Source organism: Suncus etruscus, chromosome 19 (genome assembly GCF_024139225.1).
Source record: "Suncus etruscus isolate mSunEtr1 chromosome 19, mSunEtr1.pri.cur, whole genome shotgun sequence".
In the NCBI taxonomy this organism is placed as follows: domain Eukaryota; kingdom Metazoa; phylum Chordata; class Mammalia; order Eulipotyphla; family Soricidae; genus Suncus; species Suncus etruscus.
This window is the reverse complement of record NC_064866.1, coordinates 8,200,301-8,344,479: the sequence shown is the minus strand read 5'-3', so window position 1 is coordinate 8,344,479 and position 144,179 is coordinate 8,200,301. Positions and strand designations below refer to the sequence as shown.

The 144,179-nt window shown below is 40.1% G+C and overlaps 2 protein-coding genes and 1 non-coding gene across 3 annotated transcripts in view; 2 read left to right on the top strand and 1 right to left on the bottom strand.

Moving 5' to 3' along the window:
• The window catches only part of VANGL1 (VANGL planar cell polarity protein 1), a 44,214-nt gene extending 37,250 nt beyond the window's left edge, over positions 1–6,964 (top strand). Inside the window, exons 6-7 of the mRNA XM_049766022.1 lie at positions 14–248; positions 6,242–6,964. Coding sequence (XP_049621979.1) covers positions 14–248; positions 6,242–6,502 — 496 coding nt within the window. The 3' untranslated portion in view covers positions 6,503–6,964. The remainder of the gene's footprint in view (positions 1–13; positions 249–6,241) is intronic.
• Positions 6,965–25,218: 18,254 nt separating this feature from the next.
• Positions 25,219–119,455, bottom strand: CASQ2 (calsequestrin 2). Its single transcript, XM_049765978.1, has 11 exons — positions 119,222–119,455; positions 81,597–81,681; positions 78,091–78,191; positions 75,764–75,875; positions 66,369–66,442; positions 55,808–55,938; positions 54,360–54,405; positions 40,975–41,029; positions 30,029–30,129; positions 26,570–26,644; positions 25,219–25,431 (listed from the first exon to the last, which is right to left on the bottom strand). Exons 1-11 carry the CDS (start codon positions 119,453–119,455, stop codon positions 25,219–25,221), a joined length of 1,227 nt encoding a protein of 408 aa, XP_049621935.1.
• A 9,022-nt stretch (positions 119,456–128,477) lies between these two features.
• LOC125997731 (U6 spliceosomal RNA) lies at positions 128,478–128,579 on the top strand. The gene has a single exon (XR_007491758.1). It is a non-coding gene; the product is annotated as a U6 spliceosomal RNA (small nuclear RNA).
• The last annotated feature ends 15,600 nt before the right edge of the window (positions 128,580–144,179 follow it).

Below are 144,179 nucleotides of genomic sequence, written 5' to 3'. Positions count from 1 at the left end.
TCCTTGCTCCCAGGCTAGTGGTTGCAGTAGAAGAAGCTTTCATCCATATCCAGCGTCTCCAGTCTGAAGAGCAGCAGAAAGCCCCTGGAGAAGTGATGGACCCCAGGGAGGCAGCACAAGCCATCTTCCCCTCCATGGCACGGGCTCTGCAGAAGTACCTGCGCACCACACGACAGCAACACTACCATAGCATGGAGAGCATCTTGCAGCACCTGGCCTTTTGCATCACCAACAGCATGACCCCAAAGGTGCATTTGACCTCAGTAACTCTAAATCACTAAGTCTGCTAACTTTGTGGTTCCCCCTTCACTGTTTTGCTACACTGGTTTTCCAACTGTGCCCTCCTGTTGGAGGGCTTTCAGAGCAAGCAGAGGAAAGAAAGGCATCTCCTTGGAGGTAGCATAAGTTACAGGAAGAAAGGCCCAGTGGTTCCTGTGAGTACTGGAGACTGGCTTTTCCGTAGCGGATATGGATAGTTTAATTTATCTGTGCCTCAATTTCCTTCTCCATAAATTGGAAGTAATACTATTGCCCACCTCACCAGGCATCTACGGGGACTAGAAGAAATTCTTCCTAAGCAATGTCTGGAAGAGTCTTATGTGATAAAGACTGAATAGCCAGAGGTGGGTGGGTTCAGATCTTATCTTCTCCATTTCATTGGCTTATGACTTCACATAAGTTATTCTTTACTTGTTTCCTCTTCATTATTTTATTTATTTATTTATTTTGGGAAAACACCTAGTGATGCTCAGGGGTTACTCCTGGCTATGCACTCAGAAATTGCTCCTGGCGAAGGCAAAGTTCTGTTTTACTAAATTTTTAAATTACTAATCCTTTAGAAGCTTTATTAAAGTGTGATATACAATCATAAAATTTAACTGAGCATAATATTAAAGATGATACATGTTATACAACATATCAGAATTAGATTTCTTTTTATTATGGCAGAATGATTTCCCTTTGCATTTTGTTTATCCATTCACTCACTGATGGGCATTGGACTTGTTTTCATTTTGTATCTATTATGAATAATACTGCTAATGAATATTCTCACAAAATATTTATGTACATATATCTCTTAGTTTCCTTTGGTAGATTCTTAAGTGTTAAATTGGGTCATGTGGTAAATATATTTTTAAGTTCTTAAAACACTGTCTTTCATTTTATAGTGCTTCTTCAACAGCCTCATTTATTATGATAACTATCATTTTCTTTACTATGACTACAGTTTTATGAAGTGCTAGCTCATTGTGCTTTTAAATTTCCTAATATACCATATCATGCTAAAAAAAAAATTGCTCCTGGCTTAAGGGACCATAGGGTATGCCGGGGGATCGAACCACTGTCCGTCCTGGGTCAGCCACATGCAAAGCAAACACCCTACTCCTGCGCCATTGCTCCAGCCCCTTGTTTCCTCTTTAATAAAACAGGGTAGATAAAGACACCTACCTGATAGGGTTGCTATGTAGCACAGCATGATCTTGGCTTATTGCATCCTTGCAACATTTGGCAGCTATATTACTAATAGAAGGGTTTATTTTCATACCTAGCCCACTTCATACACAACTGCTTGTTGTGTTATCAGTAATAAGAAACATGTAATTTTGAGAGAGCAATTCAAAAACATTCTGTAAGAAATCATTCTAGAAAAGTCTTTAGTATCAGCAGAAATATATACAACTCTACCATAGCAGGGATTTTTGCCAGACAGCCTGAAATTATTCCAAACTAGAAATAATTTAGAATGGTAACTTTTAAAATGTGGCCCAACACATGTTAGGAAAAAAAATACATTTATTAGAATAAAACAGAATTCAGGGGCTGGAGAGATAGCACAGTGGTAGGGCATTTGCCTTGCACACAGTCGACCCAGGACAGATGGTGGTTCGAATTCCGGCATTTCATATGGGCCCCCGTGCCTGCCAGGAGCGATTTCTGAGCGCAGAGCCAGGAGTAACCCCTGAGTGCTGCTGTGTATGCCCACCCCTCAAAAAAGGAATAAAACAAAATACAGCGCCTAAATACCATGAATGCAAATGAAGACAGAGGGTTTTTCACATACAAACTGACTTATTTCCATGTAGTATAGGCTTTCCTATTTTTAGGATTTTTGAAAGTTTTTAGGTTCTTTTCTTCTATTTACAAAGTATATGTACACTAAATGCATTATTTGAGGGGGAGGGGGCTCACACCCGGTGACACTCAGAGGTTACTCCTGGCTATATGTGCTCAGAAATCGCTCCTGGCTTAGAGGAACTATATGGGAAACTGGGGGGATCGAACCACTGTTTGTCCTGGGTCGGCAAATGCCCTACCTCTGCACCATCGCTCCAGCCCCGCCCCCCAGTATATAGTAATATACTATATTAAGGTCTAGAAGGCATCTGAACCTAAGTCAACCAAATGTAAAACTTTATTACAATCCCCTGATGAAGTGGGAGTAGGGTAGGTATAGACTTCTCTGAAGTAAGAAAAATAAAAAAAAAATTTGGTCTCAAAATCCAGTCATTAAAGGGGAAAGCACCAGGTGAAATCTTCATTTCCCTCCCCACAAAAAAGGCAGTTATTTACGAGAGGAGATGAAGGATTTTTTTCAACATATGCATTTCCCTTCAGGGTTTGTTTATGTTTTAAACAGAAAAGGGTAGGAAAGAGATAGGGTGATGTACATCAATGGTTTGGGAACTTACTCACTTCGGGCTATCTCTTGGCTCTCTTTCCATCTCAGCATTTCTAAGATCTTCATCATAAATGATCAAAAATACTGTCTTTAAGCTGCCATTTACTCCATCTCTCCAAATACCATGATTGTTGAACTTTCCCTCTACTGATATGCATTTGGATTAAGATCTTTCATGATCTAAACCGAGGGGCTTGCTGGTTTTGTTAACCAAGGCTATTAAAACACAACTATGCCCTTTTATTTATTTCTTATCTATGACTGCCTTCCATCTGTACTGGCAGAGCTGAGCAGTTGTGACAGAATGTGGCTTGCAAAGCCCAAAATATTTACATTGAGGGAAAAGTTTGCCAACCCTTAGTCTAAATAATGTTGCAGTGAATGGCTCATACTTTTGTCTGTCTTTGTGTCTTTGTGCAAATATTTCTGAAGGATAAAGTTTTATAGAGGAGCGGCTAGAGTACAGATCTTGCCCAGTTGTCCTTCTAAGGCGTGTTAGTATTTGGGAGCTGGAAAGATAGTACAGCTGGGAAGTCACTTGCCTTACACATGGCTGACCCAGGTTCAATCTCCAGAACTCTTGAGCCTGTAAGGAGTGATTCCTGAGTGCAGACCCAGGAATAAACCCTGAGAAGGAATAAGCCCTGAGCATAACCAGTGTGGCTCAAAGCCAAATAATAATAGTAATGATTATCAGGGGGTGTTAATATTTTACACTCTTATTTCTAGGACATAAGACAGTTTCCTTTTCCCTGTTGGCAGGTGTTACGCTTTTTAGTCACCACCCATAAGAGAATGAAAATTTGTTTTTGTTTGTTTGTCTTTTTGGGTCACACCTGGCAGTACTCAAGGGTTCCTCCTGGCTCTACACTCAGAAATCGCTCCTGGCAGGCTCGGGGGACCACATGGGATGCCGGGATTCGAACCACTGACCTTTTGCATGCAAGGCAAATGCCCTACCTCTATGCTATCTCTCTGGCCCCAGAAAATCTGTTTTTGATTTTAATTCGTATTTCCTTTATTGTTAATGTATAGAACAACTTTTTATATGTTAATTTCCTACGAGTACATGTTCTATAAATTATATTATTTTTGCTTTTTTGTTTGGGGACCCTACCTGGAGATGCTATGGGATTATTCCTAGCTCTGCACTCAGGAATCATTCCTGTAGTGCTCAGGATCAAACCCAGGTTGGCAGCATGCAAGGCAAGCACCCTACCAACTGTATTATCACTCTAGCCCCAGATTTATTTTTATATTAGAAGTGTATCTTGCAAAAAAAAAAGTGTATCTTGCACTAGACCAGTGCTTTTCAATTATTTTCTGTCATGCCCCTCTAGGAAGAAGAAAACATTTTTGTGCCCCCACCATGCAACTGTAAATGGTATCTTTATTAACAAATTTTAACCTGCAAAACAAAAATATATAAAATAATTTAAGCTGATTTTTTAATCAGAGGTGATGTCTGGACTAATGGCTACAATGAGCACACTTTGCAATGCATAGCTTTTCGAAGTGGGGTTTGAAGCAGGACACAGCGACTCTCAGCTCCAGAGACATACAGAGACATAAACACGGGGCTTAGCTTGTTATGACAGTGTTTGCCGAGGTCAAATGTGCCCCCCTTTATGGAGCCTCGCGGGGGATGCACCCCACTATTTGAGAAGCACTGCACTCGAGTCTCAGCTGTACAGTTTGCTCATAGGTGAAAAGTAATAAGCAGTGAACTGGGGCCAGAGCGATAGCACAGTGGTAAGGTATTTGCCTTGCATGGGGCTGACTCAGGAAGGACTTGGGTTCGATCCCTAGCATCCCATATGGTTCTCTGAGGCAGGAGCAATTTCTAAGTGCATAGCCAGAAGTAATCCTGGAGTGTCACTGGATGTGGCCCAACGCCCCCCACCCCCAAATAATAGGTTGTGAACTCTGTTGAAGCAGTGAATTTGTACACTGTCCTGTCCCTGATCAGTGTCCCCCCCCCATAGATTCCTGCCATTGTCCATCTCGCTCTTCAATCTTCCTTCTTCTTGCAGCTACACTAGGATCTGTAATGACTTACCACACATGCTTTTGAACTCTTAGTATGTGCCAGGCACAGTGGACATTCCAATTTAAAGTGCTAATCCTGCCCTTCAAGATAGTAAAGTCCAGTATGAGAACAGACAAGTGAGTAATCAGAAATGGAAAAGTCCCACCAGAGCCCTGGGAGAAATGAGAGGAAGGGGAATTCCATTGCCGAGAGTTGTAGGGAGTCGTTTGGGAAGAATGCGTGAGTAGAGGAAGGGGAATCCGTAGCAGAAAAAAAGAGTCTTGCAAGGGCCAAAGTGATAGCACAGCAATAGGTCGTTTGCCTTGCACACAGCCGATCTAGAACTAATGGTGGTTCGAATTCCAGAATCCCATATGGTCCCTTGTGCCTGCCAGGAGCGATTTCTGAGCACAGAGCCATGAGCAACCCCTGAGCTCTGTTGGGTGTGACGCCAAAACCAAGAGGGGGGGAGAGAGAGAGAGAAAGAGAGAGAGAGAGAGAGAGAGAGAGAGAGAGAAAGGTGAGAGAGAGAGAAAGGTGAGAGAGAGAATCTTACAAAGGAGAGGTGGAGAGAGTCAGAGAACCTTAGGAAGATCAGCACTCCTAGAGGCAAGAACTCTGGGAAGAGATATGAGTATAGGCTCGTTTTAATGGCTCTCATTTGTGCTGATGGCCAGAATAAGCCATTCGGTCCAGCCAACCCTGGGCTCTCCATTTATAGGGACCTACATAGCCAACACAGGGCCTGCCAGCCAGAGATTGTTAGAACATTCCTTCTGTATATGCAACTAACTTAATAGTTCTGCCTGTGTTTCTATAGCACTGTTTTATACCCATGTCCTGGCCAGCTTTGAGCAGATATAGTTTCAGTAGAGTCACTTTTGTTTTGCTTTGGGGCCATACCCAGCAGAGTTCAGAAGTCACTCCTGGCTCTGCAATCAGGAATTACTCCTGGAGGTGTTTAGGGGATCATATGGCATGGGAGGGATTCAAACCAGGTCAGCCACACACAAGGCAAAAGTCCCACCTGTACTATCACTCCAGCCCTTGAAAAGTTGCCTTTGAATGATCCTGGCACCTTATTTATTTATTTATTTATTTATTTTTTTATTTTTTTATGTTTTTGGGCCACACCTGACAGTGGTCAGGGATTACTCCTGGTTCTATGCTCAGAAATCACTCCTGGAAGACTTGGGGGACCATACGGGATGCCTGGATTCGAACCACCGACCTTCTGCATGCTTACATCCATGCTATCTCTCTGGCCCCGGCACCTCATTTATGACTTGCAAGCCAACACAGTTACCAGCCCCATTTTTTCCTGGCCTTTATGTAAGCTCACCCTGTGGCTGGCAATGGCCAGATGACAGTGAAGCATGTACTGAATGTTGTGTAAAGTAACTTCTAGTGTCAACATCTCAGCTTCTCAGGAAAGAGTATTTTGTAGCTGGAGGGACAGCTGGGGTCCTGGCAGCGGTCCCCAAGAGCATGGCCCAGGTTCCTCCCTAACAGCCTTTCTCCTCCACTTTCAGGCCTTCCTGGAGCGGTACCTCCGTGCAGGCCCCACGCTGCAATATGACAAAGAGCGCTGGCTCTCCACGCAATGGCGACTTGTGAGTGAAGAGGCTGTGACGAACGGACTGCGAGATGGCAGCGTTTTTGTCCTAAAATGCTTAGACTTCAGCCTCGTGGTCAATGTGAAGAAAATCCCCTTCATTGTCCTCTCTGAGGAGTTTATAGACCCCAAGTCTCACAAATTCGTGCTCCGCTTACAGTCTGAGACGTCGGTTTAAGAGGTTTATATTTGTGGCTTTATAAAAAAAAAGAAAAGAAAAGAAATATATTAAGATATATATGTATACTGGAGGGACATCTTTTTTTTTTTATTAATTTTTTCATTGCTGACTACAACTGACCAGTACCTTTTGACCATCTGCACTTTATTTGGAAGTATGCAGGGGCTGTCCACCCTAGCCAAGAAGGGATTCATACTATTTTGCTTGCATGGACAGGACGTCTCCAGTTGATCCCTGGAATGTCTGTGACAGCTATAAACCAAAGCAGAGCTGCTTCTCGAAGCCTTGCCTTAGTCTCTGCCTTCGTCCATCCCATGTCCTCTGCTTCGGGCCCATCTACTTGAGATTCGCAGGGAACATGTCTTTCTTCTTGTTTCAGGAAACCAGACATGACATGTCCACCTACATCTCTATGGATGTTATTGTCCAGTGTCATGTCCCCTATGATCATTTTCCCCGACCCCCATGGAGACACACAGGAAACGCCTGCCTTCTTCTCTATTCTGCCTTATGTTCTTCAGAGGAAGTCACAGCCAATATGCACTGGCATTTACAGCTCTTAATGACTGTTTTCTTTGCTTCCCAAAGAGGAAACCCACCTACTTGATTCTGACCTGCTTCCTTATCGGTCTACTTCTGGTGGTCCCATCCTCACCCTATAATCACCACTGGTGTCCACAGTCTCCCAACTGCTGACAGCCTGGCTCAGAAACCTGGATTTTTTTTGAGCCACTTGACATATTAAGCAAGCCAGTCCTCACACACGGCCATCCATGAGGACCCCTCCAATGGGATCACAGGGAGAGCAGACCAGCATGGATGTTCCCCAACAGCTTGCAAGCAACACCTGAAAAAGCCTGACATTTGACATCAGGCTCAGCAGGCTCAGAAAGAAGCCATCTACTTTTTCAGGAGATGAAACCACACAGCACTCGTGTCCCTGCACTGTGGGAGGCCAAACTGTGCTGTCCACAATGCCAACTGCTGTTCAGATCCGGGTTTTCACTGTGCCACTCATTGCCTCTGCCACCTAGGAGCAGAGATGGGGATAATTTAGCACCTGGGGTTGAAATTCCTTGGAATTGTTAAAGTGAAGAGACAGGGAAAGGGTTCACTGCAACGTTTGGGGAAAAGAATTTGGAAAGGCAATTTTGGGGTACAGAAGGCTTCATGTTTATTAGAGGCGACTAGTGTAGGGGAGCTCACGCCACACCAGCAGGGTCAGAGCTGTACCAAGCCAGTTTGCAGGTGCAGGAGGTGACCTGCTGTCACCCTGCTCCCAGGGTGGTATTTTAGGAGCCACATCTGGGCACCTGCAGGGGGCCATTTGTGCCTTTAATTGCCTCTCTGTGTCCATAACAAACCTTTGAAGTTGTCACTCTTTACCTCCCTAGGGATTTGAGTCCCTTGCTTTGGTAAGGGAGGATAGTTTCTAAACATTGTGTATGAATGCATGTAGGTACTCTTGTGTATACATGCACCCCCAAGTCTTAAGCACACCACAGGTGGAACAAGATTCCTCCTCTTTGAAATCATAGCTGGCTGTGGGTATTCGTCATATATTTGTATATGAAGCAGCTCATGCCATTCTTTAGTCAATAGCCTTCAGCTCAAAAAGATATTGTCAGAAGAGGAGGAGGAGGAGGAGAAACTTGTACCTATGGAATGGAGTTGAGATGATATGTTTCTCCAAGATTTACAAGAAGCACATACTACATAACTCTGGTGCATCTAGTTTTAGTTTTGGCCTTTGGGTCTCTTTAAACTGGACATTCCTTAGTGTGATTTTGTTTTTTTTTTTCTCAGGAAACTTATTTTGGGAGATAGGGCAAGGGATGGAGAGTATATATGAAGTTTTGGCTGTGTGAAGGTTATAATGTCCCAGAGGAGATTGTCAGAGGCTAGTACTGTGCAGCAGCAGAAATTATTAATGATGAACAATTAACTATATTTGCAAAAACTTCTTACTCCATCTTAAATTCAGTCCAGAAGGGATTACGTAGGATTCATGACTTGAGCCACACTTTCCCAGCAGGGTTCTCAAAAGGTTTCCATTAAAGAATTTGTCCTCTCGCTCCCAGTCTTTGCCCAAGAGAAAGTCAGACTTTGTGAAATTATTGTCTGTTTTAAATTGAATACCAATAGCCCCACCCCTGATGCCTTTGTATTGAGTGCTTTTTCGAAAGAATAACAAAATATGATGCAGGGTCTTTGGGGGAAGTCTTTGCAGTCTCAGAATCTTCACAAGCTTGAGTTACTGCTGCAGTGGGAACAATGTAAATGGCATTAAATGCATTAAGATTTCAGAAAGTTCCACCACACAATTGAATACAGGGCATTTTTTATTTCAGTGCTGGGAGCCAATAGGCTGCTCTTTTGAAAGAGAGGTAAACTGCCCAGGGCTCGTAGACTATCAATAAGTTCACATTAGACAGGATTTCATTCGCCTTAAATGTTTCGATAGATTTTTCTATAACTTTCAGCCCATGTTCTTAAAATATGGACATTTAATAAAAAGGTGAGGGACTTTAGTATGGAGCACATATCCTTCCTGCTTTCACCAGTGAATCTTTTTTTTTCTTCAATGTGTGCTCTTCAGGATAAGAACAAATTTTTAATCTTCTAGGAACTGAATTTTAAATTTTGCACTCACTGAGACATAGCTCACTCACCTTCCAGGTCTGAGGTGTGGATTGCCACCCCCCCCCCAGTGCTGTAAAATCTACAATCATGAAGTTGGAATGGATTTTATAGCTTTCCTTGATCAGCTGAGTCAAAACACTTGACACTTTTTGCTGAAGTTCTCCCCAAAAAGGCCTAGGGAAAATAGTTTTGTCAGCATCTCCCCTTTTTCTCCCCCACTCACCCTTTTTCTTCCTTCCTCTCTGTCCTTCTCAAAGTCTGTGGGCAGAACAGATTCTATATCACAAAGGACTAGAGAGAGGTGGCATGGATATTTGTTTATATATATATATGTCAGGATCTGACTTGTTTGTCACTGGTGCTTGTAACTTTTTTGGATGGGGAGACTCTGAGCCATGCTGGGAACATCTTTATTTTGGAGTTGATGAGGCTGCTTTGCCTTTAACTGTTGGCAGCTGTAGCCCTGTAGCAAGCTCCTGGGGCTAATAAAAATTGATTGTCCTTCTTCCCTCAGGGAGATTGATGCTTTTGACCACATCTAGGAATCAACAAAGCAGGATCCTTGCTTTCATCTCTTCCCTCTGGACCCTGCTATTGCAGGCACCCTAAACTGGGCCACACAATATTACTGCTACTACATGTCTTCACATTTCTTTGGCTGATTGTTACTGGGTGGGGGGCATAATAGCTTTGGTTTCTTGACCATTTCTTTTCCCTATAGCAGAGGTGTCTGCTTCTCTGCAAATAACTTATATGTGTTTAGGTGGATGAGTGTGTGTTGGTATGTATGTGCGTTCCCAAGTATTTGAGTGATTTGAGTGATTTCTTAATCACATCCATCTCTTGTGAGGTTTCTTTGATTACCTTACTTGCCCCTTCTTTATTTCTGTCTTTCCCTCCAGTGCACAGACTTCTGGGTAATTGAGTTAAGCCTAGAAACATCCTGCAGAGAAGGCCATTAGATGCTTCTCTTGTCTCAGGACCTTCTAACCCATAAACAGCAAGAATAGAAGGAAAGGTCAAGCCCTATGATAACCACTGATCCAGGTCCACTACCTTGGAAGCCTTATTCTGTATTTCTAGATACAACCTAAACATTGAGCTTCATTTAAAAAAAAATACCTGATTTATAAATGTTAATATTTAAATAATGCCACCGCAGAGACCCTGAAGTTGTAAAGTCATGTAAGTATCGCTGGTTAGATTTTGTACTTTATGGATTTTTGTACCAAAAAATATAAACAAATCAATAAATCACTACTGTTAATTTCCTACGATGTCACCTTGTGGTCATAATACATTATAAATCTGAGTTGTTCTTAAGCCCTCTAGGACCATTCTTGAGTGGTACTCAGTGTAATAATGAGCCAAGTGAGTTTAAACACTACTTTGCAATTGCCTGATGAAGCATTTATAACCAGTACAGCTCAAAAATTCCATCTGGCATTCTTTCTTGGGGGAGCACCCCCACTGGTGTTTGGGGAGTCTCCTGACTCTCCAGTCAGAATTTATTCCTGTTGTGTTCAGGGGGCCATATAGGATCCTGGGGGATTAAACTCAGATTGACCATGTGTAAGTTCATTACCCTATCCATGTACTATTGTGTTGGCACTGAGGTTCCTTTTTTTTTTTTTAAGGGGGGGGTCTATGTCATACCTGATCATACTCCAAGGAGCTATGTAGTGTTGGAGATCAAGCTATTTGAAGCACATTTCTAACATGTTTTGGCCAAAGAAGTTGGCCAGAATTCCTTGGAAATAGAGGCAGTTTGACAAAAGAGGACAAAAAAGTAAATAAGGAGGTGCTTACCCAGGAATTATCTGGCCAGAGAATGAAACTTCAGTTCCAATGTTTGATTCCAATCTATCAGGCATTGTACTTTGAAGCCTGGCCTGCAGGAAATGGGGTATGATCCTGAAGACACTCCATGCTTGAACCCAGTGAGAACTAGAGAAATAGTTCAGTGGTCCTTGCCTTGCACATAGCCAACTCGGGTTCAACCCCTTGCACCCCATATATTCCCCTAAGCACCAGCAGGAGTGATCCCTGAGCCCAGTTGGTATAAGCCCTGAGCACTGCCAGTGTTGGTCCAAAACAAACACAACATAGGGAACGAGAAACTTTTCACTGTACTCACCAATTTCTTTGGACTTTTCGAGAAGGGAACGTTGAAACCCCTGGTGTCTCTAGAAAGTCAGTTTTGCAATACTACACCTGCTTCAAGAAGTAAATGCTCATGATTGCCTAAACCATCCTTTGCTCCTCGAACTCTTGCTCTCCCACTAATTGCTTGAGTAGGTGAGCTGAGACCCAGGGAGAACGTTGTGTTTAGGACTCACCTAGATTTTCTGAGCTAAGAACATGTCCCCTGGTCCTATTGCAGTGCCACAGCCAGTCATAGGCCCTGATAAAGGTAGGAGAGGGTGGGCCTGACCCCAGACCAGACCCTAACTTTGACCTTGTATATTTTATGCACTTTGTCTCTTTTCTGTTTCCCTACATTGGCCTTCCAGAGTTTCAATAGAAGAGATAAGACCCTGAAAATGTTTTCTGTATTCCAGTGTCTTAGGGGCTTGGGTTGAGTTGTATGCAAAGGACCTTAATCTCTTCTGTCTGTTGGCAGTGGAGATCAGGAAAGGATGCTTACATACCTATCATAAGTTCTCCTGATTCTCATTAGGAATTAATATCTATGTAGCTATGTAGCTATGAAATAGGAAACTCAAGAAGTAAATTTGGGGGCCGGGTAGGTGGCGCTGGAGGTAAGGTGTCTGCCTTGCAAGCGCTAGCCAAGGAAGGACCGCGGTTCGATCCCCCGGTGTCCCATATGGTCCCCCCAAGCCAGGGGCGATTTCTGAGCACATAGCCAGGAATAACCCCTGAGCGTCAAACGGGTGTGGCCCAAAAAACCAAAAAAAAAAAAAAAAAAAAAAGAAGTAAATTTGATGTCCGAACTCTGAGTTTCTTTCACCAGATTCATCTTTTTTCTTACTTCACCCAATTTGTTTGCCTATAAAAAGTCTCTTTAATGAGTTAAGAGTTTGTGCAAGGTACTAGATTTATAACCCCTGAAGCAGCACAGTGAATATTTAACGTCTCATATGGTGCTAAGCATCTCCAATTAACGTATCTTGGCTTAAGAACATCAATGCTTTGTCTTTGTCATAGCGGAACGAAAAATATTCAACTTTGAGGATCCATGTGGCAGCCTGTTGGGATTTTATCTTGACTATCTGTAGCACTTCTGTTGGCACTGACATAATACTGGGATAAAATTATTTGAATGTACCATTGTCTGGTTTTGTATTGCTTGCATTGATCTGAAATTTTCCTGTGGTCATGAGCTTTTGTGTTAGCATTTTTCAGTGCTTAGAGCTTTTAAACCCTCCCAAAGTCCTCAGCTTCAGAAAACTACATCTCTGAGGTCCAGAAACTATTGCTCAGGGAATTAGAAATGGGAACCGGACATCTGACCTACAGTGCAGCTCATGTGGTTGGGAATTTCACCAATTGCCATTCTAGGCCCTGGTAGAGAAGAGGGAAGTAGTTTTGTATTGACCAATGCCCTTCAGTGATACAAATGACAAAACATCTACTTATGTTGATCATCATTATTTTTTCTTGTAAGGATCTCAAATCCAAACTTTGAATAATTTGATGCATTTTTATAATGGGTTCACATAAATTTTTAAATAGAAAATTCCTCTAGGACTCCTAAATTCTGACAAGGCCATCAAGTCTGATTGATTTCCAAGCCATTGCTACTGACTGACAACAATTATTGTGTGTAGTGCAAAATAGCACTGGAGGGAGGCTAGGGGACATGGTCTCCCAGGGATGGTGAATTCCCACCTCACAGATGATCCCTTCCACCAAAAAAGCGGTGGGAAGAGTTCCACACATGCCTGAGATAAGTTGTAGTCAAGGGAAATTTATTTTATAATATATGTTGTATGAAAAAAAAATGTTCAGTTCTAAAATTCAATCCAACACTAGCCCAGAAAATTTGGTGGCCAGATCTTCTGTCTCCATGTGAAGGAATCTTGTCTTCGGTGTAGATTTGAGGGGACTTTTGGTTGCTCTCTCCTTTGAGAGTACAGTCTCTACTTTGGACATTGTAATCAAGAAGGGCAGTTGTGTTAAGGGGTCCCTATTTACAAAAGGTGGATCTATCTGGTCAAGTTGCGTGTGTGTATGATTTCCTGCATAAACAGGGTGGGGGGGGCTCTTGAATTTTTCAGTCTCATAGAAGAACAGATCACATTACCAGCAACCATATGTTTAAGCACATGTATTGCACCATAAGGTGCATGCTAGGACCCTCTCACTGTTACAACAGAAATGCCAGTGTCTCTTAGGGACACAATGTTAGCCAAGTTACTTTGTTCTCTTTGGGGTTCCCCACCCCAATTAACTGTAAGACATTTGACACATTCGTTACCCTTTTTATACTGTAAAACTTGGAAAATAAACTGAAATTTCACATTGCCATTTGGTTTCTTGTGTGATTATTTTATTCTAACAAATGTTTACCATTTTGGTAGCTTATTCATTCCTGTATAGTTTGGATGCACTCTTACAGTCAACCAATCATGTTTCTTTGAAGCCCAATAAGACTAGATTAAATGGAAAAGTAGAATGGCCAATTGAAAATAGGTTGGCTAACATCATTTTATGGTCAAGAGATTGATTTTTAATAAGTAGGTTACTGAAAAGTAAATTTTACACTTAAATTTGGAGAATTGGGTCCTTTGAGTACATAACAAGTACTGTGTGTTTTTAAAAATATACCTTTCAAAAAACTAGAAATTGAGTTCATTCAACTTAACAATAGCACTCCTGGGAATATAGCCTAGGGGCCCAAAAACACAATGCAGAAAAATGATCTGCATTCCTATAGTCGTTGCAGCAATATTAATCACAATAGCCAGAATCTGGAAATGACCAATGTGCCCAAGGACAGATGAGTGGGTAAAGAAACTATGGTACATCTACACAAAGGAATACTACACAAGCGTTAGGAAAATGGAAGTTGTGAAATAGACATGTAAATAGACATGAAGAGTATCCAAATGAAATAAGGGAGAGAGATAGAATGATTATACTCATTTGCAGATTATAAATAATATGAAAATAATAACAAGAGATCATAGAAATGAGGGTGGGAGGACTGGTCAATGATAAGAAGCTTACCACAGAAAATGGGGGTGGAGGATGTGCAGTTAGGAGAAAGAAAGGACCATCAGAATGATAATTAGAAATGATCAGGCTATGGGGCCAGAGAGATAACATGGAGGTAAGGCGTTTGCCTTGCATTCAGAAGGTCAGTGGTTCGAATCCTGGCATCCCATATGGTCCCCCGAGCCTGCCAGGATCAATTTCTAAGCTTAGAGCCGGGAATAATCTCTGAGTGCTGCTGGGTGTGTCCCAAAAACTAAAAAAAGATAAAAATAAAAAAAATTATCAGGCTAGACAAGAACTGGGTGCTGAAAAAAGGTAAAGGGATATGAATGAGGACCATATTGCAAACCACAGTGCCTGCCTAAAATGAAAAAAAAATAGTGGGTGTAGGGGGGAAAGAGATAAGAAAAGTATCTGTCATAGAGTCAGGCTGGGGCAATGAACAATGGGAAAGAAACTGGGAACTGGTGGCAAAAAAAATGGACATAGGTGAAGGCATGGTATGACATTGTATGACTGAAACTCAACCCTCAATAATTTTATAACTATCTCACAGTGATTCAATTTTTTAATTACAAAAGTAAGAAATTATATATATACACCACACCACATAAAAAGGAAGAAAGATGGAAGGCTCTAGGTTCGCCTGAATATTAGAGTGAATGTTGTTTTTTGTGCATGAGTAAGTTGATCATTCAAATTAAATAAGTGCCTTATTTTAGATGGGAACGAATTTCTTGAGAAATGGTAGAGCTTGCCCTCTCTCTTGCACGCAGCTTTCTTTTCTGTACCAAATTCTGATAGCACACAAGCAAATGCTTACTGGTTGAGTGGATGAGAAACAGAAAACAATTAGAGATATTCATTGTATAGATGATGATCATCTGTATTTCTGGGCCATCAGCCAAGAAATGCACAATTTGCGTCTACACAAGAAATTCCTACTAGAGACAAAATCTCTAAAGACTTGAACAAAAGACTTCTCTTTCTTCCATTATCCGTGGCATATCTATAGAAATTGTAAAGCACTTTTTTTTTTTGAGAATATCAGAGAGTAAACTGTCAGATCATGAAACTAGATTGTGAGATATTAATTAAGGATGAGAAAGCCATTGACTTCTTCAGTGCCAAAGTCATGCCTCACAGAATCACCATCTTTCTGCTTCAAGAAAGATTGGCTCACTCTCTGTGTCAATGAGGCTTGCAAACATGGCCTAATTACACTAGAAGGCTATTTTTGTTATGTATTTGACTTTGGGGGTGGGTGTGTCCTTAATTTATAGATGAATGTGCTTATGCATGCCTGAGACTTTACAATGTCTCAAACTTATGATGGACTTGTAGAAGAGATACAAGGCATTTCAAAACTTTCTTCTTCTCTTCACTTTCTCTGCTCTTTTGCCCAGTGCTTGCCCAGTTTTACCTCTGTGCTTCTGCAAGTGATCACAAAAGGTCCACTGACAGACTATCTTAGTAAATGAGAATGTCAAAGCACACTTAACTCCTGATTGTAACCTAAACATCTATGACCACTTTAGGTTCTAAGCTTATCATTAGAAATTATAGATGCCACTATTTTTTTAAAAAAAAAATTCAGGTTGATGAAGTACCAGTGTAACTCAAAATAAGTCTTTAATTTACTTTGCAAGTATATGGATCTGCAGATGCACTTAAACTAGTGAATTGATGGAATCAGAGAGATAGTACAGTGGATTATATTCCTGGCACCCCATATATGTTGAGTCCCACCAGGAATGACCCCTGAGCTCAGAGCTAGGTTTAAGTCTCGAGCACTACTGGGTGAAACCCAACAACAATCCCCCCCCCCAGATAAAATAGGTGAATAGATATTGAGATGGCTGTGGTGACGTCTATATTCACATTGTGATGTCTGTATTTCTGGAGAATTGTTGTAATCTGAAGAATAATATCATTGTGCACCAGGCCAAGGAGATCCCGTGTTCCTAGAAACAATTGATTACCCTTAGCAAATCTGAATAAATGACAACCTGTTGTCAAGGTTTCCTGAGATAAGACTGGACACTAAACTGTTTTTTAATGGCACAAATAGCTTTTAAGTGAGATTTGCATTGAGCTTAGAGTATTTAATCCAAAAATATTTACTAAATATCTATCAGAATGTAGGCATAGAAGATTAATCAAATTTGCCAGTCTTTCTCCAAAGTTATTTTCTGACTAAAGGAAAAGACATACTCATAAAGCCACTATCAATAATAGGTTCTCTAGTTAGAGAACTGTGTCTGGGTGCAGGGAGAGCTTAGTAGAAAAAGCAGCCAGTTTATCTAGGACATAGGTAGACAAGGTCAAGAGACTACGTCATCTTTTTTTTAAGGTAACATAGTTGAAGATTTTTAGGGAAACATATGTGGGAAGGCATTGCAATGAGTGGAATAGACAAATCATGGACGGAATGTGTAAAGCCAGGTAGATTCTGCTAAATGCAAGGTTGAGGAATAAATTGACAGGTGGCTGGGATGCATCATGGGAGATGAAATTGGCCAGATATATATAGGAAGCAGCTCATTTAGGCTTCTAGGCCTTCATAGGAAGTTGGTCTTTATGCCATGGCAAAACTGCATGAAACACACCAGTCGCTGCCAGTGCAGGGGATCCAACCTATGCTAAAATAGTAATTGATTGTTAAAAACCCTACCAGGGCATTTGAACACCCTTATGCCAAACTGAGGCTCCATGTATGGAGCAGGAACCATTCCAGCAACCCTTAGCTTTTCTCCTTCCTTCCTTCCTTCCTTCCTTCCTTCCTTCCTTCCTTCCTTCCTTCCTTCCTTCCTTCCTTCCTTCCTTCCTTCCTTCCTTCCTTCCTGCCTGCCTACCTTCCTTCCTTCCTGCCTTCCTTCCTTCCTTCCTGCCTGCCTTCCTTCCTTCCTTCCTACCTTCCTTCCTTCCTTCCTGCCTGCCTTCCTTCCTTCCTTCCTACCTTCCTTCCTTCCTTCCTTCCTTCCTCCTTCTTTCCTTCCTCCTTCCTTTCTCCTTCCTTCCTCCTTCCTTCCTTCCTTCCTTCCTCCTTCCTTCCTTCTTCCATCCTTACTTCCTTCCTCCTTCCTTCCTCCTTCCTTCTTTTCTTCCTCCTTCCTTCCTTTCTTCCTCCTTTCCTTCCTCCTTCCTTCCTTTCATAATTCCTCCTTCCTTCCTTCCTTCCTTCCTTCCTTCCTTCCTTCCTTCCTTCCTTCCTTCCTTCCTTCCTTCCTTCCTTCCTTCCTTCCTTCCTTCCTTCCTTCCTATTTTTTCACAAGTGTCAAGTGTTTGTCCTATGTTCTTTGGGTGAAATTTGTGTGTGGAGAAAAGGAGTCCAGACTCTCTCTTCATTTCATCCCTGATCAATGAGAAGGCAGGTCTGAGTCCTCTCTGTATATCGGATTTTCTTGGACGGTATGTACTGGGAGAGAGGCAGATATGACACTTGTTTTTCTGCTCTCTAATCCTAAAATAATTGTTTTCCTTAATAATAATAGTAATTTATTTTATTTTTTTGTTCATACCTGGTGCCACTCAGGGGTCAATCCTGGGTCTGTGGTCAGAAATCGCTTCTGGCAGGCTTGGGAGACCATATGGGATGTTGGAAATCAAACCCAAGTTTGTCCTAGTTTGGCCACATGAAAGGCAAACACCCTACCACTGTGCTATCTCTCCAGCCCCAATAGTAGTAGTTTAGACTCCTGGGATTGAGGCTTGATTTCTCTGGTTGGGATTCTCAAGCAGAAGAGGCTACTTTTGCATGTGGTCAACCCAGGTTCAATACCTGGAATCCTATATAGTCCCCCAAGCTCTATCAGGAGTGATTTCTGAGTACAAAATGGGAATAACCTCTGAGCATGGCCAGGTGTGACCCCAAAACAAATAAGAACATAACAACAACAACAACAAAGGCACACTTGATATTTTGAGGCTGCAGTCTCTGAGGTATTTGTGGAACATCCAGATAAAAAACTATCTAGCAATCCAGGGAAGACATGGAAGTAAAGGGCCTGGATCAAGAGAAACCTGGGTAGAGGTAGGAAAAATTGGAAGCCACAAGCTGGATGGCATGACTTGAGCATTGTATGGATAGTGATTCCACCTTGACTTACATCAAAGATTCTAAGATGCAATCATAAGGCCACCCATTCTGGAGATGGTCTATAGGTGAGTTAGGCTGATGTGTTTCTTTGACAGTACTCCCAAGTGCTGCTTAGGTGAGCATTCCTAGCTAATCTTGATTCTGTTGATTAGTGGTTTGGCCCTGTGGTACTAGAACTACCAGACCTCCCTGGTGACACTCAGGGTTACTCCAGGCTATGTGCTCAGAAATCACTTCTGGCTTGGAGACCATATGGGACACAAGGGGATAGAACCGCAGTCCGTCCTAGGCTAGCACAGACAAAGCAGAGGCCTTACCGCTTGTGCCACCACTCCAGCCCCTATTTTATGTTTTTAATTTAATTTTTAAATTTTTTCTTATTTAAACCATCATGATTTACAAAGTTGTTTATTCATAGTTGAGTTTTAGAATACAGTGTTTCAGAAACAATCCCATCACCAGTGTCAAATTCTCTCCACCAATATTCCCAGAATCCATACCATACCAGTCACCCCTGTCCCAGCCTGCTATCATAACAAGTTCACTTTTAATTTTGGTTGTTAAAGTTTGGGTCTCATGATTTCATTGTTATTGACTATGGCTTGGCTGTTGTGTTTTGTCCTTTCGTAACTCTACCAATGCACTTAAGACCCCTGGGTCCCTGTTCTTCACCATTTCATGTTTCTTTCTCCTCTTACACTCAGTTTATTTCCTTCTTACTATACTCTGGGGCCTAGAGTGTTCTTAACAATTTCCATTTAAACCAGTGCATTTCTCCCTTCAGTTATTCTAAATACCACACAAAAGAGATATTATCCTGTTTTATTCTTCTTCTGGCTTACTTCATTTACCATAATATCATCCATTTCCATCTTATTTTTAAATATCAATGATTTCATTTAAAGACTATTATCACTGAATTGACATATTGATCATACTATACTTGCTTCCAGGTAAGTGGGAGAGAAATTCTTAAGAAAGAAAAAAGAAAAGAAATCAAATGAAGAACTATAAAAGAGTACAGTAACAAAAAATTGTGAAAATTATTGTTTCTCAATGAGGTCATTAAATCATTGTCAGATGGTTTAGTAAGCTCTTGTTAGTTGGTCGTCGTTCTGTTACTTCTATTGTTTCTGAATATTAGATGGCTTCAGATACATTGGCATCTAAATTGGTGTGTTCCTATGGGGATGATAGTATTAAAGAAACTGGAGTTGTGCATTTGCAAATAGTCATGTGGTCCAGGAATTCCAAGAACTATTGCTGATATTGTGGCTTTTGTGGGGCATGATTTTGGCTGTCAAGTCTTCTAGAAGTATGAGAAGGCTGGGGGCGGGGTTGCCCACACTCACTCCAAAAAACGTTCTGGAGACATCAGCCAAAGACTAGCAGAGCTGGAGATTTGGTCAGATTGGTGCCTGCAGAGTCATAGGTGAGTGGTGTAGCGGGGACATTGGAGAAGCAGTGACTGTGGACGATAGGGTTCAACTGGTATGGCTTTGACAGGGCACAGATTTGGTCCACCTCACCTCCCATGATTGCCAGCTTTCAGATGTGTGGCCCATGTACTCATAATATTGTGTGACTTATTTTGCTTATCTTTTGAGAATAGTTTGTCTATGGAACTGGCCAAATGCAGATAAGGCGACTGTGTTTGTGGGATTTTATCAGTTGAGAAGGTGGTGTGTGTGTGTGTTTGGGAGTACCTGCACTCATTCCAAAACTGGGCTTTATTTTTTTTTTTAATAAGATGTGATTCTGACACTCAGAGAGCAAGCCTGAGGAATTCTGGTGAGAGTGGAGGGCAAAACCATTAGCACTTCCAGGAATGTCTGTCTGGAAAGATCAAGAATTATTGAACAAAAAGGCCTGTTAGAATACATTTTCCAGATGATGCTCTCCCAGTATAATCTAACAGATGTGTGGTCTCCTGGCTACATAACCTTATTACATAAATACAAGATCATTTGGAGCCACAAGATGGGATTTTAAAGAAGTGCATTGAAAACGTTCACAAAGATAAAGATATTCTTGTTAACAGTGATTTCCTATACCCCAACCCATGGAGAGCAACCGTATCTTGCTATTCTAATCAGCTCAATTCTCAGCATTGTTTAACAGGATTATGACTTCCAGAATAAAAGGGAAAATCACCTCTTTGTTTAGGTAGGCAGTGGAAAAGATGATTGAAGATGAATTCAAGAGGAATCTTTTTTTTTTATTTTACTTTATTTTATTTTGTTTTTTATTGATTGGTTGGTTGGTTTTGGGCCCACAGCCAGCTGTATTGAGGGGTCACTCCTGGCTTCTGAACTCAGAAATAGCCCCTGGCAGGCTGGGGGACCATTTGGGATGCCAGGAATCGAATCGGGTCCCTTTCGAATCTGCCGCATGCAAGGCAAATACCCTGCTGCGGTGTCCTCTTTTGCCTATTTTAAATAATTTAATTATTTTAAGGAGTTTAAATTCTAGATATGTAAGTGCAAAAACAATATGTAGAGTCCTTTGAAGTGTGTGAATCTAGAGAAATGACAGAAGACATTTTATACCATTTATTTAAACATTGATTTACTTTGGTTTGGGGGCCACTTCAGGTGGTTTTGAAGGTTATTTCCATCTCTGTGCTCAGGTGTCTCTCTTGGTAGTGCTCCTGGGGCCTACCTGGGCTAGGTTTCCCACATGCAGTGCTAGTTCTCAGCCCATAGGACAGTCTCATTCACTTTCTCTACTTTCTCTGGCCCTGTAAGTCACTTACTTTCTTTAGCTGCAAAATGGGGATATTAATAAGACCATCTCCTAAGATCTTCGTTAAGATTAGATGAGACAGATAATGCGTGTAAGGGACTCAGTATCGTGCCTCAGCACATTACTTCTCACAAATATCAGCTTAAAACTATCAGTCAATAACTGAACAGTATATTTGCTTATTGTAACTAAACACCAACTTAACTTGCAACACCTCTAACATGGCAACACCACCACATGACTTAATCGTCATGCGTGTTAAACAGGCCTTTGAGAGCAAGGGGATTATTCTTGCCAGGGAAACAGACCACTTGGATGATGGATCACATTCCTTGCCTTTTGGAAGATTAGCTTTAGAGATCATTTTGAAAATGTACCTTGCAAAGAGCTTATTTGAATACCGACTGGATCTGGCCGGTTGGAACTCTAGCCTAACTTGGTAAGTGTTTATCTTGGTTTTTGAGGCAGAGAAATAAAAATAAGGAAGGATTTAGTGAGCATTTAGTGACAATAAAGACATACAGATATGTGTTTAGATTTCAATGAGATGGACCATGAATTAGGGTATTCACAGAATTTGGAAGAGAGGGGAAGAATAGATATTCAGGTCTACACTTAATCTTTGCCAAAAGGCCAAGAGGGGAGTGTTCTTCATTTATTTTTTATAACTGAAATCCAACTATAAACATGTTTGTTATCATGGTGCTTAAATAAAGATATTATTTAAAAAATAGAAATTTTCTTTTTTTCCCTTCCCCTTCATTATTTTCATGTGTTTTTTTTTTTTTTTAAATTTGGTTGACAGTTTTTTTTATTGTTTGTTTTGGGGCAACACTTGGCAGTGCTCAGGACTTACTCCTGGCTCTGTGTTCAAGGATAATTCCTGTAGGCTTGGGGATCAGATGGGGTGACAGGGATCGAACTTGGATCTGCCACATGCAAAGAAAATACCCTACCCACAGTATTATCACTCCAGCCCTAATTTAAAAAGCTTAGGCAACATTGTCAAACCAAGATGTGCAGAAACAGTGATACCAGTACTCCAATATTATAGAATATTAGTATTAGAGTATTAGGATTGTAGTATTTCTTTTTTTTTTTTTAATTTTTTTTTTTTTTGTGGTTTTTGGGTCACACCCGGCAGTGCTCAGGGGTTATTCCTGGCTCCAGGCTCAGAAATTGCTCCTGGCAGGCACGGGAGGACCATATATGGGACGCCGGGATTCGAACCGATGACCTCCTGCATGAGAGGCAAACGCCTTACCTCCATGCTATCTCTCCGGCCCCAGGATTGTAGTATTTCTATACTACAGAAAGTCAAGACTCAAACTTGGAAACCATTAGCATAATCATGTGAGTTGACAGGCATGCATGATACTACCATTAAGTGTAGTCAAAGGTAGGGGTTGCAGATAATAAAAAAAAAAAACCTGATTGGTTTCTTATTTACATATGCATATAGGATCTGATTAGTTAGTTCTATAAATCATAATTTGCATAGGGCATAATCCATCAGAGAACAGATATGCCTAAGGGGTAAAGAAACAGTGACAATATAAGCTCAGATTACTGTCTACAAGGGTTTGTTGTGCTTGGGGTGGGTTGCTATTGCCATTGGGGCCACTACTACAAAACTACACAACTGCCATTAGAACCAGCCCATAGTGATGCCTTTATGCCTTCTGTAATTGAAGGTGCACTGTAAATGCAATACTGAAGACATCCAGTGGTCAGTGAGTTATTCTCACTCACAGTTTACAAGAACCTGAACTAGTCAAGAACTAATGACACCATCTACAGGAAACTGCTACAACACTATCTTAGAAGAACATGGATCTTCTTTGATTTATGGTGGGGTTATATAACCCATTATAACCAGAATAAGTGTAAATATTCTTAAGTTTAAAATGCTTTTAAGGAGACAGAGAGATAGTACAGTGGGTAAGGCACTTACGTTATACATGGCTGACCTATGTTGTATTACTGGCATCCCATATGGTCTCCCAACACCGTCAAAGTGATTCCTGAGAGCAGAACCAGAAGGAATCCCTGAGCATCACCAGGCATGGCCCACAAAACTAAACCAAAAAATACATTTAAGATCCTGTAAGTTTGGACACAGGCTTTGCATATAAGAGTCCCAAATTTAATCTCTGGCACCATATGGTCTCTGAACATCTGCAAATTGTGACCTCTGGCCACTGCTCCTGGAATAGCTCCTGAGCACCAGATGTAACCACAAAAACAAACCCCCAAAATGCATCTAATATACTTAACTTATCAAGCATCATAATGTAGCCTCACCTATCTTAAATATACAGTAGTTTATAGTAACAAAATATCTAACATAAAGTCTACTTTATAAGAAAGTAGGCTTCATGCAATTTATGCAACTTACTTTATGCAATTTATTAAACACTTTACTAATTAAAAAAATGGTCTGGAGAGCATTGGTGTTCCCCCTTTGGGGTATATCTCTGACAGGGATATGGGGCTCAGTGCTTAATACTAACAATACAATATATTTTACTGCATGTCACTAACTATGTAAAGACTAAAATTAAAATTTAAAGGTTGTTTTTTTTACTGAATATTAAAAAAACATCGTGTTTTTAACTTGTGTAACATCATAAAATAAAAAAATTAACTGAGCTATTTAGTCAGGGATTGTCTATGTAGAGACTGTTTGTGAAACATTAATATTTAAGGGGCAAGTAGAGGAAAAACAGGGAGATGTAGAAAGAACAAGGTCAAGACAGAATGAATAGAATCAGAAAAATCAAGAGGGAGTTTTCAAGATTGTCTCAGTAATTCAAAACATGACTTTAATGAGAAATTGTTAGTATTCCATAGCTGAGTTACCCTACACTCAAAGAACTTGCAATATCTTACATGTGTTAAAAAGTTGAGAAAATAAATTACAACTCAATAATTCACACATAATGCTAAGACTTCCATGCACTAGAAACTTTTAGAAATTGGAAAGGCACATGGAATTTTTTTTTCAGCACCTCTAGTCATCATTTTGATTTCCATTGTTTTCCCAGTCAATTGAGAAATTTCTGATTAAGTGGAAATGTAATTGAGTTCTTATTCAACCAACCTTTACTCCAAATGGGAGAAGGGCTCAATAGCAGATACAAGGAAGAGATATCTTGGTTCCAGCTCAGGCTAAAAAGCCAACTGGTCCAAAGACACAAACAAACCCATTAGAAAACAGAAAAAAATCCCTTTATCTTTTCAACTTCCCCTACCCCTGCGTGTGTGTATATATATATATATATATATATATATATATATATATATATATATATGAGCCTTATCATCTAGAGAAAAGTTTAGAGAACAAATCAGCATACAGTCCAGTGTCCTAATATGCAAAATTAGTAATGCTATCAAAATGCATGTGCTTCAGGATCTTGCAATAATTATCCCAGGACTTAGAACTTTTTTTCTCAATATACTCACTTATACTTGAATTATGAAATCTTTTAAATTTCAAAAATATGAATTTATTAACTTATTTTTGAAACAAAAGGAGCAATCCTTTTGACTTCAGGGAGGTCATACTAAGTAATGTTTTGTGCATGAAACTCAATGGATTGTTATCATTTGCTTGAGTTCTCTGATTAAGGTACTTCCATGCCTGAAAATTGGCAGATTCTCAATTTCTGTTACTGTCATAGTCAAATATAAGAAACAAACTTGTGTAGACGTGTTACAGGGTTTTCCCTAGACTGCCAAGTTCTGGGGCTGCTATAACCTCCAATGATCTGGCAAAAGACCAAGAGCTTTTCTATGACAATAGAGACAGTCAACATAGAATAATTTCCCACTTGTTCTTTCTGGGTGAGATTTCTGAGTTTAGGAAGGCATATGCTGAATGATACAGCACCTGATGAGAAGGGAAAGAAAAAAGAAATGGAAAAGGCAAAGCACTGTATGACATGGGGTCACAACTGCCAATTGACCCTTTGCCCTCCATTCTGTAGGGTAATGGGTAATTGTGACTTTTTTTTTTCATAAAAATGATTCTGAGCTTGGACTATTCATCCTCATCCTCATCCTCATCACTGTTGTTATTATCTTCATCAGAAATATCATCATTATCATCCTCTTCATCCTCTTCGTCATCTTCATCATTGTCATCATCTTCCGTATTTATCTTTCCTGAAAGCACGTCCTCAATCCAGTCTTCTAGCTCTTCAGCAGTGGGCAGATCATCATCGTCTGAAATCTCCATCCAAACGCTGTCAGCCTGCAATGAGGGGCAGAACAAGTGAGTGGGTGAATGAGAGAGAAAAAGCATAAATGCAAAATACACAAAGTTACCCTAGCCACACTGGAAGTTTCCAAGTAACCATGCTGATAGGTGTTCCGTTCATTTCTACTTATCAGAAATGTGTTTACTTTGCTAAGTGTCAACCCAAAGTATTAGTATAATTTCAGGGAGTGAGTGATGGATTCAGGAAATTGAAAATAATTACAAATTTTACTTCTATACTATTGGTTGGCTATCAAAATACATTAATTTGAGCAAATTAAAAATTATGAATACTTCCGTGATATTAAAATTGTATTTCTCTATCTAAGTCACTTCCCCAGATGATTAAATATCTACAAAGCTAGTAATAAGATATTTCTATTTGATCCTTATACTATCTTCCATTAATTATTAATTCATTATTAACCTGCCATTAATTATGGTGGGTTCTCTTTGATTCTATGTCCATTAGTTGCCCATTATTTGTTGTATTTCCACCTTCCCACTGTGTGTATATTTTTGTGTGTGTGAGTGTGGGTGTGTGTGTGTGAGTTTGAAGGTGGATATTGCATCCTAGGCCTAAATCAAGGTCTAAAATCCCTTATGCTCTGCTAATTCATTTTAGTGTTCTTTCCCAAATCAGTTCTTCTGGGTCCAGGTTGATGAAAAACACTTCCTCATCCACATGTTTATCTTCCTGCCTTTTTGAAAACCTGATCTTTTGCCTGCAGCCATGATTCTCAGGAAATTCCCTGTACCGACTTTGAGCCACTGCTGCTCATCGCCTTCCATGAAATGAGAGCTCCAGCTGTGAATCTCCTTGTGTAATCAGACCTTGATGTTGGCTTCAGGGAAAACACAGAGGATTGTAATTGGGTAGAAAGTTCTAGATAAGCACTGAAACTGGATGAACTGGCCCAGGAACAAGTAAATGTTCTAGTGACAGGTAACCCTGAGTTTAGGGACTAGTTTGTACCAAAGGGGTAAATTTCCTGAGGTTAGGTAGGGCCAAGGATCCTGTGCATTTAATAGGAGACCAGACTCCTCCTACACAAGGTCTCAGGCTTTAGGTCTGAATTGCAGAAAGCAATAGATGGAAGGTGGCTGAGCAAATTTTTCTGGGGATACTCACGTCGGTCACATTCACCACTCCAATCTGTGGCTTGAAGAGGTCAATCTTAAAAGTCTGTTCCCAATAAGCAATAAGCTGTAGAAATAACAAAATCTCAGATTAAAGAGAGTAGGCAGAGGGCATTGTAAGAGTTCAGTCACTTCTTCTCTACTGAAATCACCTGCCATCACATCACAAAAACTAGATTCCCCCATTGGTCAGAAGCCTACAAAACAACCTTGAACACTTAGGAATTTGAAGACTTGATTTCAGCACTCAAACCATTTAATTCACTCACAGGCAGGAAACATCATAGTGCAGATCATAAAACCATATAAGAATGAAAGAGAGATAGCACAGTGGTCAGGTATTTGCCTTGCACGTGGCCAACCCAGGATGGATCCTGGTTCGATTCTCTGAATCCCTGCATCCCATATGGTCCCCTAAGCATGCCAGGAGCGATTTCTGAGCACAGAGTCAGGAGTAACACCTGAGTGCCACCGAGTGTGGCCTTAAAACCAAAACAAATAAAAAAAGAATAAAAGCTTCTGCAGCTCTAAGGAAGATTATTACAAAGGTAGTTCAAAATTGATCATCTTAATTGTTGGTGGTTTATTTTTATAGTTTGTGTGTGGCGGAAAACCATTGCCCTCCATATCTTCTTCAATGTTCCACTTGAACTTCACTTACCTTGAATCATATGTTACTCGAGATGCCGAAGAAGTGCAAAGGTGATGGCTAACCTTTTTGAGCCCGACTGCCCAAACTGCTGCACAAAACCAAAGAATTTCCTCAAAGTGCCAGCACTTTGAGTCAATTAAACCTTAATGACAAGATTTTAGTATGTAAGAACTCTTTATAAATGTTTATAGATGTATTAATCGAGCACCTTCCTGCGTACCAGCTGCAAGACCTTCGTGTGCCACTGCTGGCACGTGTGCCATAGGTTCGCCATAGTGGTACTAAGGTTTTGCATAGCCATCCCTTTGTTAAAATGACAGCACAGAAAGACATTTTTGTCATGAAAGCTCCTGCTTTGATTCACTCATATTCTGTATAGGACTGGATTTCAGTACCCCAAAGTCTCTCAATTTTGTTCACTTATTCATAATGTATTGAGTGTAACCTTTAAAACTAAGACGGTTTCTAGAAAATGATGTAGTTAGCATTTACAACCTATTGATAACTCATTTTTTCTTAACGTTGGCAGCTAGCTTTTACTTAAAGTTAAGATGAATAAGCTAGGTTCGAGTGTCTCGTAGACCTCAGCTAGTATATAATATCAGCTGCTCTCTACCTTTAAACTCACCAGGTGTCCTTTGTGTTCAGCTATGTGAAGATGGACATCTATTAGCCTCAACTTCATAAGATTGTTGAGAGGGGGAGATGAAATGCTACTGCTTTATCTATGACGGTAGTTCTAGGGGCATGAAAAATCATATGAGCTATAGTCACTTTTATTCCCATTGGGCTTATGCATTGGGAAACATGGTTTGTTGTTCTAAAAATTAAACAAAAAAATCAAAATTAAGCATAGGGGATACAGAATGATAGTACAGTGTTTAGGGCATCTGCACATGAACCTGGGTTTGATTGACCTGGTGTTCATAGTCATGGTTCCCTGAGTACTGAAGGAATAATTCCTGAACACAGGGCCCTGAGTAGCTTTAAGTGTGACACCTCCAAGAAAATTAACAAAAAGTCCCTAAGTACAGGGCTGGAGAGATAATCTAGTGGGTAAAACACTTGTCTTGCACATGACCTCTGTGTTTGTTCCTGGCACACATATGGACAAGTGTGTCATGGCATGTAGCATGGATGTCTCCATTATAAGGGAAGCGAGCCCACCAGACGTGTCTATTGGCTTTCCTGGTGCAGTGAGCTGAAATTTCCCCCAAGAAATATTTTGATCAGCAGGCCATTTGGTGGAATCAATCATAACCCCTGCTTGTATTACTGGCTATATGTCTGTCATATATATGACATGGCGGTGACATTATATCTCTTTTCTTCTTATTTGGCTTTGTCTCCCTTGCAAAACTACAAACCAAAATTCGGTCTCAGTCAATGTGCAGTCAGAGAAATTTCAGTACCAACAGCTGCTAAAGTTCCCCACTGGCTAAGTGTATTTGCAACCCAAAGGCCGGCCAGCTACCTGTTTTTCTGTTTTCAGCTTTTAGGTAGTAAACAAACAGCTCCTATCTCTCTTGTATTTTACTATTCCGGCAGGCTGCAAAATTGTAGCAAAATCAGTTTCTCTTTCTTTGTTGTAAGAACATCCTTTCTAAACTAGAACACCCCATTTTACCTTTTAGCTGGGGATTCTTTTCACCTGTATCGCCTAGTTTTTGATATGTATATTCTAGGGCCTTCTAGCATTGTCTTCCTTCTCCTAAGATTCCTTGTTTTCGCAGAAATACTTTGCATACCAGACTTGTGCTTTTAAGTCATCAGCTTGAAAAGTAAAACTGTCTCACGTCTGTTACAGATGCGGGTCCCCATTCAGTGTATTTTGTGTGGTCTATTTCATATTTGTTCATGTACCTGCTTTCTTTCCTCAAGGAAATTCATCCCCACTAGAGATGCTGAGAAACAAGACGCCTGTAGCATAACTGAGCTTCTCCAGGAGTAATCCCTGAGCATACAGTGAAGGGTAAACTCTAATCACAGATGTATGTGTCACCACAAAACCAAATGAACCAAAAGAAAAAAAAAGAGCCCCAAATTATGCACAATCAAGCCATCCTGGCTTTGGGTAATTTATAATGGCAAAGCTTTGCACCTTTGAGGTTCTTGGACTTTGGTTTGCTTTTGGGCCATACTCAGCAGTCCTTAGGGCTTACTTCTGGGTCCCCACTCAGAAATATTCCTGGTGCTATTTCATTCATATGTGGTGTCAGGTATTGAATACGGGTTGACCACGTGCAAGGCAAGTGCCTACCCTCTATACAATCTCTCTGGTCCTGAGTTCTTGTACTTTAAATGTGGGCCAAACACTTCAAAGTGCAAAGACCCCGAAGGACTTGTTGAATATCACACACTGGATCTCTGTCCTTGAAAAGGATGAGCCTTCTCCCAAGGAATTGCTGAATTCTGCAAAATGTCCATGTTCATCACTTAACAATGCTAAGTTGGTTGCCACAGAATGATATTCTCTGCACAGAAAAATGCAAGAGATTTGGGAAAACGGGAGCGATGGGACCATGGGAACTTAGAGCTGCTAGTAGAGAAGTATTTTGTACAGTTTCCTAGAAGGCAAAGATATTCCTATTCTTTAGCAAGTGAGAACAGTAAATCCCCCTATGTCAGCACTAACTCCAAGTTCAGTAGGACTCAGTCTCCATAATAGTAAGAAACAGGTCACTGTTGACTGTAAATTTTCTCCAATCTCCTTAATTTCCTACCTTCAAGCTTCAGAGGTTCATGATGAACCAAAGATAGACTATCTAGGTATCCACAGGCCCAATCAAGGCAACTCACCAGAGGGAAGTCGTCTGGATCTATCCACACGATGCTCAGGTCAGGGTTGTCAGTATTATCCCGGGCCACCTGCTTCAAGATCTCGAGGAATTCATAGCCATCTGCAGCAGGATTCAAGAAGGTTAAGTACCCCCCTGCACGGACTTGGCTTCCCTCCCCGAGAATAGGCAGTATGAAAATGTCTTAGGCCCCTGGAAGCATACCCTCAATTACAGGATTATTTTCTGGAATGAGTCAGAGAGAATTGTAGCCACAAAGCAGCTTACTCCAAGGCAACAATCAAAGTTTTGAATAAAGAAACCTTCAGTTCAGAGTAAAGCACCATCTGCTCATCTGTATGACACTGAGTGTAAGAAGAACAACCTCCTTGCTGAGGAGTCTCCCAAGTCCTCAGAGGTTGATGCAGACAATCACAATGGATCATTAATTCACTCTTGGATTTGATCATCACCTTTGCTCTATGCACCTAGTAACGCAGTTAGCCTGCACTCATGGCTATTGCTAACCTGGGCTTTTTAAGACCTTCAAACTAAGAGAGCTCCTGTGTTGTCTTTTGTATTTTGGGCAACATCTGGTAGTGCTCAGGGGCTGTTCTCAAGCTCAGTGCTAGTAGCTTCCTGTCATGTGTGGAGACATGTTTCTTCAGGATGGAGCACAGGCTTTGCAAGCAGGAGGCTCTGGCTCCAACCCATGAGTGAGCTTCCACTTGCCTTTGGTTTCTAAGCTTTGGAATAGTGGAACTTTCCTGGTCTTTGCCAAGCTTCATTGCCCCAAGCAGAGGTGACTCAGAGGAAAAGCATAGACATGCCTTCTCCTGAACTTCAAAAACACAGAATTAAAAAAAAAAATAGAAGTCTAAGTCAAGAGCCCGAGTTACAGTGGGCAGGGCATTTGACTTGCATGCAGTATTCCATTCCATCTCAAATGGCTCCCTGAGAACTCACCAGGAGTGATTCCTGAGTGCGGAGCCAAGAGTAACCCCTGAGCATGGACAAGTATGGCCCACCAACCAAACAAACAACACACCACCACCAACAACAACAACTAAGAAATTTATATCATTGATCAGAGTGATAGAACCAGATACCCCATAGCGGGCTGATCAAAGTTCAATCTCCAGCATCACAGGTAGTCCTCAGGGCATTGTCAGGAGTGTTTACAAAACTAGAAGTAAACCCTCAGCACAGCTGGGCGTAACTAATAAAAAAGCCAAAACAAGATGTCTAAATCTCAAAGGAGGAGGAGCAGAAAATAGATGGCATAAACAAAGATTTTGAACACCTGTTCGTAGAAGAAGCAGCATCGCAGAAAGCAGTGTGGGCTTGAGTGACTATGCGCATGTGCAGATATTCCTGCATGGGAGCCCGGGGTGGTGGTGGTGGTGGTAGTGTTCTGTCCTCACTCAGAAATGCCACCATCTCAAGGACCCTAGACAAGAAGGCACTTGGCCTTTGCTGCAAAATGAAACTTATGAAAATAGCAAGACCCCCTAATATCTTGGGGATAGTGCTGGTTTCAGGAACACTGGAGCAGAACGCTCTGTTGGGAAATTCTAGTGTACTCCTAAGTATTCATAGCACAGCCTCGGCAGCATGATGGCAGACATCATACATAACCCAGAGCCTGGGGCCAGAGCAATGGCGCAGTGGTAGGGCGTTTGCCTTGCACGCGGCAGATCCAGGATGGACCTTGGTTCGATCCCTAAAATCCCATATAGTCCCCCAAGACAGGAGTAACCCCTGAATGTCAATGAGTGTGGCCCAAAAAATCCCCCCCCCAAAAAGAACCCTGTGGTTATGAGAAGCAAGGAGGACATTGTGGGTGCAAATCTGTTATTGGTTATAGAAGGGGCAATGGGTATGGACCAGGAGCAAGGGCTGGAAGCTAGAAAGGAGGGTTTAGGGTGTGTAGGGGACAGTTGCAGTGATGCTGGCCATCCTTCAATGCCCAAAATATTCTTTAAATTGCTAGCTGGATATGGGGACATTTTATCATCAGAGCCAGTTCCACCCTTCTAATGATAGGACTTAGGTCCTTATCTAGACAATGAAATTCCATGCCTTGCCTACTTGAGTTTTTTCTTTGATATTTTATTAATCAAATCTATATTTAAGCACCTTGATTACAAGTATGTTCATAGTTGGGTTCCGATCATAAACAGAATACTTGATTTTGTGGTGTAAAAAATTTTTTTAAGTTTTTTCCATGTTCTACTTTTTCTTTATTTCTTTAAAGTAATACCTTTACACACCATAATGGCAAACTTATTTGTAGTTGGGTTTCAGCCATAAAAAGAACACCCCCTAATTCACTGTCTCTTTGTACCTTAAACATAACTGTGGGAGATTTGTACTTCATATTGGTCACAATCAAAATTATTTAAAAACAAAACACAACAAAAAGAACACCCTCCTTCACCAGTGAAATTTCTGCCTTTGCCACAGGTATCTCAACAGCTGCTATACTAACTCAAAATCAGTTTAGTGCAGCAACTGCTATTTTGTACCAAAGGTTCTCTTCTTCTCAAGGGGGTGTCCCAACCAAGTTGACTGTCTGTGGCCTTCCTTCTCTTGGGTTGGCCAATCTTTGTTTGGCTCCTTGTGGCCTCTTCGTATAGATTTTTTCTCTGCACTTCCTCCTCTCTAATACATTTCCCAGCAAAATGTACACTGTTCTTGGCAGCTCTGCTTCAAGTAGGTGGAGTGATTGTAAACACAGCTAAATTCCACTGATTCAGCAGCCTGCGTCCCTCAGGCACTTTACCTGAAAAGCAGAAGCATCTCAAGCATAGAAAGGGGTCTTGGGGGGGTCTTCAGCCCCTTTCCGTGGATATAGAAATTGTCTTGGAAATTCTGCGCTCTAAATTAGATCCTGTGATCGAGTTTTATTTAATAAAATCAAGTGTTATTTAATAAAATAGCAATTTTATTATTTATTATCATGTGTCAGGTTCATTATTTTTGGGTGGAGGTAGAGTTATTCCTGCAACTTGTAGGCATGATCCATAGGATCAAATCCCTCTAAGTGCCTCTATTTGGACAATATAGATATCCTTCACTGTCACTGTGTCATTGGAATGGAGAGAGGGTATCCCATGGCATCTAGATTTATATGGACCATACATAGGCTACAGGGGTAGCACCCACAGCCAAATACCACCAGCCACTACTTTCTGCAGCAGAGAGGGAAGGGCTGGTAACAGATGGGGTTGAGAAGGGGCTGGAACAATAGTACAGTGGATAGGGCATTTGCGTCCAACTCCATTTCAATCCCTGATACCCCATATGGTGTCCCTGAGTCCTCCTAGGTATGATCCCTATGTACAGAACCAGGAGTAAGCTCTGAGTACTACCAGGTGTGCCCCCCTCAAACAAACAAACAAACAAACAAACAAAAAACAGATGGAAGTCACCAGCAGTATTCTGGGAGAGACCTCAATAGATCAGAAATTCCCCCCAAAAAGGAAATGCCACTGCCACTACACAGTCTGTTTTATCTGTCTCTTCTCTTTTACTACTGTCTTCTTCTCCCACATACCCTCTTTTTTTCTCCCATCCTTTCTCCTTCTACTCTCCATAGTTTCCTGATCAATGCCCACTGGTTTGTCTTTGCATCTTATTTCATGGGTATCGCTTTTGTAGTCTTGTATTATGCACATGGATATATCCAATACTGCCCCCCCTTTCCTTTTTGCTTCCCCCTCTTGGCATAGGTTTCTTCTATTCCTTGTAGTTTGTTGGGATCGACAATATTTTATTCATTTTTGCATAGTACAATAATGATCCATTCGTTGCATGAGAAAACACATTTTTATCTTTTTTCTTGATAATTTCAGGCCTGACATTCTTTGCTGTTTATAACTCATGGTGAGTGAAGAAATCTTCTGCAACTAAATGAAATCTGCTACTTCATCAGCTTTCAACTGGTCAGTCTCAGACACAGGCCCTGAGTTCTTTTTTTTGGGTGGGGGATTTTTGGGGCCACATTCATTGACATTCAGGGGTTACTCCTGTCTCTGCATTCAGATCACTCCTGTCTTGGGGGACTATATGGGATTTGGGGGATCGAACCAAGGTCTATCCTGGATCTGCCGCGTGCAAGGCAAACGCCCTACCGCTGCGCCATTGCTCTGGCCCCAGGCTCTGGATTATGCATGGTGTCTGCCATCCTGCTGCCGAGGCTGTACTTATGAATACTCACTGAGCACTGGGTACAGAGACTGGCTACAGAGAATTTGAATCATTACCTCTAGTCTTGGAGCCAAGAGAAAATTTTATTATGCCTGTTTTACTTTTGTGTGTTATTTTATTTGGTTGGAGGGCCACACTCAGTGGTGTTCAGGGGATACTTTTGGCTCTGTGCTAAGGTTAAAGGGCATCTATCCTGGCAGTGTTCGAGAAACTATGCAGTGCTAGGAATAAAATTGGGGCCTACCCTGTGCAATGCCAGCATTCAGTGTATGCTATTTCCATTTTAAAGAAGATTGAATTAAGTATGGGAATGTCTCAATCTGGTGAACAGTGGTTGACAGGGCCCGAATAGCCTCTCTGTCTCTCCTCTCTTCCTCTCCCCCCCCCCCTCTCTCTCCTGGGTATGTCTCCCACAGACAGACTGGGTAGTGTGTAAACCGGAGGGCCCCTGTAGAAGCAACATGGATTATTTCCTCTGTACTCTCTCTCTCTCTCCCTTCTCTCTCTCTCTCTCTCTCTCTCTCTCTCTCTCTCTCTCTCTCTCTCTACCCTCTCTCTCTCTCTCTCTCTCTCTCTCTCTCTCATCAATCTTCCATTTAAGTTTCTGTCTGTTTCTTCCTTTTGGGTGCCAAGAGTTATGTTCTCACGAGATAAATAGATCCCAGTGCCAAGAGCCTGTGTGAGTGGACAGGCAGCTTTCGCCTCTTCCTCACTAAGGTTTCAACCTAGTAGCCAGACCTAGTGGACTCAAAACGTGGAGTTGCCCAGAAGCACATCAAACCTCTGAACTTTCATTTTCTCATCTGTAAAATATCTCCTGAAAGAGGGGAGACCCAGAAATACTTGATATGTGCTAGGTACTTAAACCAAAGTTTACTTTTGGTGTGGAGCAACTGTCCCATATGAATGAGCAGTTTAAAATGTAAAGCTCCATAAACAAGTCCTCCTGTTTGAGACATTTTTCTTTCCTCCTTCCCTCTTTCCCTCCCTCCCTCCTTCCCTCCTTCCCTCCCTCCTTTCTTTCTTTCTTTTCTCTTTCTTTCTTTTCTTTCTTTCTTTCTTTCTTTCTTTCTTCTTTCTTTCTTTCTTTTCTTTCTTTCTTCTTCTTTCTTTTCTTTCTTTCTTTTTCTTTCTTTCTTTCTTTCTTTCTTCTTTCTTCTTTCTTTCTTTCTTTCTTTCTTTCTTTCTTTCTTTCTTTTTCTTTTCTTTCTTTTCTTTCTCTTTCTTTCTTTCTTTCTTTCCTTTCTTTCTTTCTTCTTCTTTCTTTCTTCTTTCGTTTTACTTTCCTTTCTTTCTTCTTTCTTTCTTTCTTTCGTGCTCATCATACCCAGAGATACTCACAGGTCACTCCTGACTTTGTGGTCAGAAATCACTCCTGTCAAGCTTTGGGGACCATATGGGATGCTGGGTGATCAAACCCAGTGGTGGCCACATACAAGGCAAAAGACCTACCTACTGTTCTATCACTACAACATCTGAGGCCTTTCTTGGGGCGTGAGAGAAGGGGCAGCATGATAGTATAGTGGGAAGGGTATATGCCTTGCATATGGCAAAACCAGGTTTTGACATCCAGCATTTCATATGGTTCCCTGAGCACCAGAAATAATCTTTGGGACAGAGTCAGAGTAAAACCCCTAACATTTGTGGGTGTGTGCCCCCACACCTACAAAAACAAGAATAAGACTTTGGGATGATCCTTCTATAGAGCATTCCTTTACAGCCCCATAGAGGTCCATCCTATTTGAGCATTTCTGGTTTTTGGGCAATAACCCAAATAACCCTGGAGACCACCATGCAGCAGGTACTTGTGCAAACATGCTAGCTTGCATCCCTTTCATCAAATGTTCTAAAGAAGACGTAGGCCAATGCAGACACAGAGTGGCAGCAGGAGCCACTCTTCCACTTTCAGACCTGTCAGACAGATGCAACAGAGGTGTTTAGAGCACAAGAAAGCCCTGGAGGAGAAGCCAGGGAGGAGTAGGCCAGGAGGAGAAGCACCCAGGGTGAGGGCAGGGGCCTGTGCTCTGCAGAGGTGCGAAACTCTGCAAAGATGGGAACACTTCAGAGGTGTAGTCACTCTGACCATGTGAGCTCTGCAAAAATTCAAACATAGCAGAGGAATGAGCTCTGCAACAGAGGTGTGAGCACACAGATTTGTGACTGCAAAAGTATGAGTGTGAGTGCTGCAAAGGAGTGGCTGCTGCAGAAATGTGTACTCCGCCCAGCTGTCAATACTGCAAAGGGAAGAATACTGCAGAGATTTGAGTGTTTTCTAAAAATAAACTCTGGTCCAGGAAATCAGTCCTGGGGACCCCAAGTCTCTTTACAAGGTGACTGTCGTGTCAATTCAGAATCTCCATCCTAGGACATGCTGGGACCTCAGGACAGACATCGGTTGACACTCTCATCTTTTTTTTTTTTGGAGGAAGGCCACACCAGGTGATGCTCAAGAGTTACTCCTGATTCTGTGCTCAGAAATCACTTCTGGCTTGGGGGACCCTATGGGAAGCCGGGGAATCGAACCATGGTCCATCCTAAGTCATCCACGTGCAAGGCAAACACTCTACCACTACTCCACTGCTCAGGCTCCAATTGAAGCTCTCCATCTTAGGACAGCAGGACAGAATGTTTATGTTGGCAGCCAGGGGTTGGGGAGAAGACATGAACTTCTCCTGAAATAAATTTTTAGGTACCCTGTAATACTATAATACTGCTTTTCCATCTCCTTTCTGCAGCTCTGACTGCTCCCTGGCCCACCAACATGGCCCCAACAACACATTAGTTTGTTCACAGTTCAGCTCTCTAGCAGCTGGGTGGTCCAACCTGCAATAGTCAGAATAGCCACCAACCATTTTAATTTGTACCTTGGGTTTCGTTTTCTTTTTTGGTTTTTAAGGGTCACACCTGGTGATGCCCAGGGATTACTTCTTCCTCTGCACTCAGCAGTGGCTCTTGGCAGGCTTGGGGACTGAATGGGATGCTGGGATTCCAATCAGGGTCTGTTCTGTATTGACCATGAGTGCAAGGCAAACACCCTACCACTGCACTATAGCCTCGGTCCCTTCTCCTAAGATTGGAGGTGCAGATTTCCACTTGATTCCAGCAAGCAACTTGTCTTTCTCACTGAATAGTGGGATAAACTAGTCTCTGGGGCTGGAGAGATAACATGGAGGTAAGGCATTTGCCTTGCATGAAGAAGGTTGGTGGTTCGAATCCCGGCATCCCATATGGTCCCCTGAACCTGCCAGGAGCGATTTCTGTGCATAGAGCCAGGAGTAACCCCTGAACACTGCCAGTTGTGACCCAAAAACCAACCAAACAAACAAACAAAAAAACAAACTAATCTCTCCTTCCTGGAGCTGTAGGCTTACAAGGACACACAGGAAGTCTTCATCATTATCTTCTACATCATCATCATCATCATGACGTCATCCAGAAAGTCTACTAGGATTTGAATCTTGATTTTCATACAGTGAGTGATTTAAGCAAAATGTGTTGCTGTTTTGACCCCCCAAGAGGTGGGTTTTTGTTTTTTGTTTTTTTTAGGAGACTCAGAAGACTGGGATCATTTCCATTCAGCCTAAGGCACACACCGTTCCTCAAGGCTTTACCAGGTGTGGCTGTTGCTTTTGGTGGTGACTCTCTGGGGGGGGGGGGGCATTGCTTAGGGCATCGGGCCAGGATAGCAGGTAGTAAGAAAGAGCAAAGGAACCCTAACACTTCTGTCTAGACAGGAATGGAATTCCTAGCCTTGCAGCCAGGCCTCTCAGCCCTGTTACACATCACTGACCCTTGGGTAATGACTGACCAGCAAACACTTGCTCAGAAAAACCTTTTCCTTTCTCTTCCAGAAGCCAACCTGGTCCTCTCTCTCTTTTTTTTTTTTTTTTTTTGCTGGGTGCGGTGGGAGGGGCATGGGGAGGATTCCAGCTCCTCCCCCATTCCCCAAACCTCAGAGCATTTCTCCCAGCTTCCCAGTAACATGCCCCAGCTTGGGCTCTTGTGGGGAAAGGCAAAGCTTTGGGCCCAGGGATATTTGTGTAGGGAGGAGGTGGAAGTCCTTTCAGGAGCTTGATTCATTGCAGCAACAATCTCTGTCAAACAGGTTCCTGCAGCTTCTTGGAGGCCTCTTTGTTCCATTGTTCCTGAGAGCCAGACAGGCCTCATAATCTTGGAAGGGGCAGGTGGGTGGGTGGAGGGAATGAAGCCCCCTGGAGTCTGGCCAGCTTGCTGCTGCTGATGGCGACTTCATTTCTGTCCATACAACATCACGGATCTGATTCTGTTTGATTACACCTTGTAGATTTGGGGCAACTGGCTTGTTTCCTACTTGCTTCTCCCAGGGGTGCAGAGGAGAGGCCAGAATCTATGCAAAGAATCTGGAACCACATTGGTATTCCTTTTTTTTTTTTTTTTTTGTCTGTTCGTTTTCAGACACGGATTGACTATTGTCATTAACTTTTCAGGTCCCATTAACTTTGCAAGTCGATAAGAGGAAAATGGGGTTTCCCCCCAAATGTTCAAACACTGAACTACAGAAAATTGGAGGGCAGGAAGGCACAGATCATTTAGAGTTTAGGCTTGGTTTTAATACAATGAAATATTATTTGGCTCTTTTAAAGAAATGAAGCATAGATAGATGCTATAGGTCAGATGAATCTTGAAAACATTGTGTTTGGGTTAAAAAAAAACTCAGGTACAAAGTACATGATTCGATTTATATTTAGAATCTATATTTGGCAAATTCATAGACCCAGAAAGTATGTTTGTGGTGGTTAGTATAAAAAGAGAAGGCGCTTATGACTGCCGAATGATAGGGGATTCCTTTAGGCAGATATGCAGTTGTTTTGGAATTAAATAGTGGAGATGTTTGCAAGCCTGTCTGAATGTTCTCATGAAAATCCACTCTATAAAACGAATGCTAGAGTTTGTGGATTCTAGCTTTTTAAAAATTATATTTAAAAGGTGGGTTTTAGCCCATAAAAACCTAGAAAGGGGTCAAAGAGATATCACAAAGGTATGATTCTTGATTTGCATGCAGTTGAGGGGATTCAATCCCTGGCTATGACCATATATAGTTTCCCAAGCACTGCCAGAATTGATCCCTGAGTACCATCAGATGCCCCCGAAACAAGAAAGAAAAAAAGGAAGAAAGGACGGTAGGAAGAAAGAAAGGAAGTAAGGAAGGGAGGGAGGAAGGGAGAAGGGAGAGAGAGATAGAGAAGGGAGGGATAGTATAAAAGATAGGGAGAAAGGGAGAGAGAAGGGGTGAAAGGAGAAAGGAAGGTAGAGCAGGAAATGAGTGAGGGAGGAAAGAAGGTGAAAGAAAGAAAAAGAAAAAATAACTAGAGAAATAAAAAAGCAAAAAAGAGGAAGAGGAAGAAAAAAAGGAAGGGAGGAAGGAAGAATGGAGGGAAGGAGAGAGGAAAGGAGGGAGGCAAGGATGGAAGAAAGAAAGGAAAGAAGGAAGAAAGGGAGCAAAATAGGAAAGGTAATAATGCATAATAATATGCTAGTTGGTCTGACAATAAAGAGTTGTATCAGTCTCAGCAAGCCATCAGCCTATCTACTCCCACAATCGACATTTACTAAAAGGCCTACTATGTGATGGGACATCATGTAAGAGCCAGACATATTCTAGTCAACAAGAGTCTTGTGCTTCTTTTATGACCTGCCCTATTCATTGTGCCCTTTAGGACAGTGACACTTCTCAGAGTTCCTGGTTGTTTATATATTTTTTTTTATTTGTCTCCATGCATGGACAAGTGGTTGAGGCTCCCCAAAATACCAGTTACTTCTCCATTACCTGGAACAACATTTCCAAAACCAACTAGCACATCCGATTTTGCCTCAGAGCTTTGTAAGTTTAAGGTTCCTAAAGATCCTAATGTTTTGGTCAACCCAAAAGAGGGTACTGGTAGGTATAGCTTTATCTTCTATAAGATTTCAGTCTAAGATCTATGACTGCTTACTCAGCCTAAAGAAAATCCCCTGTCTTCTCTACTTTCCTTCTAGATTGTTTCCTTCTAGGATGTTTCTCAACACAACTCTGTACAATCTCTACTTGCACATTCCCTTTGATGACCTTCTATTTCAAAGAATTTTGTCAAAGGGAGCCAAAATGATACCATCTGGGAAATTAATGTTTTCTGTATTTCACTTCCCAAGAATGTTGATAATAGCAAAATCAGAAAAACAGTTCAGGTTCCAATATAAGACAAATGTATGTATCCATGTTTAGGGTCATTTTTCACTTTAGAAACAAGCTACTTGCTGTACCCAGTTCTGACTACTTGGGCGAATATATTTTTTATATATATATATATTTTATATATAATTTTCCTCAATACAGAAAATATTTTATAGGTCAAAGGGACAATGTTATTTTAAGGTAGGATTGAGATTTATATATACATAGGATCACAGCATTAGTAAACAAGCTAACATGAACAGAAGTTTACACACACACACACACACACACACACACACACACACACACACACACACACACCATTCTGTAAAGTTAAGATATTTTTGCACATTCCCAGGTATGTGCTCAGTGCTTCTTCCTAAATTGGCCAGTAGAATATTTGGGTTTGGCATCTTTTAGTTGCAGACTAAAATGATAATAGAGAATGGATCCCAACCAATCAGGTGACCACAAGGGGGCACTCAATATCTTGTGGTTGAGGACTGACCAGGGTAAGGAGTCCTATCTTGCTTAAAAGATTTAAAAGCAGTCTAGGAATATCTTACCTGGGTCACTCCTTTCGGCAAAGGCCACTATGTGAATTCCATTCAAATCATCTTCCTGTAAGAGGAAAGAATAAAAAGTTAAAGTCCTTTTTGCAAAGAAAGACAACTAGGTTGTCTAAATGAACTCAAGAGGAGGGAGGCCAAGGAGAGGGAAGGATGCAGCAGATCTCAAAGGAAAAAAGGAAATGACTGATGAGGAACTGCAAAGGATGCATAGATTTGATACAGGACAGAAAGACACCAAGAACACATCAGACACTAACATGGAATGAGTCCCTTTGCCTAGATCTAGTGGGTCCAGGGAATCCGCAGTGAAAGTCACAGCTCTGGGGATCCTGGTAGCTGCCCAATGAATGCTAGAATCTGTTTGTGTTATGAACTGCCACCTGCAAATATCATCAGTGATGCACCCCAATTTTTTTTTAAAGAAGCCCTCCAATGATGGTGAGGTTGGAGCATGAAATTGAAGCAAAATCCCTGCAATTTTTGTTGACATAAATGTCCGTACTTGGTGGGGTTGTGAGGCACTGCAGACCCCCAGGGCCACACCCAGTGGTGTAGGGAAGATTTTTATGCTGTCCCACACCAGATCTGTCATTAACATTCTAGATTATTCTGTGTCTCCCAGAAACATTCTGCGCTCTACCTCTGTGGGCTCTCTTCAATACCCAGGAATGCCCCCCCAAGAATGGAGACATCTGAATATATTCTGATAATTAATATAGACTGATAATATCATACTGATGGATCCTGAAATGATCTGTAACCTGGTAGCAGGTAGGAAGATCAGAGGCAAATTAGAAAGTGGGTATGTTGTACTCATGCATGAGGAAACTTAGTAAGAAAAGTTGGGGATAGATAAGCATCATGTCCAGGTGGTTCTTAGTGGACTGGGAGAGGTGTCTGCTCTGGAACCAAAAAAGTGTCTAAAGCATGTGACTGAGTGTGGGAAGAGATGATAAAGGAGACAGGGACTTGGGAAGACTATAGGTAGGGGGATCCCATGTTCCTATGTTCCGGGGCTAAATAGGTCAATGTTCATATTTCTTTTGCTTTGAATTTTTCTGTGGAAGAAGGGGCAAGAATTTGGAGCAGCTTCTGCTAGAAGAAACGTGATCCTCTGGGAAACTTGGAGAGACTAAGATGTGAGAGCAAAGCTCCCAGGACAAAGCTTTGTTGTTGCTAACCCAGAGAGAGGGAATCTAGGAGTCTCTCAACTGTTTCTGCCCACGCCCATGATCCCTGTTTCCATTTCAATTGAGTTTAACGCTGGTGCAATCCTATCTAAATGCTAATTTTTTCCTTTCTGAGTTCAGAAAGGACAAAACCCTCCCAAAAATTCTAGCAGATTAAGTGGAAAATATTATTATTAAAAAAAATAGCCAACAAGAGACTGGGCACTGTCTCAGCCCAATTCATTGAGGAATTGAATTTTGCAGCTGTGTGTATGTGTGTGTGTGTGTGTGTGTGTGTGTGTGTGTGTGTGTGTGTGCAGCTTCGCTACACTAACTCACCAGCTATCAGAAGGGTAGTCTGTGGTCTGACTGTTGTACATTTGCTTGCATTGTTAAGCAGACTATGGAGATCAGTTCTCATTAGTTCCCCCCAATGCTACTGTCTCCTGTCATCAGCAGGAAGTATGTGACATTAACTCTGTGAGGCGGATTCATTTCTGGATGCCCTTCTAGAATGCAATTGGAAATTGGTTTTAGAATTAAGAATCCATATTCATTTTCTGAGAGGCTCTTCTTCACTCTGGCTGTCATTCCAAGACATCTCTGAATGGAGCCCCCAGGCCAATAAGGAACCTTCTTTGGGGGGGGGGAGGCTCTCAAAGATTCAGCTTATGAGCCTCAGTTTATAGAGTTTTCAGGAAACTTGTTGGAAACTTAGAGCAAGAACCCATCTTATTTCAGCTCATAAACCAGGGACCCTCAGAAACTCACAGCTTGCAGACTGCACAAAAAGCCCCAAGAGGCCTTCTCTAAACCCCACTATATTTACTGCTCACCATCTAGTTGATTTTGGGGGTCCACACCCTGTGATGCTCGGGGGTTACTCCTGGTTATGCGCTCAGAAATTGCTCCTGGCTTGGGGAACCATATGGGATGCTGATGCTCGAACCCAGGTCCAACATGAGTTAGCTGCATGCAAGGCAAATACCGCTGTGCTGTTTTCCAGCCCACATCTATTTGATATTTTTTTTTTACATTTTATTACTATAGATATCATTGTTTTTGTGTGAGAATCTTCCTTTTCCAGTTAAATGGAGAGTTTGCTGAGGGAAGGGATTTTTGCCTTCTTAGAACAAGGACCTTTTTGTACCAGTAAATTTGTAAGTATGTTATTTCTAAATCTCAAATGACAGTGTTGTTGTTTTGTTTGTTTTGTTTTTTTGCTTTTTGCTTTTTTGGGGGACCACATTTGGCAATGCTGAGGGCTCACTCCTGGCTCTGCACTCAGAAAATACCCCCAGCAGGCTTGAGGCATCTTATGGGGTGCCAGAGATTGAACCCAGGTACTCTCTCGAGCCCTTATCAAATGACAGTGTTATTCCTATTTCCTGCTTAATAAAATGAAGGGACCTAGCTAAGGAAATAATTGACTGAATAATTGAAATACATTTCAGTCAATTTCAATTCATGTTTGTGTTTAGAGTCAACCATGGAGCAAAAGTGGGTGCTGAGAACTTTTACTGTCCTGCAGCTCCTTATCTACCTAAAAGTTTCCTTTCACTAAAGAATTAACTTATCATAAATCCCCTTCCCTAGAGGAAGCTAATCCTTCTTAGATAGATGTTGTCGCAAATAATTAGAGCTCCCATTAATGGCCTATTGATTTTTCCTAAAAGTCACTTGTTTTCCTCTGTATTTCACCCCAGTAACATGACAAATAATTCTTTATCCCAGTAATGTGATCTACTGACTTATCCTGGGGTTACAGTTTTTTGGGTGTGTGAATGTTCATGCATTAATGAATCATGGGAACTTTTTCTCCTTCTAATCTGACTGCTCTGAATTTTGGGTCTTCATTCCTACATATCAGAGGGCAGAGAAAACTTTCCTGTTTACATCACCAACAGTCAGAGGGCAGGATAGAGTCCATTTCCTTAGCTTTGGCTCCTTTTAGGGCCTCAGTTGGCTATTTCTCGCACCTTTTGGAGCTACCAGGCTATTGTAATAGAGTAATCATTCATCAGGATGGGGAGCAGACTGCAAAGTGGTGATGGGAACCCTGGGGTGTGGACAGCCCTGCCTTGTCTTGGCTGCTGTTGGATATTCTAAATTAAAAAAAAAAAAAGCATAGCTATCTGATTTACACAGAACAGTTCATTACTGTGTGCATCTGGGGAAGAGGGGTTGGGCCGCATGTCAAGATGCTCAAGGCTGACTTCTACGCCTGTCTGCCTGTGCTTCTGAATCCCTGAAGGTTTCCTCAGAGGCCTATGGAGCGCACCCCCCAAAAACTGCATTTTGAAGCTGCCCAGTAAGTACATTCTGGCTGCAAGGGTCGCTTGTCCAATAAGCAGAGGTCTCTGACCTGTGGAGGCTCTGCCCTGCTGTGCCTTTGTTCACTCTGAGGACTGTCAAATAGAGGCAGCAGAAGAGAACAGTCACTTCGCTTCGCGGCTGCGCACTCTTTCTAACCAATGAACCCCACCACAACACGCAGGAAAAACCACACTACAAGCGTGACAATGGGGAAACCTCACAGGCAAACACGATCCACAAAGAATGGAGACGAAAGCTCGGATGACCTAATAAATTCCAACCACCTAATTAACCTCTCAGATAAGGAGTTTAGAATAGAAATATGGAAGATGTTCTTAAAACTCAAAAAAAGCATAGATCGATCTGAAGAGAACACAAAGACAGAAATCAGAAAACTCCAAACTGAAATAACAGATCTGAAAAACACAGTTGCTCAATTGAAAATCTCAATGGATAGCCTCGCCAACAGGGTATCAGCAGCTGAGGAGAGAATCGGAGTACTGGAAGATGTGATGCAGAAAAACTCAACACAACAGAAGAAATTGGAAAAACCTTAAGACAAATGAACAGGCAATGGAAAAACTACTCAAGGAATGCGAACAGATGAAAATAGAAGTCTTTGATAAACTCAACAGAAACAACATAAGAATCATTGGAGTCCCAGAAACCCAAGAAGGAGATCTCCAGGAAGAATCAACTGTCAAAGACATCATCAAAGAGATAGTCCCAGAGTTAAAGACTACATGCAATCAAATCCTGCATGCCCGAAGAGTACCAGCTAAAAGGAGACCCAAAGAAAAACACCCCAAGACACATCTTCATTACAATGACAAATCTCATAGATATAGAATACTGAAAGCAGCAAGATCAAAAAGGGAAATTACATTCAAAGGAGGATCCCTAAGACTTACAGCAGACATGTCACAAGAAACTCTCAAGGCCAGAAGGGATATTGTGACAAGACTGGATGAAATAAATGCCTCACAGAGAATACTGCACCCAGCCCGACTCACGTTCAGGTTTGAAGGAAGAATACATAACTTCATGGATAAACAACAGCTCAGAAACTTCACAGATGATAAACCAACTTTAAAGAAAAATTGACAGGTCTACTCTAAGACAAGAGAGACCAACAAACACAGCAAACTTATCTACAAAGATGACATTAAATCCTATGACAATCATCTCCCTCAATGGCAATGGACTAAATTCACCAATTAAAAGACACAGAGTGGCAAAATGGGTCAAAAAGATGAATCCAACCTTCTGCTGCCTACAAGAAACACATCTGAATAGTCAGAACAAACATAGACTCAAAATCAAAGGCTGGAGGAAAATCATCCAAGCAAACAACACTCTCAAAAAAGCGGGGGTGGCCATATTAATATCTGATGACACCAATTTTATACTCAGAAAAGTGGTAAGGGACAAAGATGGACACTATGTACTAATCAAGAGATATGTGCAACAGGAAGAAATCAGACTATTAAACATATATGCACCCAATGAGAGAACAGCAAATTATCTAATACAATTACTGACAAATCTGAAAGAAGAAATCAATAATAACACAATAATTGTGGGAGACCTCAACACGGCCCTATCAACACTTGATAGGTCAACCAGATTTAAACCCAACAAAAAAATACTAGCCCTCAAAAAGTTATGGAAGAAAGAGGACGAGTAGATATATACAGGACACTCCATCCCAAAAAACCTGGATACACATTCTTCTCCAATGTACATGGGTCATTCTCCAGAATAGACTACATGCTGACACATAAAACATACCTCCATAAAATCAAGAGAATAGAAATCTTGCAGGCTACCTTTGCTGACCACAAGGTTCTGAAATTAAGATGTGAGGTACAAAGCCACACAGAAGAAAATCTTTAACAATTGGAAATTAAACACCCTGATACTGAATATAACCAGTGGGTCCGAGATGAAATAAAAAAGGAAATCAAAACTTTCCTGGAAACAAATGATAATGAAGAAACAAACTGCCAGAATCTATGGGACAAAGCAAAAGTGGTCTTGAGAGGAAAATTTATAGCTCTACAAGAACACATCAGGAAGGAAAAAGGGGCATACCTGAATAACTTATGACGCAGCTCAAAAATTAGAAAATGACCAACAAAAGGAACCAAAAATAGGAAGACAGAAGGAAATAACAAAGCTGAAAGCAGAACTCAATGAAGTGGAAAACCAAAAAACAATCCGAAAGATCAACGAAAGCAGAAGTTGGTTCTTTGAAAAAATAAACAAGATTGATAGACCATTGGCAAAACTCACAAAGAAAGAGAGAGAGAAAAATCTGATAACCTGTATTAGAAATGAAAAGGGGGATCACGACAGATATTTCAGAGATCCAAAGGGTAATCAGAGACTACTTTGAGAAACTTTATGCTACTAAACATGAGGACCTAGAAGAAATGGAAAAATTCTTGGACACTTATAACCTTCCACGTTTAAGTAAGGAGAATAGCATATCTAAACACCCCCAGCACTACTGAGGAGATTGAAACTGTAATCAAACATCTGCCCAAAAAGAAAAGCCCAGGTCCAGATGGATTTTCTAATGAATTTTTTCAAATCTTTCAAGAGGAGCTACTACCAATCCTAGCCAAGCTCTTCCATGAAATTGAAAAAAAACAGGAACACTCCCAAAACAGCTTTTTGAAGAGCCAACATCACCTTGATACCAAAACCAGACAGAGACACTGCCAAGAAAAGAAAATTACAGACCAATATTTCTGATGAATGCTGATGCAAAGATCTTCAACAAAATCCTAGCAAATAGGATCCAATGCATCATCAAGAAGATCATACACTACGGCCAAGTAGGTTTCATCCCAGGAATGCAGGGATGGTTTAACATCCATAATTCTATCAACATCATACACAACATCAACAACAAGAAAAATAAAAATCACATGATCATATCAGTAGATGCAGAGAAAGCATTTGATAAGGTCCAACACCCATTCTTGATCAAAACTCTCAGCAAGATGGGAATGGAAGTAACCTTTCTCAATCTAGTTGAAGCCATCTACCACAAGCCAATGGCAAATATTATCCTCAATGGAGAAAAACTAAAAGCCTTTCTTCTAAATTCTGGTACAAGACAAGACTGTCCGCTCTCACCACTCCTCTTCAACATAGTACTGGAAGTTCTTGCTATAGCGATCAGGCAAGAAAAAGATATCAAGGGAATCCAGATAGGAAAGAAAGAAGTCAAGCTCTCATTGTTTGTAGACGACATGATACTTTACTTAGAAAACCCTAAAGACTCTACCAAAAAGCTTCTAGAAACAGTAGATTCATATAGCAAGGTGGCAGGATACAAAAAATCAACCTACAGAAATCAATGGCCTTTTTTTTTTAAAATTTATTTAAACACCTTAATTACAACATGATTGTGTTTGGGTTTCAGTCATGTAAAGAACACCACCCATCACCAGTGCAACATTCCCATCACCAATGTCCCAAGTTTTTATACACCAATAATGATAGGGAAGAGATGGAAGTCAGGAAGGCAATCCCATTCAAAAGAGTGCCACACAAACTCAAATATCTTGGAGTCAACTTGACCAAAGAGGTGAAGGACCTATACAAAGAAAACTATAAAGCCCTGCTCCAAGAAATAAGAGAGAACACACGGAAATGGAAACACATACCTTGTTCATGGTTTGGCAGGATTAACATCATTAAAATAGCAATACTCCCCAAAGCATTATATAGATTTAATGCGATCCCCTAAAAATGCCCATGACATTCTTCAAAGAAGTGGGTCAAACACTTATGAAGTTCATCTGGAACAATAAACACCCTAGAATAGCTAAAGCACTTCTAGGGAAAAGGAAAATGGGAGGCATTATTTTCCCCAACTTTGAACTGTACTACAAAGAAATAGTTATCAAAACAGCATGGTATTGGAATAAAGACAGACCCTCAGATCAGTGGAATAGACTTGAGTTTTCAGACATTGTCCTTCAGACATGCATTACCTAATTTTTTTTTTTACAAAGGAGCAAGAAATCCTAAGTGGAGCAGGGAAAATCTCTTCAATAATTGGTGCTGGCAGAACTGGTTAGCCACTTGCAAAAAAGCGAACATAGACCCCCAGTTAACATCATGTACGAAGGTAAAATCCAAATGGATTAAAGACCTCGATATCAGACCTGATACCATAAGGTATATAGAACAACATGTCGGTAAAACACTCCATGACATTGAGACTAAAGGCATCTTCAAGGAGGAAACTGTGCTTTCCAAACAAGTGGAAGCAGAGATCAATAGATGGGAATACATTAAACTGAGAAGCTTCTGCACCTCAATAGAAATAGTGCCCAGGATACAAAAGTCACCCACCGAGTGGGAGAAACTATTCACCCAACACCCATCAGATAAGGGGCTAATGTCCAAAATATACAAGGCACTGACAAAACTTTACAAGGAAAAAACATCTAATCCCATAAAAAAATGGATAGAAGAAATGAACAGACACTTTGATAAAAAAGAAATACAAATGGCCAAAAGGCCCATGAAAAAAATGCTCCTCGTCACTAATCATCAGGGAGATGCAAATCAAAACAACTATGAGATACCACCTCACACCACAGAGATTGGTGTACATCACAAAGAATGAGAACAATCAGTGCTGGCGGGGATGTGGAGAGAAAGGAACTCTTATCCACTGCTGGTGGGAATGCCATCTAGTCCAACCTCTATGGAAAGCGATATGCAGATTCCTCCAAAATCTGAAAATTGAGCTCCCATTTGACCCAGCTATTCCACTCCCAGGGATATACCCTAAGAACACAAGAATACAATAAAAAAAAAACCTTCCTCACACCTATATTTATTGCAGCACTATTTACAATAGCCAGGCTCTGGAAACAACCAAGATGCCCTTCAACAGAAGAATGGCTAAAGAAACTGTGGTACATATACACAATGGAATATTATGCAGCCATCTGGAGCGATGAAGTCATAAAATTTTCCTATACATGGATGTACATGGAATCTATCATGCTGAGTGAAATAAGTCAGAGGGAGAGAGAGAGACGCAGAATAGTCTCACTCATCTATGGATTTTAAGAAAAATAAAGTCATTTTTGTAACAATCCTCAGAGACAATGAGAGGAGGGCTAGAACACCAGCTCACTTCATGAAGCTCACCACAAAGAGTTGTGAGTGCAGCTATAGAAATAACTACACAGAGAACTACCATAATCATGTGAATGAATGAGGGAACTGGAAAGCCTCTCTGGAGTACAGGTAGGGGTGGGGTGGGATGGAGGGAGATTGGGGACATTGGTGGTGGGAATGTTGTACTTGTGAAAGGGGTGTTCTTTACATGACTGAAACCTATTCACAATCATTTATGTAATCAAGGTGTTTAAATAAAAAAAAGAAATGGGGTGGGGGAAGATGAAATCTTAAAAAAAAAAAAAAGATGCTCAAGGCTTACTCCTCCTGGCTCAGTGCTCAGGGGTGGCTGCAGGTGATGCTTTTGATGTATTGTCAGGAATCAAACCAATGGGGACTTCTGCTTACAAAACAAGACTTGCAGTCTATAAAGTGTCATCCTTTTAATCCATTTCCTTTTAAGGACTAAACAAGCAAACAAATAAATAAAGAGCCTTAAAAGCTATTCCTATCTCTTCTGTAAGTATGGCCAAGTTTGACAAGGATTTCTAAGGTCATTATATGGGTATACCATAGTGGGGGTTTGGAAAGAAATAAAACAGTCTAGTTGTCCTATTTCCTACCCGAATAGATTCAATGTACAGTCCTGTCCAATAAAAAGTGGAATCTATAATAATGTGAAAAATATGAGTTCTCACCATTAATTTATATTATAGTAGAGATGTAACTCATATGTTATGTGTAAACAAAGTTTCTGATGAAGCCAGAGGGCAAACTTTCTTTCTGCTTCTGATATGGCAAGAGAAGGCCTTCCTGCAGAGCTGAGTTAGGGGTATTTGCGATGGGAGGTGACAGGACATAGGCTGATGGCCTCAGGAAAGTGACAGTAAGTCCTAGGCATGGTCTTGCTGGGTCATTGAGCCAAGCCCGAGTCACAGGTTCTATAATTGTGCAGTCTCTCTCTTTCGAAGTCAAGATGATGGAGTCTCAGTTCTTCAGAATTGAGAAAATAAAAAAAACTCAAGATGAAGGCATTGCAAAGCAGAGTTGCAATAGTCACTCTTAAATTAAAAAGATATTTTTTGACATGTAAAGCAAGGTAAGACCAAAACATGTTGCAAATTCAAGACCAATAAAGAAACATAACCACGTGAGAATTAGAGAAACAGTATGAGAGGTAAGATGCTTGCCTTGCATGTTGCTGAACTGACTCCATCCCCAGCACCACTGTCCCTTGAGCATCGTCTGGTGCCAGGGTAGTTTGAGTAATGTCAGCACTACAGGTGGATCAAACAGAACAACTTCTCTGTCCATTGCATTGAATGGCTGAGAGTACCTGGTGGGGTCCCTGGGACTTTTGAACATTGCATCCTCCATCCCAAAGGGGCATTTTTCAACTGCTGAGGCATATTTTTCTTTAATAATAAGAACGTAGGGGGGCCTGACAGATAGCACGGTGGCAGGGAATTTGCCTTGCATGCAGCCAGCCCAGGAAGGACCCAGGTTTGATTCTCAAATCCCTGATGGTCCCCTAGCCTGCTATTTCTGAGTGCAGAGTCAGGAGTAACCTCTGAGCATAGCTGGGTGTGGCCCAAAAACAAATCAATCAATCAATCAAGTTTAAAAACAAAAGAACGTAGGGGCCTGAGCAATAATAGTACAACAAATAGAGCATTTGATTTTCATGCTGCCAACCTCGATTCTACCTTTGACATCCCATATGGTGCCCTGCGCCCCATCAGGAGTGGTCTTTGAGCACAGAGCCAGGAGTAAACCCTGAGAACTGCCACACATGTTCGCTCCCCACCCCAAAACAAAACAAAACAGAACAAAAGACTGGTTTTTTGGGTTTTTTTTGGGTTTTTTTTTTGTTGTTGTTGTTTTTGGGCAACACCTGGTGATGCTCAGGGGTTACTCCTGGTTCTGCACTCCGAAATCGCTCTTGGCTTGGGGGACCATATGGGACGCTAGGGATTGAACCGAGGTCCATCCTGGGTCAGTCGTATGCAAGGCAAATTCCCTACCGCTGTGCTATTGCTCCTAAAACCAAAGACTTTTAAAGGTTAAAAATTTTAAAATGCTGGGGCTGGAGAGATAGCATGGAGTAGAGGATTTGCCTTGCATGCAGAAGGACGGTGATTCGAATCCCGGCATCCCATATGGTCCCCCGTGACTGCCAGGAGCAATTTCTGAGAGTAGAGCCAGGAGTAACCCCTGAGCTGCCGGGTGTGACCCAAAAACCAAAAAAAAAAAAAAAAAAGTGTTAACTTAAAAAAATTTTTTTTTAAAGCTTAAATAATGGAAAGATCTGTTTTATTGTACTGTCTTATTCTCAAATAATACCACCCTCCAGACTGGATTATTTTCTCATGAATGTCTTATGAAATATTCTTTTTCACACATTCAAGTAAGTTGTATTGCAGTGAAAATACAGTGTCAGGTTGCTCCATGGTTTTATTCATCAGCTATTTTAGACTCTGCCTTAAAGAATGAGCAAGTAAATAAATGCTTCTATGCTTTCTCTCCCTCTCCACAAAGCAAGATATAGTGTCAAGATATTACATGGCATCACATGTCAAATAGTGTCACATCTAAGGGAACTTGAGTCACTCCAAGGAGGCAGAAAATATAAAATTTAGTAATATTGGTTATGTTTAAATCTAATGGCTTATTAAGTTGCCTTGAATAATTTACTGAAGCCATGTCACCATCTTCTCCAAGTAAAATGGTTCTAAATATTTGTTCTGCATCTCTTCTAGAACTGTTAAAAGATTACAATAAAAGGATATATAAAATTATTTGCAGAAACTCTGCCTATTTTAATAAAATCGTCTAATAAGTTAAGATTATATTATATTTTATTTATATATTATATACCAAATTACATCACGTTATATTATATTATGTTGTTATGTTATATTATATCAGTGATCATATTTCTTTTTTTTGGGGGGGGTTTTGGGTCACACCTGGTAACGCTCAGGGGTTACTCCTGGCTATGTGCTCAGAAGTTGCTCCTGGCTTGGGGGACCATATGGGACACCGGGGGATCGAACCACGGTCCGTCCAAGGCTAGCGCAGGCAAGGCAGGCACCTTACCTTCAGCGCCACCGCCCAGCCCCAGTGATCATATTTCTAAAGCCCCTTTTCTATTACGATTTGACCCACCTGACACATCATCTCTGACTCATCCCTCATGGACAATGTAATCCAAAACTTTTTAGTATTTTTGTATAATCAAACAAGATCTAATATTTTGGTAATTGTACAAAAAGTTTGTTAAGTGTCTGCCATGTTTTGGACTCTATTCCATTCATCCTTACACCCCTCTCAATTTTATTTTACTTTTTTCATAATTTTTATTCTAACATGATTTATTATGTTGTTCATAAATAATACAGTGATTTTAGGCATTAAATATTCAAATACCAATCCTACTTCCAGTGTGACCTTGCTTCAGCAGTGTTCCCAATTTCCTTCATAGCCTACCTCAATGCAGGCACAAACACATTTTCTTTATATGGTTTGTTATAACACAAAGGTAAATAGAATTATCCAAAGTTAGACCAACATGGGTTAATTTGAAATGATTGTTATATCTCTCCATTCTGTTATATATGTTAATACAATTTCTAAGGATTTACTAGACTGTTGTTGGTGCTAACCTTTTGTGTTAGTGTTTAGGTCACTGTGCTTGGTAGATTACTATGTAATTTTCCCATCAGATTTCTTGTGATACTACTGGGCTTATGCTACTGTAAAATATTAACCACAAAGCAGCCATGTCATCCAGGATTTTAGATCTTAAAAAAATTTGGTGACTTGGAAGTTTGATAAGATTGTCAGAAAGTTGGGTCATGTTTTTGGAGTGTGTAGGGTACAGCTCTGGGCCACTCTAGTTCATGCAGAAAGGGGAATCTGCTCCTATACCTTCGGAGACTGTCACAGAGGGAATCAGCCCAGAGAGGGCTACCTTGGAAGTATTTGTGGCCTTTAGTTTTCTTCTGTAGGTTGATGAAGAAGCCTGGCCATTTTTATGCCAGAAAGATGGCAGCTGTGGGAAGGGGCTGTTGGGTTTTCCAGTGGCATTTTGGTATGGGCATCTCGATCCACTCCCATTCCAAAAAGAAAGTCCCAGAGTTTTCAGCCTTGTAGTCTGATCTCCTTTGAGAGGATTTTGCTGCTAATATTATTTTATTTCAGTAGCAAAGCTAAGCTATTTCTGTTGGGCCTGGCATTAAGTTGCCATAATTCAAGCAGAAAGGGAATTCTACTTCCCTACCCTTTCTGAGAATGCCAAGAGGTATCAGACTAGACTGAGCTACCTGTGAAGTCTCAGTGGCCATTATTCTGCCCACCAATTTTAAATATGGAAGCCAAAGCACATAAAGACCAAAAGAGTTGAAGTAAGAAGAAAAGCTACTAGGAGGTAAGTAGATTCTGGACTTAAACCCAAGTGTCTATCACCATAGCCTAAGCAATTCCTGTTATATCACTTTTACTCTCCAGTAGCCAATGAATGAAAACCAGTAGAGATCTTAAAGATATAATCCTAAAATTAGATTAACATTTTCTGGTAGTTAGTGTGGATGATACTTAAGCTGGGTCTACAGAAGACACTGCATTTCAAATACTCTAAGGAGACTTGGTCAAGCTTTGGAACTCAAAAACTGCTTCTATAGAATAATACTAGAATAATACTGCTACCTATAAAGCAGATGCCATTTTATACTTTCTTACCCATGTTTCAAACATATCTTCTGGACGCAGACGGCGTAGGGTGGGCCTAGGGGAGAAAATAAAAGTTTCTTTGAGTAAGAATTTTCAGTGGCAGACACTCAGCAGCAACACAGTAAATATAAAATAAGAAGTTTTATTCCAAGAGCATGATGAGCTCTAGAAACCTGCTTCTTCTCTAACAAATCATGGCAATGACATGTCTTATTATGTCACACAGGGAACTAGGCTTAAAGCTCCAAAAGTTTTCACAGATCCATTTGGTCTAAGGATTTTGAAGTTTAGACTAAATAGTGGGTCAGAGATTACATGTCAAGGTGAACTCATTCCCCAGCTAAAGAACCTTGGCATCTTTCAGGCGCCACTCCTTTGAGCCCAGTACAGGTTCACTCTGCATAGGCTCATCCAGATCAGGGTCTGGGAGAGAAAACAGCAAAACTTGGATCACTTAAAAAAGCTGAAAGCAGGGGCTGGAGTGGTGGTGCAGTGGTAGGGTATTTGCCTTGCACGCGCTGACATAGGACAGAATGCAGTTCTATCCCTGGCGTCCCATATGGTTCCCCAAGCCAGGAGCGATTTCTGAGTGCATAGCCAAGAGTAACCCCTGAGCGTCATCGAGTGTGGCTCCCCCCCAAAAGAAAAGCTGAAAGCATGCCCTACACACAGGAGAGGGCTTGATTCCTAGCACCTCTTAGAGTCACCCCTGAGCAGAGTCAAGTGTCCTATGCATTGCCGGCTATGGCCCCCAAATCAAATCAAACCAACAAAAGAAGAAAACCCCAAGCCTTGGCTTCTCAGCCTAAAACTGAAGTTGTTCCTATCAATCAGCACGGTTGTTTCATCCAAAGCCCTTCAGGGATGTTTAGCGGAGTAGGTGGGTTGTATATTTTGCTCTTGGCTTCCTTTCTTTCTGAATATTGGCCAACAGTGCTAGGCATGTTGCTACCATGCTCAAACCAGTATTGGAAGCACTGCATCCTTCTCTCCCAGAAGTTCTATGTCTGGAATGCTGATCTGCAGCTCATGTATTTAATTGCTTTGAGCTCCAATTCTGGATATGTAAGATTAGGAGAGTAACCATTACCTTGTGATGTTCAACAGAACAAATCACGTCCATAATGAGCAACAGCGTGACTCTATAGCAGGTTGCCACTAAAACGTGATCCTGATTGTGGCATTTTACTGAAAGCTCATTCTGACCTTGGGAAGAGGTGCTGATCAGGAGATGGTCATTTCACCTTATGTGAACCCACAGATCCTTTTTCAGAAATTGGAACAATAACCTTGCCCCCTGAGTCAGACCCACCATGCCTACACTGTCCTCCAGTTCTATTGAGAGGGGCTCTCCAAGGGGTCAGTCATTCTTTGGGGTTTGAAATGTCATAACTGAAAGAATTGTCTCCACCCTTTCCCCCAGGGTGCCCCTCATCCATTCATGCCATCTGGGATACCTTTGGTGCTCCTTCACAAAGTCCACCAGTTCTTCTTCTGTGTGAGGCTTGTCAGGGATAGCAATGGGCTCATCCATAAATGGCTCATAAAAATCCACCTCGTTCATCTTCAAAGACAATTTCTTTGCAACCTGAAACAGAGGAAAATATGACAATGGTTCTCTTAATTTTATTCTAGAGCAGGGTTTCTTAAGCTCTCTCCACTGGAGACCCCTTTTCACCAAGAAATACAAGATGGCGATTATCACCAGAACCCCTTGGGGTCATTGCCTGGGATGTTGAATTAAGTTCCGGTAAGGAAGGGCATGTTCAGAACTATTTTACTGTTGTCAACTTGTTGGTGACCCTCCCTCCACATTCAGAAACATGACCCTGTCAAGAGTCTTAAAGCTAGTTCAAGAAGTTCAGGTTTAGAATAATAGTGGACTATCCGTCGACAGGGGACTGTGTTTTTTTGAGAAGATGTCCAGCTATAAATATACATTGCCTACTATCCTAACAATGAGAATGTATGAGGGAACTAGTAAGCATGTCTAGAATACAGGCGGGGACGGGGTGGGGAGGAGGGATATTTGGGACATTGGTGGTGGGAATGTTGCACTGGTGATTGGGGGGTGTCCTCTTATATGACTGAAACCCAACCACAATCATGTGTGTAACCTAGGTGTTTAAATAAAATATTATATATAAAAAAAAGAAAATAGGATATAAAAATTGATGAAAGTGGAGAAATCACTTGATTTGAATATTTATTCCAGAGCCACAGTAAAGACTGTATGGTTCTAAGGAAAAACATGAAATATAATTTTGATATTAGTAGCTTAAATATAAGTTATTAAAGGTTATATTATTATGTGTGGATATTTTGTTAAATACGATGAAAGTTACTGTTTGTAAAATAAAATGAAAAGAAAAAAGAAAAGAAATAGTGGGAATCATCAGCTCAGGTGGGAAATTACCTCTCTAGCCTTACAAAGGCCATTTGGGCATCTAAAATATTATTTCCAGGCCATGCAATATAGGCCAATAGAGCTTCATTAATGTCTGCCCTGTTATGTACTAAGTCCAGTCACATGACTTTTTAGGCCTTCTACAGACTTCTCCAGGCCAGATTTTCCCCACTTCTGATAAGGTCTGAGTATACTGATCTGTGTTTGCCATCAAAGGACAGAATGAGAGTTGGGGAGAAAAAAAACTCTCTGTTGACAAGTGAGGGACAAGCAAGGGATGGGTGCAGTTAGAATGAGAAGTGGCTCACTGAGTCCCTCAATCTCCCAGATCCCACTGCGTTTGCCAAGGCTGGAGGAGGAAGAAAACAGCAACAGAGCATGTTCAGTACCCTGGAATGTATGGATTTAATTGCACTAATTGAGATAGAACAGGCAATTGGGAAAACCATTTAAAGCATACCGGGACTCCAAAGGAGAAGCCAAACCATTCATCTACCCCTGATCAGCTCATAAACTCTAATTGCCTCTTCGGTTGAAGCACTGGCCCAATGGTAATTGCTCAGTGCTGGGGCCTGTCTGGTGGGGACACTCCCTGCTCTGTTGTTGGCTCTGAGCCTACCAGCCATCCTGGTGAAATGATCAATCAGGACAAGGCCTGATTTTTTCACCACTAAAGCTGGGATCCTTTGTTATTCATGCACAGCTCTAGGATTCTGTCTTAGGCCCGGAAGAAATCTTTCTGGGTTTAAGTGGCCCCCCAGCAGTCGGTTGTCAGGGGAGAATACTTGCTGTGACCGCCTGCAGTGCCACTGAACTCAGAAACTTTTTTTTTGTGAAATGATTTGAGAAGACTGGAGTGTGCATGCTGTGGAGAAAACCAAATGGCATTCTTTTCTTTCCTTGGGAGCTGTGGTCCACGAGAGCACAGGAATGAACAGTGGCTCCCTTGAAAAGAAAGAGCAATTGCCTCAGAGCTGACGCCTGTGGTGGAGACCAGCAGAGCTGAGAACTGGGCAGCCATGACTAATTGGGGAAGAGGGAGGAGCTGGTATTACATAATCTCTTCTTACACAAGGACGCCCTGTCTTAGGAAATGCTGGTCTCCTCATATTGTCCTCACAATGTCATCCACTCGCATGGATTTCAGGTCACTGTATTTCCAAAGACATTTCTTAAAGAACTCAAGGGAAAGAGCTCCAGCATCTTTCTTAGAATCCAAAGAGATAGGCCATATTAAAGTCAAAGGAGATTTAATGATACTCATTTTTTTTTAAATCTCAATTTATATTTTAATATTTTGGTTGTTTCTATATATTTTTATTTTATTTAAAGAACATGCACCTCGTAGTTGACATAACTGATCATAATGCATTTGTTTCAAGATGACAGAAAGCGAAGTTATTAAAAAATAGAAAATAGAAGAACTAAAAAAATAAAATGGAAAAAAGAAAGAAAAAAGTTCATTAGCTAGTAGATTTGTGAAAATTATTGTATCAATACAGTCATTAATAAAATAACAGAAGGTTTAGTAAGGTCTTTTTTTAACGACAAGAGATACAAATATACAATAAAAATGGTGTGTGTGTGTGTGTGTGTGGCAGTTGTTGTTTGCATAGGTGAGAATACTTAGTTTTAAGAAAAACTTAGTTTTAAGAAACTTAGTTTTAAGAAAAAGGAACATGCGGAGAGATAGCACAGCGGCGTTTGCCTTGCAAGCAGCTGATCCAGGACCAAAGGTGGTTGGTTCAAATCCCGGTGTCCCATATGGTCCCCCGTGCCTGCCAGGAGCTATTTCTGAGCAGACAGCCAGGAGTAACCCCTGAGCACCGCCGGGTGTGGCCCAAAAACCAAAAACCAAAAAAAAAAAAAAAGAAAAAGGAACATGTAGCTCTTTTTCCCTTGCCTTTTACCCCTCTTTTTTTTTTTAAAAAAAAAAAAAAAGAATGAGTGATATGGAGACCAGGGTAAAAGGAGAGGGTGAGGAAAGGGACAACTATACAGCCACTCTGGGGGTATAGATACAATTCTTGTTCAAGTTGGTTCATTCTAGAATAGGCTTATAAATGATCCTGGATGGTGTGTGTGTGTGTGTGTGTGTGTGTGTGTGTGTGTGTGTGTGTGTGTGTGTGTGTGTGTGTGTTTCACTGAATTCTATTACTTCACTTTCTAAGAACCAGGACACTGAATTTATGTAAAGTAAGAAGTGTTCAGATAAATAAAAAACAGGAAAACTTAAAAGCAAGCCTTCTTAGAGAGGTTTACTACATAACAATATTTTAATTTGATTACTTTAAAAATCTTGCTTTAGTTGTCAGAAGTGAGATCCATTCTCATACTTATTTTACAAGTGATAAACCTAAAACCCAATTTGAATACACAGTGTGTCAATATCATATTCCCAAAGGAGATGGCCTAAATTCATAGTTGGTCAGTGGGATGTTGTAAACTACCAATTTTCCTCACGTCCACTGTTGCTTTCATTTGAAAAGTACAGTCTGTAAACTGTTAAAATATATGTATGTATATATCTCCTTATAAATATTGCATTTGTACTACACATTCTTCTTGGTTCTACTAGAACTAAGACTTCTTGAGTTTATCAGACCCTGAGATAAGCAGAAAGGTTATAATAAGCAGAATAGTTGCAGAGTAGTATAGGCATGTGGGAATGTGTGTGCACCAACATTTTTGAGAATATATATGTATTGCAGAAGGGGGCATGAGGTAGTCTCTGAAACTTGAATGCTAGCTAAGTCTGCAGTTTTTATTTGATTTGGTAACCATACTTGAAAATGCTCTGGACTTAATCCTTTCTCTGAGCTGAGGGATAACTCTTGGCCTAGCTCAGGTGGTCATATATGGTTCTAGGCACTGAACCTCCTTGGCAAGCGCCTTATCCCTGGGCTATCTCTTCAGCCCTATGTCTGCATGAATGTCAAGTTAGATTGTGACAGTCTAAAGTCTTGGTCACCCTAAATAAAATTCCCCAGAAGCTTGCCTATTACCTTCCAACAAAAACAACAACGCTTTTCATTTCCACTCAGTAAATAGCTTCCTTGCTTTCTTTACATTCTATCTTCATTAGTAAAGGGGTGAGAGAGATTTGATGGATGGACCACACATTTATTTAATAATTATTGAATAAATACAGCAGTGTAAACTTATAAGGCACTATCTTAAAACCAGATTAGATTCATGGATGGAGAAAAGGATTTCATGACATAAATGAAACAGATCTAGACAATGAGTTACTTCATGCTTCAAAAAAGGACAATTGAAATAGATTTTGCTGAGGATTTTTCTTGTCTTAGAGAAGACAAAAGGACTATAGACTACAATAGTCAAATCTGTTTTACATTCATATATACATATGAATTATGATACAGATGTTTATTCTACAAGTCCTTTCTATTGTTAAAAATGAAATCGACTCAGTGGATGCCTTCTCAGTGCTGCTTCTTTCTATCAAGTAAATAATAGATAATCACTGCTCCTAAGGACCCCAATTATGACTAAAAAGTGAAAATGAAAATGACATTGCTTCTCACTAGTCAATCCAGAAAGAAATGGATCAGTGAGTAGAGGTATGGAATCATCAGAACTGACATGTCTCCCGACTACAATCCATCCTTGGCCCCTTTTCTCTTCCTTTAGTTGCTTCAGAACTCTGGACTCTCATAAATTCTAAGTTATGAATCAGGATTCACATGGCAGTGTTAGCCTGTGCCAATAAAATTCTTTCTAGGAAACTGATTGAAAATGCAAGATCCTGGGGCCGGAGAGATAGCATGGAGGTAAGGCGTTTGCCTTTCATGCAGGAGGTCATCGGTTCGAATCCTGGCGTCCCATATGGTCCCCCATGCCTGCCAGGAGCAATTTCTGAGCCTGGAGCCAGGAATAACCCCTGAGCACTGCCGGGTGTGACCCAAAAACCACAAAAAAAAATGCAAGATCCTGGGATCTATCACAATTCTAAAAGATCACAAAATTCTAGGAGCCATGATTTTTGAGACTTCTTATGTGATTCCAATATGAACAGTGGTTGTAAATTTAGTCTATATCAGCAACTGTACCATTTCTTTCTCTTTATAGTTTTCCAACGCATAAGTTGTTTGGCTTGCTTTCCTATTTTCTTTCTGTCTTCTCTATTTTCATTCCTCTCCTCTATTAAATTAAATTATACCAGTGCAGGAATCTGGAATTGTTTGATAGTTTACCCCTAATACGGGAAAGAAAGTATTGATAGAGCGACATCCTAGGTCAATGTCTTTCCAACTTTTAGAAGTACAGCTCTTCATTTCATCTTCTGCTCAGTAGTTTCTTCCTATATATTCTAATATTAATAATACCAATAATAATAGGATCAAATCTTGTCTTAGATGAGACTTGAATTCTGTTATTTTTGAGACTTCTCTTATCCTCATATTTCAGTTCCTCAATGGCCAATCTTCCATGTCATTTCAACCCCTACAAAGGATGTTTTCCCATCTTTGGGACTGCATGAAGGATTTCTCATTTCATATGCCTTCAAATTATGTCCTATTCTCCAGGCTCCTCTGGTATGACAGTCAGATCCTATCCACAACCTCTTCTGCTCTAACACCCACTGCTGGACACCACTAGGGTATCTACTTGGAGTAGCAAATTCTTAGGTCCCAAATGAGTTCTTTTGGTTGGATTCTCTTCCCTCCACAGAGTGATTGTATCTTTCTTTAAATGGGTTGAAATTGGGGGCTGGAGTACAATGAGGAAGGCACTTGCCTTGCATGAAGCTGACCCAGATTCAATCCCCAATATCCCAAGTGGTACCCTGAGCACTGGCAGGAGTAATTCCTCAGTGAAGAGCCAGGAAAAAGCCCTGAGAAGCATCAGGTGTGATCCCCAAAGTAAAATAAATAGATAAATAAATAAATAGTCCGAAATTCTACAAGGCTAATTAAACAGGACCACTCATGACTCAGTGTAAAAAACTTTTGAGTGATTTAATTATAAACTGGCCTCACCTTTTCATGGAACACAGATATAGGCACAGTTGGGCTAAGTCCAGAGAAACATCAAAAGATAAATACTACAGTGAACTCAGCACATGGGCCATGCTTCCAAGAACTAACACTTTATTGCTTGACCAAGCTTGTCTGCCTGACTCGGATGAGTTCTTACCTAAGAGTCACCTTAGTCACACCTGGTCCATCATCATTAAACATCAGCATGGGTTCACTGTACCTCCATTCCTGTGATACCACTTTGCTACTCATCATGTCTAACTCTCTACTGCCTCCCACCACCTTCCATGCTTTAATTGCTGCACATATTAATAGAGTCATTAATGGCTTATTCATATCCATCCAAAGCTGCCAGTGTGCTGAATGCTGCCTGACCCTTTCACATATACCTTCAAAGTCAGTACTTTGAAGTCATTGCCTTTGAAGTTAGGCTGACCTAAGATTATAAAAGGCTTCATTGCTCTCTAACTAGATGACCATGAGCTGTCATCTAGTTTCTTGGTTTCTGGTTTTCTAGTATCTGGGTTTCACTTTCTATAGATTGATAATATTAATTCTTTTCTTATGGGATGTTGGATTAATTTGTTCAAAGAATGTAATTATTTTGGGTCCGGAATGGTGGCACAAGCAGTAAGGTATCTGCTAGCCTAGGATGGACTGTGGTTTGATCCCCCTGACATCCCATATGGTCCCCCAAGCCAGGAGTGATTTCTGAGTGCAGAGCCAGGAGTAACCCTTGAGCATCACCTGGTGTGGCTGAAACCCCCCCCCAAAAGTAATTATTTTTGCACAGGGACCTCGAGGATGCTTAGTGCATAAAATTTCATAAGACCATGAATTTGATCCCTAGTGCCTTCCATGTATACCTGCTTTGCAGTCCAGGACATCTTGCTCACAGTGAAGTGTTATTTCTGGGGTCCATCTGGGTGTTACAAGTATTGTAACTGGGGTGTGTGAACTCTGCAATTTCAGAAGGTGTAAGCATGGAAGTCAGAAGTGTCATCCCTGGCTGGCGTATGTGTGAGAGCCACAGCAATCCCTAGTAACGCCACACTAGACTATGTGTGAGCCCATAGTGAGTGAGTTTAATTCCTGAAAGCACTGCATGATGTTACAATGAATAAATATACTTTCCTGTGCTGAAAAAGATGGTAGGATGCTGGCCTTGAGCACCACTCACCTGGGTTTCATCCCCAGTACTCTGTGTGGTTCCATGAGTCCTGCTAGGGTTTGACCCTGTGTACACAGTAAGTACAAAGCCCTGAATACCACTGGAGATGGCTCCAAAACAAAAGAAAAAATAGAATATTCCCATTTGAGAGCCAATTGTGAGCACCATGATAGAATATTCAACCTCTAGTGGCACCATCATTATATATATAAGACTTCTGGTCATTGAAACAATATCAACAACATAAGGAAGTGGGAAATCTCTTACTATAATGTCTTACTTGGGGTACCATATGGCAGTGAAGACTGAACTTGGGTTTTTTGCTAACTGTGGTATCACATCATCCCTATTTTTGGTTTTATTTTTCTTGAATCAATTTTTATTGAGGCTCTATGTTCATCACTGCACTTAGTACAATAGCCAAAATATGGAAAAAACTCAAATATTCAGGTATGAATAGATGGATCTTTTTGGTACTTTTGCTCAAGAACTCTTCTTATTAGAATCCAATTAATTATGGAAAATCTTTTAGGTTTTGATGCTAGAATTTAGAACGTTAATTTCTCTTCTGCTTTAGAATCTTATAGTAGGAAGTCACATCCATAGAAGTGGTTCAATATATTTATGGGATGAATGCATCTCTTTACATCAGACCCTTCCTATTGCAGAACAACAGATTTCCTGTTAGTCTTAGCCCCCCCAAATTTAGATTACTCATGATACGAAGGCCATGGGTGTGCCTTATACTTATCTCTCAGGTTTCTCTCCAGTTTTTACTTAAATTTGATCAAGACTTATCCTCTCCTAGATTTACTTGTTCTATTTAATAAGATCATTCATGACTTTTTAATTGATAGATGGTATAAGTGTATGTTTTGGGGGTGTTATCTGTGCGTGGGTGGAAGGATATGCAAGAAGATGTGTGTGATATTTGTATGATTGTGTGTTTGTATGTTATGGGGACATGATTTTTAGCTGACTGTGTGACTTTACCCTCTGAATCTTAAAGGCAGGTACAGTCTTCCACTTAATCATCAAGGAAAGATATGATTTGGAGCATATGTTGTTTTTGGCATCTCAGCACTATAATGAACAAGCTGGAGACCTTGGCTGTTATTTAGCTATTGCAAAATTATTTTTCTTATCTGTGAAGTAGGAGTTGTTTAAAGGATCAGAGACAGAATAAATGCTATCTATCAAATTGTACCCATAACTCATTGGTCACTAATAGTTGTTTTAGTAATAATTAGTGTTGAAGGAGAGACACTCTCACCACAGAGACTCCATATAAACCAAACAATGATTCAAGGTCACCCTGTGTCTGTTGCATTTTGATGTATAAAAAGCCTTATATTCAGAGAATAGAGAACAATTGAATATAAGCGAGAAAGCACTGATCATTTTCTTTTTCTTTCTTTCTTTCTTTTTCTTTCTTTCTTTCTCTTTCTTTCTTTCTTTCTTTCTTTCTTTCTTTCTTTCTTTCTTTCTCTTTTTCTTTCTTTTCTTTCTTTCTTTCTTTCTTATTTCTTTCTTTCTTTCTCTTCTCTTTCTTCTTTTTCTTTCTTTCTTTCTTTCTTTTTCTTTCTTTTTTCTTCTTTCTTTCTTTTTCTTTCTTTCTTTCTTTCTTTCTTTCTTTCTTTCTTTCTTTCTTTTCTTTCTTTCTTTCTTTCTTCTTTTTTTTCTTTTTCTTTCTTTCTTTCTTCTTTCTTTCTCTTTCTTTCTTTCTTTCTTCTTTCTTTCTTTCTTTCTTTCTTTCTTTCTTTCTTTCTTTCTTTCTTCTTTCTTTCTTTCTTTCTTTTTCTTTCTTTCTTTCTTTCTTTTTCTTTCTTTCTTTCTTCTTTCTTTCTTTCTTTCTTTCTTTCTTTCTTTCTTTCTTTCTCTTTCTTTCTTTCCTTTCTTCTCTTTCTTTCTTTCTTTCTTCTTTCTTTCTTTCTTTTCTTTCTTTCTTTCTTTCTTTCTTTCTCTTTCTTTCTTTCTTTCTTTTCTTCTTTCTTTCTTTCTTTCTTTCTTCTTCTTTTTCTTTTCTTTCTTTCTTTCTTTTTCTTTCTTTCTCTTTTTTCTTTCTTTCTTTTTCTTTCTCTTTCTTTTCTTTTTTCTTTCTTTCTTTCTTTCTCTTTCTTTCTTTCTTTCTTTCTTTCTTCTTTCTTTCTTTCTTTCTTTCTTTCTTTCTTTCTTTCTTTCTTTCTTTCTTTCTTTCTTTCTTCTTTCTTTCTTTCTTTTCTATCTTTCTTTCTATCTTTCTTTTCTTCCTTTCTTCATTTTCTATCTTTCTCGTTTTCTTTTCCGTCATTTTTCTCTTTCTTTCTTCTCTCTTTCTTTCTTTCTTTCTTTCTTTCTTTCTTTCTTTCTATATTTCTTTCTTTCTTTCTTTCTCCTCTTTTCTTTCTTTCTCTTTCTTTCTTTCTTTTCTTTCTTTTCTTTCTTTCTTTCTCTCTTTTCTTTCTCTTTCTTTTTCTTTCTTCTCTTTCTTTCTTTCTTTCTCTTTTCTTCTTCTTTTCTTTCTTTCTTCTTTCTTCTTTCTTTCTCTTTCTTTCTTTATTTCTTTCTTTCTTCTTTCTTTCTTTTCTTTCTTTCTTTCTCTTTCTTTCTTTCTTTTCTTCTTCTTTCTTTCTTTCTTTTCTTTCTTTCTTTTCTTTCTTTTTCTTTTTTTCTCTTTCTTTCTTCTTTCTTTCTTCTCTTTCTTTCTTTTCTTTCTTTCTTTCTTTCTTTTCTTTCTTTCTTTTCTTTCTTTCTTTCTTTCTTTCTTTCTTTCTTTCTTTCTTTCTTTCTTTCTTTCTTTCTTTCTTTCTTTCTTTCTTTCTTTTCTTTCTTTCTGTTTCTTACTTCATATTAACTTTTGGGCCATACTTGGTGACACTCAGGCGTTACTCAAAAATCACTCCTGGCTTGGGGAACCATATGGGACACCAGGAGATCGAACCACGGTCCATCCTGGGTCAGCCGCATGTACGGCAAATACCCTACCACTTGCGCCACTGCTCTGGCCCCAGCACTGATAATGCTTAAATATGTAATTGACTTTTGGAAACACCCAAGGCTTCTCATGATCAATGCTATCCACACCCAATATTCTTTATCCTAACCCACAAGATAGAGGTGTGCAAGCCAAAAAGGTCTTATAAAAAGGCAACCTAGACCACAGTGTCCCAGCTTGCTAGGTGTTCACACATCCCTGTTCTTTTGTTACAGGTGCTAGAGTAGGCTTTGACTTTTATTAAATGGCGTCAGAAGTATTCTCCTACCCTCTAGATTAGCTGTTGTACTCATTTGAAAGCAATGCCACATGTCCAAGGGTTTTGGAAAAAGTGGTCATTAATGGCAGTAGTTAATATTTGTTGCTAGAAAATGATGGTACAATCAAGCTTTTATTTGTCATTCCTAGAAAACTGTTCAAATCAAGGTAAATATGTTCAAACTGAAATTTCATAGGCACTTACCCCTTTGTCAAAGGTAGCAAAAAATTTGATGTAGGGCTGGAAGTGTTCAGCTGCTTCCTCAAAAGCCTTGAAATCTAAGAGGAAAGATGAAAAGGAAAGGGATTTTTAAGGTATTCGGTGCGGCTATTTCTCCTTTCAAGTAATGCAGGCAAAGTGGGATGCATATTTGCCATAACTGGATATATATTTATTCATTTATTTGTATTGTTATTTAGTACTATGTAAATTCATGGTTTCCTATGAGAAGCTCGAATTGACTGATATTCATTTATCCAAAAACACTTAAGAGAGAAAAGTGTGGGGTTCAAGAGATAGCATGGAAATAGAGGTAAAGTGTTGACTTTGCATGCAGAAAGACCATATCTCATATGGTCCCCGAGCCTGCCAGGAGTGATTTCTGAGCATTGAGGCAGGAGGAACCTCTGAACAGTATCCTGTGTGACTCAAAAATTGAGAGAGAGAGAGAGAGAGAGAGAGAGAGAGAGAGAGACGTGTCTGCCATAGAGGTAGGGTGGTGATGGGCAGGGGAAGAGGTACCTGGGGAATATGGTGGCAGAAAATGGACACTGGTGAAAAATGATTGTTGGAACATTGCATGACTGAAACTCAACTCTCAACAGCTTTTTAACTCTGTATCTCATGGTAATTTACTTAGGAACAAACAAACAAAACAAAAAAGAACTCTTAACATAGACTTTTACATATTTTATGAAATTGTGTATCAAAGGGTGAAAGTAAAGACACAAGAAAGAGAAAAATAATAAACTTGAAACTCAAAGAAAATGCTCTTTGCTCAGCTTACTGCTAGTTCTAAGAGTACCCTCCAAAGATAAAGTAGCTTGCAATGTAAGTAAGCACTAAGAGGAAAGCCTCCCCCCCACCATTTATCTGTAAAGCAATTCGTTAAAATATAGCATCTTTAAGTCTTGGATACCATCCCCGACACTGTCCTCCAAAATCACAGAGATATTTCTCAACAGTACTGTTTCTTTTGAAAAGTCCTAGTTTTTCTTGATTTTTTAATCTCATCCTTTGAAAAAATAATTAAACGTGGGCTTGATCCTGTCCCCAGCTGTGTCCAAACTAGTGAGACTCATGTGACCACAGGAAGTTGTCACCGTCATGCCTTTCTACACCTAGGTGGTAACTCAATAAAGTAATATTCATTCAAGCTAATGATGTTATGGTTCATTCTTAGCAAGATAAATTTACTTTTGTTATTATGAAAATCTGCATTGCTTAATCATTAAAGACATACGGTTGTGCTAGAATTTCAAGACCATGAAGAATGTGCTAATATTCAGTTAAAAAATTGAGGAATAATCTTGCTTTGGGGAATATACAGAAGAGTAAGATAAGCTAAACAGTGAGTTCAGTGATACATAGTTTATGGGTTACATTTAATCCCTTGAAGAATTACGTGTATAGATGAAGATGTGTGGTCAGTGGAGAAATCAAAAGCAGAACTTCTACCTTTAGAGAAGAGACTCACCACAATTTGTTGTGTATATTTTTATAATGGAGATTATACAGGTGAAAAGAAGGTAACATATATTAAATGCCTGTATACACCAATATGTATTCACATGAACATAAATATAAGTGAGTTGTCATAAAATAAATAATATATCTTGATAGTTGTGTTATAGAATGGGTAGATGAGAAGATGAGTGTGAGATTTGGAGAATGACCAGAAAGAAGTAGGGAGAAAATAAAAAGTGAAATGGTTCAAGAAATATCTGTTATTGATATTTATCTAAATTAGGGATGGGAAACTTATATGTCAAGAGGTATTTTGGGAGGCCAAGATATGGTACAATGAGTAGGGCTCAAGCAACTGTCCCAGGTCCAAATTTAATCCCTGGAATCCCACCAGGAGAAATCCTTGAAGTAGAGCTTGGAGTTGGGTCTGAGCACTGCTGAGCAGTACTGAAAATAAAAAGGTATGCTTATAAAAAAACCAAAAGTTAACATTATGTTCAACAGTGATAATTGAGAACTTTTCTCTAGGATCAAATATAAAACAACATAATACTGAAAATATTACCACATCAGTTAGTTAAGAAAATAAAATCAAAGGTATCTTGGTGTGGCACAAACCCCAAAATAAATAATTAAGTAGACATTTGAGTCTTTATAAAGTCATGTATGAGTCATACAATATAGGCAAATGGGCCATAAAAAGTCGATGAGAAACATACTTTCCTGTCCCATCATATATTAATGCCAGACCACTCATGTCTTATCTAACTCAGTCTCAGAAGTTTTGATTCTACCATTAACTTGTCTGCCTTGTTTTTTTGTTAAGAGAAGTTCTTTTCTTCTTTAGGGAAACAGCAAATATGAAGAAAAGTCACCTTTCCAGGCTGGTGACCTACAATATGGTGGAACCTTTAATCTTGCCCAAAGAGATTTTGTTGTCTAGGATACTAGGTTTGGTCTATGTTTTCCCTAATATCTTCTGTACTGAGCTCTAAGCTTTTCATGATTTCAGTCCTATCTTAATGCTGACTTCCCCATATCCTCCTAATTTGCATCTAATTGCCTTGACTCTAAAAAAAAATAGCTTCCCCAAAATATTTTAATAGGCCTCACTAAGATGTCAGGGACAGAATTTTCCCAGGCATGCCACTTTTGCTTTGTTCAAGCTAAGGTCAACTGAGACCTTGTGGAATTCAAGAGAAACTGTCACTATTATCTTAATAACCTGGAAGAATGAAGTTCACTGAGACATAGGTCAACTCTAGAAATAACCTTGCTATGGAAGAAATCCGTCTGTGTGACAGACCAAATATATACCAAGAGAGATTTGCATTTTCTGAGTTACCCTCTCCAGCTCTTGTGATTGTTCGCCTCCATCCATTTTAATGTCCAGACCTATTTCATTCATTAGCTTAAGGATCAAAATCTTTGCTATGTTCTATGAATTCTAGGATTTACAGTCAAGAAATTCTCAGTGCATACCTAATAAAATTCATTCTTTTTTCCTTACTAACCTGTTTGATAGTAATTCATTTGCTAGACTAATCTGAGAAAAAATTAGAGGGATAAAGAAAATTTCCCTCCCTAATCATACAGAGCTTATATTTATATATGTAACAGATTCTTTAATACCAATCTTATATCAGCAGCTAACTGAAGACATATTTAGCATTCCTCCCACTTTTTTCTCCATTGCTCCAGCTTTCCAAACTGAATATTGATTGATTCCTTAGTTTCAGATTATTCCAAAGTTGGTATTCTTTGCCATACTGTACTATGTCAGGCAGTTTTAATCACTGTCTCAATATTTGTGTCTATTTATACATGCTGAAATTGGATATGAATCTTCACTCAGAACCTCTTGGAAACCTACAGGTTTTTCCAGGTTTTCTCTAGTTTAGTTCCATATCTCAGGGTCATTTTCTCCCCATCCTTCTTATTCCACTGTATCTGTGCTTTAAATCCTTCCAAATTCTCCATTTTATTATTCTTCTGTGGAAAAACATGAGCTCACTTGCAAATCCAATGCCTTCAGTGTTGTTAGACCCTCTTGATCAATCATTTTTTAAATAATATCTTTATCATCTTAAACTCCAACCAAAAAATGGATTTGCAATAACTACTTTCCTGGATACTCTACCAAGTTCTAACATGACTCACCCACTAACCAATTCTCTTTTTAAAGGTATGAAGAAGTTTTCAGCAAGATGTGTGGTATCCACATCTTTTCTTCACAAAGCTTAATTTTGACATCTGGCATGGCATACTCCCTCATGTGCCCCTAAACACAGGTTCACGAGGGATGGGCCTCCTCCTCCCCCCCAAAACCCTAATGTATTTCTCATTGTCCGGCATTTACTATAACTCACAAATACAAGCAAATTTTCTTGGCACTATTGAATGTCAATAATTTAAGGAAAGTCTGAAGCAAATGCTTTGTATGCAAAATGTCTGCATTTGATCCTGGCACCCCATGTCACCAAGTACAGATCTGGGAGTAGCCCCCCCCCTAGAAATGCTGGGTATGGTCCTCCAAAAGGATTTGATGAGGTTATTTAAAACCTTGGGCAGGAATTGCATGTTACTATTTCTTTTTTTGTATGTGTGTATTTGGGAGTGGGAGAGTGAGACTGAAGTAAGGAGGTTGAACCCTATCCAGAGATGCTCAGGACTTACTCCTAGCAATGCTCAAGGATTATTCCTAGGAGAGATTGGTGGAACATATTCAGTGCCAGGGATCAAATTGAATTACTTCATGAAGGGAAAGTGCCTAAACCCCTGTATTATTACCCCGCATATTGCCTTTTTACATAAAAGCAAATACACCTCAGCTGGATTAAAACTGGGGTTTGTTTTCTCCAAACTCTGCCCATAACTGACAGGCACTTGTGTCTGGGTTCATGTAGGAAAGATTCAATTCCAATTGGTAACTTTTAAATTCAACCTTTGACTACCACCTATGGCTGTTCTTGCTGGTCTCACAATGAATTAGTCTTTTAATTAAGAAGCAAGAAATACAAAGTGTGGTAAAGAAAGTCTCTTCAATAAGTGGTTTGGGAAAAACTGGTCAATTACATCCAAAAAAAATTGAACTCAGACCTCTCTTTAACATCATTCACAAAGATCAAATCAAAAAAATCAAAGACCTTGATTTCAGACCTGAATTATAAGGTACATAGTGGAAAACATAGACAACACACTCTGACATTGAGACCAAAGGCATCTTCAAGAAAGAAACACAACTGTCCAAACAAGTGGAAGCAGAGAAAAACAAATGGGACTACATTAAACTGAGAAGCTTCTGCACTTCCAAGGAAACAGTGATTAGGATGCAAAGACTATCCATAAAATGGTGGAAACTATTCACCCAATACCTATCTGACAAAGGGTGAATATTTAAGATATATAAGGTGCTGGCAGAACTTAACAAGAAGAAAACACCTAACTCGATCCCAAAATGGGGAGAAACAATGAACAAACATTTCCTCAAAGATAAAATACAGATAGCAAAAAGGTACATGAAAAAATGCTTCACGTCGCTAAACATCAGGGAGATACAAATCAAGACAACAATAAGGTAGCATCTCACACCACAGAGAATGACACACATCTTAAAGAACAAGAACAATTAGTACTGACTTGGATGTGCGGAGAAATGGAATTTTATTCACTGTTTGTGGGAAGCTGTTTAATCCAGCTTTTCTGGAAAAAAATATGGATATTGTTTTTAAAAAAATCTGGAAATTGAGCTTCCTTGTGATCCAACACTACCATTCCTAGGGATATACCCTAGGAACACAACAAAGGAATAGAAATGTAGCACTATTTATAATAGCCAGAATCTTGAAGTAACCTGGTGCCCAACAACAGATGAGTGGCTATAGAAACAGTGGTACATCTACACAATGGAATACTATGCAGCCAGTAGGAAAAGTTAAGTCATGAATTGTGCTTATGCATGGGTGGACATGGAGATCACTATACTGAGTAAAATGAGTCAGAGTTAAGGGATAAACATAGAATAATCTCACTCATCTGTGGAATATATAGAAAATAAAAGACAGTATGAGGATGCTATCCAGAGACAATAGAGATGAGGATTAGGAGAACAGTCCATGGTAGGAATTGTGCCACGAAGAGTGGAGAGTGTGGTTAGAGTAGAGAAAGGTCTACTATGAAAGGGACATGCCTGGTACTCCTTCATTAACATTAGTGCAAACCACAGTGGAGAAAAATAGGGAGAAAGGCATAAAGGGAGAGAGAGAGAGTGAGAGAGAGAGAAGTAAAATATGGGTGAGGGTCATTGAGAGGGAAGATGGTATCAGGGAGGATAAGAGGGAAATGTTGACATTGATGGTGGAAAATGAGCACCAGTAATGTATGCCTAATTCAATCATGAACAACTTTATTTGTGGGGGGAAAATATCCTGTGTATAAGCAACCTTGTAACTGTGATGTTTAAGTTAAATAAAAACAACAACCATGAAATCAAATATCAAAAATCTATTGTCTTTTTTTTAGAAACAAAGCATAAAATTTTCATTTAAAATCTCAAGATATTTCATTTTATTTTATTTTTTTTTTATTTTGCTTTTAGTTTTTGGGTCACACCCGGCAGCGCCCAGGGTTCACTCCTGGTTCTACACTCAGAAATCGCTCCTGGCAGGCTTGGGGGACCATATGGGATGCTAGAATTAGAACCACCGTCCTTCTGCACGAAAGGCAAACACCTTACCTCCATGCTATCATTCTGGCCCCTCAAAATATTTTATTTGGAAGTTTTACGCAATACAAATTTTAACATCTTCCCTATGATCTATTTTGCTACAATTATACAGAGATAACAAAGCCTGGGTTCTTATTTTTGCTAAACCCAAATTCTTTCCTGTTGTGTATGTAAATATTTTAGGGGATTATTATGTTACTGACCCTAACCTGATCAGTGATTGTGCTAGCCCAATTTCTAACAAGGCGTAATGGAACCCAAAATTTTTGGGAGGGTTGTCATTTGTAGAAACATAGGCATAACCCCTTCCTCTTAGGAGAAGATATCCAGCTATCCATTTTTCATCCTCCTTGATCCAAATAGGTTTATGGGTTGTTTCTTGTCTCTGAATATCTTCTTTAAAATGTCTTTCCGCTGCAGTGTAACTTTCCCCTTGGGGTAAGTTTAAGTAATTTAGTGTGATAAGAGTCAAAGATAGCAAATCCGTTGGTGGTAAACCTCTTTTTCTATTTTTTTGCAATTGAGTTTTTAAGGTTCTGGGAGTCCATTCTACACTTTTCCATTTACTCCAAGTGGCTACAAGCAGGAATAACTTTATCTGTGAGTGCCTTGTACTGACAAAGTCTGTGAGGCTCTGAGAGCTAAACCCAATGGCTTAAGTGTGTACACTTAAAGTCAGGCTCCTGGGATTTAAGTCTTGGCTGTTATCACTTGTTTACCATCTGGGTGATACTAAGAGGGTGTATACAACCTTCCTGTTCTCTGTACCCTTCCAATTAGAATACTGCTATTAAGGCCTCGGAGGAGAGAGGTGAGAATGAAATAAAGACATCTGCACAAAACTCCTAGCCTTGCACAGGTTCTGTGCTCCTCAAGAAACTAGTATTATTAGTAGTTTAGGAAGAACTGGAAGATTGACTTTTCTCCCATTTTTGGTCTGGCCCCCATCTTCTCAGATACCCTACATTTACTGGGAAAAGAGAAATAGAAGGATGGACATGGATGGAAACAAGGTGATAGAAAAGGTTCAAGGGAAGTAGAAAGAAATAGAAATATGTTTATTTACATAGCCCGATTTCATTTCATTGTTAAGTAAAGGAAAACGTTTCCCAGTTTCTGATATTTTCCACTAAGGCAGGATAACTGTTCAAGAAGAGTTTTCATTAAGTATTAAGATTCAGGGTCAGAACAATAGCACAGGCTGTTTGCCTTTCAAGCAGCCGATCCAGAACGGACCATGGTTTGATCCCCAGTATCCCATATGGTCCCCCAAGCCAGGAGTGATTTCTGAGCACATAGCCAGGAATAACCCCTGAGCATCACCAGGTATGGCCCAAAAAAACAATAAAAAGAAATAGAAGTGAGTGATATATCTCAAGAAGTGTTTGTAGTGCATTCTTTGCATGTTGGAGGTCTGGGTTCAGTTTCTCACACTACATGATCTTTGAGCACTGGGCTGAGGGTACCCCTTAGTTTCCCTGAATGATCTCCCAGGATAAACAATCAAGCAAAAAACAGTAAGAAGTGAATCACCTCAGAGTAGTCAGTTGCTATATGCAAATTTCAAAATTAAAATAAAGTCTCCTAAAGAAAAACTGGCAGAAATCTCCTTGGCTAGTCACCTCTCCCTAAGGCACTCTTTCCAAGATGGATAAAGGGTTTTATGTAGCAAAAAGAAGACAGTTAAGTTGGGGAGAGAGAAAGTATGTAGGTGGTGATGAGATGGCTAAAGATGCCAGTTGGTAGTGGAGTAAAGAAATAGCTTCATCAATATTTTCAAAATATTTTTGAATGTCTAGAAATATTCACAGGCAGCCCACCTTTTCCAGCTAAAATAAATTTTAACCAGTAGAACTAGAAAAACTATATTTTCATATGTATTTCCAATTTATATAGAGATATGTGTCACATGGGCATCCTTAGTTTCAATATTTCATGCAAATGAAACTTACTGATAATGCATATGGTGTTTAAGACATTTCTATTCTGTTATTCAATACTTGAGTGATTTGATCAAAATGAAATCAGATCCTATTTTTCCTTTTCTTCAATCAGCCCTTATATGAAATTTCCCATGTATAAATGTCATTAGACTCATTCGTAGTTATATCGTCTTCCTCTAACTACTGCTCATACTGACACCAGAAAAAATTTCTCAAAACATTAACTGCTGAAGTCATTTAAAAACATGTATTCAAGGAACTGAAAAGATAATACAGTGCTTAGGATATATGTCTTGCATGCAACTGACTCTGATTTAATCCTTAGTATCACAAGGTCCCTGGCATCACCAGGAGCAATCCTGGAGGCCCAAAGCTTGGTTGACTTGGGTAAATCCTGGCATCACAAGGCCCAAGCATCCTTGTACCTCCAACTCACTGCATTGAACACCTGGCTTGGTGATGGAGTCTCACATGGAGGAATCCCTCAGACCTTTTGAGAACTTCTTGGGAGATCCAAACAAGATAGAGCTAAATAAAATATGATGATGAAAAAAGTTATGAAAAAATACAAGCTTTGTTGTATTCCTATGCCACTAAAAACCTAGCCACAAAGAGTTGAAAATAGCTGCACACTAGGAGAAGCCTTCCCATCAGAAATTACCATATTCTGACACTACTCCCCAAATTTTTCTTTTCTGTTATTCAAGTGACTGGGAAGATACCTAGTTACAGACTATGGGAACCATCAAAGGTGGGGAATCTGCCAATGTAAGGTGAGCATCCAATCAGTAGAGGGGTAAAAGGAAGAGCAAAATAAAAGGGCAGTTCAGGGCCCGAAGAGATAGCACAGCGGTGTTTGCCTTGCAAGCAGCAGATCCAGGACCAAAGGTGGTTGGTTCGAATCCCGGTGTCCATATGGTCCCCCGTGCCTGCCAGGAGCTATTTCTGAACAGACAGCCAGGAGTAACCCCTGAGCACCGCCGGGTGTGACCCAAAATCCAAAAAAAAAAAAAAAAAAAAAGGGCAGTTCACTTGCAAATGCAAAAGGATTTGGCCTTAACCTTCACAGCTTTTCAGCTTCCCTTTATGGGAATATATTTGCATATTTTTTCAACAAAACAGCCAGAAGATAAATCATCACTGAACCCAGAACTGGCTGTGCCAATGGCTCATTGTCTTTCAAGCTAAGCTAACACTTCTGGTTGGGAGTCTGGACTGAAATATTGAGTCAATGAATAACTTACATTCAGAGTCCTCACTCTTGAAAAAGCCAATAAGTTTGATCTGATCCTCAATACGTTCAAAGGCTTGTACTTCTAGCTTGTTGTTGATGATCTCCACGGGATCTTCGGTTAGCTAGAATGTCACATACATACATACATGTCAACCAAAAAAATAAAAACTCAAATAGGAGAACTTATTTGCTGCTTAGGAATAGGTCCAGCTTTAAAGAAAAGCAGGGAGGGAAGTTGAAATCTCAACATTGTTCCACCCAATGGCAGAGCCTTTGAAAAAACTTACCTTAGTTCTGATTAATTGCTTAGGCAAAATGAGGAAGTTTCATTTTATTTCTCTTAAATGAGGATATTATTTCAGTAATAGCATGCAAGTTAATTCTGGCCAGGATAGATTTACTAAAGACTCTGGGAACAATCTCTCCTTCAAAGAGCACATTGAAAAACCAGCTATTTCCCATCACCCCTTGATAAGGAAATGTATGGTATCAACTCTTGTTGATAGTTGTCTTATAACTAATTTAGGAAACAAAGCCACTTGAAGACAAAGTCACTCAAAAATGGAGGAAAAATGAAAGCTAGATCATGGATTTAATAACGTCTGTCCTTACGCTGGTTTCCCATTTCCATTTGGCCATAGCACTTACTGTTTAAAATGGAATCTGATTTGTTTCCTTACTGAAAGCCTCTGTGTAAACTATTGGAGCTGAGCATCACCTGCTGGTCTGACAAGTAATTCTCAACCATTTTAGGGTGCAGGTCTGGACAGATCATAAGGACCAAAGGCACTTTTTATGAGAGGTGACTTCCTGACTCTTCCAAATTTAGAATCTGTGGGGGAAATGGCCATTCCTTGGCCATTGTAGTCATGTTAGCAATTAGCAATCATCCCAATGCTTGTTATTTATTTATTTACTTATCTATTTATTGGTTTGGGGGCCACACCCAGAGACACTCAGGGGTTACTCCTGGCTATGCATTCAGAAGTTGCTGCTGACTTGGGAGACCATATGGGATGCCAGGGGATCGAACTTCAGTCCATCCTAGGATAGCACTGGTAAGGCAGACACCTTATTGTTTGCACCACTGCTCAGGCCCCTGTTTTTAATTTAATTTATTTTTTAATATAAATCTTTATTTAAACACCATGATTACAAGCATGTTTGTAATGGTATTCTTTTCATTTTTTAATCTATTCAGGAATATGTGTTAAAAAAAAAACAGCTGTTATTTAAAATTGTTGTATAGTGTCTGATAGTGTCTGCTCATTTCTTTGCCTGAACATATGGGTCTGAGTGTATGATACTCCAAGGGAGGGTGGGCTCATTAATCTCGCCCTATCTTTATTCTGCTCTGAGAAGATCTCTCTCTCTTCTTTTTTTTTTTTGTGGTTTTTGGGTCACACCCAGCAGTGCTCAGGAGTTTTTCCTGGCTCCAGGCTCAGAAATTGCTCCTGGCAGGCACGGGGGACCACATGGGACCCCGGGATTCGAACTGATGACCTCCTGCATGAAAGGCAAATGCCTTACCTCCATGCCATCTATCTGGGCCCTCTCTCTCTCTTCTTAACCTTTAAGGAATCACTCATTTCTCTCCAACACTCTGTAGCTCCTTTTCAGTAGGACAGGAATAAAACCAAGGGATTAGGGTTCTTTATTTTTGAACCACAACTAGTGCTCAGGGGTTACTCCTGGCTCTGCACTAAAAATTACTCTTGAAGGCCTCAGGGGACCATATGGAAAGCTGGAGATCAAGCCTGGGTTAGTCTCATGCAAGGCAAACACCCTACCCACTGTGCTATCACAAGGTTCCAGGTCTTTGTTTCTTTGTTGTTTGGGGGCCACATCTGGCTGTGCTCAAGGCTTACTCTTGTCTCTGTGCTCTGGGATCATTTCTGGCTGGCTCAGGGAACCATATCAGGTGCTGAGGATAGAACCCAGGTCAGTCATGTGTGAGGCAGGGGCCTTATCTGCTGTACTATTGCTCAGGCCATAAAAGCAATGGGGATTTTAAGGAATATTGGTGTAAACTTGCTAGTGAATGATTACTACTACAGAGTTCCAATGTTTCCAAAGTGATCTATGGGCCAGTTTTCTAGTAGAAGGAAGTAAAAATATGATGTAGACATTACACACACACACACACACACACACACACACACACACACACACACACACACACACCCCCCACACTTTATCCCCGAAACCTTTTCAAAATCAGTCTTAGAGCAATCAGGTTACTTCATTTCTCTGCTCTCTCTAACTTTGGAGTTTGATTTCTCTCTGTATTTGAACTCCAAGAGCTCTGTGGCGTGTCATCTGTTTATAAATACTTACATCCAAAAGAAACTCCACCAAGACATCAGCTGCAAACTCGCCATCAAATTCAATTGTACGATCACCCTTCAGAACATACAGACTTCCTTCTTCATCAAAACCTGGAGAAACAAAGATTTCCCGGATGAAGTCATCTTGATGGAGGAATACCCACCCTGTTTAGTAACATTTGACTTGGGATTCCAATCAGACTTTGAGGTTTGAATCACTAAAACTAACATTTATGATGAGTTTCCTGGAAACTGTACTATTGGAAAAGTTCCCCAAGTGAAAAAAGCCAAGGCACAACCATTTTACATGGATTTTAACCTAATAAAAACACAATCTATTTATTATTTCAACACAGTTTCAATTTCCTAAAAACCCTGTTGACTTATCATAATCTATGTTAGTATTGCAAGATATAATTCCTTCTACATGCCTGATAGTTATCAATGTAGTATTCGTTTATACAATAAATCCAATCTATGATATGTTCAATTACTTACACCTGAGCTCCTCTGGGGCCAACTCTCCCATACAATTCTTTTGCAATTGAAAAGATACAGAGGAGTCTTTACATACATTTTCTGTTGGTTCAACAAACCAGCAATGATTTCCTTTTTTTTAATATTTTATTTAAACACCTTGATTACATACATGATTGTGCTTGGGTTTCAGTCATGTAAAGAACACCACCCATCACCAGTGCAACATTCCCATCACCAATGCCCCAAATCTCCCTCCTTCCCACCCAACATCCGCCTATACTCTAGACAGGCTTTCTATAACTCTCATACGTTCTCAGTATTAGGATAGTTCAAAATGTAGTTATTTTTCTAACTAAACTCATCCCTGACTGTGGTGAGCTTCATGAGGTGAGCTGTAACTTCCAGCCCTTGTCTGTTTTGTGTCTGAAAATTATTATTGCAAGAATGTCTTAAATTTTTCTTAAAACCCATAGATGAGTGTGACCATTCTGCGTTTCTCTCTCTCTCTCTCTCTCTCTCTCTCTCTCTCTCTCTCTCTCTCTGACTTATTTTACTCAGCACAATAGATTCCATGTACATCCATGTATAGAAAAATTTCATGACCAGCAATGATTTCAACCAGCACATCTTGGTCAGCCCCAGGTTTCAACTTAGAAACCATTTGTTTCAAAAAACTACTGTGACTTCTCTTGCTGTACCAGCTCACCCTCTAAGGGTAGGATTTCTGCCATCTAGTGCCTCTGGTGCTATATATGGCACCTAGACACATTAGGTACTCCTTAAATATTTGTTACAGAAGGACAGTTGGCCCCCACTACATAGATGAGCCCTGAGTGTTTTTCCAGACAGCTGGCGAATGCTGCAAAGGCATGTTTTGCATCATCTTTCTACCCTCCATCACTCTTGGTGTAATACTGCAAATGAGACTTTAACAAATGCCTCTTGGAAAGCTAGATCCCACTCCCACCCTCCCAGAAACATGAAATAGCTGGAGGCTGGTATTTAGTCCAACTGCCTGGCATCCTCAATTCTGTAGATTGATTGCTTTCAAGCTTTCTAGATGTTGTAGAGTGCATTGTCCAAATAGGCTCTTCTGGAACTCTCTGGGATAAAGGCGGAACTGGTCCACTGCCAGATATGTTCCAGGACATTGAAATGCCCTGGGCACAGAATTTTGTTTGTCAGACTAAAGATGCAATGTGCAAGGTAGCCTTGAATCCAGCAATACTTGGTCACAATGGATGCTGGAGCAAAGCAGCCAACAGTCTTGGATTTGGCTCTGAATGAAGCCAGTTAGGAAGCTATTGCAGTAGTTCAAGCTTAATTTGATGGGTTGCAGACTTGGGTGTTTGTAAGAGAAAGTGGAGGTTCAGCAGTAGGTTCTCAAGATATAACTGTTTTTTAAACTCCAAGATCACTGTCAGAAAGAACTTCCCAATAGCTTCAGGGTGAGTTTGGGGAAAGGTTAATTTAGACTTATCTATACCATTCCATCCTCCACATGAAGAACATATATGGGTCTATTCTTATGAACATGCGCCTAACTTGTTCTTGCTCTAAAATTTCAGGTGCTAAAGCACAAGAGTTTTTCTTGACTTCAATTTACTACAAACCCTCCCTTTAAGAGCAAAAGAGGGCCAGGGAGATAGCTGTGGGGTCAGGGTGCATACAAAGCATGTTCAAGACCGGAGTTCTATCCTCAGTGTCCCTTGGCCACTCCCTAAGCACAAGAGGTGTTTTAGCACTGTTAGGCCAAACATTCAACTGATCAGATCTGGTAGATGAGTGTTTTTGGAGGAATATTTCTGGACACCATAAGTATTGCTTAGGAGGACCCCAAAATAAATGAAATAAATCATTATGTAAAACAAACCATGGGAAGGGAGAAAACTAGATCATTTCTAAATGTAGGAAAGAGAAAGCCCTTTTAGTGCTTTTGACTAGGGAACAGTTGAATAAACTTTACTTTTTTACTGAAGGGACAAAATTGACATGATTTGTTTTTAAATAAAAGGATTTCTCCAAACATTGCCAATAATTTATTATTATTTCATAGTCATGAATTCTTCTATGTAGCTAACCTAAGTATTGTCTGCTATCATTTAAATTTAAAAGGAAACACCCAAATGAGCTAAAACTAAACAAAAAGATTGGTCATCCTGAAAAAAAATTTGTAGCTATTTGTAATTTCCTAGGACAATGAAATTTCATGTATGTGAAGATATTTGTGCAACCACCGTTAATCTTTTTTTTTTCCTTCCCTGTGCTTACTACTCCAAATCCAATTAACCTTTCATAAAAGGTCTTGCTTATAACTTCCTGCTATTTCTCAGTAGCTATCCTCCACCAGTCATGCCGAAAAAGTGGAATGGGCAGTACATGTGTGTGGGTGTTAGAAAAATCTGAGGTGTTACTTATAGTCTATCTACTTCAGTTTAGAGGTCTAAGAACCATAAATGCATGCGCATTTAAGCATGGCTTATTAATATAAGAGACTACACACTGCCCTGTGTAATTGAATATATCTCTTCTAAATCTTCTTTCCTCCTTGATGATTATGCCAAGTTGAACTTAAATTTAAAGTCCTCTAGAATACTGACATCACTATATTTAATTCTATCTATATTTAGTATTAGTAATGGACTAATGTAATCAAAGGCAAAGCAGTGATAGCTACTGGGAAGAGATATTTGTTCCCCCTCAAAGATCAATATGGCAGAGAGGACCATTTAAGCTTGAGATCTGAAAAGAAAAGTTTAATTTTTTAGGACTGGTTTCTTGAGAAGGAAACAGTTTTCTTTGTACTGAGACAAATATACTTGATAATCAATTTGCAATCACTCATTAATATAAAATAGTGAAACTGATATTCATTTTATGAAACTCTTCCCCAACCCTGGACAAAGGTCATTAGAATCATTTTATATATAATATGCACATATTAAAAATAATGCAACTAAGATGGAAAAATATATGAAACTATTATCCCAAAATGCATTTGTGTCATGCTGCTATCTCTCAAAAATTTACACTCACCCAATTTCTTGGCAAGCTTGGCTTCCTTCTTGGCATCCACCATCACAAAGCCAATATCTTTATGCTCCAGGACCTGGGCCACAAGCTGAAGAGAGACACATAGGTAAGTAATTGGGCCCATGGCAAAAAAAGATCAACAAATATTATTGGAATGAATTGGTAGAAGGAGTTTTCTCCACCTTTTTTGTAACTCTATAACCAATTGTTAGATTTGGCATGATGATGAAAACCAAGTGTCGAATATAGGGAACCCAACTTCACATTTATGATTTGGAAGTAAATCACCGTCTAAAATATCTACTGTCACATATTTTCCTCTGTCCTCCCAATCACACTTTTTCTAACATTTTTAAATTTAAATGTTGTAGTTTACAAAGTTGTTCGTAATATAGTTGTTGCAAGCATTCAGTGTTTCAACAGCAGTCGCACTACCAGTGTGACCTTCCCCATGCCATTGTTCACTTTCCTAATCTCTCACCCTAGCCTATTCCCTTAGCTGGCACAAAATAATTTATTTTATATTGCTTGTTACCACTAAATAGTAACTGGGACTATAAAAAAAAACAAAAGAAAAATTTATGGCGATTGAGAAAAATGGCAGAGAGACAGCAGCAGCAGTAGGGCAGCAATACAGAAGAGCCTGAAGATGTGTAGAGTAACTCATCCCCAAGCTACTTAAGTGTGAAATTCCCCACATTCTTGAACCCAGCAATGATATCAGACACTTGGTGAAGAAGCAAAGGCAGATCATTAGAAGGAATGTCAAACATTGAGGGAGATTGCTAGAAAAAATAATGAAAACTAAGTTGTTTTCATTCAAGAACAGAGACTGAGCTGGAAGCAGCAACTGTCACCAAAGACAGAGTGAGTGTTACCTTGACCTCCTGAAGCAGAATTGTGCAACATGCTCATGGGCCCAGGAGAGTGACTGGCTGAGCTTGGAACATTGGCATAGGACATTAGCTCTGGATTTTAGCACAGAGGGAGGGAGTAGAAGCCAGGAGGGCGCTGATTAAGCCATACCAGTAGCAGTGCTACTAGACGGCTAAAAGTGTGGTGTGGCCAAGAGACAGAGCTGCCCTTGTAGGAGACTGTGTCACCCTTACTCACTTCGAAGGACCAGTGGACTCTGAGCAGCAGGACTGTGAACTTTCAGGTGGCCCAGTCGCATCTGCCCAAGGGACACAGACATTAGCATTGAGGGAGCAAGCTAAGGCTAAGCCCAACAGGAGGGGCCCACAGCAGCTTGGCTGTCAGAAGGACAACAAGACAGTGAAGTCGATTTTTTCACAGACTCATATTACTCCTAGGCAAGGAGTCTACCATAACATATAAAAAGAATCATCACACACTGTAAAGGTCACAATGGGAAGACAATGCAGAACCCTACCACAAATAGTGAATGAAGATGGTAGTCCCAAGAACTCAACCAACATCAGTCACCTATATAACCTCTCTGATAAGGACCTTCGAGAGGAAATGTGGAGGATGTTCAAAGAACTCAAAGAAATCATGGAACAAAAAACAAACAAACAAACAAAAAAAAACGAATGTCAAACAAGACTCAAGAGGATATGAGAGTAGAAATGAGAAGATGGCCAACTGATATGATAGGTTTGAAAATCTTGGTAGGTGAAATGAAGAACTCATTGAAAAGCCTCACCAGCAGAGTAACAGAATCAGCAACATGGAAGATGAATTGCATAACACCTCCAGACAACAGAAGAAATTAGAAATGAGCCTTAAAACAAATGACCAGAAGATGGAACCTAACCTCAAAATAAGAAAACAGATAAAAATAGACATTTGGGGGCAAATTCAATAGGAACAACATAAGAATCATTGGGTTCCAGAGAGGAAAGAAGAAAATCCCAATGGAGAAGCAACAACCAACGATATCATTGATGAAAAGTTTCTAGAGCTGAAGGGTGCTTGCTCTGATATCCTGGATACCCAAAGAGTAGCAGCTCAAAGAGACCCAAATAAAAGCACCAAAGACAATCCTAGTCATAATGGTGAAAATCTCAGATAAGGGTAGAATAATGAAAGAAGCAAGATTATAAAAGAATTTTACATACAAAAAAGCATCCTTAAGTCTTATAACAGCTTTATCAAAAGCAACCTTCCGGGCCTAAAGGCAGTTGTGGGATATAGTGGGAAAAATTCAATGAAATGAATGCCTCACTAAGAATATTTCACCCAGCCAGATTTGCATTCAGGTTTAAAGAAAAGATATCTTTTTAAGCCAACCTTAAAAGAAAATTGAAGGATCAGCTTTAAGGCAGACAGTCTTCCAAACACACCTAAACTTTTACAAAATGCTTGCACAAAATCCTATGACAATAATCTTTCTAAACATTAATGGACTAAATGCACCAGTTAAGATGCACAAAGTGGCAAACTGGATCAGAAAATGGAATCTAATATTTTGCTGTCTGAAAAAAAACACATTTGAATATTCAGAGCAAATACAGACACAACGTCAAAGGTTGAAGGACAATACTTCAAGCAAACAACTCCCTTTAAAAGTCTGGTGTGGCCATAAAAATATCAGGCAGCATAGAATTCAGGCTTTAAAAGATTATTAGAGAGAGAAACATTTCTTAACAATCAAGAGATATGTACATAATGAAGAAATCACATTTATAAACATATGTACTTAATGAGAGACCAGCAAACAGACCTGAAGAAAGACATCAATACCAACACAATAGTTGTGGGAGACTTCAATATCATTTTGTCACTTCTTGATAGAGCAGCTTAACAAACATATACTAGCTTTGAAGGAAGAAATGGAAGAGAGCGGCTAAGTTTATATATACATATATAATATAGATATAGATATAGAAAGGGTTTTCCATTCCCAGAAAGCTGACTATACATTACTTTCCAATGCACATGGGACATTCTCCAAGTAAATCACATGCTTAGAATTGTATCAATTACCTTCTTAGATATTGCTGTACTGAAAATATAAGTGAATTACAAACAAATGGAGAACTAACTGTAGTATGTATAAAGCCATAGTCATTAAAACAGCATAATACTGGAATAAAGACAGACCCTCAGAACAATAACCCTCAGATCAATGGAATAGACTTGAATATTCTGAGGTGTACCCACAGTTATACTCTCAATGATCTTTGATAAAGGGGCAACAAATCCAAAGTGGAGTAAGGAAAGCCTCTTCAACAAGTGGTGTTGCAAAAACTGGTCAGAGATGTGCAAAAAAAAAAAAGCCAACTCATATTTATATTTAACATTGTGCACAAGTCAAATCAAAATGAATTAAAGATCTTGTTATCAGACCTGAAACCATAAGGTAAACAGAGGAAAGGTAGGCAGAACACTATTATATTAAAGCTGAAGGAAGAATCACCACTGGCCAAGAAATTTGAAAGCAAAGATAAATAGGACTACATTATATTTTAAGGTGCTTCTGCACCTTAAAGGAAACAGTGACTAGAATACAAAGACTACCCACAGAATGAGAGAGGTTATTCACCCAATACCCATTTGATAGGGGTTAACATCTAAGATATGCAAGACACTGGTATATCTCAGTGAGAAAAAAAATTGATCCCATCAAAAATGGGGAGAAGAAATGAACAGACATTTCATCAAAGAAGAAATACAAATGGCCAAAAGTCACATGAAAAAATGCTACACATCTTTAATCATCAGAGAGATGTAAATACAAACAACAATGAGGTATCATCTCACATGATAGAGACTGGCATACATCAAAAAAAGCAAGAATAACCAATGCTGGCATGGATGAGAGGAGAAAGGCACTCTCACTGCTGGTGGGAATGCTGACTTGTTCAGCCTTTTTGGAAAACAATATGGTCATTCCTAAAAAAAAAAAAAACCTGGAAATTGAGCTCCCATATGCTACAGCAGTACCAGTCCTAGGGATATACCTTAGAAACAAAAAAAATAATACAAAAATACAGTGCCATCTATGCTCCTATGTTCATCACTGCACTATTTACAATAGTGAGAATCTGGAAACCACCCAAGTGCCCGAAAACAGATGAGTGGCTAAAGAAACTATAGTACATCTACCCAATGGAATACTATGCTGACTCCTATCATTCCTTTAATGGTGAGTAGAATTTTTATGAACCATTAATTCTTCCAACATCCATCCATTAAATCATTTAAAAAAAAAAAAGGACCTGGATTGATTTTGCCTTTGACACACAAAGATGTGTTTGTCTATAGGTTCCTATGTGAAGACTGATTTTAATTTCTCTAGGAAAAATTCTTGAGAGTGCAAATTTGGGTTCATACTGTGGTTGTATGTTTAATTTTTAAGATCATAGAATTATTTTAGAGTAACTTTGAGGCAGGCAGGCAGGGAAGGGCCCCCAGATAACAAGGAATTCTGAGACAGCAAGGAATTCTTGAGAGGTAGTAAAAGTTCTGGGGATGTTTTAACTACAAGAAGAAATTGGAGGACTCACTTGGCTGCTGATAAGATTGTCACCTGGAGGCAGGAACAAAGGACAAGAATGGAAAGGCAAAAAAGACCATCAATTACCTCAGTACACTTCCTAGCAACCATCTGTGCAAACACCCTAGCAATAGACTATCTACTATAAGTAGAAATCCCTACCTGGGCCAGACTGGGGAAAACCCCATAAAAGTCAATTTAGGAGTTCAATTTCCAGTTTTTGTTTGTTTGTTTGTTTGTTTTTAGAAATCTCCAAATTGTTTTCATGAAGGTTGGACTAGATGGCATTCTCGCCAGCACTGAATAAGAGTTTCTTTCTCTGAACTCCCATATGATCCTGCTATACCACTCCTAGGAATATACCCTAGGAACACAAAAATACAATTCAAAAATCCCTTCCTCACACCAATATTCATTGCAGTGCTATTTACAATAGCCAGACTTTGGAAACAACCAAGATGCCCTTCAACAGATGAATGGCTAAAGAAACTGTTTTACATATACTCAATGGAACATTATGCAGCTGTCAGGAGAGATGAAGTCATAAAATTTTCCTTTACAGGGATGTACATGGAATCTATTATGCTGAGTGAATTAAGTCAGAGGGAGAGAGATAGACAAAGAATAACATCACTCAGCTATGGGTTTTAAGAAAAATAAAAGAGATTTTTGTAATAATTTTCAGAGACAATAGAAATGAGGGCTGGAAGGTCCAGCTCACGTTATGAAAGCTCACCACAAAGAGTGGTGAGTGCAGTTAGAGAAATAACTACAAGGACAACTAACACAACAATGTGAATGAATGAGGGAACTGGGAAGTCTGTCTCAAATACAGGCGGGGTGGGGGGTTAGGACGTGGGAGATTGGGGGCATTGGTGATGGGAATGTTGCACTGGTGAAGGGGGGCGGTGTTCTTTATATGATTGAAACCCAACTACAACCATGTTTGTAACCAAATTGTATAAATAAAGATATTTTTTTAAAAAAGTCAATTTAGAGCAAAGGAGAGGAGGTCACGTGTTGCCTGGATTTATGGTACCCGAGTACATGTCATCCAAATCTCCTCACTTGAGAGGGGTCATAAGCATCCTATGCTGGGTTGTGTACCAGCATAGCTTTGGAGAACCGTAACTCTCTCCCTTTCTTATCCTCTCCCTCAAGTTCCCTGGTGGTCTAGTGGTTAGAATTTGGCACTCTCTTATCCTCTCCCTCTCCTTCCTCAGCATTTCTAAATAAAACATATTTTTACTTCACTGCTCATCTCCTCCTGAAATTCTTTTCTGTGAGAAAAGACAATGGACGGGAAGGACCTGGGTATGATCTAGGTCTGACTTTGCTTTCCTTGCCAGAATTGGCCAATAGTCCTAAGTTTCCCCAGTCATTCCTGAATGGAAGAGATGGGAAGAGGTTTCCATCTCTCAATATTTTCTTCTCAAGGCGACTGCCTCTTTCTTCCCCATTTCACATAAGTCACCACCGCAGAGCAGTCCACAAAGATCAAAGGCACTATTTTACATTCTCACAAAGCACTGTGCTGTTGAGTAACCCAGATCTTTAGAATCTTTGCCAGTTTTAGGTGTTGTCTTTATTTTGCACTGTAGTCGTTCTGAATAAAAGTGTATAGACATATCTTATTATGGTTTTAATTTTTAGTTCCCAAGTAAAAATTCTGACTTCTTAATGTACCTATTTTCTATCTGTATTTTCTCTTTCATGAAGTGAATACCTATGGTTTTTGGCAAAATGTATTTTTCTATTGTTTGATTCTGACAGTTCTTTCTTTATTTTTTTGTTTTGTTTTGGGGCTACACCCAGTGGCACTCAGAGGTTACTCCTGGCTCTGTGCTCAGAAATCTCTCCTGGCAGGCTCAGGAAACCATATGGGACACCAGGGATTGAACCTAGGTCCGTCTTGGATCGACAGTGCCCAAGGCAAACGCCCTACCGCTGTGCTTTCTTTCTAGCCCCCTAACAGTTCTTTAATAAAAGTCCTTGGTCAGAGAAATGGTTCATAAATATTTTCTCCTACTGAGTCTTATCCGACTGATTGTGATACTTATCTAATAGATCAAAATATTTTAATTTTGATCAAGTTCAATGATTTCAATGTGTACATTGCATTTTTGGTGTTGAATCAAAGAACATTGTTTAGTCCTAACTACTAAAATTTTCTCCTATTTTTTTTTTTTTTTGGTGTGGTAGATCCAGGATGGACCTTTTTTTTTTTTTTTATAAAAAATATCTTTATTTTTTTGGAGGGGGTCACACCCGGCAGTGCTCAGGGGTTACTCCTGGTTCCATGCTCAGAAATCGTTCCTGGCAGGCTTGGGGGGACCATATGGGATGCCGGGATTCGAACCAATGACCTTCTCCATGAAAGGCAAAGGCCTTACCTCTGTGCTATCTCTTCTGCCCCCCAAAATATCCTTATTTAAACACTTTGATTACAAACATGATTGTAGTTGGGTTTCAGTCATGTGCAGAACACCCTCCTTCACCAGTACGACATTTTCATCATCAATTGAAGTTTTACAATTAAGTGCATGATTCATTTTATAAATTTTGTAAAAGATGTGAAATACTGAGATTCCTTCATATTCATTAATATCCAACTATTCCAGTATGACTTAATGGAAAGACCAACTCTACCTTTAGAATTGCTTTTGTGTCTTTGTCAAAAAGTAGTTGGTATATTTGTAAAGGTTAATTTCTGGATTCTCTATTTTGGCCTAATAACTGTGTGTCTATTCCTCCAATAATGAAAGTGTTTTGGCTCCCAGTGTATTCTTTTCCCCCAAATTGTTTTAGTTGGTCTTGCTTACATTCCCATATCAGCCAGAATCTTCTTGTCTATATTTACTAAAAACATTGCTAGGATTTTGATAGATCAAATATTTAAATTTGCAGAGAAACTTGAAGAGAATTGATGTATTTACCATGTTGTATTTTCCAAGTTATGCACATATATGCCTCTTCATTTATTTAGATCCCTGGCTTTATTTGCCTTCCCCTTCCTTTTGCTGCTATTGACCTTTGTGCAGTGTACAGGAGGGGCAAACATGGCTGCAGTGTTCATATACATGGTTACAGTATTCACATACTAGGTTGTGGTAGGCTTAAACTTGGTTTAACATCGAGTGGTTGCATGAGTAATTCCAGTACTCATATTGAACGGCATTGCCCTGAAGTTCACACACTTGATGGCATTGTTGGATCACATTGGCAGAGTGGAAATTAAACTCGGTGAAGTAGGGTAGAACTGGAAATCAAACCTATTGCCTCATACATGCAATGAAGATGCTCGACCATATCTCCAAGATCTACTATTTGTTATTTTTCTTAGAATATAAATCTCATCCTTGTTTTGGTAGATTTAAATTTAAAGTTAGAGTAAAATGTAGAAGCTTAATTCAACATTTAATTTAAATGTTTACTTAATTACTTAAGAATTGACATTTTTTTTTTTGGTTTTTGGGCCACACCCATTTGACACTCAGGGGTTACTCCTGGCTATGTGCTCAGAAATCGCCCCTGGCTTGGGGGGACCATATGGGACGCCGGGGGATCGAACCGCGGTCCTTCCTTGGCTAGCGCTTGCAAGGCAGACACCTTACCTCCAGCGCCACCTACCCGGCCCAGAATTGACATTTTTGAGTGACTTTAATTTGTACTAAATATCTTGATGTCTATACATTTGTTGTCAGTATTTGGCTATATAATTATTTTTGTACATTTATCTTATTTTGTAAACTTACCAAATTAATTATTAATTCTAAGCTATATTTAAAGGTGTTAATGTTTAAAATTTAATAAAAGAACTGTGGTCTACAAAGTTATTGATACATTTTTTTTTCTGATTCATCCAGCCACTCTGTGCCTTTTTATAGGGGATTCAGTCAATTGACCTTGAGATATATTAATTATAGATAGGGCTTTGCTGCCATTTTTATATTTGAGGAATTTATCTTTTTTTTTCTCAATAGTCTGTTCTTATAGGTGTCCTTACAGTAATTCTTGGAGGATTGGTTTAGTTTTCACAATTCCTGCTAGTTCATTTTTGTCTGAAAAGGTTCTTACCCCTTCCTCAAGTCTAAATGATACCTTCACAGAATAGTGGAATTATTTTCATTCAATACTTTAAATATGTCATTCCACTTTTTCCTGGCTTACATGATATCATATGAAAGGTTTGGTGCTATTCTTATATTCTTTCCAATATCTTTGAGCGGTTTTTCTCTTGCTGCTTTATATAATCTGTCTTGGTCTTTTTTTTTTTTTTCTTATTTTGATTTTTGGGTCACACCCAGAGGTGCTCAAGGGTTACTCCTGGCTGTCTGCTCAGAAATAGCTCCTGGCAGGCACAGGGGCCATATGGGACACCAGGATTCGAACCAACCACCTTTGGTCCTGGATTGGCTGCTTGCAAGGCAAACACCACTGTGCTATCTCTCCGGGCCCTGTCTTGGTCTTTTGATTTTACCATTTTGATTATTATGTTTTGTTTGATTTTATTTTGTATGGTACTCCTGGACCTGTGCTGGAGCCTCTCTCCAGAGATCAGGATAGGGGCTGGAGCAATGGCACAGCGGTAGGGCATTTGCTCTGCATGCTGCTGACCCAGGATGGACCGCGATTCGATCCTCTGGTGTCCCATATGGTCCCCCAAGCCAGGAGCAATTTCTGAGCACAGTGCCAGGAGTAATCCCTGAACGTCACTGGGTGTGGCCCAGGAATAAAAAAAGAAAGAGAGAGAAAGATCAGTATAGTTATCAGTGATTATTTCTTCTGCCAACCATTCTTCCCCATTCCCCTTTTTCTCTCCTTCTGGAATTTCTATAATTCAAAGATGATTCCTCTTGCTATTATCTGCCACAAACCTTACATTCTCTGCCATCCCTTTCTCTCTTATTCTGTTGTCACTACATTCTTGGTGATTCTCAGTAGTTTGTCTTCAATATCACTGATATGGTCCTCTGCATGTTGAATAATTCTGTTTTTTATGGCTGGCTATTTTATCTTTTAACTCCTTCTATTTCATTTGTAGGGACTCTTTGATACCCCCAGATCAGTTCATCTTTTAGTGGTTGAACTGTTCTTCCAATGATTGCCTTATTTCCATGGACATTGCATGGAACATTGGTTTTATTTCCTCATCAAAGAGGGTTGAAGTATTGTTTGAGTTCACTGATATAATAGAAATAGTGTCTCTGTCTCCCAGAGCATGTGGATTCCTTTGTTCTTTTTTATTAGGTTAAAGATTTGTTGGTGCTTTGAGGTGATTGGTGGTTGAAAGAGAACATATGACACTGTCAGTCCCTCATGTAGTTATTTTTCTATTCTTTTTTTGTGTCATTTTTGGGGGGCACACCCGGTGACACTCATGGGTTACTCCTGGCTATGCACTCAGAAATAGCTCCTGGCTTGGGGAACTAAATGGGAAGCTGGGGAATGGAACTGAGGTCCGTCCTAGATTTGTGTGTGCAAGGCAAACACCCTACTGCTTGTGCCACCACTCCAGCCCCTTTTCTATTCTTGAATTTTGGCTGGGACTAGAAAATAAGTCTTAAGATAGGAGATATCATTATCAATATTTGTTATACTTCATTGAGTCCTCCCACAAAGCTTAAAAAGCCAGTCCTTCTGTAAAACATTTAACTTTAGTTTATTGCATTTAACCTATTAAACAATTCATTTTTAATAAATTTTTTAGTTTTCATTATAAACTATTGTGTCTTCTTGTCAAAAATTAACCTAAATTGGAACCAGAGAGATAGCACAGCAGTAGGGTATTTGCCTTGCGCGTGGCTGACCCAGAAAGGACCTGAGTTTGATTCCCAGAATCCCTTATGGTTCCCTGAGCCTGCAATTTCTGAGCACAGGGCTAGGGGTAACCCCTGAGTGCTGTGGGGTGTGGACCCCCAAAACAAAAAAAATTTATTAATGTAAACATTCTCTTATATATTATTCTATTCTATTATTATACTATTCTATTATTCTTTTAATTTTTTTTATTCTATTATTCTATATATTATAATTACTCTATAATTCTAATGACTTCACAGTTTTATCAATTTCTCTGGCTCCTGGAGCATGAACTTTGAACAATGGTCCTGAAAGCATTCTGTGAACAAGAATCAACTAAAATGCTGGATAATATGGGTTTTTCTGGCTTTCAATTTTTTTTTTTTTTTGGCATTTTTGGGCCACACTGGCTCTGCCATCAGGGATCACTCCTGGTGGGGCTCGGGGGTTCCATAGGAGGTGCCTGAATACCCAACCATACCTGAGTCGGCCCAGCACTAGAGCACTGACTCTTTTCTTTGTTGTTGTTGTTTGTTGTTGTTGTTCTTGTCGTGTCACCCCAGCGGCACTCAGGGGTTTCTCCTGGCTTTATGCTCAGAAATCGCTCCTGGCAAGCTCGGGGCACCATATGGGATGCCGGGATTCGAACCACTGTCCTTCTGCATGCAAGGCAAACAACCTACCTTCATGCTATCTTTCCTGCCTCTGGCTTTCATATTTTAAGGGAAAGTAGAAAATAGATCTAGAGTGGGACTCAGAAAGTTAACTTTTTATAGACCATACCACTATACCCCATGATATTAGAGTTTTGACCCCATACTCTGGAAAATGCTGCTAAAATAGTTAACAGTTCACCAAAAGTGATCTGGTATAATGTTGCCCAACTATAGCCCAGGGACTGTGTATCCTCTTTCTTCAGCATGCTCAAGAAATATTAATAATAGAAAATATTTAAGACATTAATTCAGAATTAACAGGGAATTCAACATCTCCTATGCATAAATCACAACATTTGGTTGGTTTTTACGTAAATGTAAATGTGTGCTTCTCTTGGGCACATTGAGCAAGGCTTCCAGTTACCTCATTTATAGTGTTTACATTTCTGTTTAAATGTCACTTTTGACATTTTATTAGTGGTCCTATCACAGAATAACTAGTTTTGTTTACATAGTCTGTTTAAGTAAGCATAGAAACCACTATCCTAGGCACAATGGCTAGATTGAACCAGAAGTCACAGAAGGGCCAGGATCGCTACTAGCTGAGACCTGCCCACCTCCCCCTTGGCATTTCCATGCACCATCTCTGCCACACCATCAATCTTGCCTCCCACTGAGATTAGTCTGCCCACTTGATCTCTATCATCATTTTCATCAGCCTAGCAAGCACCTTCATGGATCCAAGCCAAGGGGCCAGGATTGGCTACCTCCCAAAAAACAGCAGTCAACCTGGAGAGGATAGTGGGCGAGAATAGTTATGGTGAAAGCCTGGTGCTTCTGGATTGATGCTTGACATGATATGCTCAGTTTCCCCAAGTCCAGGAATTCCTGCTAGGCTGGTCTAACACTCTCTGACTCTCACAGTTGGCTCATCTTGCCTAAGCCTCAGAGGCCCTAAATCTCCAGCTCATATGTTTCTTTCCAATCCCCTGTAACCCAGCACCTCATGCTTTCTCCAGTTGCTGCATACTTTGACCATGCTTGGCTGCAAAGCCCAGCTCTAGACTCAGATTTCACCCCAACCTCATTTTGGTGAATTCCAAATACCCATCAATGGAACATGATATTCTCACACTTATTTTGTAATTGCAGGAGTTGTGTGTAAGTTTCTTCTAGGCTATGAATCTTTCCAAAATGGGAAGAAGGTCCCATTTGACTGAGAGGTAGTTCCTTAGAAAATTTAATAATTTGCATGATTGATAGACTTGTATACTTTACATATACAAGTATATGTATATATATATATAAGTATGCAAGATACTTTTTTTTTGCATTTGGACCACACCCGGTGACACTCAGGGGTTACTCCTGGCTATGCACTCAGAAATATCTCCTGGGTTGGAAGACCGTATGGTATGCCGGGGATCAAACCCAGGTCCGTCCTTGGTCGGCCATATGCAAGGCAAATGCCCTACTGCTGTCTTATTGCTCTGGTCCCATACCCAAGATACTTTTGAGTCAATGGAGTAAGAGCCAATTGTCACCAATCATAGAAAGTGAGGCCTATGAAAGTGAGAAATAGAAAAGATAGCATCAGCATTTTCCTTATAATCCCAGAAAGTTAGAATAACTCCTCCCAGATATCACTACAGTTTTCTTTTATTGACTTGTCATCCTTATCTTGCTTTTGTTTGTTTGACTGGTTGCTTAGCTGGTTACTTCTTGCATGACTTTTTCTCCTGCCTATGCTGGACAATAAACTATCACTTACTAAATGGGATTTACAGGGTTATTTTTAGATATTAACAGCATCTGTTATTTTCATAAATATTATAATTTCTTATTCTTTTAACTACAAAACTAAAATTCTTAAAGTTTTATTCAATAATATAAATATTCCAGTGGTCAAGAATACAGGGATTGGGGCCAGAGCAATAGCACAGTGGTAGGACATTTGCCTTGCATGCGGAGGATCCAGGACGGACCTCGGTTATATCCCCAGCATCCCATATGTTCCCCCAAGTCAGAACCAATTTCTGACCAATTTTAAGTCAGGAATAACCCCTGAGCATCATCGGGTGTGACCAAACAAAACAAAAATACAGGGATTGAAGCCGAAGAGACTTTCGTAACAAGTGCTTTGAATACTATATAAATTTGACAATAGCAATAGTTATTTCATAAGGCATCTTTGAAAAGTAAATAAGACAATGCATAGAAGATTCACTGACTACAGTGACTCTTTGACATTCAGTAAATACTTAATAAAATGTCTTTTAAAGTATTCAAACATCTGTTGAAGGATTCCACAGCATGTAAGGCACTTGCCTTGCACATGGCCAACCCAGGTTTGATTCCCAGCACCTCATAGGGGTCTCCCCAAGCCCTGCCAGGAGTGATTTTTGACTTCAGAACCAGGAGGAATTTCTGAGTACTCTGGGTATGGCACAATGGCAATACCAACAACAAAATCTGCCTTCGGCTCTGGATCTTGGAACAATGAAAAACACTAGAATTTGCTAAAATCGCCTACAAAAAATGAATTATAATCATCAAAAGGATGGTGTTTCCAAGAAAGGTGCTGGAGAAAAGAGAAGGGGCTTTTGGAGGTGGTATGGCATTGGAATTTGAATGAGGTGATAATAATACACAAACTGCACGAAGCTAACCCTCCGAAATCCCATAATATTGTATGCAATTGTGACAAAAATGACTTCAAAAATAATTGTGAAAAACTATCCAACCAACTAATAGACAACAAATCCCAAGGTACTGGAATGAATGATAACCAACTATTCACTGACTGAGCAAATGAGAAAGTTGACTCATCTAGGCTAAAGGACTGGCACAGAACTTAAGAGCAATGGACACACATAGGGAAGAGAGAAAGAGAATGTATGCAGGAGAGAGGGAAGGCTCTAAGAGCTATGTAGGTGGTGAATGCAGCGTGGGTTTGATTTCCATACACTCAGAACAAAGTCAGTTTCTCTACATGGCTAACACAACCCTGCACAGATGAGTCCTCCTACTTCTCTAAGTGGGTCAGTTGTTCTACTTCTTCAGGTCCTGCTTAAGAAAGTTCCCCTGGGGTGTGCCAGAACCCAGAAAGACAGTACAAAGGGTAGAGTGCTTACCTTGCACTCCATCAACCCAGGTTCAATCCCCAACATCCCACGTTCCCCAAGCACCAAATGTAGAGCCAGAAGTAATCCCTGAGCAGCCTTTTTAGTATGGCCTAGGAAAGGACGGAAGAAATGAAGGAAGAAAAAAAGTAAGAAAGAAAAAAGAAAAAAAAGGAAGAAGAAAAAAATGAAAGAAGAAAGGAAGGAAAGAATGAGTAAATGAATTAGAGTGCCTGAACAAAAGAATACATGAGCTAAACACAAGAAAAAAGACAAAAAGAAAGGAAGAAAAAAAGAAAGTACATAGTGAAAGAAGAAAAGAAAGAAAAAAGAAAAAGATGAAAGAACCAAAGAAAGAAAAGAAAGAAGAAAGAAGGAAAGAAAAAAGGAAGGAAGAAATAGAAAGACAGAAAGAAAGAAAGAAAGAAAGAAAGAATAGAAAGAAAGAAAGAAAGAATAAAAAGAAAAAAGAAAGAAAAAAGGAAGAAAGAAAAAAAGAAGAAAGAAAGAAGGAAAGAAAGAAGGAAAGAAAGAAAGAAAGAAAGAAAGAAAGAAAGAAAGAAAGAAAGAAAGAAAGAAAGAAAGAAAGAAAGAAAGAAAGAAAGAAAGAAAGAAAGAAAGAAAGAAAGAAAGAAAGAAAGAAAGAAAGAAAGAAAGAAAGAAAGAAAGAAAGAAAGAAAGAAAGAAAGAAAAAGAAAAAGATTGATTAACAAAGGTGCCTGCAGGTGCACAGAAGGGCATTTGCCTGCAGAGGGCGCCCACTTCTATTCACACAAAGGCAGTAAACATGCTCTGCTTCTAAGTATGCTTTTCCCTCTATGCAAGAAGTATTTCCCCTTCATCCCTGGCCAATTCCTATGATGCTTGAAGATTGCGTGCAAATGTCAGCTCCTCAAAACCCAATCCCTGACTTTAGTTGGTGCCTTCTGCTTTTGGGCTACATCCGGTGGCTCTCAGGTGTTACTCCTGGATCTGCGCTTAGAAATCACTCCTGGCAGGCACAGAAGACCCAATGGGATGCCAGGGATGGAACCCAAGTAGGCTGCGTGGAAGGCGAATGCTCTACTTGCTGTGTTATCTTCCTGGCCCCTCATTCCCCTTTTCACAATTACATGTTTGTTTATGCCAACACTTTTCTAGGCATGATTTGTTCGGTAGCCTGAAAACTTTATGTCTGAGTCAACCTTTACCTCTCATTCTGTCTATATCACTTTGATGGCACTTAAAGTGAGTAGTTCCAAAATATTTGTGTATTTTCCTGGGTATGATCATGTGGAAGTATGTGGAATCTTAAAAATACAACCCAAACAAACAGAAACAACTTATAGAGTCAGGGAATACATTGGTGATTGTCAGAGGTAGAAATGGGTTAATGGAGATATAAAATACAGTTTTTCACCTTTGAAAAAGCTTCTAATAAAATTAATTTTTAGAAGTTCTCATAATAAAAACAACTTTGTGACAACGTGGTAACAGATGGTAGCTTACTGCGGTAGTCTTTTTTTTACAACTGAATTATTCTATATAAGAATCCAATACTTATGAATTGGATTCAAACTAATACAATATTGTATGCCTATTTCCTCAATAAATTTTTTTTCAGGCCTGAAGAGATAACGCAACAGGCTGAGCACATGTTCTGCATGCAAAATGTCTGTGTCCAATTCCTGTCACTGTAAGACATCCTGAGTACCAACCACTAGGCATGATTCAAAATTAAGCAAAACAAAATTGTGCAACATCGAGCGTTTTCATAAAATGTGAAGAGTAAGTTATTGAGTCACATTTATTTTCGAGATATTATATTATTGAATGCATCTATAAAACACAAAAGAGACAAACATCGGCATATTTTTTTTCTCCTAGCACTGAAATTCTAAATTTGCAGATGGAACATTCGGTTTTCAACTTTCAAGAAATCCTACCTTTACAGACAAAAATTCATCCTGAATGATGAAATTTTGCATCAATGCACTGAAAATATTTTCTCATGCCCATATTTCATGTGAACTTTCTTTAAATTGTAGGGGTTTTTTTTATTTGTTTTTTATTTGTTTTGCTTTCAGGCTACATCAAGCAGTGATTGGGGTTACACTGATTCAGGATTTGGGAGTTCCTCTGCATGGGATCCCAGAGACAAGGTGGTGCTAAAGATCAAATCTAGCCCACTCAATGCAAAGCATGTTTTCAGGCCATTGGGTTATTTCTCTCTAGAACTTTAAATTGCAATATAAAGAAGCTAGGTTCTTGGGGAAGTACAATTTTTAAAGAATGTGTATTCTGTCTTTATTAGTTTGTTAGTTTGGGGACCATATGGCTGTGTTTGGGGTCACTCCAAGTAGTGCTCAAGAAAACATGCATTGCTGAGGAACAGACCCAGGTCTTCCAAATACCAAGCACATACTCCACTCCTTTGAACTCTCTCTGGTCAAGAATGTGAATATTTTCAAATGGAAGAATTTCACCTGGAAATAGAAATTTCTGGCTTTCTGGAAAAATTAGGAGACCTCCTTCATGTTGTTATTTTACAGAAAAAAAGAAGCCAAAGAAAGAAAGAAAGAAAAAAGTTTCCTAAATAAATGGATGTATAACTTTGTACAATCTACCTCCGAACCAAAAACATTTCTTCAAAAGAATGCAGGCACACCTATGTCCAGTCCAGTGTTTACTACAATTACAAAAATATAAAAACAATTCAAATACTCAACTACAGGTGAATAGATTAAGGAGTTGTGGTATATATACACAATGACATACTATGCAGCTATTAGAAAGGACAAAATCTTATCACTTGATGGTATATAAATAAATATGAGGATATCATAGTGGGTGAAGTCAGTCAGAAGGAAAGGGGTCAAAACAGAATCATCTTTCTAATGAGTGCAATATATAGATACACAGCAAGGAGGCACAAAGGGCCAAAGGCAAGAGAAATGAGTTGGCCCTCAGAATCAAGTGTATGTTTTGTTGGGGAGGGGGAAAGGGAGAAATTAAAAGGGAGGGTCCTTTGGGACCTTGGTGGAGAGAAGTAGGTACTCTGGCTTTGGGGATGGTGTTGTAATGTTGTATTGCACAAAACCATCATTAACAGAACTATAAATCTGGCTGGAGAGGTAGCACAAGTGGTAGGGTGTTTGCCTTGCATATGCTAACCCAGGACAGACTGTGGTTTGATTTCCCCAGTGTCCCATTTGGTCCCCAAGCCAGGAGCGATTTCTGAGCACAAAGCCAGGAGTAACCCCTGAGCATCATGGGGTGTGGCCCCCAAAGAAAAAAAAGTACAATAAATCACAGTAACTTAATCAAGATTTTAAAAATGAATAGATGAATAATAAAGGGAAGACACTCTATGGAAGAGAAGAGGACAGCTAGGTCTCAAAGGAGGAGCATGTGTCCCAGCAGAGTGAGTGTGCAGGAGAGTGACATGGGCTTATGAACAAGAGCTACCATATGCATGGGTTTGTGGGAGAAAGAGGTGGGTCAAGGCAGATTAATGTACATGGACTGAGGATTTATATATATATAATATACACAATAATATCATTATATTAACCATATTAATTAATAATTGATATATCAATTAATGGCTATATGATTATATTAATATCAATATATTACACAGTGATACTATATAAATATAGATTTTATAATATATTAATAATCTATGATGTGATAATAAATAATGATATATTTTATATATTTATATTTAATACATTATACATATTGGTTCTTGAGCTACAGCTGGTGAAGCTCAGGGGTTACTCCTGGCTATGAGCTCAGAAATCGCTCCTGGCTTGGGGGACTATATGGGATGCTGGGAGATCGAACCACAGTCTGTCCTAGGCTAGTGTGGGCAAGGCAGACACGCCTTACTCTCTGTGCCACCTCTCCGACCCCTGAGGATTTATTTTTGCAGAGGTAAAATGAGGCATGAGTTTAAGGCATCTGAGACAGAGTTTGCGTCGGTCTTTAATCTTAGGACTGGGATTCCAATTTAGGCGCAGTTGAAGGCGATTATGGTTTCTTATGAGCTTCTGAAGGCACAGACTCAGCATGGAGAAGTGACTTGTGAGCTGATGTGCCCTCTGAGGAGTCAAACAGGCATGGCTTTGGAGAGAGAGAAGGGAGGGAGACCAGAGGAAAGGAGAATGAAAAGGCCATGCCAGGGTTTCCAGTCAGAAAACAGGGTGAAGGACAAAGCGATGATATTGGGGCATGCCAGAAGAAGAGGCAAAAAGCTCAGCACGGTTTTAGATACAATGAGTTTATGGTAGTGGAAGCTAGTTAAGAGCTAGAGAGCCCAAGGTGGAGCAGAGGAGAAGTTGCAGATGGAGCTGTGGCCATGAGGATGTGTGAACCCATGGTAACAAGTGCGCAGGAGAGAGCCACTTGCTGGCTAAATTTGGGAAGACAGGGGTAAGAAGGGAAGCGTGTTTGTAGGAAGAGAAGAGGAGGAAGGAAGATGCAGGAGGAGGAGGAGGAGGAAAAAATGTAGGAGACTTAAGAGGGGTACAAGAGTTGGGAGGTGATGGGAGTCACAGAATGGGGCCTCTTCTTCAGACTTATCCAAGAGGTCTCTTCTTTCTTGGCTGAAGTCAACAATGACCTTTGGAGAAGGGCTGGGACAGATGCCAAGGCACTGAGTGCAAGGCATTGAAGTGGGTGGCAAGGACGTGCCAGAACAGGTGGGAAAGAATCTTTGGAGCAATTTGCCCCTGAAAGGAGTGGGAAGCTCCCCCCAGTTGTGCCGAGCATGGAGCACATCACATATGCCAGCCCTCTGCATGGGTGTGTGTCTCTCATGTCCAGCCCTTGAAGAAGATTGTGGTCCCAGGTCAGGGACAGGAGGGGAAAAACTCCATTGGCACCCATTTCATCCAGATGTCTTTGCAAAGTCTCATTCAGTTGTTTTGTGAAAAGAAGGAAAGTTGAAGGGTATCGACTGATGGCTACTCCCCAAAACCAAGAACCTGATTCCCTATCTAGAAAAGAATTCTACTCAGCCATAAGAACAGATAAAAGGGCCCGGAAGTTAGCACAGCGGTGTTTGCCTTGCAAGCAGTCGATCCAGGACCAAAGGTGGTTGGTTCGAATCTCGGTGTCTCATAGGGTCCCCCGTGCCTGCCAGGAGCTATTTCTGAGCAGACAGCCAGGAGTAACCCCTGAGCACCGCCGGGTGTGACCCAAAAACCAAAAAAAAAAAAAAAAAAAGAACAGATAAAAACAGCAAAGTGTTTTTGCTGCTAAGTGAATGGATCTGGAAATTATTATGGTGAATGAAGTCAGTTAGAAGGCAAGGGCAGACACAGAATTATCTCTCTCTCATATGGGGGAGAGAAACAGAGTAGAGGAATGACAAATGGCCCAAAGTTACAGAACCTAAGAACTAGTCAACAAAATTGAATTTACCCTGTTCAGGGGGCACTTTGTGTGGTGTTTGAATATTGTATGCATGAAAGACTATTGTGGACAGTATAGTAAGTCACAGTGCTTAAAATTAAAAAGTAGATTTTTAAAATATTTTGCACTTTAGCACAAAGCCACTGAGAGACTGTGGGCTGAGCTCCGGCCCAGGGTCTAGAGAACTTGCTGCCCTCGCATCTAACATACAGCTGCTATCATATGGTGTGTGGCATCGCTGATATCTCAACTGACCAAGAGAAGCTATTTCTGGAGGCCAAGTTCTATTTTTTAATTAAAAGACTTTTTAAAAATTATTTTTAATTAATGAGATTTTAAAATTCTTTTTTATGTTGCTTGGACCACAGCTAGTAGTGGCTCAGGGCTTCCTGACTCAGGGATCATTCCTGGTGGATTGAGGGACCAGATGGAATGTAAGGGATGTAACCCAGGTCAGCCTCATGCAAGGCAAATTCCCTGTCCCTTGAACCATTGCTCCAGCTCTTTAGTTTTAATTCTGTTTTGTTTGTATGTTTTGGAAGATAGAAGTTGTTCACTTTATATTAAAAATAGTGCTGAACTTTTTTTAAAAGAAAAACTATTCATCTTGGGGCCTGAGTGATTGCGCGGTAGTATGGTGTTTGCCTTGCACACAGCTGACCCAGAATAGACTTGGGTTTGACCCCCGGAATCCGATATGGTTCCCCAAGCAAGGAGCAGTTTCTGAGCACATAGTCAGGAGTAACCTCTGGGTGTCACTGGATGTGGCCCAAAACTAAAAACATTTTTTTGTTTTGGAGGATTGGGAACTATACCCAATAGAACTCATGGACTCTAGCTCAGGATAATTTCTGGAAGGCCTCAGGAGTCCATCTTGATGCAGGGGATTCAAACTGGCATCAGTAGGATGCAAGACAAACAGCTTATTCCCATATTATATGGTGGACATTTTAAAAAGTGGAATTAAAACCATAGGCTAGATCATTTTCTATTTTCTCAACAGCATGCTGTGCTCTTGAACCTGTGAAATGGAGCAGAGCATTAGGTCAAAGCCTGAACTGTTTGCAAGCTTCAATGATTATTTACTGACACCCCAGAGCAGAGGAGAGTAACCCTTTACTTAATCTATGTTCAGTTGGTGCAGGCCATCAAAGAAAAAGACAGAAGGGATTTCCACTGCAGGGGAGACCCCAACATGTACTGCAGTGACTCCAGGAAGAGATCTTTGACTTGGCTTCCACCTTCAGGTACATATTAAAAAGCAAAAAGGGCTCACAATAGGAAACTCAACACAAAGTGTAGTGATGCAGTCAGGGAAATAATGACATTAACAACTATCATGACAATCTTAATGAGTGAGAGAAGTAAAATGCCTGTTTTGAATACAGGCAGTGGTAAGAAAAGAGGGAGAAGGGCATTGGTGGTGGGAGTATTGCATTGGTGAACAGACGTGTTCTTTTTATGATTGAAACCCAACTACAATCATGTTTGTAATCATGGTGCTTAAATAAAATTTTTATTAAAAAAAAAAGCAGAAAGGGAACTGCAGGGATAGAACATCAGATAAAGTACTTGTCTTGTATGAGGACACCCCGGTTTCTTTCCTGGAACTACATACATTCCTGGAGTCAGAAATAAGCAAGCCTTGAGCACTGCTAGGAGTAGACCAAAATATCAAAAGGGAACCCAGTTACTGTTGAACTTTACAATAGAAGATGACCAGTATCTACTAATGAAACCTATTCCAAATAATTAACTTGTATGGACAACTGGGACTTATTTTATTTCCTTTCCTTTAGCTCTTTCTTTCTTTTCTTCCTTCTTCCTTTCTCTTTTCTTCTTTCATTTCTTTCTCCTTTCTTTCTTCTTTCTCTTTTCTTCTTTCTTTCCTTCCTTTCTTCTTTCTTTCTTCCTTCTTTCTTTCCTTCCTTTCTTCTTTCTTTCTCTTTCTTCCTTCCTTCCTTCCTTCCTTCCTTCTTTCTTTCTTTCTTTCTTTCTTTCTTTCTTTCTTTCTTTCTTTCTTTCTTTCTTTCTTTCTTTCTTTCTTTCTTTCTTTCTTTCTTTCTTTCTTTCTTTCTTTCTTCTTTCTTTCTTTCTTTCTTTTTTTTCTTTTTCTTCTTTCTTTGTCTTTTTTTGTTTGTTTGTTTTTTGGGCCACACCTGGCTGTGCTCAGGGGTTACTTCTGGCTGTCTGCTCAGAAATAGCTCCTGGCAGGCACGGGGGACCATATGGGACACCAGGATTCGAACCAACCACCTTTGGTCCTGGATCGGCTGCTTGCAAGGCAAACGCCACTTTGCTATCTCTCCGGGCCCCTTTCTTTGTTTTAGTTCTTTCTTTCTTTCTTTCTTTCTTTCTTCTTTTTTTCTTTCTTTCTTTCTTTCTTTCTTTCTTTCTTTCTTTCTTTCTTTCTTTCTTTCTTTCTTTCTTTCTTTCTTTCTTCTTTCTTTCTTTCTTTCTTTCTTTCTTTTTTCTTTCTTTCTTTCTTTCTTTTTCTTTCTTTCTTTCTTTCTTTCTTTCTTTCTTCTTTCTTTCTTTCTTTCTTTCTTTCTTTCTTTCTTCTTCCTTCCTTCCTTTTCCTTCCTTTCTCCTTCCTTCCTTCCTTCTTCCTTCCTTCCTTCCTTCCTTCTTCCTTCCTTCCTTCCTTCCTTCCTTCCTTCCTTCCTTCCTTCCTTCTTCCTTCCTTCCTTCCTTCCTTCCTTCCTTCCTTCCTTCCTTCCTTCCTTCCTTCCTTCCTTCCTTCCTTCCTTCCTTCCTTCCTTTCTTTCTTTCTTTCTTTCTTTCTTTCTTTCTTTCTTTCTTTCTTTCTTTCTTTCTTGATTCTAGATTTCTAGATTTCTAGATTCTAGATGAATCCCCATCATCACATCTAGGCTTAGGCACCTATTCCTTGTTCTGGGTTTGAGGGTTCATGCTGTGCCAGAGAGTGAACCTGGGCCTGTGGCACGCAACTCAAGCTCCTTCACTATCACTCACACTGGAGTTTTCAATATCACTTCAAGGACCACCTTCAAGAATCAAGCCCTAAAGTTATGCGGGACTACTGACTCAACACTTATCTCTTGTAGACCCTGTGACAGGCATGGTGACTCCTGTTATACAAAGAGAGGCACCACTCATCTACCCACCATCACACTAGTGTGCTTCAAACTGGGATGCAGCATGTCTGTGATTTCTTTACTTTTCCCTTTGAATCTGAGAAATGCCCTTATTTCTTCATAATGCATAAGGGCAGGATGAGATCAGGCTGAGGACTGCTTTGGGTTTGGGATGGGGCCCTGAGACTATAGAAGGCTGGAGCAGGTAAAGGAGACCCATCCATAGGCAAGCTGCCTCCCTGCCTAGTACACAGCAGATGGTGAGGGTGTGGACAGCAGGCTAGAGCTCCTGGAATGGACTCTTTGGGCACAGGGAAATGGCTCTGGCCTGCCCGGCAATTACTCTGCAAGATGGCGCACTGGCCTTTGTCCTGCAAGGCTGTTCAAACAGATGCCACTACTTTGCATGAAGCCATAACAACTCTGTGGGAGAGGAAGATGCAAGCTTTATGGCACCTTAGGGACACATCAAAGACTGGTGAAGAAGAGGAGACATTGTCTTTATTGATGAAATAAATCATTTAGAAGCTCAGTCAAAGCTGCTAATTACATACCCTACACCAATCTGTGAAGTTCAAACTACAAGAGAAAGGGCCCAGAGAGATAGAGGGCAGGACATTTGCCTTGCATGCTGGATTGATCCACATCACCCTATATGGTTCATTAAACTCAGCTAGAAGTGATCCCTGAGCTTAGAGCCAGTAATAAGCCCTGCCCGTGACCACCTGTAGCCCCCAAATCAAACAAACCAACAATAAAAAAATTATAATATAATAGAGCTTCTGCCTTAATTTTGTTCAATAAAGCAGTGTTAGGAATCAAACTCAAATTTTATTCCTAAAAAAGTCCCTTTACCACTGAACCATATCCCTGGAGCTAAAACAGTTGAGGGGCCATTTCTGGCAGTGGAGAGGACCCTGGAATCATACCCAATAGCTGAGGTATGATGGTATATGATGCTGGAGAGCAAACATAGCCACTTGTATGTGCAAGGCATACAAGACCACCATGTGAAACACATCTTTAATCCCAGGGGCATTGCTTTTAAAGACTAATTGATGAGACTAAAATTAATTTTATGTCCTGCTTTTTGTTTTATGGCTTTATTTTAGTACTTCTTAAAATAGTTTTTATAATTATTGCTTTCATAATATCTTATGTCTTTTCTTTTCTTTTTTGTTTTGGTTTTGGGTCACATCCAGCAGCACTCGGGGGTTACTCCTGGTTCTGTGCTCAGAAATAGCTTCTGACAGATTCAGAGGATCATATGGGATGCTGGGAATCAAACCCAAGTCTGTCCTGGGTTGGCTGCATGCAAGGCAAATGCCCTACCACTGTGCTATCTCTCCAACTTCACCTTATGTCTTTTCTTAACATGTATAAGTTGGGTCCAGGGACAAGGTCCAAAGGGGTGGAACACAGGCTTTGAATCTAAGGTCCTGGGTTCAGTCCTCAGCATTTCATGGTAACATAAGTAGTGTCATGAGCAAATTTAGCACCCATTCAGGGTTATTCCCCAGAACTGCTTGATATACTGCCCAAAAATTTATAGCTTTGAGAGGAGCTCTACTTTAGGGATACAATGCAATTTGGGGCAGAGAATTACTTGGAAAGCAGGAACAGCAAGAGAAGTTTCCAGTGATCTCCAGACTTCTGAGTCAATAGCATACTTGCTAAAATGTGAAATTTCTACTCCTGTATTAATTCTGGAAGAAAGAATGTAATGGTGATCAACTCCGTTTGTGCTCTTACAGTAGTACTTTTTACTTATATGACCCACCACTCAGTTTCTTCCTGAGAAAGGTTTAGTTGGCCAGTTGATGCTACCACATAGCCTGGCAGCACTTGAGCTCCACAGAGAACCACAATTGAAGAGTAAGCCTGGGTGGATGTCATCTGAGAGAGAACTGGCTCCAAACAAGGCTTCATTCTCAAAGCCAAACCCCAGTCAGCCTGACTTCAGCTGAGGTTTCAGAGAGCAGCAGGTGCGAGGGTGGAGGATGCCTTCTTTGGGCAGAGAACAGTTGGAAGAAATACCTGGGTCCTGGGTCCATTGCTTTTCTGTGCCCATAGCTCCCTCGCCACTCCATCTGCAGATCTACTGGACTCCAGTAACTTCATTTAGCTTCCCAACTCAGGGTTTAGAAATGCAGCCATTGGGACATTTGCCAGTGCTAAATAGGTTTGAAGACTGCATCAGCCTTGTTGAGCTCAGTGGTGTCTGGCTCAGCTGTATCCTCTCTCTCTCTCTCTCCCTCTCTCTCTTCCTCTCTCTCTCTCTCACTCTCTCTCTGTCTTTCTCAACTGAGAGTTTCATGGTTTTATTTATTTATTTTTCTTGTTCAATCTCTGAGCCTTTATTTATTTATTGTTTTTTTTTTATAATTTTTTATTATGAATTATGAGAACAAAAGATGCAAAGAAAGAGGATAAGGTAAAGTTACAGTGGAAGGACAATCACCCATAACATAATTATCAGAAGAAGTCCCCTTGCTGATATCTTAACTTTGAATTTTCACCAAAGAAAGTTAAGATAAATAAAACAGAATCCATGTGCAATTACTTTTTCCCTCAAGTCCCCAGATTGTAGCACATTATAATATTTCTTAACAGCACACAAGGCAATCTAAAGCCATCAAACTTACGTAACTCCTTAAACATTAGAGGCATAGTATTTTTTATATTTCCATGTACATGCATATTAGCTTAAGTTAACCTCAAATTTTAAGTGGGTGTGTTTTAAGGATTAGAGTCAAAGGAGCACAGTAAAAATGGTGTTAGAGTGGCAATTGTTGTTTGCATAGGCCCACCAAAATATGGGAGGCATGGAAAGGAATAGCCTTGGCCTAAATACAAAGAGATCCTACCCCTGAAGTTTCCTGGCATAAGACCAGCTCTAGGCCTCAGGAAAGTTATCGTTCGCTCCAAGACATTGTCCGTAGTGCCAACACACTTATCACACAGTCTCTGTTGTTGGTCTCATGTTTCTGTATTAAAGATTCTGGAATCTGCATGTCCTACATTGAAGTCATGATGTGGAGTGCCTTCTCGTTTCACCTCACCATGAAAGGGGAATGCAGGAAGCCCTGTCCTGTAAGCAGGTTGTTGTTGTTAAGTCTTCTCAGTGTTAAGGGAAGTCTCTTTTGAGCAGGACGATGTCTGAGCAGTGGTAGGGTCTTTCGTGGTAGAGGATTGCTTCCAGGTGATGTTATAGACAAACCTCACCATAAAGGGGCAATACAGCAAGCCCTGTCCAGTAAACAGGTCATTGTTCTTGTTGTCTTCTCAGTGTTAAGGGATGTCTCTTTTGAGTAGATCGATGTCAGAGCAGCTGTAGGGTCGTCCCTGGTACAGGAATGCCTCCGGGTGATGTTATATACAACCTTGGATGTTTTGTAAATGTCTTCTGTAGATCAAGGGGTAAATGGAGAATGCCCATTCTTCTGAGGCCTGTGCCAGGTCTTTATGTAAATGTTCAGGGTGTAAGGTCTCATTGCACTACAAGATTTGTGTGTTCCCATTTCTATTAGATAAGAACTTATTGGTATGTATAGTATTTTCCCATGTCAGTGTGCCTACACAAACAAGATATAAAGCCACGTGGTGCTATCAGATATATGGGGGCATAAGAACATTTCCAACAAGACCCATGACTTGGTTCAAACATAAGTATTAAACTGAGGGATTCTTTCACACCAAATTCCATATTGAGCAGTTCACAAAGAGAAGATAAAAAACATGGGGGGGGGATCATCACTGTATAAGAAAGTATTTAGCATAAGTTATAGCCGTCAAGGAAAACACCCATAAAATGATGAAAAGATATGTGTCCTTTTTATGCCTTTTAAAATAGTTGGGTGGGTGTTAACTCTAGGGCACCACTTTGGTCTGTGAATTAGGACTCAACAGTACTTAAGTTAGAAAGGGTAATAAAGGAGTAATGATGATAGGAGTTAAAGAAGTTAATGAGAAATATGAACTTATGAAGGGGTATGCAAAAGGGCAGAGTACAAAATGGGCATTCTGCATACATAAAAACATAATTCAATGATAGTGAGTACTATTAATGTTTCTTGTGAGAGTACTATTAATGTTTCTTGTGAGAGTACTATTAATGTTTCTTGTGAGAGTACTATTAATGTTTCTTGTGAGAGTACTATTAATGTTTCTTGTGAGAGTACTATTAATGTTTCTTGTGAGAGTACTATTAATGTTTCTTGTGAGAGTACTATTAATGTTTCTTGTGAGAGTACTATTAATGTTTCTTGTGAGAGTACTATTATCGCCCCGCGCGATTTTGAAAATGTAGACTGGACAGAGATTACCAGTGCCAGCCAAACCTCCTCCTGCTAGACTCCCAGCTCCCAGGAAGGAGAGATCCTTCAAGAAGCTGGGAGAACAGAAGTTCAGAGCCCCACCCAGACCCTCCCTAAGGAGCCGCATGGATAGTGGGGGAAGGCCTAGGGTACCTTCAAGCTCCACCAAGGGACCCAACTCACCAGCTTGCCCAGGGGTGTGGCCCGGGGGAAGCCCTGGAGATTGGAGCAAGGCGGCAGAGGGGTGCTGGGGTTACCCAAATCCCGCACCCCCCCTAGGCCTGGCCAAGCAGGCCTCCGGCATGGCGTGGGCCTGCCAAACCTCCTCCTGCTAGACTCCCCAGTTTCATGGTTTTAAAGGATAAGTTTTACCCGTGTATCTCATCAGGATTAAGCAAAGGGTGAAAACTGCTCTGAATTTGACAGAATTCATCTCGAGTTCTATTGTTTGTTTTGTTTTGTTTATTTGTTGGATGGTTTGGGGGCCACACTGAAGGTTACTTAGGGGTTATTCCTGGCTTATGCTCAGAAATTACTCCTGACACGCTTGGGAGGGCCTATGGAATGCCAGAGATCGAATCCAAGTTGGCTGTGTGCAAAGCAAAGCCAAGCCCATCACTTCAGCCCCTTAACCTCAAGTTCTTACCCATTCTAGTTTTTTTAAATTTTTTTAAATTTACATGACAAAAAAAAATCAAGTCAAAAGGTGTTTTCAGTTATGTAGTATTTTTATGATTCTTTACTGTTGCATTAAATAATTAACGATGGAGCTGGATGGAGAAGGATGGAGGCCTTTATTCTTAGGCCATGGCCATGTGGCTTCATCCCCCATAAACCGGCGGGTCTGGGGTCCAGGAAAGCGATGGGTATTGAACTCACTCACAGGCAAGCTTCAGGAAGCATCAACTTTATTTATGCCTTATCCACCACATGTGTGGCCTATATCATAACCTTTTAAGCATTCAGCCATTCTTAGCTAGCCCTGCATCTTAACTCCTTTCAGCCATCTTCCCTTTGACCTCCATGCTGGCAAAAGACCAAAAGACCTAATCCCCTCTGGTTAAAGCCTTATCTACCTTTTCCAAGACCCCTCCCAGGAATGGGCGGGGTCTTGCAGGTAAGGTCAAGTTACCTAGGAAGAATGGGGGGATGAGGCTTCACTTTATCTAGTCCTACTTTTCATTCAGTCTCTATATCCATCCTGTCATTTATCCATTATTTTGTTGCACCAGGAAATTTTTATTAAATATGAAATAAAAGCTGATCCTTAATTCCATTATTCACATTGGTCATTTTTATTTTATACATACTATAACTTAGGACAAAAAGTTTTTTAGATGTGGTGAAAATTTCAGAATATAAACTAGACATCTTTTCCTCTGTGATTCGGCTTCACTTACAAATACAAAGCAATCTTTTTCCTTGAGCATCATGGAAGGGAATTGGACATTGAAACCAAATGAACGTGAGTTTATCTCCTACTTTCTGACTTGCTGTTTTAAATTTTGTAACTTTCTACTTAGGTATAGGATAATCTCTTCACTATGCTGTTAGAATTTAGTTTAAAAGTCTCTGTAAAGAAAGCACTAGTGTTGAATATGATGAACGGTAACTCCATATTAAGTGTCATTTTTCTCTTTCATTCAGTCTATAATCATTCATCAAATACTGTTTAACACCACTGAGTCAGACACTTAGTCACGTGGTAGGATACAGCAACAAGAACAGTTTTTGCCTTTGTGAATTTTATATTCTATAGTTAGGGGTCAGACAATGATCATTATCAGCCAAATGTTATGAAAAAAATGAAAATAAGATTAGAGAGAATAAAAGTGTGTGGGGAGGTTTGTATGTCTACACAGACAGATAACTTCTTTGATATGGTGACATTTAAACCAACCCAAAATGAAGTGACCAAATCCAAAATGATAGTTCAAAGATAAGGCACTTGCCTTGCATACAGCTGCTCTGCTTTGAATTTTCAGCACTGCCTATGGTACTCCCAAACATTGCTAGGAGTAGCCCAAATTTGTCACCTCTGATGGAGAAAGTACTATATGACACACCCCTCTTCACCAGTGCAACCTTCCCATCCGTCACAGTCTCTTCTAAAGAAATCTCTCTAGCCCCAGAGATCCCTTAAGCACAGAGCTTTGGAGAAGCTAACATGCCTCTAAATAACCTGGGAAGCCTGTTTAAATATAAACAGTGATTGCTACTTTGGGGGTTCACATTTTGATTATGGTCCACAAACCTGCCTGCATGTGCAGTCAGAAAATGCTATTTTTTTAATTTTTATTGTGGCCAAAGTGAATTACAAATCTTACACGATGATATTTAAGGTACACAGTGACAATCAATGAGGGCCTTTCCACCACCAGTGTTGTCATCCCTGTTCCCAAGCATATATCCCTTATCTCCTTCCTTTATCTCCCAGAATGCTTGTGTAACTAAAAGCATATATGTTAACACTAATGTAAACCATTTTTTTTGCAGTTCCAGATATTTTTACTATTGGTTTCTTAAATGTTTATAGTCAAAGGAGCACTGTAAAAACAATGTTAGAGTGGCAATTATCATTTGCATGGGCCCACCAAAGTATGGGGGTCATAGAAAGGAAAACTTTGGCCTACGTACAAGGAGACCCTATCCCTGAAGTTTCCTGACATAAGATCAATTCTAGGCTCCAGACAAACTAGTTTGTCCAATCCAGGTCATTGTCTGTAGTGCCCATATAGTTTTATTTTTCACACAGTCTCTGTTGTTGGTATCATGTTTCTGTATTGAAGGTCCTGGAATCTGTATATCCTGGATTGAAGTCAGGATGGTGCAGAGTGGCGTCTAATTTCAACTCACAATTAAAGGGCAATGCAGAAAGCCCTGTCTAGTACACAGGTCATTGTTGTTGTTTAAATCTTCTCAGTGTTAAGGGAAGACTCTTTTGAGTAAACCGATGTCAGAGCAGCGGTAGGGTCTTCCCTGAGAAAATGCTTTGATTTATGGATCGTAGCCCTTCAAGCAGGGGCTAAGAGTCAGGCAGCATAGATTTAGAAACAACTCCTTAGCTGGCTCTGATAAGATGCCAAAATAGAGACTGAGAACATGTGCTCAAGTTCAAGTGACAGGTGAAATAAATTAGCATGGGGGGTAAGTACTGGCTGTATTTCAGACCCTCGGTTAGATATTCTCTATTGGATCAGTCTCCTCAATAGAACCAGATGTGACACTTGCACAATTTTTATAATGTTATAAATGATTGCTATTCAGCTGCTTTCTTTGAATTCTCTTATTTCATGGAGGTAGAAACTACCCTGTTCATTTTACGGATGAGCACAATGTCTCTTCATGGATCTTCCCACAATCCAAGTGAGTAAATAGAAGTCCAGGCCTTCTGAGATTGAGGTGGGACTGTGCAATTTTGTTTATGACTGGTGTTGTCAGTGGAATGGTAAAGTGAAAGGAAAGAACAGAAAAAAAAAATCACTTGTGGGATTACAAAAATGGAAATGGAAAATAATTATGTGAAAAAAAGAACTCAGGGAGAATTGGTGATGACTCACAGCCTTTTTAGAAATAGGAGTATTTTAAAGTAGCCATAATTTTTAAATACTCTGAAAATGATATTAGCATCCCAAGACAGGAAAATAATTTTTAAAATATGTAAGAAACCAGGAGTAGGGTCCGGAGAGATAGCACAGTGGCGTTTGCCTTGCAAGCAGCTGATCCAGGACCAAAGGTGGTTGGTTCGAATCCCGGTGTCCCATATGGTCCCCTGTGCCTGCCAGGAGCTATTTCTGAGCAGACAGCCAGGAATAGCCCCTGAGTGCCACCAGGTGTGGCCCAAAAATCAAAAAAATAAAATAAAATAAAGAAAGAAACCAGGAGTAACTATGTTGGTATTAATACAATATTTTTTATCTTTTAAAAATTTTTATTGATTGATTGATTGTTTGGTTTTTGGGTCACACCCAGAGGTGCTCAGGAGTCACTCCTGGCTCTGCACTCAGAAATCACCCCTGCAGACTGAAGGCCATATGGGATGTTGGGAATTGAACCGTGTCCCTCCCGGGATGACCACAAGCCAGGCAAACACCCCACCACTGTGCTATCTTTCTGGCCCAATGCAATATTTATAAAATATTTAAAATTATTCACTGACAAAGGCACACCACAATTTCCCCTTTTTAAAATAATCTTGGACTCAAGAAGATAGTTGAAACTTTTTACAAACCTCTAGGCAGAAGTAAAGAGCACTATTTATAACCGTTACTTTTGCATTTATTTTAGAATAAATATTGGAAATAAAAACGTAGGCATAGGAGGTATTAAGTGGCAGTCACTCTCATTAACAGGCAGAAAATTTCTTTTTTTGGGGGTCACATTCAGCAGCACTCAGGGGTTACTCATGGCTCTACACTCAGAAATCACTCCTGGCAGACTCGGGGGGCCAGATGGGATGCTGTAATTTGAACCACCGTCCTTCTGCATGCAAGGCAAATGTCCTACTTCTGTGCTATCTCTCCTACCCTAGGCAGAAAATTTCTGTAGATCTGAACTAGTACTGAGGATCAGCATTTGAAAACCACCAGCCTAGAGGGTTCCCAGGGTTTTTGTAAGCAAGGAATTTCAATTCACTTATTTTATAAACTTTTATAGGACATGTGCATAGAGATATAGTCTGTCTACCCAAGTAGACAAGATACAGTCTGTCTGTCTAAGTTCCTTCAGACTTAGTAGAGTGTTGGAAAGCCATGTCAGAATGTGCATCTTCATTCTGTCATTTTACTTGTTTTCAAATTAATTTTACTTCTCCCCCTTCCCTTCTTGTCCATACACATTCCCTGTACCTCATTCCCATACAGAATACAGACTTGGACACATTGGAGCATGCATAATGAATAGAGTAGCAATACAAATGAGACCCTAACATTGCTGAGTTCTTCATGGTTCATTTTAGGAAAAATATTTTTGGAAAAATATATAGTTATCAAAATCTTTGCCCCTCGTGTTCCCTTTCCCAATCTTGTTTATATATGCCTGGTAAGTTCAGTTCACTTTTTGTTTTTTACTTTTTTTCAGTTCACTTTTTCAAATCAATTCTTTGACACACCAACCATTATATACAACCTTCATTGAATAGGGCTCTACTTCTTTCCTCTGTACACCAGATGATTTACTCGATGGTTCTCCTCTTACAGGGACACAAAGCTCTGTGACTGATGATATGGTTTCTTCCAAGAGGGCTGCTAAGGATTTATTTTTCCCCCTGTATCCATAGCATCTGGCCCAGGCACACTGCGTAGAGTTAGGTGTCAGCTATAGGCTAGATTGTTGATCACATTTTGGATCCCTTATTCCCCCACTAAGGCAAGACTTCCTCACCCTGTGGGTGAAGTTACATCTGGGTCTTTCCACTCACTGACCTCCCTTAAAGCATCATGCAGTGAATAAGCGATTCGTTCTCCCTAAATCCATATCAGCATTGGGTTGTTCTTTGATTTTATTTGGGGGGGGGGCTCACACCCTGCGGTGCTCAAGAATTACTCCTGGCTCTGCGCTCAGAGCTTGCTCCTGTCAGGCTTGGGGGACCATATGGGATGCCAGGATTTGAACCAGTGTCGGTCCTGGGACAATTGTATGCAATGCAAATGCCCTATCGCTGTGTTACCTCTCTGGCCCCTCTTTGTTTTATAAAGCAGTAGAACAGGAGAGAGAGAGAGAGAGAGAGAGAGAGAGAGAGAGAGAGAGAGAGAGAGAGAGAGAGAGAGAGAGAGAGAGAGAGAGAGGAAAGAAAGAAGAAAGAAAGAAAGAAAGAAAGAAAGAAAGAAAGAAAGAAAGAAAGAAAGAAAGAAAGAAAGAAAGAAAGAAAAAGAAGGAAAGACAGAAGAAAGAAAGAAAAAAGAAAGAACGAATGGAAGGAAAGAAAGAAAGAAAGAAAGAAAGAAGAAAGAAAGAAAGAAAAAAGAAAAAGAAAGAAAGAAAGAAAGAAAGAGAAAGAGAAAGAAAGAAAGAAAGAAAGAAAGAAAGAAGAAAAAGAAAAAGAAAGAAAGAAAGAAAGAAAGAAAGAAAGAAAGAAAAAGAAAGAAAGAAGAAAGAAAGAAAGAAAGAAAGAAAGAAAGAAAGAAAGAAAGAAAGAAAGAAAGAAAGAAAGAAAGAAAGAACAAGAGAATGATTTTTTAACTCCACATATTCCCTGAGTAGGAAAGCCTTATCCTGGGACACATCTGTTTCATTTCTGTGCCTGCTTGTATCTCTACACTAGGACACAACAGGCTGTGACAAAGCACAAAGCACTTCACAGCCATCTTCCCGAAAGTCCCCATTCTGTGCTGCTTGGCCAAAGCTAAGACCCAACTGCAAACAATGGGGATACTTGCTGGGAATTGTTCCCTTTCTGTGCACCCCCTAACAATCCCAGCTTCAAAACCTTAAGCTTGCTCTGAGTGCTGTCCTGGATTCCAGGTAATGAGAAGGAAGGCGATTGAATAAGTTTTGATCATGAATAAAATGTGAAAGCTCCCATTCCCAGCTTTTGTTTCCCAATGGGTTTCCTAGAGATATTTTTGTGTTCTTTTCCAAAACTTTCAGTCTGCCCTCGACCTCATAGAAGTGCCCACTCTCTGGAGCTGAGCCTACTGTGTTTTGAACTTCTCTGGCCTCTTGCCACTAGAACTGCATCATCCAAGATTATTTAAGTCAGGCTCTGGAAATAACCTCACAGCAGCTGGCCGTGTGTGGCCTCATTTGATTCTATTAAACAGTACAGCATGACCATCTAAGATCGTCTTCATCAAGAGAATGACTTTGAGGGGATTGGCCTCTCTATGCCTCAATTTCCCCATCTATGAAAAGAAACTCACTAATCATGGCGCCAACATCATAAAAACATTGTCAGACTTAATCCAGTTAGCATGTACATAGTGCTTAAACTAGGGCCCGGAACACAGAATGCATTCAATAATGTTCATCCTTACCATTTCATCATCTCACAAATCAGTAGAGAAGTAAGAGTTTCATGTTGATTAACATGGGGCCCAGAAATATGAATTCCCCGCTTAGTATCTTGTGTTTGATTCAGGCAAGCCAAAATGTGAATCCAGATCTTCGATTCTAAATTTTCTAGGTTCTAGGTGCTCTGTCCCCTAATAATGCACACCCTAGGTGTGGGGCTGCTGAGTAGACCTTGCATCTGTGGAAAACTATTGCTTTAAAAATGTATGGATAGATAAAGAAATCTCGGGGAAAAAATCTACTCCCATGATTTTCCTTAAACATTCAGTCATAGTCATTGGGAGAGAGACATTTTTGGGTGAGTTTATACGTTTATATGAGTTTATGTGCTTTAGTGTATGTTTTAACACAACTGGGAATCAGAAATAGGATGACTTGTATGGGCATTGCTTGTACTGGCATTCTTGCCAAATTCAAGACCAACTAGGCAGGGATAAGCATATAGGACAGAATCCTTACACCTCAGCATTTTTATTAAAAATTTCTCAAGGCTTGGAGTTGGAGAGATAGCACAGCAAGTAGGGCATTTGCCTTGCACATGGCCAACCTGGGTTTAATCTCTGGCATTCCAGGTGGTTCCCTAAACCTGCCAGTAGTAATTTCTAAGCACACAGTCAGGCTTAGAACTTAGAGCTACTGAGTGTTGCCCAAAAATACAGTCCCCCCAAAACCACCAAAAACAAAAAAATTGTCTAGGATTAAAGAGATAAATTTAGGGATAATATACTTGCCTTGCCCTTGACAGACCCTAGTTTTGTCCCTTACACCACACGTAATGCCCTAAGCCCCACCAGGAATGATCCCTCAACAAAAACATCCGGGAAATTCACATTTCTTATCACAGAGACCCTGGAGTAAGCCATGAGCACAACCAAGTGTGAACCCCAAAACCTATCAATAATTACATAACAAATAAAACAAAGTCCCTCAATAACTGAGCAGAGCAGTTTGGGTGTGAGAGAGTCACAAATTGTACCATGCAGAAGCTGCACTTATTGTACTGGATTTTTTTTTATGGATTTTTCCTATTTATGGAATACAAGGACCAAAAATTCTCCCTGTTTTCTTTTCGAATGCAAACCCTGGGGAGCTGAACTTTGACAATAACCCCATAAAAAAAAAAAAAAAAAGCCTGAGAAAGAATGCAACAGTAGCAGCAAGGTATTTATTTGCTTGCTTGTTTCCTAGAGTAATTTATTTATTTTACAATTTTTTTAAGGAAAGTTTTAGTTTAGATAACATGGTTATAATGGTGAGTGTCCATGGTATTAACACACAGAATTACTGTACCCCCCAACACCAAATACTCCACACTGTTTACCAATATCTCTCTGCCCCCCCCCAGGTTAGTGGTGAGATTTATAAAACACAAACTTTTGATCAACCAAAAGGAACTCTGAGATAATTGTCTACCACTTACAAATCCTGCAAAAATAAGTGTTGCGTGATGACAGATCCTTAAGTTCATTTTTTAATTTTTAAATCTTTAAAGTCTATTAGTATTGTTGTTACTATTATTATCATTGGCAAGATGATCTGCAGGACCAGTGATTGAACCAAATTTGGCTACATGCAAATAAACGATTTTCCTGCTGTTCTCTCCCTCCGTTCCTAGCACACTTCGTGGTGCTCAGGGGTTACTCTTGGTTCTGCACTCAGGAATCACTCAGGGGACCATATGGGATGCTGAGAATCAAATCTAGGTTAGCCATGTGAAATAGCAGTTGCCCTACCTGTTGTATTATTGCTCTAATACCTACTATCAATTTTTGGGGTTTTTTTTGGGGGGGGGTCACACCTGGTTGTGCTCAGGGGTTACTCCTGGCCCTGCGCTCAGAAATTGCTCCTGGCAGGCTTGGGGGACCATATGGCATGCCGGGATTCAAACCACCATCCATCCTAGATCAGCTGCATGCAAGGCAAACACCCTACTGCTGTGCTATCCCTCCAGCCCCACCCTACTATCAATTTTTTAAAACTCAGAGCCATGTGGGTTTTAGGTGGCAATTCCATTCATCAAGGAATTTGGTTCACTTGGGTTTTCTGGCTGTGATGGCTGCTGACAAACTGCATCACCATTAACTAGTACCTTGACTATGCTGAGACTGGCAAGTTGGTGCCAGAAGTCCCAGTTCTACCCATGGTCCTACTGTGGGAGGCACCCATGACTGTTCAGGAGTAGCAGTAGGAAGGATTCCCAGGCACAAGGAAAGCAACCCATGCCAGATGAACAAACAGGTCATGGATGTCTCTAAAAAAAGAACTGACTTCAACTCACAACAAGAACTCTCTGAGAGAAGAGTAGGAGCCATTCCTGAGCATGCAGCAAAGATCCTCACGGATCTACAACAGTTGTGTTGGCTGACACTGCATCATAATTCTTTCATGCTTCTTCTTGCCTGACTCACAGGAGAGACAAGGTCAGAGGACTCTTGTCACTCAAGAATAGTGGGGACACTTGAGAGAGCCCAGATTCTGCACCCACCAATAATCTCCCAATTTCCTTGTAGCCATTATAAAGTTTCAACCTTAACTCAGAAAGGTAGTCTCCTTGAAAGACAAGGAGCTGGAGTGGGTAGAGCACAGTGGGTAGAGCATTTGCCTTGACATAAGTACGTGGGGGTTCAATCCCTTGAGCACTGCAAGTACTGACCCCCAAAAAGAGAGCAAAGGAAAGAAAAAAAAAAAACAAGAGTTGGTGGCTGGAGAATGGTACAAAGGTTAAGGCACTTGCCCTGCATGCATATGACCCAGGTGCCCTGAGATCGATTGCCAGCACTGCATATGGTTCCCTGAGCTCCAGTAAAAGTGATACCTGAGCACAAAACCAGAAGCAATACAGGAATAACGCTGGTGGGAAGAAAGAAAGAAAAGAAAAGAAAGAAAGAAAGAAAGAAAGAAAGAAAGAAAGAAAGAAAGAAAGAAAGAAAGAAAGAAAGAAAGAAAGAAAGAAAGAAAGAAAGAAAGAAAGAGAGAGAGAGAGAGAGAAAGAAAGAAAGAAAGAAAGAAAGAAAGAAAGAAAGAAAGAAAGAAAGAAAGAAAGAAAGAAAGAAAGGAAGGAAGGAAGGAAGGAAGGAAGGAAGGAAGGAAGGAAGGAAGGAAGGAAGGAAGGAAGGAAGGGAGAGAGAAAGAGAAAGAAAGAAGAAAGAAAGAAAGAAAGAAAGAAAGGAAGGAAGGAAGGAAGGAAGAAAGAAAGAAAGAAGAAAGAAAAAAGAAAGAAAGAACAGGAAAGGAAGAAGAAAAATGAAAGGAAGAAAGAAAAAAAGAAGGAAGAAAGGAAGGAAAAAAGAAAAGAAAAATTAAGAGAAAGAAGAAAAAGAAGTGAAAGATAAGAAAGAATGAAAAAGAAAAAGAATGAAAGAAAGAAAAGAAAGAAAAAAGGAAAGAAGGAAAGAAAAATAAAAGGAAAGGAGAGAAAGAAGAAAGAAAGAAAAAAGGAAAGAGAAAGAAAGTAAATAAAAAGAGAACAAAAGAAGAAAGAAAAGAGAAAGAGAAAGAAGGAAGAGAATGAGAAAGAAGAGAACAGGTTTTCAATAACTTCTATGGCTTGTGCAATGCATTCAAGTACCTCCACTTGCGGAATCAGGGTCCACCATCATGTTCACCCACCCCACTTATGCAGCCAGAATAGCTTCAGATTTACTCCCCTACCCCAACTAAAATCAGTAAGTCTTGAGGACAGTTTCTGCCTTTTCCTTCTTGCCTCCCCATTTACTATCCCCAGCCCCTCCTCCGTACTGTGCCAGTCAACCCAGACTCACCTCCAGCACAATCTCCTTCATCTGGAACTGTTTCTGTGAGACTTTATCTGAAGACACAGGTTCATGGTAGTAGAGACAAAGCAAGTCATATTTCTTCAGAATCTGCTTGAAATTCTTCTCAGTCAGACTAACCACACGGTCCTTGCCATCATAGGTGGGGAAGTTCAGCCCCTCTTCTGACCTACAGGAGGACAGCAAGTAGACCCCCAAGACTAACAGACAGAGGCTCTTCATTGGGGAGACTTTTGTGTTTCTCTCCAGAAACTCCTTGGGCCAGAGAGAGGGTCGATGCTTTGCAGGGATGTGCAGAGCCGACGGGCAACCTGGCTTCTTTCTAGAGCTCTTCACCCCAAGTTTGGGATTGAGCTCACCCTGAAGTGGTTTCTGGATGGAAAGAGTGCAGCTGGTGAGTGTAGTTTGAGAGCCAAGTTGGGAGGCCAAGCCTCAGATACCTCGCATAGCTCTGCCCGGCCCCAAGCTCATCAGGAACTCCATTTTTAGGATGCAGTTGTTTCAGGCTAAAAATAAATCCTGCGATGAATTAAAAAAAAAAGTTAGATAGGATGCTGTTGAGGGATTCGCTGATAGAGTCAGTCAGGGTGGAGAAGAAGGCAGGAAGAAAAGAGCAAAGTCTGTAACTCTGAAATAAGGAGACCAGAAAGGACACAGGAAAAAAGACACTCAGAAGAAGGAGGAGGAACTGAGCCCAGGCAAGAGCTTTATTGTTGAATATACAGTGTCATATATTGTGTCATATACAATGTCATATACTAGGCCTTATGGAATCTGCCAGTTTCTTTTGCCCCTTCTTGGCAAGCAATTCAGCTTATCCCTTAACTTCTCCCTGCTGGTCTAGGATAGCATAGATTAATGGGTGACCCTTACATTAGACAACTTCCTTCCTTTTTTTTCCTTTGGTTTTTGGGCCACACCAGGTGACGCTCAGGGGTAACTCCTGGCTATGTGCTCAGAAATGGCTCCTGGCTTGGGAGACCATATAGCATTCTGGGATCAAACCCTGATCTGTCCTGGGTCAGCTGTGTACAAGGCAAATGCTCTACCATTGTGCTATTGCTCTGGCCCCACACACCTTCCTTTCTTGGCCTCCTGCCTTCTCTTCCTAGCCCCTCCAGCCCTTCCAGCCCTGGCCAGTCATTGAGCAAGGGTACAGATATACTCTCCTGTCAGCTCTCCAAAGGCCCCAGGGACCATGTTTTCTCTCCCACCTCCTATCCACAGTTGAGTTTGACTTAACCTAGGAGACTCTATCCCCACTTAAAAATCAAATATAAGTTCAATACCAGAGTTCCAGAGCGATCTCCATTAGGAGAGAGCAGAATCAACTTCAGACTCTGGCACTGCCTGATTCTTTGAGCACCAGACAGGGTCAGCACCGCTGGAAGTAGTCCCCCAAACAAAAACAAACCCATAAAGTTAAACACACACAAACCCCACCACAACCTCAAATTATCGATTGCTAGGTTCTTACTTGCATATTTAACTATGAAGGCAAACAACAACAATACCCCAAAACAGTACTACCTGACCATTACACAAACATACTCCTATACCTAAACCCTAACAATAATCCTATTGATAACCCAAGACCTTAAATTTTCCAGGAAGCAAGAGTAGGCCTAAATTTACCTAGTAGTCAAAATTTAACAACCAGCCAATACTATACTTGAATTTTTAACTTTGAACACAGAAAAAATTTTTCTTGTTTGTGTTTTGTTTTGTTTTTTAGCCACATCCTGCAATATTCAGGGATTACTCCTGGCTCTGTGCTCAGAACTCATTCTCTCCTGGCATGCTCAGGGGAGCTTATGAGGTGCTGAGGATTGAACCCAGGTCCTTCTAGGTTGGCCGCATACCAGGCAAATGCCCTACCACTGAGCTATTGCTCCAGCCCAAACACAGAAAAATTTAACATCAACCTTATACACAATCCCTAACATTAAACCTAGTCCTAATCCAAATTCTAACCCTAATTTATACTAGACCAGATCTCAAACAATGCCAAAAGCACCAATTAGCTTCAATTAAACAGTCATCTTGAGGCCGGAGAGATGGTGTGGAGGTAAGGCATTTGCCTCGCATGCAGAAGGTTGGTGGTTCGAATCCCGGCATCTCATATGGTCCCCTGAGCCTGCCAGGAGCGATTTCTGAGCATAGAGCCAGGAGTAACCCCTGAGCACTGCTGGGTGTAACCCAAAACCTACCCCAAAAAATAAACAGTCATCTTATTCTTATTTGGCAGTTCTCAGTAATCACTCCTAGATCTCCGCTCAAGGGTTATTTCTATCAGGTTTGGGGGATCATCTAAGTGTTGGAGACTGAATATAGATCAGCTGTGTACAAAACAAACACCCTACCTACTGTACTATTTCTCTGGCAGAATAGCCCCTTTCTCAATTTTCACACTTAATGGTTAACACAGGAAAACCAAACACCTAACCCAAACAAAATCCTAACCCTGATTCTAACCTAAACCTATAATTCAGATGATGTTAGCTGTTGACAAAATGATCAATTAGCCTGATTTTAATAATCAAACCATATGCTTACATTTTTAACAGTGAACAAAGAAAATCCAAACACCTAACCCTAACACTAATAATAATAATACTAACCCTAAACTCCCTTATATGATACGAATTCTGACCCAAGTTTTGATTTAAACAAGCAGTTAGTCAAATTTAACAATAATCCAGTAATTACCTGCATTTTCAACTTTGAACATTGAGGAGATTAACACCCAATTCCTCTAACCCTAACCCTATTTCTAAATTCTAATTCAAACCCTAATCTGTGATATGCCTGATTTTAATAATGCCAAACACTACCAATTGGCTTCAATTTAACAATGGCCCAATTCTTTACTTGCATACTGAACTATAAAAGCAAGAAAAACCTAACACCTAAACAAAGAGACACCTCACAGTTAACCAATCCTAACCCTAATCCTAATGTGAACCCTATGTTTGGCTAGCCATGATGGAAGCCAAAGATTAAATCTAGTATTTGCAAAAATGTAACCATCACTCAATACTTTTATTTTTAACTCTGAACACAGAAAATCTTCTTTTTTATTCAATAATTTGTATTGTGACCAAAGTGACCAAATTGTGATCAAATCTTTCACAGTAATATTTTAGGTACATAGTGACATTGAATCAGGGCATTCCCACAATCAGTGTTGCCCTCTCTCCACCCCTGTTCCCAGTATGCATCCCATATCCCCTTCCTTTAGCCCTGTCCCCAGGCTGCTAGCATAAGTGGTCCCTCTGTGTCTAACTTGTATCGATTCTGTTGTTATTGGCTTTTGGATTTGGTATCGATTCTGTTATTGGCTTTGGATTTGGTGTTCAAGTCTGATCATTTTTTAAATTTCTACTCAATGTTCATACGACTGTTCGGTCTTGGTACCATTCATTTTTTTCCCCTCAATTTATGAGACAGAAGAAGATGGTTCAGGGTATGTGGTTCTGTTTGAAAAGAAAAGAAAAAAATAAAAAAGAAAAAGAAAAAGAAAAGCAAGGAAAGGAAAACAAAAACAAACAAAAGAAACAAAACAAATAAAGAAAACAAAAATGGGAGGAGTCCATCTAGAGGTTATAAATATCAAGTTAAAAGAAGAAAGGGAAAAAAGAAAAAATAACAAAAAGACAAAAAAATACAAAAATAGTAGAAAAAAAACCCAAAACTACAATGACAATAACAACAACAACAATCAAACAAAATAACTGAAACCAGAGACTACAAAAAAGCATCACAGCAATAAAGACAACAACCAAACAATAATCATGAGCATGAAATAGAAAAAGAAAAAAGAAAAAACAAAAAAGAAAGAAAAATTGTGCTTTTTTTTTTTTTGCACAGGCACAGTAAATATTGGGGAGATTAGAAAGGGAGTTCCCTTGGCCTAAGAGATACAGGTTTTCTTCCCCCTTGAAGCATACTAGCATGGAAATAACAACAGGCTCCAAACATGCTCCTTTTCACTCCCCTAGGTATTTTTATGGTGCCAGGAAACTTTCTGCTCAGTCATAGATGATAAAATCAGGACTCTGTAACTAGAGGTTTTGGTATTTGCACAGGTCATAGGATAAAGCCTAGGATAGAATCTTTCTTTACGGTTCTAGAAGTTCTGTTCCATCCCTGTTTGAATATGGAAAATCTTAACAGCTAACCACTAATCCTAACAGCTAATCGCCACTCCTATCCCTAATCCTAATTTTAATCTATACTAGACTGGATTTAACCAATGTGAAAAATTACTAATTTAACAATTGCCTTATTTTAAACTTGTGTCTTTATCTATTCACACATCACTACACCCTTCAAGTCCATCTACGTTGCAGCAAACTGAGATGTCATCATGTCTCATTACTGAACATCTATTGGTGTTTCCATTATATACCACAGTTTCTTCATCTACTCATCTGTCACTGGATATTTGTTTGTTCCCAGCTCTCACTATTGAACTAATAATGTGGTGAACAGAGTTGGGTATAAGTTTTTTTAAAATGATTTTTTTTGTTGTTGTTCTTGAGGTGAATGTTCAGATATAGAATGTGTAGAAAGGCTAATGGCCAAGGCATTAAAAAATCTTAAAATTCAAAAACAAACCAAACAAAAATATCAAAAAATAGGATAAAATATGAACAGATGCTTTCTTAAAGATGACGTATAGAATGTTGATAGGCACATTAAAATAGTCATCATCATTGATTATCAGAAAATTATAAATCAAATTAACAATGAAGTTCCACCTAAATTAGTGAGAATGGCCTATAGCAAAGTGTAGAAATAAGTGTTGACGGTGTGGCCAAAATAATTTCACTGCTTGTGGAACTATTGACTGGCTCAGTCTCTTTGTAAAAAATATTTTGGAATGTCTCAAAAATTATAAACAGAACGTTCATATTTCTTTTCTATATTGACTATCAATCTTGTTTGGCCCCTTTGCCTTCTCAAGAGACAGTCTGGTGGGTGAGGGGAACTAGAAGCCAAATTCCTTTGCAATTGAAATGCTTTTTGGAGGATTATGTGCCCTATATAATTCTCAATTTCTCCATCTCAAACACAAATTATGTTAACTGCAACCTAAGGACAGAAAAGGACAGAAGTGGACTCTTGGCAGTGCACTGAAAACAATACAAACACACACAAGGTGAATGTCAGTGATGCTTTCCCAAAGCTGATAGAATATTCTAATGCAAGGCTACTTTCATTTAAAAAAATAAACAAAAAATTAAAGATAAATAATTGCTATACAATAAAGTTGGGTCACAGTGCCAGAAAATTATGGGACAATGCAAGGACCCAGTCACAGGACTGTCTGCCAGTTTCAGAAAGTAATGGCTTGGGAAACCTTTCCTGTCTGTTCCTCCTGGAATTCAGTGGACAGAAGTGATCTGGAGTCATTTCTCACAGGTGAGCTAGCTGAGATTCAGAGAAATTCACCATTAGATTGCATTTATGGCCTTTAGCTTGAGAGTTCAGCTCTATCCCAGAGGGAGCTTACTGGTTTGGTGGCAATTCCCTGACTGATCCCTCTTTTTTCCTTTCCTTTTTCTTTCTTTCCTTTTTCTTTCTTTCTTTCTTTCTTTCTTTCTTTCTTTCTTTCTTTCTTTCTTTCTTTCTTTCTTTCTTTCTTTCTTTCTTTCTTTCTTTCTTTCTTTCTTTCTTTCTTTTTCTTTCTTTCTTTCTTTCTTTCTTCTTTCCTTCCTTCCTTCCTTCCTTCCTTCCTTCCTTCCTTCCTTCCTTCCTTCCTTCCTTCCTTCCTTCCTTCCTTCCTTCCTTCCTTCCTTCCTTCCTTCCTTCCTTCCTTCCTTCCTTCTTTCTTTCTTTCTTTCTTTCTTTCTTTCTTTCTTTCTTTCTTTCTTTCTTGTTTTGGTTTAGGGGCCATACCCTGTGACACTCAGGGGCTTTGCAAAGTCTCAAAAATTATAAACAGAGCTTCCATATTTCTTTTTTGCATTAGCTATCAATCTTGTTTGGCCCCTTTGCCTTCTCAAGAGACAGTCTGGTGGGGTTACTCTTGGTTCTGCACTCAGAAATCACTCCTGGCTCTGGCGGACCATATAGGATGATGGGGGATTGAACCAAGGTCCATCCTGAAATCTCCTGACTATTTTTAGTTTAGTTCTCAGCTTTGGCTTGTAATCATCAGAAGGTTACTGGTTAAAAGCCTTTATGTGGATGGTTCCTGTTTCCAATTCTAGACTTCAGGGGAGATAAGAGGACGTGAAGTGGAGTCCTAGCCTAAGCAAGAACTAGATTACCCTGACTTTAAGTATCTGCATTCCTCTACCTGCCATTTATTTATTTATTTATTTATTTATTTATTTATTTATTTATTTATTTATTTATTGGTTTTTTGGACCACACCCGGTGATGCTCAGGGGTTACTCCTGGCTATGAGCTCAGAAATCACTCCTGGCTTGAGGGACAGTATGAAATGCCGGGGGGGGGGGTCAAACCGCAGTTCATCCTAGGCCAGCTGTATGCAAGGCAAATGCCCTACCACTTGTGCCACTGCTCCGGCCCCTGCCCTTTATTTTTTTATATTTGTTTTTTTGTAGTCCTACTGTGCACCAGCGTCAATGAATTTATTTCAAAACTGGGAATGTCCCTGACATTTTGGACTTGGCACCATATCCTGCAAAGCAGCTATTTCACTCTGATTCAGTTGTAGCCCAATCAACATGCCCTGAGCTCCAAGCATGGTGCTCATGCTAAAGCATGCAGTTCTCCATGTGCTGTGAACAGGTGAATACGTGTGGATGAAAAGCCAAGCATAAAATAAACAAATACAAATAGGAGTCAACTGTTGCCACAATACTGGAGTCAGGCCCCTTGTTTTTGCTAATGGTTTCCAGTCTCTAACTCCGTCTCTTCATTGGCTTACTATTGACAAGTGGGCAGGAGGGCTGCAAAAATTTATGAATTTGATCTGCACCATCACATCTTTTATTTTTTTGTTTGTTTTTTTGAGTCACACCCAGAGACACTCAGGGGTTACTCCTGGCTCTGTGCTCAGAAGTCGCTCCTGGTAGACTCGGGGGACCATATGGGATGCCAGATATCAACTGGGGTCCATCCTGTGTTGGTTGCGTGCAAGGCAAACACCTTACCACTGTGCTGTCTCTCTGGCCTCACGTCTTTAATTTTTTAATGAAACGTTGGAGAAGGTTTCTCTTCAGTAGTGCCAGTGGGTCAACAGCCACTTCCAGTGAAGCTTAGCTTTGTGGTGGAGTGGTACAGAATAGATGGTTCAATGTTTGGGTTCAACCATACCTGAAGGTCTAGGGCTAACTGAGCAACGTTCAGAGATCTACTAGGTGCCAGAGATAGAAATCGGGACCTCCCTCATATGACTCAGCCCTATGAGCTACCCCAGGCCTTGATTCTATAAAAGAATCAAGAATTAAACTATACCCAGCCACTCATTTGTTAAGTACATATCTTTATTTTTTTAATTGCATGCCAACTATTTTCTTACTTATTCTCAGACTCTTCCCAGTTCTCTTAATCTCACAGAAGTAACCTTTTCTTAAATGTTTTAAAAAACTTTATTGATTGATTGATTGGTTTTTGGGTCACACCCAGCAGCGCCCAGGGGCTATTCCTGGCTCTGCACTCAGAAATCACCCCTGGCAGGCTGGAAAATCAATACACAGGGAATCAATACACTGAAAACTAGAGTTCCTTGTGCTGACATCCTAGAAGAGAGATGAATGATTTGGCTTGTGTCTCCCTGAACCCGGGGAAGTCAAGCAGAACTAAGTGTTCTGAGAATAACTGCCAAGGGCAGGGAGAGCAATGGCAGCAGGGAGGGGCAGCTCTGGGGACTAGTGGAAGAGGAAAGCATGTGTGTTGAGTGGAGTGCATGGCAGGGAAGGGAGAAGCAAGGACCCCCATCCATCCCACCCAGGGATAGTATGAAAGGATTCACCAAGCAGGTGGATGTCGCCAGACAGACATACAAGATTCTTTAGGGGCTAAAGCTGTGTCACAAGTGGTAGGGCATTTGCCTTGCATATGCTAACCTAGGATGGACCATGGCTCGATTTTCCCCCCCCCCCGCATCCCATATGGTCCCCCAAGCCAGGAGTGATTTCTGAGCGCATAGCCAGGAGTAACCCCTGAGCATCACCGGCTGTGGCCCCAAAACAAAACAAAACAAACAAAGATTGCACCCTTAGGAGGCTCTATATCTTCTTTCCCAGAGTCAGCTTCACTTGGCTCCTGAACTGAAAATCCATTAAATAGAGAATATACACCTATTGCAGTCTATAGGCAGGAAACCCCATACAGCTCAAACACAGTTTAAATAGTGTTGCTAAGTGGTCAGGTGTGGGTGTACCTATTTAAAACCCTAGACCCACCCACTTCTTGGAGGGGTCTTGGGAACCGGATAGTAGGTGTAACCTTACCTGCTAGACCCTCCCACACCTGGGAGGGGTCTGGGAAATGTTATATAAGGCTTGGACCAAGGGAATTCGGCCCCCCTTTGGCTCTTGGCCCTTTCTGCGCTGCTGGGCGCTCTGAGGAAGATGGCTGAAAGGAGTTTAGATGCAGGGCCAAGAATAACTAGTGCTTAAAAGGTTATGAGATAGGCCACACACATGTGGTGAATAGGGTATGAATAAAGTTAATGCTTCCTGAAGCCTGCCTGTGAGTGAGTCTTGATTACGCCGATCACCTGGGCCTGGAACCCGCCAGCTGGATGGGGGATGAAGCCACGTGGCTGGGGCCTAAGCACAAAGGCCTCCATCCATCGCCATCCAGCCCCATCGCTATTTATTTAATTCAACAGTCAGGAGACTTGGAATCTAAGCTTTTCTGACTGAAAAGGCCTGGTTTGGAGGGCTTGGTCCCATCTTCCAGCTGCTACACTTCCTTTTGTTGCTGGGTTTTTTTTGTTTGTTTATTTGGGGAGTTGTTGTTGTTTGCGTTATTTATGACCACAACCCCTGGAGGTCGAGGGGCTACTTAAAGCTCTATGCTGAGGCCATTTCTGACAATGTACCAGATACAGGATGGAACCCACTCTGGCAGCAAAGAATACGCACTGTCCAGATTAACCTCCCTCCAGTTCTCAGCCCCAATATACTCCTTTTTCACAGAGATTTTTCACAGAGATCCTCTGTTCCCAAATATTCTATACATTTATTTTTTAAATATAATAGAAACCATTTATTGTAGTCTTAAATTTAAATTTTGTTTTTTACAAGTCTGTTTTTGTGCTCGCTTCGGCAGACATATACTAAAATTGGAACGATACAGAGATTAGCATGGCTTCTGCTCAATGATGACACAAGTCTGTTTTTATTTTTTATTTTATTTTTTTCGTTATTTAAGCACCATGATTGCATACATGATTGTAGTTGGGTTTCAGTCATAAAAAGAACACCCCCCCCCCAATTCACCAGTGCAACATTCCCACCACCAATGCCCCCACATCTTCCTCCTTACAATAATATCTTTGTTTTTCTTAAAACCCATAGATGAGGGTTTATGCATTGAACATTTTCTACATCCTTGGAGAATTTGATTTTTTTTTTCCAGAGGCGGCCTTGGCACAATCCATGCGTTTGAGGAAGTTGGGTGGAAGTCACCCACAGAGGAAGGTTTGCTGGGCCAGACCTCACTCCACAAGCCAAAGCTTGCCTCTCCTCCGGGGCTGAGTGTGCAAGTGGCTGTCGCCAGAGGCCCCTTCTCCGGCTAAAATGCTCCATCCAGTGGACAAAGTGCAACATGGCATCTTTCTTTGTTTGATCCGCCCCACCCACCTTCCAAAGGGTCCCCTGGCTTGGGAGAATAAGGCCTGCAGATCTGTTAGATGAAAATCTCAGCAAAGCTTGGACAAGAGCCCAGTGCTGCAGGAACTCTGTTTTTTTTTCTAACCAGCTCAGAACAAGTGAAGTAGCAAAGCTAGGACCTGCCTTTCCTGTTACCTCTCTCTACCAGGCTGTGCCCTGATTCCCTCCAGTCCTTAGAAACTACTCAATTGAATGGAAGGAAAATGATGATTGTGGGCTGATAAAGTCCTCCCTGGTAGCTCTTTTGACTACACTGGGCTGACACTTCTTCAGGGAGGCCCTCAGGGTGGACGCAGGTGCCTTTCTCTCTCCCCTCTTAACCCCCTTTCTCCTTGGAAACGCTCCTCCCCTTGGGCCCTGGGGATCCCTGCACCCTCATGGGATCCAGCAGCATCTGCTCTGGATCCTTGCAAACCAGCTTGGCTTATAGTTCGCATTAAGTATTTATTTAATAAGATTTAAGCACTTACTTGGTGTCACATCTTCTTTAAATTACCTTACAAATTTAGCTCCTTCTTCTGCACACCCCCACGAAGCTGCTAAGTTGAGTTTTCCTAGTTAGAGTAAACAGAAGCTAAGAGAGGGTGTTTTTGGTTCCTTTGTTGGAAGTCACTGGCCTCTCTTCCCAGGGCTAATAAAAGGGAGAGCTGGAATTTGAAGATAGATATGGCCTCTGTTCTTTTACTACTTGTCACCAGCAGCCAGCTGCCAGCCAGGAAAATATATGGCTGCTCACAATGGAGCCTATTCCTTTCAAAAGATGGGTTGGGCTCTGCACCCATTCACCTCCTATATTTTCTTTTTTCTTTTTAAAAATTGATTGATTGGTTTCTGAGCCACACCTGGCAGCCCTCAGGAGTTACTCCTGGCTCTGCACTCAGAAATTGGTCTTGGTAGGCCAGGGACCTACAGAGGATGCCGGGAATGTAACAGAGTTCTTCCCAGGTCAGCTGCATGCAAGGCAAATGCCCCTCTGCTGTGCTGTGTTATCTCTCCGACCCCTTCTAGATTTTCTGAAGAAGAGAGAAGAAAATAATGTGTTTAGGGCTCCCGTGAGTTACTCTCTGTGTTCATTAATATGTCATCTGATCCAAAATCAATAAAGCCGAGTATTGTTAGGGAGGAAGCAAGAAGGAAGAGGCCAGATAATCAATACTTTTGATTGGTCTCTCATTTACATATGCAATCTGATTGGCCAGTCCCACAAATCTTTATATGTATATATATATATATATATATATATATATATGGTCAAACTTTTATATACTACATATATATTTATACATATATATATATATATATATATATACACACACACACACATACACACATATGGTGTAACCAATGAGAAAGCTTTACCACCTTTGGGGTGAAGATAGTTACACATAAGAGCAAATCACCAAATATGAGTTTGCTGTTGTTCTATTCTTTTTTTAAAAAAAACTTTATTTATTTATTTATTTATTGGTTTTGGGGCCACACCCAGCACCCAGCAGCGCTCAGGTTACTCTTGACTCTGCACTGAGAAATTGCCCTTGGCAGGCTGGGGGACCATATGGGATGCCTGGAATCCAACCAGGTCCCTCCCGGGTCGGCTGCATGCAAGGCAAATGCCCTAGTACAGTGCTATCTCTCTGGCCCCAGTTGTTTTAGATTCTTGTCACATTTCTGATTGGTGCTAATGAGGGACATATATGTTCCAGTAAAGACTCAGCAGACATGCATCTCTGTATGCTTGATATTAATTTCTTTATTTTTGTTTATTTGTGGGCTACACCTAGCAGTGCTCAGGGTTTACTCCTGGCTCTGAACTCAGAAACCTGAGTATCTGGGTTGCCAGGCAGGCATCAAAACCATTTCAGCCACATTCAACTCAAGTTCCCCATGCACTGTATTATTGCTCCACGCATCCCCCCACCCCATGCATGCTTTAAATGATGAACCCTTAGAGATAAAGATATCTGCTGGTCCTCCTACTATTCTTGCAAACATTCCCAAAGAACCTGCATTTAGTCAGATCCACTGCAATTAGGCTTTAGTAAAGCTAATCACCTACCCACATCAAACACCTGATCAGCAACAGAGGCCAGATATGGACTCAGCTCTATCTGTTTTGCCATAATCCCAGCTGAGTTTCCCTGAAGAAAAAGCAGGGCACGTAGAATTCACATGACAAATAAAGGGAGAGGCTGAAGAGATAGTGCAATGCTTAGGGTTTGATCCTTGGTATCCCCAAGCACATAGGAGTAATTCCTGAGTGCAGTGTCAGGAATGGTCTCTCAGCACCACTGGCTGTGACCCTCAAACAAACAAATCAACAAATTAAATACATAAATAAATACATAAATGGAAGCCAGAACAAGAGTAACAAGTAGGGGAAAGGGTGGGCAAAAGAAAGAAAGAAAAGGGGCCGGAGAGATAGCATGGAGGTAAGGCATTTGCCTTCCATGCAGAAGGACGGTGGTTCGAATTCCAGCATCCCACATGAGCCCCCGAGCCTGCCAGGAGCAATTTCTGAGCATAGAGCCAGGAGGAACCCCTGAGTGCTGCCGGGTGTGACCCGCCCCCCAAAAAAAACAAAAAAATAAGAAGGAAGAAAGGAAGAAAGAAAGGAAGGAAGGAAGGAAGGAAGGAAGGAAGGAAGGAAGGAAGGAAGGAAGGAAGGAAGGAAGGAAGAAGGAAAGAAAGGAAGGAAGGAAGGAAGGAAGGAAGAAGAAGAAGAAGAAGAAAGAAGAAAGAAAGAAAGAAAGAAAGAAAGAAAGAAAGAAAGAAAGAAAGAAAGAAAGAAAGAAAGAAAGAAAGAAAGAAAGAAAGAAAGAAAGAAAGAAAGAAAGAAAGAAAGAAAGAAAGAAAGAACTTTAGCTCAGGAGGAAATGTAAGAAAGAGCACATAAATGGGAGGTTTAAGTTCAATTTGTTCTGGAATTAGAGAGAAAATAGGTTTCTCGGGGATGCTATGAAGAGGGACAAAAACAAACAAACATAAAGAGGAAAGACTATCAAAGTGTCCAAATGAATAACGCTTCCACTCTTCAAAGACTCCCACATCCTAATCCCCAAACCTGAGACTATTATGCTACTTTCCACATTAGACATTTTGAAGATTAAACTGGGGGTTGAGTTGAGTAGAAAACAAAAATGGATATTTCTTGTGGGTTCAATATGGTCACAGGATCCTTCAAAAGAAAGGCAGGAGCATTAGAGTGAGCCATGAGAAGGATGGAAGCTAGAAAGATGCAGGGCTAGAAGCCGAAGGAAGCGGGAGTTACTGAGAGGTGGACATAGAAAGGCAGTGAGTCCCCCCAACACCCAGAAAGAAGGTTGTCAGCTCACTATTAAGATCTTCATTTTTTTCTAAGACATAAATTTGTGTCATTTAAAATGCAAAAGTCTCTAATTTGTCCCATGATTATTAGGGAGCTAACGGGCAAATCCAGTGAACATTGACTGCTCAAATGAAGCTTGGATGCTTGGCATGGGCCTCACTGCGTAACTGTGTATTGTCTTCTTCTATAGCCTTTTAGAAAAGGATGCAAAAACAATTCAGCTACTGCCAGAGCGAGAGCACAAATGTAAGGGCATTTGCCTTGCATGCAGCCAAACCGGGACAGATGGTGGTTCGAATCCCATCCCAAAACTGCCAGAAGCAATTTCTGAACACAGAGCCAGGAGTAACCCCTGAGTGTCATCGGGTGTAGCCCCAAAACCAGTAAAACAAAACAAAACAAAGCAACAACAATAACAACAAAGAACAGTTTAGCAGGACTCAACTCATCAGGCTCCTCTCCCTTTTGATCTCTCTGGCCCACCCAAGAAGTTACTGTTATCTCTAATGATCCTCTCATTTTGTCAAATTCTTTTTATTTTATATATATTAATTTTTTTATTTTATTATTTATTTTTATTTTATTATTCTGATTTTTATATATTTACTTTTTTATAGTTTCACACAAGCTTTAAAATCCATGCAATTTTAACAAAACATATTTATGTTGATAACAATTTTTACTGGGATGCTAGCATTTAAATTGAATTTATATCAATTGGGGGATTGACATGTGATAATATTAATTTTTGAAATATGAATAAAATATGAGTTTTACAACTCCTATTTTTCATTAATTTGGAAATGGATTCTAGACATTAAGCTCAGGATTCATATGAAAATGACGTATGTATCTTATCTGATCTGCACCCCTGGTCAGTCTTCAATTTCTTTCAGTAAACTTCTAGGGTTTGCAGAATACAGTTCTTAATATATTTTTGGTCCAGTTTTATTTAAATGTACTATGTATTTTGATAATAGTAAAATAATACATTTTTATTTTTAATTTTTGTGATATTATATAGAAACACAATTGATTTTTGGTATTAAGCCTAGATCTTCTAAACATTCTTGACTCAAGATTTTTAGCTTAGTCCAATGAATTTTCTACAAAAAGTTATACCAGGGACTGGAGTGATAGCATAGCAGTAAGGCTTTTGCCTTGCATGCAGTTGACCAGGAGATGGACCCAGGTTCAATCCTCAACACCCCATATAGTCCCCTAAGACTGCCAGGAGCGATTTCTGAGCACAGAGACAGGATTAACCCTTGAGCGCTGCTGGGTGTGGCCCAAAAAACAAAAGAAGGAAGATGAAGAAGAAGAAGAAGAAGAAGAAGAAGAAGAAGAAGAAGAAGAAGAAGAAGAAGAAGAAGAAGAAGAAGAAGAAGAAGAAGAAGAAGAAGAAGAAGAAGAAGAAGAAGAAGAAGAAGAAGAAGAAGAAGAAGAAGAAGAAGAAGAAGAAGAAGAAGAAGAAGAAGAAGAAGAAGAAGAAGAAGAAGGAAGAGGAAGAAGAAGAAGAAGGAAGAAGACTTTAGAACCGGCAGGCAGACTGCTGCAGAAGCTGGATTCCCTGCTGGGGACATCAGGCGGGGAAAAGACACGAATCTAAGCCTGCGCAGAGGGGCCCAGCTGTGAGTGTGAACTGTGAATATCTGTCTACTGTCCTCTCGCGTGAAACTCTTGGGAGTGGGGCAAAAGAGGCTCCATCAGAGCACGGCCGCTCCGCTTCGCTACGCGGCCGTGCGCCCCTTCTAAGAAAAGAACACCATTGCAACAATAAGAAAAAATCACACTAAGAACTGTGCTATATCAGAGAAACAAGCATTTCTCTCTGGACTGTCTTCTCTGTTACATGCTCGGGCCTAAGATTTGACCCAGTGTGAGGCTTCATCCACGGAGGACTCCCCTCCCTTAGAGGCAAGTCAGCCCATCCAGAAAGGGAGGAGCCTGAGGAGTGTGCTACCTACATCATATAGACAATGAATACCACCGCAACACGTAGAAAAACCCACAATACAAGTGTGACAATGGGGAAACAACGCAGGCCAGCATCAGACATAGAGAATGAAGATGACAATTCTGAGGACCAGATAACGACTGAACAACTAATCAACCTCTCAGATAAGGACTTTAGACTAGCAATATGGAAGGTGCTCAACAGACTCCAAGAAACCATGGATCGAGTTGAACAGAACACTAATAAGAACCAAGAAAATATGAAGGCAGAAATGACAAAACTCCAAACTGAAATAACATGTCAACTAACAGGACTGACAAAGTCAGTAAACGAAGTGAATGACAAAATGGATAAGCTCTGGGACAGGGTATCAGAAGCTGAGAATAGACTTGGTGCTGTGGAAGATGAGATACATAACAACTCCATACAGCAGGAGAGATTGGACAAAAAACTTAAAGCAAATGAGCAGACAACGGAAAAATTAGTCAAAGAATGGGAACAGATGAAAATAGAAGTCTATGATAAGATCAACAGAAACAACTTAAGAATCATTGGCGTCCCAGAGACCCAGGAAGAAAATTCCCAGGAAGAATCAATGGTCAAGAACATCATTAAAGAGAAACTTCCAGAGCTAAAGAATATAGGTGATCAAATCCTGCATGCTCGAAGAGTACCAACCAAAAGAGACCCCAGAAAAACCACCCCAAGACACATCCTAGTCACAATGACAAATCCCACAGATAGAGACAGAATTCTGAAAACAGCAAGATCAAAAGGGGAAATTACATTCAAGCAAGCATCCTTGAGATTTACAGCAGACCTGTCACCAGAAACACTCAATGCCAGAAAGCAGTGGTGGGATATTGTGACAAGACTGAATGAAATGAATGCTTCACCCAGAATACTATACCCAGCAAAACTCACTTTCCGGTTTGACGGAAGAATACATGGTTTCACTGACAAAAAGCAGCTCAGAAACTTTACAGACACAAAACCAGTCTTAAGAGAAAAACTGAAAGACCTAATTTAAGACAAGACTAACCAAAAGACACCAAATTTCGATATAAAGATGGCATTAAATCCCAGGACAATTCTTTCTCTCAACGTCAATGGACTAAATGCACCAGTCAAGAGACACAGAGTGGCTAAATGGATCAAAAAAACTCAATCCAACCTTCTGCTGCCTACAAGAAACACACCTGAATAGTCAGAACAAACATAGACTCAAAATAAAAGGCTGGAGAAAAATCATCCAAGCAAACAACACCCATAAAAAAGCTGGAGTGGCCATACTAATATCAGATAATGCAAACTTTATACTCAGGAAGGTTGTAAGGGACAAAGATGGACATTTTATATTAATCAAGGGGTATATAGAGCAGGAAGAATTCACTCTCCTAAACATATATGCACCAAATGAGGGGCCAGCAAAATATTTAATACAACTGTTGACAAATCTGAAAAATAATATCAATAACAACACAATAATTGTGGGGGATCTTAACACGGCTTTGTCAACACTGGATAGGTCAACCAGACTGAAACCCAACAAGAATATACTAGACCTGAGGAGAGAAATGGAAGAAAGAGGCCTAGTGGATATATATAGGACACTCCACCCCCAGAAACCTGGATACACATTCTTCTCCAATGTACATGGGACATTCTCCAGGATAGACTACATGCTGGCACATAAAACATACCTCCATAAGATCAAGAGGATAGAAATTTTGCAGACTACCTTCGCTGACCACAAGGCTCTGAAATTATTTGTGAACTCCAAAGGGATTCAGAAGAAACACTTTAACACCTGGAAGTTAAACAGCCTCATGCTCAATAACCAGTGGGTCCGAGATGAAATCAAGGAGGAAATCAAAAGGTTCCTGGAAACAAATGACAATAAAGACACAAACTCTCAGAACTTATGGGACACAGCAAAAGCAGTACTGAGAGGAAAATTTATAGCTTTGCAAGCACACATCAGGAAGGAAGAAGGAGCTTACCTGAGTAGCTTAATGACACAGCTAATAGAACTAGAAAATGCTCAACAAAAGGACCCAAGAATAGGAAGACAGAAGGAAATAACAAAGCTGAGAGCAGAAATCAACGAAGTGGAAACTCAAAAAACAATCCGAAAGATCAACGAAAGCAGAAGTTGGTTCTTTGAAAAAATAAACAAGATTGATAGACCACTGGCAAACCTAACAAAGAAAGAGAGAGAGAGAAACTTGATAACTCGTATTAGGAATGAAAAAGGAGAGATCACTACTGATATGACAGAGATTCAAAGGGTAATCAGAAACTACTTTGAGAAACTCTACGCCACTAAAAATGAGAACCTGGAAGAAATGGATAAATTCTTGGACTCTTATAATCTTCCACGGTTGAAAGAAGAGGATGTAGCATATCTAAACACCCCCATCACCATTGATGAAATCAAAACGGTAATCAAAGGTCTGCCGAAAAACAAAAGCCCAGGCCCAGATGGATTCACTAATGAATTCTTTCAAACTTTCCAAGAGGAACTACTACCAATCCTGGCAAGACTCTTTCATGAAATTGAACAAACGGAAACACTTCCAAATAGCTTTTATGAAGCCAACATCACCTTGATACCTAAACCAGACAGAGATGCTACAAAAAAAGAAAATTACAGACCAATATCGCTGATGAATGCCGATGCAAAGATCTTCAACAAAATCCTGGCAAATAGGATTCAATGCCTCATTAAGAAGATCATCCACTACGATCAAGTAGGTTTCATCCCAGGAATGCAAGGCTGGTTTAACATCCGTAAATCCATCAACATCATACACAACATCAATAACAAGAAAAATAAAAACCACATGATCATATCAATAGATGCAGAGAAAGCATTTGATAAGGTCCAACACCCATTCTTGATCAAAACTCTCAGCAAGATGGGAATGGAAGGAACCTTTCTCAATCTAGTTGAAGCCATCTACCACAAGCCAATGGCAAATATTATCCTCAACGGAGAAAAACTAAAAGCCTTCCCTCTAAATTCTGGTACAAGACAAGGCTGTCCTCTCTCACCACTCCTATTCAACATAGCACTGGAAGTACTTGCTATAGCGATTAGGCAAGAAAAAGATATCAAGGGAATTCAGATAGGAAAGGAAGAAGTCAAGCTCTCACTGTTTGCAGATGACATGATACTCTACTTAGAAAACCCTAAAGACTCCACCAAAAAGCTTCTAGAAACAATAGACTCATATAGCAAGGTGGCAGGCTACAAAATTAACACACAAAAATCAATGGCCTTTCTATACACCAATAACAATAAGGAAGAAATGGACATTAAGAAAACAACCCCATTCACGATAGTGCCACACAAACTCAAATATCTTGGAATCAACTTGACTAAAAATGTGAAGGACCTATACAAAGAAAACTATAAAACTCTGCTCCAGGAAATAAGAGAGGACACGCGGAAATGGAAACGCATACCCTGCTCGTGGATTGGCAGGATTAACATCATCAAAATGGCAATACTCCCCAAGGCATTATACAGATTTAATGCTATCCCTCTAAAGATACCCATGACATTCTTCAAAGAAGTGGATCAGGCACTTTTGAAATTCATTTGGAACAATAAACACCCTCGAATAGCTAAAGCAATCATTGGGAAAAAGAATATGGGAGGAATTACTTTCCCCAACTTTAAACTGTACTACAAAGCAATAGTTATCAAAACAGCATGGTATTGGAATAAGGACAGGCCGTCAGACCAATGGAATAGACTTGAATACTCAGAAAATGTTCCCCAGACATACAACCACCTAATTTTTGATAAAGGAGCAGGAAACCCTAAATGGAGCAGGGAAAGCCTCTTCAACAAGTGGTGTTGGCAGAATTGGATAGCCGCTTGCAAAAAATTGAACGTAGACCCCCAGCTATCATCATGCACGAAGGTAAAATCCAAATGGATTAAAGACCTCGATATCAGCCCCAAAACCGTAAGATATATAGAACAGCACATAGGCAAGACACTCCAGGACATTACAGGCATCTTCAAGGAGGAAACTGCACTCTCCAAGCAAGTGAAAGCAGAGATTAACAGATGGGAATATATTAAGCTGAGAAGTTTCTGCACCTCAAAGGAAATAGAGCCCAGGATACAAGAGCCACCCACTGAGTGGGAGAAACTATTCACCCAATACCCATCAGATAAGGGGCTAATCTCCAAAATATACAAGGCACTGACAGAACTTTACAAGAAAAAAACATCTAATCCCATCAAAAAATGGGGAGAAGAAATGAACAGACACTTTGACAAAGAAGAAATACAAATGGCCAAAAGACACATGAAAAAGTGCTCCACATCACTAATCATCAGGGAGATGCAAATCAAAACAACGATGAGATACCACCTCACACCACAGAGAATGGCACACATCACAAAGAATGAGAACAAACAGTGTTGGCGGGGATGTGGAGAGAAAGGAACTCTAATCCACTGCTGGTGGGAATGCCGTCTAGTTCAACCTTTATGGAAAGCGATATGGAGATTCCTTCAAAAACTGGAAATCGAGCTCCCATATGATCCAGCTATACCACTCCTAGGAATATACCCTAGGAACACAAAAATACAGTACAAAAACCCCTTCCTTACACCTATATTCATTGCAGCACTATTTACCATAGCAAGACTCTGGAAACAACCAAGATGCCCTTCAACAGATGAATGGCTAAAGAAACTGTGGTACATATACACAATGGAATATTATGCAGCTGTCAGGAGAGATGAAGTCATGAAATTTTCCTATACATGGATGTATACGGAATCTATTATGCTGAGTGAAATAAGTCAGAGAGAGAGAGAAAAACGCAGAATGGTCTCACTCATCTATGGGTTTTAAGAGAAATGAAAGACATTCTTGCAATAATAATTTCCAGACACAAAAGTGAAAAGAGCTGGATGTTCCAGCTCACCATAGGAAGCTCACCACAAAGAGTGATGAGTTTAGTTAGAGAAATAACTACATTTTGAACTTTCCGCATAATGAGAATGTATGAGGGAAATAGAGAGCCTGTTTAGAGTACAGGCGGGGGTTGGGTGGGTAGGAGGGAGACTTGGACATTGGTGATGGGAATGTTGCACTGGTGATGGGTGGTGTTCTTTACATGACTGAAACCCAAAAACAATCATGTATGTAATCAAGGTGTTTAAATAAAAAAAAAAAATAAATAAATAAAAGAAAAAATGGTCACTCAAAAAAAAAAAAAAAAAAAAAAAGAAGAAGGAAGAAGTTGCTAGAAGAAGTTGCTAGAAGAAGAAGAAGTAGTTGTTATACAATCTACAAATGATCAATTACCTTCTTCATTCAAGATTTACATTTTTCCCAGTCCTTTCTTTGTTCTCTCTATTATACCAACCAAAATCTTAAGTTGAGGTGGATATGTAAGTATAAGGGTTGCTATACATACCTTGACTCTGCTCTTAGGAGAAAATAATTTGGTCTTTTTTGACCAAGAATAAACATAGCTGTCCATAATTTATTACTTTTTTTCTTAGGATAAGGAAATTTTCTCTCTTCCTAGTTCACTGAGAGGGTTCTTTCTTTCTACCTTCCCTTCTTTTCTATGAAAAATGGTTTCTGAATTTACTTTGGGAGTGTAGCAAAATATTCTAATATCAAATATATTATAATATATCAAAAATAAACTACTAAAAGGATATGAAAAATATATTTTCTTTTTTTTTTTTTTTTGGTTTTTGGGTCACACCCGGCATTGCTCAGGGGTTACTCATGGCTGTCTGCTCAGAAATAGCTCCTGGCAGGCACGGGGGACCATATGGGACACCGGGATTCGAACCAACCACCTTTGGTCCTGGATCGGCCATTTGCAAGGCAAACGCCGCTGTGCTATCTCTCCGGGCCCGAAAAATATTTTTTTTAATATATATTGATATGACTCTATAGTTTCTATTTTTTGCTTTATTGATTTGAAAAACTACCAAGTGATTCACTGATTTATTAAAACTAAATTTTGTAGTCCTACTAGAAATCTTATTTTTGGTTATTTGCCTTTTCTGCTGCATAGAATTCACCCTAACCAATACTCTGGGAAAGTAAAAGGCTGTCATTTTTATGGGAAAATGCTTAGACCACCTCTTGCCCAAATTTAAACCTTATTTCAACTGTGTCTTTGGTTTTTTTTATTGTTTTAGATAAGAGGTAAATTAGTCATTCCTACTCCATTTTCCCTGAAAGCAGAAGTCTGGTATAATTGGAATTTAGCTAATAAATAAAAAGTCAACTTCATTTAACTAGTCTCCAGTAGGAAGAGGGATATTGGTGAAATGGGAGTCAAAATGATGGTGGTGAAACACTGGGACAATGGTGGAGAGAAGTGGGCACTCTGGTAGAAGATGTGGTGCTGGAATTACAATGTATGACATTCTACCATTAAAAGTACCATTACAGGGCCCTGAGAGATAGCACAGCGGTGTTTGCCTTGCAAGCAGCCAATCCAGGACCAAAGGTGGTTGGTTCGAATCCTGGTGTCCCGTATGGTCCCCTGTGCCTGCCAGAGTTATCTCTGAGCAGACAGCCAGGAGTAACCCCTGAGCATCGCTGGGTGTGGCCCAAAATCCAAAAAAAAAAAAAAAAAAAAAGTACCATTACAAATTTTGGTACCTATTAGAAGATTTCTTTTTTGGTTTTGGCCCACACCCAGTGGCACTCAAGGGTTACTCTTGGCAGGCTGGGGACCATATGGGATGCCAGGGATTGAACCTGGGTTTGTCCCAGGTCGGCCGCCTACAAAGCAAACACCCCACCACTGTGCTATCGCTCCAACCCTAGAATATATTTTTGTAAAGAAAAGCAACCTGACTATATTATGCCAGTATTCTGGGGGGCTTAGACTCAGAATGTTGTTCCATCAAGAAATGGTCATAATTCAAACTTTTTTAATAGGAAAATTGCTTTAATATATTTTCAGTTAAGACTTATGCTTTCTCTTGTATTTTCACACCAATACTCTTTGTAGATCATGTCTTTTTACAACAATAATATATATGTATCTTTTTTTCTTTTTTTGGTTTTTGGGCCACACCCAGCGATGCTCAGGGGTTACTCCTGGCTGTCTGCTCAGAAATAGCTCCGGCAGGCACGGGGGACCATATGGGACACCGGGATTCGAACCAACCACCTTAGGTCCTGGATCGGCTGCTTGCAAGGCAACCACCACTATATATATGTATCTTAAGCACAATTTAGTCATCAGTATGAGTAAGAATAAAAAGAGCATAAAGTCCTGTACTCATTACCCACATTACCATGACATCTGAATTTGAGTCTACTCAAATTTGAATCTACTAAGAGCCATATAGACTAATCTTTCATCAGAAACCCTTAAGCGGTTTTATATTTATAGACCTTAAATATTTTAGATTCTTTTTTATTTCTGGAGGGTCACACAGTGCTCAGGGTGTAATCCTGGCTTTGCACTCAGAAATCACTCCTGGCAGGCTCAGGGGACCATTTAGGATGCTGGGGATTGAACTTTTGTTGGACATGTGCAAGACATAGTATCCACTCTGCTATATCTCCAGCTCTATATTCTTCTTTAAAAAGAAACTTTTGGGGGGCTGGAGAGATAGCATAGCTGTAAGGCGTTTGCCTTAGACGCAGAAGGACGGTGGTTCAAATCCCAGCATCTCATATGGTCCCCCGAGCCTGCCAGGAGTGATTTTTGAGCATAGAGCCAGGAGTAACCCCTGAGTGCTGCTGGGTATGACCCCAAAACAAAACAAAACAAAAACAGCAACTTTTGATTGAGGTAGACAGAATGGGCTCTTCTTTGACTCAGAAGAGCCATTTTCACCCCATATCAGTGTGGTCCAAGGGAAAAAAAAGCATCAAAGATGAGGAAGAGGAGAGTGTTCTTTCAGCCATCCAAGCAGGATTCTGCCTAGCCACAGTCTTAAGAAACTAAAGCAGGCAGAAAGGCTAACAGTAGGCTCCTCTTTGACTCAGAAGAGCCATTTTTACCCCAGATCAGTGCACTCTGAGGAAAAGAGAAGCTTTTTTTTTTTTTTTTTTTTGAGTCTGCATATTTCGAGTCCCATCACAGCACATAACAATACCTCCACACTGCAAAGGTCATGTTGGGAAAGCAACACAGAACCCCCACCATGCTCAATGAAATTAAATGATAGCTAAAAACCCAACTAGTATCAGCCACCCTATATCGCTTCTCTGATAAAGACATTAAAGACTAATATCTAGTCATCTAATTAGACAGTAGAGGAAATGTTGAGTATATCCAAGGAACACACACACACACACACACACACACACACACACGGAAAATATAGCCAACAAAACTCAAAAGAATATGAGAGTAGAAATGAGAAAACTTCAAACAGAATTGGTAAAACTAAAAAACCTAGTGGTTAAAAAGAAAAACTCACAGGAAAGCCTCACTATAAGAGTAATAGCTTCTGGGGATAGAATCAGTGAACTTCAGGATGAGCTGCATAATAGCTCCTGACAACAGCAGAATTTGTAAAAAAAAAAAAAAGAGTCTTAAAATAAACAAATAGAAGATGAAATAATAATCAAAGTAAATGAACACATGACAATAAATCTTTGAGATAAATGCAACAGAAACAACATAAGAATCAGTGAGGTACTGGAAAGCCAGATAAAAATCTCCTACAAAGAAACAACAGTCAAAGACATCATTACTGAGAAGTTCTCAGAAATGTAGACTGCATGTACACACATCCTGTATGTCCACAGGGTACCAGCTAAAATTGAATCAAATAAAGCCACTCCTAGTTACAATGGTGAAAACAATGGTGAAAGCAATCCTAGTTACAATGGTGAAAACCATATATAGAAATAGAATACTGAAAGCAGCATGATCAAAAAGGGATTACAACAAATAATCTTTAAGATTTACAGCCGATTAATCACAAGCAAACCTTCAGGCCCAAAGGCAGTGGTGGAATATAGTGAAAACACTCAGTGAAATGAATACCTCGCCAAGAATATGTCATTCAATCAGACCTTACTTCAGGTTTGAAGGACGAATACCTAACTTCACAGAAAAACAACAACTAATAACTTTACAGTCTCAAAACCAACTTTAATGAAGAACTGAACAGAACATTTGAAGTCAAGATAAACCCCACAAACACACCGAACTTCTACAAAAAGATGACACAAAATTACATGGCAATCATCTCTTCAATGTCAATGAACTAAATGCAACAATTAAGAGACACAGAGTGGTAAAAGTAGATCAGAAAGTTAAATCCAACATTTTGCTTCCTGCAAAAAACATGTTTTAATAGTCAAACACAGACTCAAAGTTTGAAGATTGGAAGACAATCTTTCAAGCAAATAATTCCCTTGTAAAGGCTGGAGTGGCCATACTAATATAAGACATCATAGACTTTGGGCTTAAAAAGTTTAAAAGAGGGGCCAGAGAGATAGCATGGAGGTAAGGCGTTTGCCTTTCATGCAGGAGGTCATCGGTTCGAATCCCGGCGCCCCATATGGTCCCCTGTGCCTGCCAGGAGCAATTTCTGAGCCTGAAGCCAGAAATAACCCCTGAGCACTGCCGGGTGTGACCCAAAAACCACAAAAAAAAAAGTTTAAAAGAGACAGAGAGGGCAATTTCTTCATAATCAAGATATATATATATATATACATATATGTATATTAAAAATCACACTCCTAAACATAAATGCACACAATGAATGACTAGGAAAATACTTAAGACCACTACTTAAAAACTGGAAAATATAAAAGCCTTTCATCTAATATATGGCACAATACAAGGTTACCAACTCTCATCACT

Excerpts from the sequence above, each read along its gene's own strand:
- CASQ2 (XM_049765978.1), bottom strand. The coding sequence starts at position 119,455 with ATGAAGAGCCTCTGTCTGTTAGTCTTGGGGGTCTACTTGCTGTCCTCC. Across the intron at positions 81,682-119,221 it reads TGAAGGAGATTGTGCTGGAG|CTTGTGGCCCAGGTCCTGGA; the intron begins GTGAGTCTGGGT and ends GTCTCTCTTCAG. Across the intron at positions 26,645-30,028 it reads ATCCAGACGACTTCCCTCTG|CTTATTGCTTATTGGGAACA; the intron begins GTGAGTTGCCTT and ends TTATTTCTACAG.